The sequence below is a fragment of the Pelodiscus sinensis genome, chromosome 15 (assembly GCF_052426305.1).
Source record: "Pelodiscus sinensis isolate ZL-2025 chromosome 15, ASM5242630v1, whole genome shotgun sequence".
NCBI classification, from domain to species: Eukaryota; Metazoa; Chordata; order Testudines; family Trionychidae; genus Pelodiscus; species Pelodiscus sinensis.
The window spans coordinates 7,221,886-7,323,405 of NC_143066.1; the positions used below are offsets into that span (position 1 = coordinate 7,221,886).

Below are 101,520 nucleotides of genomic sequence, written 5' to 3' on the forward strand. Positions count from 1 at the left end.
CAGCGCTCCTGCCCCCAGGGGGCACTTGGCCCGAGCCCCCTGCCCCAGCGCTCCTGCCCCCAGGGGGCACTTGGCCCCAGCCCCCTGCCCCAGCGCTCCTGCCCCCAGGGGGCACTTGGCCCGAGCCCCCTGCCCCAGCGCTCCTGCCCCCAGGCAGCACTTGGCCCCAGCCCCCTGCCCCAAAGCCTCCTGCAGCCAGGGCAGTACCAGCCCAGCCCTCTGCCCCAGCGCCTGCTGCCCTCAGAGCAGTACCCAGCCCAGTGCCCCCTGCCCTGCAGCCAGGGTGGTACCTGGCCCCGTGCCGCCACCCCATGCAGCCAGGGCTGTAACCAGGTCATAGTCCTCGCCCCCTGCAGCTAGGGTGGTAGCCAGACACCAGGGCCCCTGCCCTCCACCTCCATGGGGGGGGGTGGGGGGAACCTGGGAACAGCGCCCCCTGCTGGCCTCTATCCAGAGTGATAACCAGGCGGAGGGCACTCTTCCCTCCCCCCACCATGGCGCAGGCTCCCTCAGCACCCAGCAGCCAGCGTGATGGCCGGGCCAGAGCTCACTCCTGCAGGCAGAGGATTCTCCTCGGGCCTCTGCACCGCAGCCCAGCCTAAGGGCAGGCAGAGCACATCAGCACGGCCAGACTGGGTCATCATCTCGCCCCGGGTCCTGTGGGCTGACAGTGGCCAGAGCCGGGTGCCCGGAGGGAGTGAGCAGAACAGGGAATCACCACGTGGTTTCCCCGCCCCCTCCCCCGGCGCCCGTTCCCTAGTCTGACAGAGGCTAGGGACTCCAGCCTGGCTCATCGCCATCAATGGAGCCAACCTCCATGGCGTTATCTAGCTCTGGCCGCGCCATTGGCCTTTCGAGCGCTGGCTGGCCCCGCTGTGTGATGTCGCTGGGTGTTCAGAGAGGTGCCTCAGTGCCTGTTGCCGGGAGCCACCACGGTCCTCGCGTCCCCTTTCCAGTCTCCTGTCCCCCTGCCGGGAGCCAGATTAGCCTTGTGTGCCCCCCAGCGACACCTCACTACAAGCAGCCATATGGCCTGGGGAAGTGGGGCTGAGTGCCTCAGTCTTACCAGTTCATTAGCAGCATGGTAGTTATGGGTGTCCCCAAAGCGTTAGACTGCACTGACCTCGCCAGTGCCGTGTAGGCCTCTTGTGAAAGGAGGCAGAGCTCTGGACGGGTTGAAGTCTCCCCGGAGGAGGCTGCGTACCCCAGGGGTTCACGTACCCCTAGTGAAGAGCCACCCTAGGAAGCCAATAAGCTGCCTCTCCACTAGATTCCTGGTCTCCCCATTGCTCCCCCTGCTGGTGCCCCAGGTGAACTGGCCTGCCTTGCAGATCAGCACAGCTGGGGGCAATAGGGTATGTGGCTCACTGTTGGGGGGCTGAGTCGCACCCATGGGTGGGGGGTGGGCAGGTAGCTGAGCCGGGTTTCATGGTGCTGGCTGCATGAATGTGAGCGCCTGGCTCTTTGCGAGTGTGAGCCTCCGCCCTCAGGCCCCTCACAAACTCCAGGGCTGCCTTGAGCTGCACGCCGGAGATAGGGGATTCTGGCAGCACGGAGGCAGGTTAATAAGCCGTGGAATCCTCAGAGCTTGGTGCCATGAATATGCATCAACTTCCCAGCCGTGCCAATGCGTTCCCTCGGGCATGCAACTGGGGGCAAGACGCCAGCTCTGCTAGAGAGGGGGCGGCCCAGGGCTCGCCCCATAGGTTTTGCCTGCTGGAGGGGCTTCATTTGGGGCAGGGGAGGGAAAGCCAGGCGGCAAGTCCCTTTGCTGATGGGCTCTGTGGCTGATCCCAACCCGAGCGGGGGAGGCTGCTCGCCATGGGGCGAAAGGCTGGGGGGCACAGCTGCCGGAGAAGGTGCTGCCACTGAGCCAGGCCTGAGGACACATTGCACTTGTGCTTTCAGGCCTTGCTAGCTCTGATGCCATTCAGGTACGATGGTGAGAGTGAGCCGAGATGCCGGCCTGCTTCCAGCCAGGGCTGCCTTGTCCTGTGTCCCTTCCGCTGCCCTTGTGTAGCGCCACCAGGCAGAACCGAAACTGGGACCTCTGGAGCTTAGAGCATGAGCCTCTCCAGCTTGAGCGAAAAGCCAGCTGGCTGGTAGCTCATGCTGCGGTGCAGACTCCATCTTCTCCCTGAACACGGTCTGGGTTACACTCGCAAAGGGCCTGTCGGCCCCACAGACTCACCCCTGGGAGACAGGGTGGGATAAAGTCCTGGGGTTCTCTGGGATAAATCTCCCCCTGCACGCTCAGCAAACTCAGTCTCCCTCCGCCCCTCCACCGTGCAGCCTGCCTGGCCAGTCCTGCGTTGTTAGGAGCCAGCGTCACGCTTTGCTTAGCACACTGCTGCACGCTGCCCTTGGGCAGCAAAGTCCAACTTAGCCCTTCGGCCATGAGCCCCCGCAGCAAGTCCCGCCCCGGCATCGTTCTCGGCCGGAGGCTTCCCCTGGTACAGCTCACTCCCCTTACCGTGGGGCTCCCCCCTGCAAATCTGTGCCATGCCCATCACCCTGCTATCTGGGCACCTCCCGGGCAGCGGGGCAAGGGGACAAGCTTTGCCCACCCAGCCACAGCTGCCTTTAGTGACCTGGGAGAGGCTGCTGCTGCCCTCTAGTGCATGGAAGCAGAACTGCACAGCTCTGTGGCACGGATCCCCTGCCACTACCAGCCGCAGGGCTTTCTGCTTGAACTCAAGTGGCAGGGCCCGCTCCTGGCTCGCCCTCCCCCCAGCGCTCGCTCTCAAATAAGGGGGCTGGGGCAGTCCCTAGCTGCCCCCTGTGCCTCTGGAGGGGCGGGGCCGGCTGTGAACCTCCGTTCTAGGTCAAGCTCCTCCCCTGCGAGCCAGGCCTGGCACCGGAGAGGCGGCCGGGTACATCCTCCTTCGCGCACTGCCCTGAATGCCTGGCTCTGCGGTGAACGGCACACAAAGCAGGGCATGGCTAGTGCGGCTCTACACCCCGGCTGGCTACTGGAGGAGCTGACTCTGCCCTCCCCCTCCCTCCCCAGCTGCCCCAGGTAACCCCATTCAAAGGGACCATGGGCTTTTTCTCGACTTGCAACCTCCAATCCTGCCAGTCAATTCCCTTGGAGTGTCTCTTGGTCGGTTCGCCCCCAGGGGGCCCAGCACTACAGCCGGGAGCTCGTGGTCGCCCTCTGGAGGAGTGCTGCGCACCATCGCAGTACTGCATTCAACAGGGGAAACTGAGGCACAGAGAAGGGCAAGCACCCACTTAACTCAGGGGCAGAGGATGGAGCCTAGCAGCTGTGATTCACCCCTTACTCTAACACACGCACAATGCAAGGGGTGGTTTCCTGCCTCAAGCACTGAACTAATAGGCCGCAGATCTTGGGCTAGTCCTTGACACCCTGTGAGTGCCTCCCCCGGTCTGCCTCTCCAGGGATGAGGCTACGTTCCTGGGGAGCTGAGGGGCTCTTCAGGTCTGGGAGGTGCTTTGGGGCCCTTGGTGCCAGCGAGGAGCGCAGGCTGGCTACGGAGACAATCCCGCTCCGCTACCCCACACTGATTGCTAACAGAGCCCTGGGAGAGACAGACCTGAGTCAGCCTGGCTAATTAAGGCCTCCTGCACCTTATCTGCACAGGGCAGGCCTTGCCCCCACATTCGCTGGCAGCTGATTTTTGCACATGCCCTGCTCTGGCTCAGATGAGCTGGAAATGCCCCTACCCCCACCTCGGCAGAGCAACTCCCTGCAGCAGGTACTGAGGAACGCTGCCCACATCTCGACTTCCCAGCCCCCTGCATATGGGGCAACGCCGGGCTGCCTGAGCCCACAGACATGGGCACCCAGACCACTTCACAGAGATGCTCCTCAGGATGGGAGGCACAGAGTGACCCCCACAAGCCTCTTGGAAGGGTGCTGGGCCAGCCAGGGGTGTAATGAGCCCTGGGCATGGTATCCTCAGGGCGTGCACCCAAAGCACGCACCCAAAGCCCATGGGACTAAATGAAACGATGCCCATTGGCCAGGCCACTCCTACGTGTCTAGCAGAGGAAAAGACCAGGCCCCCAACAACGTTCATTAGCCTCGTGTGGCCCAGCCACTAGAAGGGGACAGAGCCAGGCTGGGCCAATGCCAGGGCAGGCTCATTTTCCGTGGTCTGCGGTGCCTGGAGAGACAGGAAACTGCCTTAGGGTATGTCTACACTACCACTCTAGTTCGAACTAGGGTGGTAATGTAGGCAACCGGAGTTGCAAATAAAGCCCGGGATTTGAATTTCCCGGGCTTCATTTGCATAAAGCCGGGCGCCGCCATTTTTAAATGTCCGCTAGTGCAGACTCTGTGCCGCGCGGCTACACGCGGCACGGACTAGGTAGTTTGTGAAGGAGTAACGGCAGTTCGGAATAGGAAGCCTAGTCCGAACTACCTAGTCCGTGCCACGTGTAGCCGCGCGGCACGGAGTCCGCACTAGCGGACATTTAAAAATGGCGGCGCACGGCTTTAAGCAAATGAAGCCCGGGAAATTCAAGTCATTTGCAACTCCGGTTGCCTACATTACCACCCTAGTTCGAACTAGGGTGGTAGTGTAGACATACCCTCAGCACCCCTGCTACACCGCTGACTGGGAGCCGCTCTGGGTAAGCCCCTCCTGCCCCAGCTCTGATCCCCCCAAAGCTGAAGCCCCCTCCTATGCCCCAAAGCTCCATCCTAGAGCCCTCACACTAGTCACATTACGTTGGGTCGCCTGCATCAACGATTTTCTTCAGCTGGGTCATGAGAAAAAAAGTTGGGAACCCGTTGCCCTAGAGCCACAGGGGCTCCCAGCTGGGCCCTTTGCCTTGGGTTTTGATTGTATTTCATTTCCCCCAGGAATGTATCTGTGTTTATTGCCACAAAAACAGGGGCACAGGGGAGCTTTTAACAATGTTTCTAGGTACAGACCGGGATGTATGTGGGTGAACGGAAGGACAGGGCCAAAAGTAGTCACTAGATTAAGGCTTTGGTGACCGGCATACAATGTGGTTTGCTGCAGACCTAGAGTGCTCACAGCGCAATGTCACCTGGGAGGTTAAGACAACAGCATATCTCTACGCCCCAAGTACAACGTCTCATTTGAATAAACAGTTTCCTGTTGTAGACATAGCGCCGTTAGCCTCTAAATATTGACATTTCCTAATTAAACCACGCCAGTGACAACACACATGATCAGCGGCCTCACCTTTTGCGCCTGGTTTTGAGGGTTTGTTTTTAAACTGTCGAATATTTGTTGGTGTTACCAAGTGTGTGCTGAGACAGTTTCCTTTTCTTCCCGTCTCGCTGTGGGTGAGTTCTCAGCAGTACAGTCAGATGCACACACGGTTCAGAGCTTGCCTTCACACCCGTTTGTGTGTATCTTAATCTAGATTAATACCTAACCTCACTTTGTGTGTATCTTAATCTAGCTAATACCTAACCTCGCTTCCACAGGCAGCTTTGCAAATACACACAGACTAATGTATGATCATAATACATCCCTCTCATGCAATGTATTGTATTTTCCTAGTAAAACACATTATCTGTTATATATTTAAGAGAGTTTGTCTGTTTGTTTGTGTCTGTCTGTTCAAGAGCTAGGACCACCACATTCAGTAGGCAGCTTTCTCTTATAAATTAAAGCAAGGTCAGGGTTTGGTTGTGCCAGGAACATGGGACGTGCCTGGAATGGGATTGCTTCTCATCAAACCATACAGAAAAGAGACGGTCTGTATAGGGAGTGTGGCATGCACGGAAACATTTCCCCATGGGGATGCACCCCAAGCCCCCAGTCCATCGGCCCGCCAAGGGAGCAGGTGTTTGTGTGTGTTACAACAGGCCCACACTGCACTGCCCCGCTGCAGGGCAGGAAGGACCCGGGCAGCATAGAGGGGTTTAAATCCACAGTCCCTGCCAACTGGCTCACCAATTGCTCAGCCCCCATCATGGCTTGTGTATGGGTGGTGGCAGAGACAGGGCTTGGCAGGTAGGTGGGTGCCCCTTTCAGCAGCTGGGGGCGCTGATTGACTAGTTTGAGCTTGGCTGAGCCAGAGGAGCTGGCTGGTTGGAGGCACAATGTGAGCCACACTCAGCTTTTCCCAGCCTGGCTGGCTGAAGCACTGGCCAGCTCTCTCAAGAGCAGCAGCCCCTCAACTCGTCCTTGCACCGCCAGCCACCTCATGCCACGGCCACTTTGGGAACGGTGACCAGATGAAAGGCAAGCAGGGAATCCCATTCTTCCCTAGCCTTGCTGAGTGCATGCACACTAGGCCCCCCTTCTCCCTTGCTGTGTGCCTGCCCACACTGCACGCCCTTCCCCCTTGCTGTGTGCCTACCCACACTGCATGCCCTCCCCCCTTGCTGTGTGCCTACCCACACTGCATGCCCTCCCCCTTGCTGTGTGCCTGCCCACACTGCATGCCCTCCCCCTTGCTGTGTGCCTACCCACACTGCATGCCCTCCCCCCTTGCTGTGTGCCTGCCCACACTGCATGCCCTCCCCCTTGCTGTGTGCCTGCCCACACTGCATGCCCTCCCCCCTTGCTGTGTGCCTGCCCACACTGCATGCCCTCCCCCTTGCTGTGTGCCTGCCCACACTGCATGCCCTCCCCCCTTGCTGTGTGCCTACCCACACTGCATGCCCTCCCCCTTGCTGTGTGCCTGCCCACACTGCATGCCCTCCCCCTTGCTGTGTGCCTGCCCACACTGCATGCCCTCCCCCTTGCTGTGCGCCTGCCCACACTGCATGCCTTCCCCCTTGCTGTGTACCTGCCCACACTGAATGCCCTCCCCCCTTGCTGTGCCTGCCCACACTGCATGCCCTCCCCCCTTGCTGTGTGCCTGCCCACACTGCATGCCCTCCCCCCTTGCTGTGCCTGCCCACACTGCATGCCCTCCCCCCTTGCTGTGTGCCTGCCCACACTGCATGCCCTCCCCCCTTGCTGTGTGCCTGCCCACACTGCATGCCCTCCCCCTTGCTGTGTCTGCCCACACTGCATGCCCTCCCCCCTTGCTGTGTGCCTACCCACACTGCATGCCCTCCCCCCTTGCTGTGTGCCTACCCACACTGCATGCCCTCCCCCCTTGCTGTGTGCCTGCCCACACTGCATGCCCTCCCCCCTTGCTGTGTGCCTACCCACACTGCATGCCCTCCCCCCTTGCTGTGTGCCTGCCCACACTGCATGCCCTCCCCCTTGCTGTGTGCCTACCCACACTGCATGCCCTCCCCCCTTGCTGTGTACCTGCCCACACTGCATGCCCTCCCCAACTGCTAGGTGCCTGCCCTAACCCCAACCCTGCCCACACTGCATGCCCTCCCCCCTTGCTGTGTGCCTGCCCACACTGCATGCCCTTCCCCCTTGCTGTGTGCCTGCCCACACTGCATGCCCTTCCCCCCTTGCTGTGTGCCTGCCCACACTGCATGCCCTTCCCCCTTGCTGTGTGCCTGCCCACACTGCATTCCCTCGCCCTTGCTGTGTGTCTGCCCACACTGCATGCCCTTCCCCCTTGCTGTGTGCCTGCCCACACTGCATGCCCTCCCCCCTTGCTGTGTACCTGCCCACACTGCATGCCCTCCCCAACTGCTAGGTGCCTGCCCTAACCCCAACCCTGCCCACACTGCATGCCCTCCCCCCTTGCTGTGTGCCTGCCCACACTGCATGCCCTTCCCCCTTGCTGTGTGCCTGCCCACACTGCATTCCCTCCCCCTTGCTGTGTACCTGCCTACACTGCATGCCCTTCCCCCTTGCTGTGTGCCTACCCACACTGCATGCCCTCCCCAACTGCTAGGTGCCTGCCCTAACCCCAACCCTGCCCACACTGCATTCCCTCCCCCTTGCTGTGTACCTGCCTACACTGCATTCCCTCCCCCCTTGCTGTGTGCCTGCCCACACTGCATGCCCTCCCCAACTGCTAGGTGCCTGCCCTAACCCCAACCCTGCCCACACTGCATGCCCTCCCCCCTTGCTGTGTGCCTGCCCACACTGCATGCCCTTCCCCCTTGCTGTGTGCCTGCCCACACTGCATTCCCTCCCCCTTGCTGTGTGTCTGCCCACACTGCATGCCCTTCCCCCTTGCTGTGTGCCTGCCCACACTGCATGCCCTCCCCCCTTGCTGTGTACCTGCCTACACTGCATTCCCTCCCCCCTTGCTGTGTGCCTGCCCACACTGCATTCCCTCCCCCCTTGCTGTGTGCCTGCCCACACTGCATGCCCTCCCCAACTGCTAGGTGCCTGCCCTAACCCCAACCCTGCCCACACTGCATGCCCTCCCCACTTGCTGTGTACCTGCCCATGCTTCATGCACTCTGCCACTTCTGTGTGCCTGCCCCAACCCTAACGCTGCCCACACTGCATGCCCTCCCCCTTACTGTGTCTGCCCACACTGCATGCCCTCCCCCTTGCTGTGTGCCTACCCACACTGCATGCCCTCCCCCCTTGCTGTGTGCCTACCCACACTGCATGCCCTCCTCCCTTGCTGTGTGCCTACCCACACTGCATGCCCTCCCCCCTTGCTGTGTGCCTGCCCACACTGCATGCCCTCCCCCCTTGCTGTGTGCCTGCCCACACTGCATGCCCTCCCCCCTTGCTGTGTGCCTGCCCACACTGCATGCCCTCCCCCTTGCTGTGTGCCTGCCCACACTGCATGCCCTCCCCCTTGCTGTGTGCCTGCCCACACTGCATGCCCTCCCCCTTGCTGTGTGCCTACCCACACTGCATGCCCTCCCCCTTGCTGTGTGCCTGCCCACACTGCATGCCCTCCCCCCTTGCTGTGTGCCTGCCCACACTGCATGCCCTCCCCCTTGCTGTGTGCCTGCCCACACTGCATGCCCTCCCCCTTGCTGTGCGCCTGCCCACACTGCATGCCCTCCCCCCTTGCTGTGTGCCTGCCCACACTGCATGCCCTCCCCCTTGCTGTGTGCCTGCCCACACTGCATGCCCTCCCCCTTGCTGTGCGCCTGCCCACACTGCATGCCTTCCCCCTTGCTGTGTGCCTGCCCACACTGCATGCCCTCCCCCTTGCTGTGTGCCTACTCACACTGCATGCCCTCCCCCTTGCTGTGTGCCTGCCCACACTGCATGCCCTCCCCCTTGCTGTGTGCCTGCCCACACTGCATGCCCTCCCCCCTTGCTGTGTGCCTGCCCACACTGCATGCCCTCCCCCTTGCTGTGTGCCTGCCCACACTGCATGCCCTCCCCCTTGCTGTGCGCCTGCCCACACTGCATGCCCTCCCCCTTGCTGTGTGCCTGCCCACACTGCATGCCCTCCCCCCTTGCTGTGTGCCTGCCCACACTGCATGCCCTCCCCCTTGCTGTGCGCCTGCCCACACTGCATGCCCTCCCCCTTGCTGTGCGCCTGCCCACACTGCATGCCCTCTCCCCTTGCTGTGCGCCTGCCCACACTGCATGCCCTTCCCCCTTGCTGTGTGCCTACCCACACTGCATGCCCTCCCCCTTGCTGTGTGCCTGCCCACACTGCATGCCCTTCCCCCTTGCTGTGTGCCTGCCCACACTGCATGCCCTCCCCCCTTGCTGTGTGCCTGCCCACACTGCATGCCCTCCCCCCTTGCTGTGTGCCTACCCACACTGCATGCCCTCCCCCTTGCTGTGCGCCTGCCCACACTGCATGCCCTCTCCCCTTGCTGTGCGCCTGCCCACACTGCATGCCCTTCCCCCTTGCTGTGTGCCTACCCACACTGCATGCCCTCCCCCTTGCTGTGTGCCTGCCCACACTGCATGCCCTTCCCCCTTGCTGTGTGCCTGCCCACACTGCATGCCCTTCCCCCTTGCTGTGTGCCTGCCCACACTGCATGCCCTCCCCCTTGCTGTGCGCCTGCCCACACTGCATGCCCTCCCCCTTGCTGTGCGCCTGCCCACACTGCATGCCCTCTCCCCTTGCTGTGCGCCTGCCCACACTGCATGCCCTTCCCCCTTGCTGTGTGCCTACCCACACTGCATGCCCTCCCCCTTGCTGTGTGCCTGCCCACACTGCATGCCCTTCCCCCTTGCTGTGTGCCTACCCACACTGCATGCCCTTCCCCCTTGCTGTGCGCCTACCCACACTGCATGCCCTCCCCCCTTGCTGTGTGCCTGCCCACACTGCATGCCCTCCCCCTTGCTGTGTGCCTACCCACACTGCATGCCCTCCCCCCTTGCTGTGTGCCTGCCCACACTGCATGCCCTCCCCCCTTGCTGTGTGCCTACCCACACTGCATGCCCTTCCCCCTTGCTGTGTGCCTACCCACACTGCATGCCCTTCCCCCTTGCTGTGTGCCTACCCACACTGCATGCCCTCCCACTTGCTGAGTGTCTGCCCACACTGCATGCCCTTCCCCCTTGCTGTGTGCCTACCCACACTGCATGCCCTCCCCCTTGCTGTGTCTGCCCACACTGCATGCCCTCCCCCTTGCTGTGTGCCTACCCACACTGCATGCCCTTCCCCCTTGCTGTGTGCCTACCCACACTGCATGCCCTCCCCCTTGCTGTGTCTGCCCACACTGCATGCCCTCCCCCCTTGCTGTGTGCCTACCCACACTGCATGCCCTCCCCCCTTGCTGTGTGCCTACCCACACTGCATGCCCTCCCCCTTGCTGAGTGTCTGCCCACACTGCATGCCCTCCCCCTTGCTGTGTCTGCCCACACTGCATGCCCTTCCCCCTTGCTGTGTGCCTACCCACACTGCATGCCCTCCCCCTTGCTGTGTGCCTACCCACACTGCATGCCCTCCCCCCTTGCTGTGCGCCTGCAATCACCTCTCCCAGCTGCACTTGTGCAGACACTACACAATCCCAGACTGCCCTAACTGCACTGCTTTTCTGGGAAGGGCGGGGGAAGAGGAAGGATTTCCCCAGCTGCTCTGCTGGAAGCCCAGAGGGAAAACACATTGTGGTCCTTGCAATCCCTCCAAGCCCTTTGCGGGGGGTGGCGGGGCACACACGCTCTGTGACCATCTGTCTCTGTGCTGTGCACGCTGCCCATCCAGATGGGAAGCAGACCCCAGAGCAGACTCCTGGGCAAGGGCTCACGAAATGCCTTTCCCAGGCCCTAGCCAGGTTCCCAGAGACCAGACCTCAGACGTCACGCTGGGTGCCAGGCAGCCCTAAAGATATGGCCTGTGCAGAACAGGCTGCTCGGGGCCAGAGAGCAGAGGAGCAACCCCCAAGAGCAGGAGATCTGCCGCCGAGCTCCCTGGCCAGTGCTCAGCCCCGCGTCAGGCTACGTCAGCGCCCAGGCAGGACGACCCACTGGCGTTCCATGAGAGCCGCTGGCTCAGCAAACCCAGGGCTCCCGTCAGATCTTCCGCTGCATCCACTAAGCCGGGGGCTAGCAGGTCTGACGTGCCCGGCTCGAGGTGCAGTGTCACACTGGGTGGCAGCTGCTGCTGGGAAGTCAGCATTTACCGCATAAAGCAGGGGCCTCAGGCCCATTAGCCTCATCTTCCACAAGGGGAAGCTGAGGCACAGCCGTTACATGACTTGCCCAAGGTGTCACTGTACATCAGTGGCAAAGCTGAGTCCCCCCCTCATGTCCCAACCCGACACTGACTGCTAGGCCATACTCTCACCCAACGGGGAACACTTTTCTGATGCCACGTACCAGCGGCCACAGAGCCGATAGCCAACGGCTCGCATGGCAGCTGCTAACAGGCATGGTAATGAGTCCGATTGCTTGGAAGAAGCAGCAAGGTCAGGCAAGGAGCAGCGGCTGGAAGCGAAGCCTGTCAGATTCAAGCGAGAAATGAGGCACGATTTTCCATGGGGAGGGGGATTCACGCTGGGGAGCGACGGCGTCACATCCAGAGCGGAGGCCTTGCTGGAAGAGCTGCGGCCACATCCCAGGGCTCAGGTCAAAGGTCCGGGGGAGAGGCAGCCTCCACGAGTTCTTTGGCCTTGAACTCTGGCTCCGTGCACCGCTGAGCCGTGGGGCTGTCCTGCTACTGCCCCCCAGCCCGTCACGTGGGGGCCAGGCCGTTCCTGGGGGGGCTGACTGGTCCATGGCATCCCACAGCCGACGTGGCTGACAGCGTGGGGGGGGGGCCCAGGCACGACGCCCCCGCTCAGGGAGCGGGCAGGTGCTGGTCCTGGATAGTGCAAATCCAAGCCGCCGCACCCTGCCGGACTCTGGGGACCCCTCTGACAGCCGGGCCGCGAGCCGGGCCTGCGACTCTCTTGCCCTAGCAGCCTGTGGCTGATGCTGAGACAGAAGCCAAAGGGTTGCCATGGCAACCCCTGCAGGAGGCTACTCCTGAATCTGTAGCCTGTCATGGAGCAAGGCCTCGGGAGAAGGCCTGAGGGCTGGAAACACGGAGCTTCCCCCTCCAGAAATAGGCTCTAGACCGGAGCACGGCTCCAGCAGAGCTGCCCAGGAGCCAAACCACGGAGATGAGGTTTTCTCCTACCTTGCTGGTGGGGAGCCAAAGGGCTGAGCCCTGTGCTGGAAACACCTGCTGCTCCCTGGGAATGTGCTCACGGGTGTAGTCTGTGTCCAGCCCCCCACCAAGGGGCTCCCAGGCTGAAAGGAGAACCCGGGCACCAGGTGAACCCTGGCCCTACTGGAGTAACTGGGAGTTTTGGTCTCCGCTCAGGGCGGGCTGCCAGCCCTCCTCCTGGCAGGCCCCCCGCGACACACAAAGGCAGACACCGGCTGTCTCGCACACCCCTGGATCCAAACACACTCACCCATGGCCTTGGGTCTCTCAAACAGCTACAGCCTAATCTGAATCTTTTGCTCCTGGCACAGGCGTGCGGCCCTCTGCCTGGGCCTGGTAATGGCACCAATTTTCCCTCTTGACTTGGGGCCTGGGACGGCTCCAATGTCCTAACCCCTGGGAGGCAAGAGGAGCGTACACCCAGGGAAAGGAAGATCGCGCCAGTCTCTAAGCTGCCAGGCCCCCAAGACGGCTACAGTAACAAACACCCCATTTGATGCTGTGGGTGCACACACCCCTCCGTGTGATTTTACTGCTGTAGCCTTCACCTCCCTCCCCCCCTCTGGTCCTCCAACATGGTGTGGCAGGGCTAGTATTACAGCCCACGGTCTTGGCGACAGGAGCCACCGCTTGCTGAGTCACTCAGCCTGTGACCACACTTTGCCACTCTTCATGCATTATCAGACTCATCTTGGCTACTAGTCCCTGAATAATTGTGGAAGAGGATTATTCTTGGGCAGTGGCCTTTGTGTGCAATCAGTGTGTGAGCTACATGGCTTAGCTCTGGACGGGCACATGGCAGATTTCTGTTCCGGGGCTGGAGGAGCGTCACGCCATCCCCGATTGGGTCTCCGGTGCAAAGACTTGGCTGAAGAGTTCCAAACTGGCTGTGATCAAATAGTCACCACCATTCGCTTCCTGTCCAGGCTTCCATCGAAGTTCACGCTGACGGAAATGGCCAATGCAGGAGGCAGCAGAGGAGACACAATTTTGCTTATTCATTTAAAAAAACCCCAACCCCCCATCTCTTTTGAGCATGGAGCGGAGTGAGGTGGGAATAGCGGGGAGGGGAGGTCTTATCGCATTTGACTGTTGCTCTTTTTTTTTAAAGACTTATTTCAGACCTTGGTCCTTGTTCAGTGTAAGTCGCTCGGAGCTGGACGGCACCGTAGCAGTAGAGGCCAATCATGCTGTAAAGCAGGGCAGGGATCCTTTTTTGGGTCGGGGACCACTGACCCACAGAAAAATCAGTTGGGGGCCGCACACAAGTGAGAAGCAGAAAAAACCACCCCTCACTGTGGTCCCCGACCGAGAAGGAAAGACACTCCCCACATCCCCCTTGCACACTAGTCTAGCAAGGCCCAGCCTAGTAGATTTTGTGTGCTCCAGCCCCAGGAGAGTAGCAGGGGAGCTGGTGCACCAGCATGGGCTCCCCAATGCAAAGGAGGGGCCCTGAGTTTCAGGGCCTGGATCCAGGCAAGTCGAGGGCCGCATCCGGCCCCCGGGCCTGAGGTTCCCCACCCCTGCAGTAAAGTCTGACAAATGGCTTATTTTCTGTCTCTTGTTTTTGGTTGATCTCCTCTTAGATTAAGCTCTTTGGGGACAGGGACCCTCTTCTGCTTGTCTAGCACCTAGCACAATGGGGACAAATATATTCTCCTAGCCCCAAGTCTTCAGCCTGTCCGTGCTCCTCGCTGATATCCCAAGCAGAAGAGCCAGGGGGTTTCATGTGCCTGAAAAATAACAGAGGAAGAATCCCCGTTCCACCCCTCCGCCAATAAGAAAAACAGACAAGGGTTTTGCAGCCAGAAGGTGCATAAAAATGTATTTTGTTTTACAGAATCCATCTGGTAAAATCATATGGCTTTATGGGATCCAGACTGTCACTGGAACACAGTGTCCAGGGCAAAAGGCTTTTCCGCCTCTGCCCTTCATGAGAGTGTTTCTCATCTAGGAGATAGGTCTTGGCTGTGACAAGAAGCCATCAGACTTAGACCTAGACAAGGACTGAGGAACAGACAGTGAAATGGGAAACTCGAGGTGGCCCAGCCCCCAACGCACAGCAAACATGGCTTCTGGGGGGCCCAAGCAGAAATCCAGCCGGCAGACTGCAATTCCACGGTCTGACGGGCTCAACATTACGCCTCTCGGCAACGAGAGGTGGGCAAGGGAACAAGAGGGACGCGCCCCACATAACTGTGCCCCCCATTTCAGCAGAAGGCAGCTCTGTCACGAGCGACTCCCAGGGAAAGCCACCTCACAGCTCAATCCCAGGCCACGGGCAGGCCGAGGGCACCTCACACGGCCGGTCACAAACTCGGCCTGCTGACGGTGCAGAGCGGGTGCTCCGAGGTTGAGCCGGCTCGGCATCGGTAGCTGAATTCTGAACTCCTACTGCCTGCGCCAGGCGGGAGCGGGACCGGTGGGCTCTTTGGCAAAGGCCGGGGCCTTGTGTCAATACTGAAGAAGGGGAACGTGGTTTGGTTCAAGCTGGAAATGCCCTGAAGCCCTTTGCTGTGCAAACACGGCGACTCGCTGGTCTGTGGCACAGCACCCTGCCCAGCTGAGCTTGTGAGGCTCCGGGGGTGGGTGGCTGAACATCTTCCACCCCCTTCTCTCCCCGGAGAGGAGATTCCCAGCCCACCGCCACGCCCCGGCCAAAAGTTCAAACGCCCTCCCATGGAGCCACGTGTAATACGACACCCCCCCTGAGAATCAGTGGAGGGGGGCCATGCTGAGCTCCTTCAGAAGGGTGCTGGGGCAGGCCCAGCCTGGCGAGGCGGAGATGTGTTCACCAGGGGGGTTAGGCTATGCACAACCCCCACCCCAGCAAGCTGGTGAAGGAGGAAGACGCTGGGCTTAGTCCAGAAAGCTCCCCACTCACACGCTCCAGCCAGCAGCCCGACACTACGGTAAACGATAGACGAAAAGCGTCCACCGGATCATGCCGCAAGCCAGCCCTGAGCTCGCGCAACAGGCGGATGGGCTGGGGCGTTTCCTCACTCAATACTTTCGCTGCCTCTCTCCAGCACCAGGCACAACGGAGCAGAGGCTTCCTGCGGACAGGCAGCGAGGAAAGCAGAGGCAGGCCTGGCTCGGCTGGTGGAGAAGAGTCCTGACCCCCAGGACAATCTTCACGGAGTCCTCTTGAGGCCTCGTGGTAGGCCAATGAAATGGGAGCTGGGGTCTGTACCAGGAGCAGCAAGGGGCTGGCTGCCTCCGTGCCTGCCAGTTAACCACTGTGGCTCAGAAAAAGCCAGGATGCCAGGGAATGCGGGCACCCAGCACAGCTTCCAGTTCAACCAGGAGACTCAACATTGAAGCGACGTGTCAGGGGTCACTGGAGCAACGTCCCCTCTCATCTTTCCCATCCAAATGTGGAATGAATTTGTACGTGGGGCACCGGTGGAAACGCCACCGAGCTCTGAGCATGCGGCGAATCAGCCCGGGAATCCCTCCGGAGCGGCCACCCAAGCGCACTGCTTCCAGGGAACATGGCTCTGGTGAGCCGTGCACAGAGCCCAGCCGCGCAGCATGGACGCTGGCTGCATAATACTCCATCACCGAGCAGCCATGTCCACGGCACAGATCCCATCAGGCACTGCGGCTGACACAGTGACATCGTGCTACCGGGGTGACACTGCCGGTTGGATACAGCCTGCATCCAACAGCGAATTCAGGCACATCAGTCCTGTGCTTAATCAGCCGGTGTACCATGTTGCAGAACACGGTGTATCATGTTGCCCAGGTTACCACACCTCCCATGATGCACTGGTAATACTGGCGACCCAAGCAGGATGGGCGAGAAAACAGCCTTGCAAAGGGAGGGAGGGAACGGGCTGGCAAAGGATCTGCCAGAAACAATCCCCAGACTAGGTCAGGTGGGACTGGCTACAAACGACACAACGGAGCTGCTAGGAAGCGAGGCTGCTAGCAGGGGGAGAGTCCTTGGAAATCCCTTTCTAGTGACGGCCTCTGATTGATGCTGGAGCGATGTCACAACCCGGGATCTTTTACAGGGACCTCGGCGGCCTACACCTGAGCGGAAATTCTAAAAACCCATCGGCCAAAGCCAACCATTAAAAGTCACGTCATGACACTGAACGTGAGCGTCACGGAGAACAGGCGGGCGGGCGCCGAGCCAAACCCCTTTTGCCCCTGCAGGCTTTGTTGCCCCAAAGCACAACCTTGAGTAGCAAAGCCAGAAAGGGAAAGTAACGGAGCCAGAAAGGGAAAGTAACGGAGCCAGAAAGGGAAAGTAACGGAGCCATTTCCACTGCCCAAAGCCAAATGAAGAGCAGGAATCTGTAAGCAGTGGATTAGGTTTTCCCTTTTACTGCTCTAAGGGAATTGCTGGTGACCACTGTACAGATTAGCTTCCTAGATTAACTTCCACCTGACGGCATCCCGGGGACGTGTGGAAAGGGCAAAGGTCCCTGGAATATCTCGTAAGCGGCAATACTGCTGGAGGCGCAGCTTTGCTAAGCCCCAGTGGCTTGGAGAGTCATAATGTCTCCAAGGGCAGGAGGCGTTCAGGACAACTGCCCGCAGCAAGCTTTGGCCAGCAGCCACCAGGACGGGCACATAACTAGCTGGAGAGAGACGACTACTAGCCAGCGAGGAGCATGATGGTTAAATCCCCCTCCATGTGGCACCTTTCACAAAACACTCTTTGGGTTGCCAAGGCTTCCTACCCCCCCGTTTGTCCATTGCTCCCTGGCAGACCTTGTGCTACAGGGCCAGGGCCATGAGCCTTCTGTACAGCTCCACCCCCGAGGAGAGATGCACACGGCAGCGGCGACGTGCCCACGAATCGCACGGAGACAGAAAGCGACCCCTTCCCAGGGAATACGAGGCCAGAGAGGCGTGGTCGGAAAGACAGGGTCAGCTGCCCCCTGAGCTGCTCTTAAAAAGAGTATTAAAGAAAGATCACAGGTGAGCCAGTCCCGGGAGACTGGATTCCAGGCTCTGGAGGTGCCCAGACGTGGCAAGGGGCCACAGCATTCCCACCGGCAGAGTGGACTGTGGGCAGCGTTGAGCAAGGGGGTGTTGAGGGAAGCCCCGAGTGACGGGCGCCTGGGAAGTGCAGAGAGAATGACGGTCTCGGCCGTGCTGGTTGGTGACAGGAGGTTCCTGTTGGTGGCTCTGCTTTGCTGGTGCTGTAATCAGGTTTGTGGAGGGAGGAATTTCCTCGGAGGGGCGGGGTCCAGGCGGCACCAGTGTGATCCTGCCTACCTGCATGCTCTGGAGAGGGAAGCTGGTGTCTGTGTCGAGTCAGGACTGGGCAGGTCAGTTCTCGTCGGCCTTATTTGCTCTTGGCCAAGGCTTTGTAAAGTGCGAACCCCAGCACAGCGGTGATGCTGGCTCCCAACGCTACCCTGAGCCAGAAGGAAGCGGCTCCCAGCTCCGTGTCGTTCAGGTGACTGCAAAGAAACAGACGAGAAGCCATTCGGTGAGTGGCACCGACCAGGGCTCGCCTCCCGCGCACACGAAAGCTCAGCCCTAGAGGACGAGAAGCCCTGGGCCAAGCAATGGACTCCCATGGCCAGCCCTCGGCTTACAGAACAGCACGTAGAGCGCGCCCGGCCTAGCTCCTTTCCTGGCCACAGGCGACGAGGAAGGGCCGGCATGTCCCCCGGAGGGAGCAGAGAGAGTCACGCCCCTTCAGAGCGAGAAAGGGGAAAGCAGAAGCCCAGCGGGATGGGAGTGGCCACCCCCCCCTTTGCTAAACTCAGCAAAATGCAAGAGCAAAAGGGGCCGTGCTCCGGCTGGCTCAGAAAGCGGCGGGCGAGACTCGGGTCGCAGTCCTGCAATCCGAAAAGCTGCCTGGGCAGAAGAGAGACCAGGAGGCCTTGTAAGCAGGTCCAAACCGTCCCTTGGCCACTGATGACACACCAGCCTCTCGGTCGGGAGCGCACGTTGCCTGCTGCCGCACACTGCACAGTGCAATGGAACGAAGCCGTTTTCTCGCCCTTCTCCGGTTCTTACAAACGGGCGGGAGCCAGGGTTTACTGAGGTGCTTTTTTCTCAGCGAGGGTATAAATAGCATCACATCTAAATCCCTGGTACGAACCAGGAGTTACACGTCGTCCTTTCTAGGCCAAGCAGCATGTACAGCTCTCAGCGCCGAGGAGATCAAAGCACAGCAAAGCCAGCAGGGCCGACGAGACGTGGCTGTTACTGGCAAGGCCGAGAGAGTAAGGGGTTCCAGGGCCCAACCCAAAAGCGGGTCCCAAGGCTACTGCGGAGGGCTGGCGAGAGCCCAAATAGCACGATAACCTTTAGCTCCTTTGCATTTTGTTTAGTTTGGAAAAAAGAAGATTAAGGGGGGACATGATAGTGGTTTTCAAATATCTAAAAGGGTGTCACAAGGAGGAAGGAGAAAATTTGTTCCTCTTGGTTTCTGAGGACAGGACAAGGAGTAATGGGCTTAAAGTGCAGCAAGGGAGGTTTAGATTGGACATTAGGAAAAAATTCCTAACTGTCAGGGTGGTCAAATATTGGAATAAATTGCCAAGGGAGGTGGTGGAATCTCCCTCTCTGGAGATATTTAAGAACGGGTTAGATAGACATCTGTCAGGGATGGTGTAGACGGAGCTTGGTCCTGCCTTGAGGGCGGGGGGCTGGACTCGATGACCTCTCGAGGTCCCTTCCAGTCCTATTATTCTATGATTCTATGATTTCATCGCAGCACTGACATAGTTAACCCGTAACTTAGGGTTACCGTATGTGCGAGTTTGCCGGGACGTGACCTCCGTTTGGTCCAAAGGGTGGCATGGGATGGTACTGCCACCCTTATTTCTCCCTGACTGCTGGCAGCCAGTGATTGGCGGCTGCTGTTCCTGCCCTCCCCCTCCCTGCGTCCTCATTTGGGAACATGAAATACGGTAACTCTAGGCGCAGAAATTGGCTCACACTTTTTTCCTGGAGTTCATCACAGCCTGAAATATTTTCCAAGGGCCCTACTCCAGCGGCTCAAGGCCGCTGGTCGCCCACGGGGCGGAGCGGTGGAGCCTACACCCGGGGAAGGCACTGTGGTCCAGCTGGCAGGATGTCACGCAGGAGGGGGCGAAGCCTCCCCATGCAAGTCAGCTTCCTTGGCAAGCCTGCGTGATCCAATTCTATACAATCCCGGCACATCCCCGAGGAGGAGAGAAGAATCCATTATTCATACGCTGCTGAATCAAAGAGCAGCCAATCCCAGGGCCTCCATTACGCACGTTATTTATTTATACTGAATTTCCTAGATATATTAGGACTATTTAAATTTTAATACGGTGTCGAAAAAAGCATCTGCGAAAAGAAAAAAAATGTTTCCTGAAGGGAGACTAATGAAAAAAATCTCTTATCGGCTTATGGCTCTTCTAGCATTAATCTAATTTACTGCCAATATGAGCTTACTGCCTGAACCTAATGAGGCTGGTCAGTTTCATTTTCCTCTTCCCCTCTAGTAAAACAATGAGCTTACTGCAGGCCATGGTCGACCCCGGAACTTTTCTAATCACTTTCTCTTGCCAAACCTAAATATTGAGCCTAAATCTGCTTGATTGGGCCACCCACGTCCACTCCAGAAATGGCCTGAGGGGGCTACATTTTACCAATCTGAGCAGTTTAGGGGGAAAACGCCCGGCCAAGACCAGACCTGCAAGGTCAGCACCTGGGACTGGAAATTCCTATTGGGCTCTTTCCAACTCAAGCCATAACGATAGGGACCCTGCGGTGGGAATGTAGCTGGCCATGCTGATGGTGCACGGGCTGGGACAGAATCCAGCTCTCTCCCCCCCAGCTGAGTTGGCAGTGCAGGGCTACGCACCCCAGGCCCACACGTGGCAGGCTGCTGGGAGAGGAGGCGCTGTTTTTACAGACTCACTCTGCAGAGGCTAATCAGGCTGGTTCTGTGGCTAAGGCAGGAAATCTGGGATCTTTTCCAGGCTCTGCCACTGACTTCCTGTGAGTGCTCTCAGGCATGGCACGCTGGGGTCCCTACTTGCCAGGCAACGCCCCCATATTTTTCCCCACCACGTGTGGAATAAATTTTGTTACATGCACCAGGGCATATGCAGATGTGCACCACATGCTGCTGGCTGTGGGCGCTCTGCTCATCAGCTGAGTGGCACTGGAATCTCTCCTGGCAGCTGCCCACGCGCTCGGCTTACAGGAATCCTGCTGCCAAGCATGCTAGGAAGCCACATTCACGAAGGTGCCAGGCGCTCAAATGCAAGCCACAGAAACGCCTTTAACATTAAAATAATCAGACGCATTTCAAGAGCTTTTTGGCTTCAAGGGGATCCCATTCGTCACCATCTAAGTGCTGAGAACGTGGGCAGGCTGCATGAACATGCTGCCCGCCCACGGTCAGGCTGGACGCCCCGGAAGAGCGCCCCCTTTGGTTCAGAAAGGGTACTCACGGGAAAGCGGCTGCCGTGGCCAGTTTGGTGTAGATGGTGGCGCTGGGCAGGCCGGGGCTGTTGCAGGTGAAGTAGAACGGGGGTGGCAGGCGGTGCTTGTAGCAGAACTCGGCAGGCGAGAGGCCGTGCTGCTGAGTCATTTCGGGCAGGTCTGACTTGGAGGCGACGAAGACGCAGGGGATTTGTCCGTCCATGTAGCGTTGCTGTGTAGGAGACACAAAGGTCACGACAGGGAGACACGGGGAAGAGGTCACCCCTCCCCCCCGGCACTCAAGGGAAAGGGAGTTGAATCGGAAGCGGGGGCGTAGCCCGGCTCCGAGGAAGGGAAGATCTCCTGCAGGAGAGCAAGCGAACTCGCTGGGAGGGGACGCCCCGGTAGCACTTTGCTCGCAGGATGCTGGCATGACAATATGGGAGAGCGGAAGCAGGGACCCTCTGCCTCTCCCGGCAGGGTGTGGATTTCCATCCGGGGGCCTGAGGACGTGACGCTCACCTTATAAATACAGGCGCAGTAGTTGAAAGACTCGGGATCATTCACGTTGTACATTAAGCAGGCGACATCGCACACCACGTCTGATGCCTTCATGAACTCTGTGTCCACGTCAATCTCGTACAGCTGGAGCGGAGGAGACAGAGGGAAAGGGGCACGAGCTGCCGATAGCCCGAAGCCCACGCAGCGCCCGGCGGCAACGCGCAGGCCAGGCCAACGCAGGGCTGCCACAGGCGCAGCAAGGCAGGCCAGCTGGGATCTAGTTGCTACAGCTGCACGGGACTTACTATTAGATACTTCTCCTGGCCACTGACTTGGACGGTGTTGATTGCGTAGAAGGACAGCTCTCCTGGGGCCTGCTGGTGGGCCTGCAAGGAAGGGAACAGCAGCAGCACAGCTGTAAGAGGGTGTCTGCCATGGACGGGTGTCTCTGCACCTCTCCCAAGAGTCCCCATGTGTGACAGTGACCTGGGACCGGAGGCAAAACAACGACGGGGAGCCGACCCAGCTGGCCTGTGCGTCCGGCACCCGCCCAAGCCAGGCCAGACAGCTGCCCTCCGAGCCGGAGAGGCTCCAGACGTACTGAGTAAGCAGCTCTGAAGACTAGGCGCTTCCTCGTCCACTCGTCCCAGGGAACGGACCATTCCCCCCGAGATCCCTGCAGATCCGCTTTACGCCTGCGGGTCTCCGCGCCCACAGCTCACGTGTGCGGATACAGATGCAGATACAAATTGTGTTTCTGCGCAGGGCTCTCCCGCCGGCACAGGGCAGAGAGCGGCCTGCGGGGAGCAGGGCAGTTGCTCTGGCTCAGGAAATGAAGGAAAGCGCAGGCTGGCTACCGGGGAAACCCTGCCAGAGAGATCTCTGCCAAGAACGGGCGGCAGCTTCGCTGTTTGGGCCGTTCGAACGAGTCGGGATGGAGCCCGAGGGAAGAGCCCTCCACTGGCCAGAGAGATACAGATGACTTAGGAGGTGTCCCCCCCGCCCCCCGATCCACCAGCCTTTGGGCTTCCAGCCCCATGTCCTGCGGCCCCCAACCACTTTATGTCCAAGATCACTTTCTGAACTTCAGGGCAAGCCAGGATCTTTCCAGCCCCTTCACCAAGACCCCCCCGCCTACTCACTCCATCCCCCGCTCCGTCTCTTGTTCCCCCCCCCATCTTTTACAGGACTGGGGCAGCAGGTTGGGAGGGGGCTTGGGGTGTGGGAGGGAGTATGGCTTGGGGAGGGGGGAAGGGTTTTGAGGTGCAGGAGGGCGGTATGGAGGCTGGCTCTGGGGGGGGGCATGAGGGCTGGGGCTTGGGATACAGGAAGGGGTATGAGGGGCAGGAGGGGTGTGCGGTCAGGGCTGGGGCACGTGTGTGGGGTACAGAAAGGGGTTTAGGGTATACGAGAGGGGGCCAAGGTTGGGGCAGGGGTTTGGAGTGCTGGCTCTGGGAGGAGGGGCAGGGCTGGGGCGGGGCGGGGGGCAGGGTGCTGGCTCTGGGAGGGGCTCAGGGCTGGAGGAGGGTTATAGGGTGCTGGCTCTGGGAAGAGCGTTCAGGCTCGGGGGCGGGGGGGGAGAGAGATCAGGCTGGGCAGGGGATTTGGGTGCTGGCTCCAGTGAGGGCTCAGAGCTAGGCTGCTGGCTCCAGGAGGGGGCTGTGGGCCGGCCTGAAGCTCCCCGCAAGGTGGCACTTATGGGGGCAGCTCCTGGTCAGCAGCACAGTGAGACGGGGGCAGGCTCCCTGCCTGTCCTGGCCCGACATGGCTCCCGGAAGTGGTCCCAGGGCAGGGGCAAATGGCCCTGTGCACTGCCGGTCTGCTGGCACTGCCCTCATCAGCTCCCATTGGCCACACAACTCCCCATCCCCAGCCAATGGGAGCTGCGGGGACGGTGCTTGCAAGCAGCTGCCCCCGACCCCCCACATCCCCAGCTCTCAGGCATGCGGCCGAGGCAAGGAGGGAGTCAGCACACGCCCGGGAACACGTTACACACACAGCAACACAGGGCGAGGGTGCAGCACCACCTGTTCAGGCTGCCAGGCGAGGGCCGGGAGGGGAGAGCTTGCATACTCACAGCCAGGTTCCTCCCGAGGAAGGCCTGCAGGAATGCAGACTTGCCCGTGCCCCTGGGGCCAATCACCTTACAGAGGAAAACGTTCCTCTGGGTCTGACCCTTCTCCAGGTCGATTCTCTTCTCCCGGGTCACTGGAGCAGGGGAAGCAGAGAGCAGAGAGCCTGTCTGAGGCTGAAGCAGTGTGAAACTGACATTACCTCCCCGCCGCGTGAAACTGACATTACCTCCTCCCCCCCCGCGTGAAACTGACATTACCTCCTCCTCCCTGCGTGAAACTGACATTACCTCCCCCCGCGTGAAACTGACATTACCTCCTCCTCCCCACGTGAAACTGACATTACCTCCTCCTCCCCACGTGAAACTGACATTACCTCCTCCTCCCCACGTGAAACTGACATTACCTCCCCCCACGTGAAACTGACATTACCTCCTCCCCCCCGCGTGAAACTGACATTACCTCCCCCCACGTGAAACTGACATTACCTCCCCCCCACGTGAAACTGACATTACCTCCCCCCACGTGAAACTGACATTACCTCCCCCCGCGTGAAACTGACATTACCTCCCCCCCACGTGAAACTGACATTACCTCCCCGCCGCGTGAAACTGACATTACCTCCCCCCCACGTGAAACTGACATTACCTCCTCCTCCCCACGTGAAACTGACATTACCTCCTCCTCCCCACGTGAAACTGACATTACCTCCCCGCCGCGTGAAACTGACATTACCTCCCCCCACGTGAAACTGACATTACCTCCTCCTCCCCGCGTGAAACTGACATTACCTCCCCCCACGTGAAACTGACATTACCTCCTCCTCCCCGCGTGAAACTGAGGTGAAATGGCGTTTAATCAGCTAATCGACTAGTCGGTGGACTTTCCATCGACTTGTGGATTAGTCGATAATGGGGAGGGGAAACTGCAGAGCTGCAGTGGGGTTAGCCCCTAGCCTCGGGAGCTAACCCCACTTGCAGCTCTGCCTTTTAAATGTATTAAAAGCCACCAGGCTCTTAATACATTTAAAAGGCTGAAGCGCAGCAGGGGAACCAGGCGCGAGCCAGGAACCAGCTGATGCCCAGCTCATGCCCAGTCCCCACTATGCCTCTGCCTCCCCGCGGAGATGGTGCGGGGGGACCGATGGACCAGCTTTTCAGCTGGCTCCGCCCAGCACCGGCTCCCCTTGTTGCCTCTCTCTGATACAGGCAGCAAGGGTGGGGGAAGTAAGCAGCATCCGCTTATCGGATTGTCAACTAGTCACTTCCATCCCTACCCCGCGTTACCTCCAGGCACACCTGGGCCCCAGGAAACCAGTGGCCGCGATGGCGACCCTGGAGGGACGACGTACCTGTGATGGCCTGCGTCTGAGAGTTGTGCTCCGAGAAGATGGGGTAGCCCAAGTAACCCAGGTACTCCAAGCAGTGATGGACATCCAGATAGGACACCAGCCTGGGGGATCCAAGCAGAGAGACCGTTGCCAGTTCCAGGGCACCCTGACTGAGCCCGGGCTGTGCTCAGTGGACTGGAGCAAGGGGGTGGAGAGGGATTGCGCTTACGTCCATTGGCAGAGGAATCCATGCAGTGAAAGCAGGCCTTTATCAGTGGTGCATACCGTGTTGTAGAGTTCCGGTCCCCAAGGCACGTAGGGGAAGACACTGAAGAAGCTCTGGAGTTCTACAGGGCAGAGGGCTCCATCGCCATCCTGGGAACACAACGGGAGGATTGGGGCTTGAAGCGGGCGCCCCATGGAGACCCGGAGCACAGTTATATCCACACACACTGGCTAACTCGGGCTGCGGGCTGCACTTCTCTGGGCAGAGCCCCAGATGCTCAGTGGGTCTGCCACTGCCTGCCCTGGAGGTGCACGCCCTGCCTGCTACGGCATTTTCCTCTGGATAAGCTTGTGTTGAAAAAAACTATTTTGAATCCTCATAACTGCAGATGTGAGCCACATGCAAACAACCAGAACTGCCTGTCTGAGGCTGAAGCAGTGTGAAACTGACATTACCTCCCCCCCGCGCGAAACTGACATTACCCCCCCGCGAAACTGACATTACCCCCCCGCGAAACTGACATTACCTCCTCCTCCCCGCGTGAAACTGACATTACCCCCCCCCGCGAAACTGACATTACCTTCCCCCTGCGAAACTGACATTACCTCCTCCTCCCCGCGTGAAACTGACATTACCCCCCCCGAAACTGACATTACCTCCCCCCGCGTGAAACTGACATTACCCCCCCCGCGTGAAACTGACATTACCTCCCCCCGCGTGAAACTGACATTACCTCCCTCTCCCCTCCCCGCATGAGGCTGACATTTTCCCAAGCGAGCTAATCCTGAAACCTGGGAACTTCACTGTCCACTGTGGAGGGTTTTAGCACAAACACCCAGCCCGTGTGCTGACCCTGCAACTCCACCCGCCCTTCCACGCTTTCTCCAGGGCCGGCTGCGCTGGCCGCCCGTCACTCGGCCGCTTTGCCGATGCAGTAACCCGCTGGGAATAGAAAACACGGCAGCGGCGTAACGGGATTTAATAATCAAAGAAGGGGGTGACTGGAGGGACTGGGCTGTTGGCCTTCAGATGGAGCCCGAGAAAACCCTCCGTAAAGATGCAAGGGAAGCTGCCCCGTAGTTATCGGCTGCCCACAGAAGTGCTGCAGACCTGGGGCTTGGCTACTGATACAGAACATGTCACCGCGGAACAGCGGCACCGCAGAGCCGGCTCCGCCCAGGGGGGTGAGCTGCACAGAGCTGGCAGGCTCCTCTCTTGCTCTGCCAAGAGGCAGAAAAGAGCAAAGCCTGCGCTCCTCCTCCTCCCCCAATGGGCCGCATGCGCTCTCCTGACTGCTGTCCAGTGGCCGGGCATTTAGAATCGCTTCCCTGCCGGGGCCAGCTGCCGAAGTGACCGTCTCCGACTCCTCCCGGCCTCCCCTTTCATACTAAGAGCTCCGCTGTTCGAGGATGGGCGCCAGCTCAGCTTATGTCATGCAGAAAGGCAGGCGCCACCACAGCCCAGCCCCAGGGAGCTTATTAAGTGCCCGTTTTGAATGGCCGCCCACCGAGCATCCAGTCAAGCTCTGAGCCATCAGCCTGGGACCTGCGGGCGCCCGACAGGCTGCTCGGCGCCAGCGGGAGTTTCCGGAGAGTCCAGCGGTCACGGGCACGCGAAGATGTTCTCTCTGGGCAAAAGAGGACGGCCCTCCCCGAAGGACAAAGCAAGGACAACAGGATAAGCAGATGGGCCGACGCGCAGAGCAGCTGCAGAGCGGCACCTGGGCAGCTAATCAAGTTGGCGAGGGAGCTCGCGGGGGGGACTGGACGCCTGACAGCGACCTGCCCCGCTCACCTTGTCGTGCTTCTCAAACATCCGCTGCAGAAACTGGTATCCAAAGTGGTTGAGCTCCGTGGAGCTGCCCTGGGGCACGCGGAGCCTGGAGGGAGGGGAGAGAAGAAGTCAGCGCAGCCTGGCAGCAAGGCCATCAGGGACGCTGCCTGGGCCGGGCTGGGGCCACCCGGCAGGACAACCCAGGCTGGGGAGAACCAGCGTGACCCCCGTGGGCTGGCAGGCTGAAGCTGTACACAGACACTCAGGGTGTGGCTTGCATGTTGGAGGCGGTCTGGGAGCAGCCCAGATCCCTTTTAGACTCCACCGAGCCCTGCCCCCGTGGCTGTCAGCAGGGGCAGATGACTGTTTTGCAGGGCCCCAGGCAGCATAACTCCGCGGGGTCCCCCCTTTGCCTCGGCGCATGCGCGGGGCTTTTTTAAGCACGGGGCATGGGGCGGTCGCCCCGTTCGCCCTGCCCTATATCCGCCCCTGGCTGTCGGATTCTCTAGCTCACTAGCGTCAGTCTGGGGGCATGACGGGGATCAGAGACGAGGAAGCTGCAGAATCCCAGCCGGATACTGAGCCGGCAGCTGCCTGCTCCCAGTAGCTTTTCCCAGAGAAGCCTCTGGCCCAGACGCTCCCTTCTGTGGGCACCAGCAGAATCACCAGCGTCCCTGGGGTTAGTCGTCTGTCGGCCCCACAGCCTGAGACCCAGACAGGCCAGGGAGGGGAGAGGAGCGTGGTCGGAGAACTGGCCTGGGAGCTGTCGGCAGGTTGGAACTTAGCTCCTCTCTGCCCGGCCAACGGGGCGAGAGTGATGCAGCCCCACTGGCAGCCCGGGAGAACCTCGCTGCTCGGAGCCCCCGCCCAGCTGGAGAAGGCCTGTGAGGAGGGACGCGATCCCGTCCCGCCGCGAGACGGGATATGGTGGCCGCAAAGGGAGGCTCCAGAGGGGATCCCCCTCCCGACGAGCCCTGTACTCACGCCGGGTAGAGATAGTCGTCCGTCAGCTCCAGCTCATCGGAGTAGCCGAAGCGGCGCAGGATGGTCCAGGTGGTCTCGTGCCGCCCCCTCTGGATGAAGAGGGTGTTGAGGAAGAGGAAGCCTGCGAGCAGAAGGAGCGGGGCTCAGCGCCCAGCGGGGGCCATGGCGACATGGACCGGCCAGCACCGCTCAGGGCAGAACAAAGAAGGCCTCCCTCCTCTAGCCCAGCGGGGCGCCCGCCTGCCAGGCGCCAGGGGAGGGGGAAGGAGCCAGGAGACAATGCCACCGACACAAGAGCTCCCGCTCGTTACCGTTTAACGTCAGGCCGTTGTCCTGCACCCCGTCCGTGGTGTTCTTCCACACCACCATCTTCACGTCCTCCAGGGCCTGGGGCGCCAGGGGATTCCCGAAACAGGACTTCTACCCCCGAGAGACAAGGGAAGGTCAGGAGCGCCCCCGGCTAGCGGGCGGCCTCCCTGTCTCTTTCCCGCTCCCCAGAAGGGAGGGACGGAATTAGACCCACCTCAGACCATCCCCACGACCCCTTCGTTCCTCCATTCCTCAACTCCCGCTGGACGCCGGATTCCCCGCAGCGGCCAAACTCTTGCTATCGCAGCACCTAAGCTCACCCTGCCACAACCATCCCCTGAATCACTGGGAACCTTCTGGAACCTAAACTCCACTCGTCTCGTGGCCTGCCAGCCCTGCCTTGTTCCTGCCTCAGGAGTCCCCCGTTCCTCAGCTGGCCAATGCAGCAGGACTCCCCATTCCTCTAGGGGCACCCTGCTTCACACACCGCCGAGCAAACCCGTCCGGAGGGCCCGGCTCAGAGCGTGTGGGCCTGGAACACCCCTCTAGACAGACGGACACACAGAGCTCCGGGAGCCAGAATGCTCGCTGCGGGCAGGCCCGTCTGACACCAAGGAGAAGGACTCCAAGCAGGCGCCCAGGGGCCGTCTCTTCCCCCTGGAGCTAGGCAAGAGGCAGGAGGGGAGGGAACGCCCTGGGGGGACGAGCACAGTGGCCGGGGGTGTCACAGCCGGAGAGCGGAGCCCTCGGGGAACGCAGGCGCTAAGCGACCCGTACCTGGAAGTAGTTGAGCTCCTCGTCGCTCAGGATCTGGTTGTTGTCCTGGTCGGAGATGTTGAAAATCCGGGTAAGCGCTCGTGCACACGCCGGCCTCAGCTGTGGTACCGGGACATCGGGCAAAGCACATGAAGAGGCTGCCGCAGCTCAGGGCTACCCCCCCACAAACCCACCCCCAGAGGCATCCCTGTGCTGGCTCAGGGCAGCGGCCCACCGAGGCCAGTACCCAGGCTCCAACAAGGGCCTGACCAGCTGTGGCTGAGGAAGGGGTAAGTAGTGGACAACAGTCAGCCCACATGGGAACTGCACATAAGAACGACCAAACTGGGTCAGACCAAAGGTCCATCCAGCCCAGTGTCCTGTCGGCCGATAGTGGCCAGTGCCAGGTGCCCCAGAGGGAGGGGACACAACAGGTAATCCTTATGTGATCCCTCCCCTGTCACCCATTTCCAGACAAACAGAGGCTGGGGACACCATTCCTACCCATCCTGGCTAACAGCCATTGATGGACCTAACCTCCATGAATCTATCTCGCTCTTTTTTGAACCCTGTTAAAGTCCTGGTCTTCACAACATCCTCTGGCAAGGAGTTCCACAGGTTGACTATGCAGAGTGAAGAAAAACTTCCTTTTGTTTGTTTTAAACCTGCTGCCTATTCATTTCATTTGGTGGCCCCTAGTTCTTATATTGTGGGAATACGTAAATAACTTTTCCTTGCTCACTTTTTCCACGATTTTACAGACCTCTCTCATATCCCCTCTTAGTCTCCTCTTTTCTAAGCTGAAAAGTCCAAGTCTTTTTAACCTCTCTTCACATGCGACCTGTTCCAAACCCCTAAGCATTTTTCCAATGCCAATTTATCTTTTTGGAGAGGAGGCAACCACATCAGTAGGCAGTATTCAAGTTGTGGACATGCCAGGGTTTTCTAGAGAGGCAATAAGATGTTCTCCAGCTTATTCTCTACCCCTTTTTTAACCTATTGCTCAGAGGCTGAAGTATGAGAGCTGCCTCCCTTCTGTGCGACCCAGGAACAGAACTGTGGATGGTCTTGCTAGCCATATAAAAGCCCAGTTCTTTTCAGAGTCCTCCTATGCCTGTGGCCCTCAGTGGCATCTAGTGGCAGAGAGTTTCCCTGGCTAGCCATACGCTGCCCACAAATCTATTTCCTCTCCTAAACGTGAAGGTGATTCGCCGCCTTGTCCTGGCACCCCTGGAACCAGGGAGGCAGAAGTGGCAGGGTTCCCACTGGATAACTCGGTCACATGCTTCCCTCTCTCTTCCCCGGGGAAGCCTCTGAATCGCGCTGTCCCCAGCCAGCGAGATCTCGAGTGCGTCAGTGCAGCACGGCACGGCGGGCGCCTGGGGAGAGACGGGTGCGCTCCAGCCGTGTGCCGCACCTGGGGAGGACGCTGCGCGCACCCAGCGAGTTCAGCCCCAGGGCAGGAATGCTCTGCCGGGGGTGGGCCGGGGGCTGCTGGGACAGGGAGAATCAGGCAGCTGTTGAGGACACGAGGATTCACCACAATGCCAGCGGCCTGGGGCTGTAGAGGGGGACCCGGAAGGTTCCGGGGAAGCGCTGGGCAGAAGACCAAGGTTACCTGCTTCTCTTCGGGGTTGTACAAGGGGGCGGTGGGGTGCAGCACGGCTTTCTGGGCATAGTAGAACAATTCGGAGATGTTCTTTAGGTTCTTGGCTGAACACTAGTGCAAGGACAGAGAGAGGGGCCGTGAGTGGGCAAGGCCCGGGGCCAGCGGCAGACGGACTGAGCGGACAAGAGAGGTGTGAGGTCTCAGCTCCCAGCCCGGAGCCCAGGGGTGGGGAATCTCCGGCCTGCATTCGGCCCGCCAAACAATTTCATCTGGCCCCCGGGAGGGGGGTGTCCTGCGGCTGTGAAACACCTCAGGGGGATCCCCGGGGGGTACTTTAAAAACTTCCCCTTGCAGCGCGGCCGGATCCTTCCGGTTCCTCTCCTGCACGTGGGAGAGGCGCGCGCAGGACATCTGGCGGGAGGGAGAAGCTCCCTGCGGTGGAGCCCGGCGGCATTTTGGGAGGCGGCGGCAGCTCCCCAGCCTCCGGCAGCTACAGAGGCTGCCAGCAAAACTCTTGCGGCAAGGAGGCCTCCGGTACCCAAGGAGAGGAGAGGAGGGGAGGGGAATGTGTTCCCAGAGTGAGAGGGGAGGGAAGGGAAGCCCCCGAGTCCCCGCCCTGAATGGGGCACCTTTCAGGAGGAAGGGGAGGCTACAGCGGGCCAGCTTCTCCCCCCCCCCCCACTTCCCTGAACAGGCTGCAGCAGGGAACAGCGTCCGTCCGGCAGACTGGAGCCATACGCTGCCAGCAATCCCTCCTTAACAGCTAAGGAGGCATGCAGGACCGCAGGGAGGGGGAATCCCTTCAGGAGTGGGAGGGCAGGGACCCCACCCCCCGCAAAAAGCAAATTCAACCGTCACAGTAAGATTCTAAATAAAAGTAATAATGAAAAAGAATGTGTGTGTGCATGTGTGTGCGTGCGTGTGTGCGTGTGTGTGTGTATGTGGTGTGGGGGGTTTTTTGCTTCTCAGTTTTGTGGGCCCCCATCTGATATCCCTGCGGGTTAGCGGCCCCTGACCCACATAAGGGATCTTGCACAAAAGGTTTTTTTCTGACAAATGGCCCTGTCTACAGGGGACTTTCTATCTGCAAACCTCTTCTGCAAAAAGGATCAGCAGAAGATATGCAAATGAGAGCGTGATTTACATATCTTCAGCGGGGGCGGGGGAACAGCCATGTAAACATAGCCTTAGAGCATTTATGTGCGCCTGCCGGGGCATTTATGTGCGCCTGCCGAAAGATGTGGGCTGGCCCCATCCCTGGCACATGCGTGGTGCCAGCCCTGGGCTCAGGGCGCGTAGGCGGCCCGTACCCCCAGCGCGCGGCACGTGCGCGGCCCCGCCCCCGGATGCCCGGCACGTGCGCGGCCCCGCCCCCGGATGCCCGGCACGTGCGCGGCCCCGCCCCCGGATGCCCGGCACGTGCGCGGCCCCGCCCCCGGATGCCCGGCACGTGCGCGGCCCCGCCCCCGGATGCCCGGCACGTGCGCGGCCCCGCCCCCGGAAGCCCGGCACGTGAGCGGCCCCGCCCCCGGAAGCCCGGCACGTGAGCGGCCCCGCCCCCGGAAGCCCGGCACGTGAGCGGCCCCGCCCCCGGAAGCCCGGCACGTGAGCGGCCCCGCCCCCGGAAGCCTGGCACGTGAGCGGCCCCGCCCCCGGAAGCCCGGCACGTGAGCGGCCCCGCCCCCGGAAGCCCGGCACGTGAGCGGCCCCGCCCCCGGAAGCCTGGCACGTGAGCGGCCCCGCCCCCGGAAGCCTGGCACGTGAGCGGCCCCGCCCCCGGAAGCCCGGCACGTGAGCGGCCTCGCCCCCGGATGCCCGGCACGTGAGCGGCCCCGCCCCCGGAAGCCCGGCACGTGAGCGGCCCCGCCCCCGGATGCACGGCACGTGAGCGGCCCCGCCCCCGGATGCCCGGCACGTGAGCGGCCCCGCCCCCGGATGCCCGGCACGTGAGCGGCCCCGCCCCCGGAAGCCCGGCACGTGAGCGGCCCCGCCCCTGGGCACCCTGCAGCCACAAAAGGTTGGGGACCCCTGCCTTAGAGCCAGCCAGGGCCGGGCGGGGCTCTGGCAGGGCCTGTGTTGGGAAGGCAGGTCTGAGTCAGGGTGCAGAATGTCTCTGGGACCGGGGATGAGGGCTCCTGTTCGTAACTACCACTGGACGGGCCCAGGGCCCAGGGCTGCTCACTGGGCAACGGCCAGCGGACGCCCCCAGGGTTCTCCCACCTCCACGCAGGTCTCGATCTCTGAAAACTGGTTCATGATGGGCAGGATGGTCTCCATGGAGCTCCCAGACTGCAGGTCCGACTTGTTCCCCACGAGGATGATGGGGATTCTAGGAGGGAGAGGAGAGGAAGTGGCATGGGGGGCAGGGGGACGCCAGACACTGTCTCCCCATCACAGCGTTCTCATCTGGGTCCCATATCGCCCTTGGGGGGAGGGGTACAGGACCGCCAGCGCCCCGCCTGCTCGCCCATCGCCAGGAACCAGGCAGGATGAACCCGAACAGGCCAGGCGGGCTGGTCCTACTAATGGCGTCCCCAGACAACCGCGCGTGTGCGACGACCGTCTGCTGCCCTGCCCCGACTCAGCGGCTCACTCGCTCCCGACAGGCGGCTTCGGGCGGCCTCTCACCGGCAGATCCTCCCGCCTGGGCGGCAGCGAGAGCCCGGGAGGAGGAAAAGCCGCCTGAGTCTCCCCAGCGCTGTCAGCTGTGGGGCCCTCGAGCAGGAGAGCTGCCCCTCAGCCTGGTACCGCTCTTTGCAGCCAGCCCCAAGCGATTTCCCCCGTCGGACCCCCTGTCCCTGGCGAAGAGCCAGCAATCCGCAGGCTGTCTGGGAGAACTGGCCACCGCCCTGCCCGACCAGACTCCCTTGGCACGGTACCTGGCGCCCTTCTCAACTCCCCCGTTCACCAAGGGAATCCACTTGGTGCGAATCTGAAAGGCAAAGCAGAGGCGCCCCGTGAGAACAGGCCGGCCACGGGCGGCAGTGGGGTGGGGCGTGGCCTGGGCATTCATTGGAAGCCAGCAGGGGGCTGCGGCAACACTCCGATCTAATCCTGGCAGCCCATCGGCTCCTCTGTGCCCCCCAGAGAGCAGAGGGCATGTGCAGAGGGAGCGGCCGGAACGGGTCCCTCGGCCGCGATGGAGTCCCAGGGTGGCTGAAGAAATCGCCAGCACTCTCGGCCTGGGCTCCCTCGGGAACTGGCTGCTGAGGCGGTGCTGAGTGGCGGCTCTAGGGGCGGGACGTTCCCTTTGCACGGAGCCGGGGCGGCAGGCTGTTGAGACCACCCCCAGCCCGTGGCTTCAGCCAGAAGCAGCTGTAACCACATGACCCCGGGAAGCCCCAGGGTGGGCTGAGAAGCCCATGGAACCGGGCAGCCTCTGGGGGCCTGGGCGGTGGCTGATCCATGGGAGGGGGGGAGAGAAACGAGCGAGGCCAGACGGGAGCTGGTGGGACGGAGGCAGGAGCCCCAATTACCTTCTCGATCGTGGCCTCCACGGTGACATCGTACACGACGCAGACCACGTTGGCCTGCAGAGGGAACAGCAGGGGGAGCCGTGGGTCACAGTGCAGGCTGCCCAGGGATCAGGCATCTCCGAGGGCCCTGTAACCGCCGGCCAGCACGTGCCATGCTCCTCTCCCCACATGGAGGCAGGCCCTGGCCCGGGGGTGGCACCGCTCCAGCACCAGGCAGCCGGGCGCCCCACAAGCAGCCAAGCAGGCTCACCGCTGGCCCTGGACTTTGCCCTGGCACCCGCTCGCCCCGCCCTGCCCCCGCCACGCCTACAGGAGACAGGCTGCCCTGCAAGCCCTCGACAAGCCGGACGATCTGCCCTGAACAGAGGCGATCGGTAATTCCAGCTGCCGGACTCCCCCCGCGGCGCCAGGCCGGTTCCCGATTGCTCCTCACGGCCCACCCCCGAGAGGCTGGCAGCTTCCCCCACTGTCGTGGGACTCAACTCCCCGGGAAAAGCCCCTTCCACGATGGGGGAGAGGAGCCGCGCTCGGCAGCAGCCCGACCCCCTCAGCCAGCCCAGAGACGCTGGGAGCCCCGGCGAGACCCGGGCAGGGCCTTGCTTGCTGCCTGCATGGGCTGGCTCCGAACTGGGCACAGGAGTCACCCCAGTACCAAGCCCCCTCTTCCTAACACAAAGAGATCCCTCCCCTCCATTCCCTGCCTCCCCCGAGCAGCATTCCCTCCTGGGGGGGCGGGGTCCTCCCAAGCGTCCTTACTCCCTGGGAGCAGGGCAGCCCGGCTCGGGCTCCACTAAGCCCGGCAGCTCCCAGTGCCCAGGGTGCTGGATGGGAGGATCACAGAGATAACCAGTCTCTTCCCAATCTCCCCTCCCCCCCACCATGTGCTCCCCTTCCCTCCCCCGCCACGGCGCCGCGCTTAGCAATGCCACCTGCATGTGACACTTTGACGGGCTCCCCGCCCCCAGTCCGCCCCCCACCCCGGCTTCCGACGGCCCCGAGCGCTTGGAGACGCGCCGCCGGGCGGATCGCTGCTGCCTGCGGGAGGGAGCTCACCGCTAATCCCAGAAAGACGCCAGGGTTAGGCAGGGTTTAATGGATCCACGCTAAGCCTCTTGTCTGCACGCGCGCTCCGGGGCGGCGTGGGGGAAGCCGGTTCCGCAGCTGCGCCAGCCTACGTCCTTCCCCGGGGGCTGGCCGGGGCGGAGAAGGCAGGAGGCTTAGCTCAAAGGACGGCAGGCGACGGCCAGTTTTATTAGCCGTCTCAACCGGACTTCTCCTGCCTGCCCTCCCACAGCCTGGCTCACGCCAGGCCTGCCAAGAGCTGCTAATAGCTGGGGCCTGGCGGCTCTTCGGGGCTCAGCACAGATTGCTCACCAGAAGGCTGCTCTGGGATCAAAGCCCGAGTCCTCCCGCCCGGCCTCTCTGGAGCAGGCCGGGACGATCGCTTCAGAACGCCCTGGAACAAGGTCGCGGAGGCCCCCTGTTCGCAGGCTGGCAGCCCTGCTCCCGGGAGAGCCCTGCGCACCGCGGCGACGTGGACGGGCAGGCCGGCGAGGCCCAAACCCAGCTGCCCGCCCCCCCTCACCTTGGCGATCTCCTCCTGCAGCTCGTCCTCCGTTTGCTCCGACTCTGAAAGGGAAACGGCCAAGTCACCCGGCTGCCTCACCTGCCTCTGAGAGCCCCTGGGGGGGCAGCATGGCCCGGCTAGGACGGGAGGGGGAGGAAGGGCTGACGAAGGAGCAGGCTGGCGGCGGGGGAGCCCTACCTGAGTAGTCCACGATGTGGGTGGGGACTTGCTCAGGGGTGACGTCAGCTGGGATGGTGATCTCCTCCGCCCGGGGGGGCACCTACAAGAGACAGGGTCAGCGCGAGGGGGTGGGGAGACAGGCTGATCTGCGCCACATGCAGCACTGGAGTCACACAGGACTCAGTCACCCGCAAGGCATGTAGGGGCAGGGGCTGCACGAGCGTTCGAGGCCCAGCACCATCCCCTCTGGGGCCACAGCCCATGCCTGGGGCAGGGGAGGAAGAGACAGAGTCCGCCTTGCTCAGCTCCCACCGGGGCAGCACAGAGAGGTGGGGGGAGCTAGCCAGGAGGGCATGGACACAGAGAGTGGGCCTTGCTTCCCAGCCCGCCTGACCTCTTACTCGGGGCTGCTCCAGGGTGCACATCCGAGCCTGAGTGGATGCGGATGCAGCGCAGGGGTCTGCCGGCCTGCACTGAGCACCCCACTGGCTCTGGCAACCTCCCTGTGCCCTGGGGGAAGCCCATGAGAAGATGGGATGCAGAAAGACAAAGCTCCCCTGGCCTGGCCTGCAGATAAGCCCCTAAACCCTCCACAAACGCTGACCTGAAGCACGGACCTTCCAGCAGCCTGGGAGGGGCATTAAGCCGATTAGCTGGGCTTTGCTGGGGAAACGGGGCAGGCATTTAGCGCTAGCCTGCTGCACCCTGCTAGTGTCACCAAGGGCCAGCCAGGGGCTCTGGGTCTGCACCATCTGCTCCCCGGCAGGGAGAGACGCTGGCCCAGGGCGCTGGGGAAAGTCACGGCCATTGGGCTAATTCGGTCTTCCCTTTCTAAAGCAGCCCAGGCCCGGAGCCGGGAGGATCTCGACAGCACATGAAGGCAGGACGACTACTCTGCATTTCACTCAGATGGCTACAGCTCAGGGCTCCAGGCCTGAGAACACAGTGTAACCAGAGACAGCCGTGAACTGCCGGGCTAGAGCGGGCACATTCCAGCTAGGAGGTGGAGACTGGGCCAGGGACACTGCTTTGTGCGACCTGGGAAGCAGCGAGGCACGGAACAGAGCAGACAGCTGTTCAGGCAGGCTGCTCCGTCCAAAGGCCCCAAAGCAGCAGGCTATTGAGAAAGGGCCGGTCATCCTGGACCACAAGGGCAGGCAGCTCTCCATAGCAGGCAGGAGCACAAAGGAGCCTGGTAAGAAAACAAAGTAGAGACGCCTGCCTCTGAGACTCAGTCACGCCCTCAACAAGGCAGGAAAGATTTTGCTGCTCCGGGCTCATTCTGCCCTTGATAGGAGAGATGCCCTGTTAAAGCTGGTCCCACATCTAGAGGTTCTGCTGGCCTCTGCCGAGGCAGACAGACATTCGCCCTCCTGGGAAGACCAAGACACATCCAAAGCACCCAGGAAAGGCAAACTGCTTCCCGCTCACCTCTTCAGGGAACTCCTCGCCCACCAGAGCCATAATCAGCGACGTCTTCCCCACCCGGGCTGTGGGAGAAACAAAGGCGAGAGGGTCAGACGGGACTTAGCAGGCCTGGCATTTGGGAAGGGAGGTGGCAGAGCCGTCAGATGCTAGGGGCTGAAATCTGTCCAGGTAGCAAAGCAGAGGGGAAGGGGGGATTGGAGCAGAGGGGTGAAGGCAAATTCATTCCCCGGCCAGAGGCTAAAGGGTGACATTTCCGACAGCCACCGAAAGTCACAGGCTATAGATTCCCTTTAACATTTGCACCAGCCCTTAACCGGTCTGTGCAGCGGAGAGGGGACTCAAAGCCACATCACCAACCTGCCCAGAAAATAGAGTCATAGCACACGAGAACTGGAAGGGACCTCGAGAGGTCAAGTCCAGTCCCCCGCCCTCACAGCAGGACCGAGCACCGTCTAGATCGTCCCTGATAAATGTCCCTAGCCTGCTGTTAAATATCTCCAGCGATGGAGATTCCACAACCTCCCCAGGCAACTTATTCCAGGAGTCACCACCCTGGAATACCACAGGTTCCTATCAGTAAACGGTTCTCAGCTAACTGCCCTGTCACATGCTCCTAACTTCCTTTTGCTCTTGGGGGTGCAGTTTTCCCTGCTCAGGCTCAGCTTACGGGGGACTCTGGAAAGCTGGAGGAAAATCCCACCGGCTATTCTGCGAGTTCTGAGAGCATGACAAAGGCAGCTCCTGAACAAGAGTGGGAATTGATATGGACCGAAAGCACTAGACAGAGAGAGCTTTATGCAGGTGGGCGATGAGAAACGGAGTCACCAAGGCACAGAGCTCCGGGGCCTCGCCTGACGTTCCATGGCAAGTGGGGGTGGTCAGGCTAGCCCATGCTACCACCACTAGAACACGCTCACCTCTTGACCAGGCGGCGCTTTTTAAAAACAAGCTCAGAATACTTAATAAAAACGTAACCAGCGCGCTGCACCTTGAAAGCTGGCAGGCCGCCGCTCCCAGCGAAGAGCGAAGTGTGAAAACAAGGCACGGCATGATTAATATTTGAAAACGCCGCACGGAGCTGGAACAGCAGGAAACATCTTTAAATTGTAACTGCACACGTCCCAGCTGAGCCGCCAGGGCACAAACCCCGCGGGGGGCTGGCAATCCTAGAGCAGTCCAGTTCTGCTGGTCTAACGTCCCACATGGACACACGTTTTCTGCAGAAGAGAATGTCTTTTTCCAGATTCACGTACACCGCTTTCAGTGATGCAAGGTAAACTGGAAAAGGCACTCTTCCCTTGGAATAAGAGCATCCTCTTGGCAGAACAACAGCCGACTAGCAGTACAATTGTTCCGGGAATGCCCCTGCCCCATAGGATCAGAAATATTAGAGCTGGAAGGGACCCCGAGAGGTCCTCAAGTCCAGTCTTCTGCCCTCACGGCCCCTGCCCATGTAGACAAGCATCTCTGACACATCTCTTGTCTCAAGCTTCCGCCTGGCCTTCCCCTCCAGCCAGTCCCTCTAAGCTCTTTCGCTCCCCAACCCCCATGGTTGTATTTTTCAAATGGGGGATTTTTCACCGTTTTAAATCTCCTACACGGTGTAATTCTGCATCCCTGAACACGCTGACACCTTGAGGGTTATGGGAAAAGAACGGGCAAGACTGAATCCTTCTGCCATTCCTTGCCTTAACTACCCAGCCTGGCACTGGCTCTGGCAGAGGAAGCGCTAGAAGCAAGTCACATTCTTGGTAATGCTGTGCCCCTCCCCGCCCCTCACCCATGCCTCTGTGAAGAGCAGGCGTCCGAGTGGCACACGGAGTGCACGCTGCAGAGATGCTGAGACTCTTCTCCCACGCCCTTGCCCCTCTTTCCAAAAGGGGAAACGCACTGACAAAACCGACCGGGACGCCACTGAGCTCCATTGCAACAGGAAAGGTCAAGTTCTCAGAGTCACGTCCATCCTCCACACTCCATCTGTTCGAGAGCTTTCTTCCCCACTCCAGTAATGAAACAATGAAAAGGGAGCAGGGCTCTAAGTGCCACCGTCCCACCTGAGAAATCAAACAGCTCATGGACCACAAATTGCCCTCCTCTCCTCCCTCCCCCGCCGCCACCTCCTTGCAGGCAGTCTAATGACCCCATCCAAAGCTCCTCTCTACAGCAAGGCGCAGAGAAAGGGGCCTCACAGCCCTCAAGGTCTTCAGCCCAGGCGGGGAAGCTTGTTCCAGAGCTCAGGCCTTCCCAGAGCGCACTCTGCCACCAGCCTCTCTTCGTGAAAAGTGCAAGGGCATCCCAGCCCAGCAGCTCTGCTGATCACAACTGTGCTACCCTTAGGAAGGGACATTATTCAGTAACCTGAGCATTAAAACAGGAACCACGGGAGAGGTCCCTAGCCTGGGAAGTCTGTGTCACACCACTGACTTCACTGAAATGAGCCCAGGTTACACTAATTCCGGATCTCCTCCCCCATCTTTTCCTGTTACCAAATTTGTACACTATCCGTATTTTCCCACTGAATCAGCACAGCAGCAGCCTGCTCTGTAGGGCCAGGCAACCGGACATCCCGGACACCCTGGCCATCGGGGATGGAGTATGGAGTTCTGACGTCGCTACGTTTTATAATTGGGACTAATTTTACAGATAATTCTGCTCCTGGTAGCCAGTCTCATGCCCTAGCTCACAAGGGAAGGAGGTTAATTCCCATCAGCTGATTCCTGTCAGATATAGGCCAGGCAGGCAGAATGGTCTAGTGGTTACAACACAGGCCTGTGGACAGACAGATTCCACTCAGCTCTGGGGCTAAGGGGCTGCATGACCTTGGGTGAGCCCCTTCCCCACCACTGCCTCAGATTCCCTCCTCCCAACCTGAAGGGAAGTGTTCATAGCACAGTGTTGTAGAGAGGCAGAGGCACTCAACAGAAACAGCTCTGAGCCAGTCACCCAGCTCCCCCCATCCAAGGAAAGAGGGAGGGTCTCTCTCCTCCTCCCCTGCCCACCAGGAAAACCCCACCAGCCAGGGCAGGAAGCAGGAGAGAAAGGAGATTGCCCTCCTGTCTCCTCCCGGTCTGACCTCCAGGGGCTTGCTCTCTCTGCAGGGGGAGGTGGGGGAAAGGGGAGTATCCCTCCGTTACCCAGCATGACTTAGGGGCTGATCTCTGCATGGGGGGGCTGCCCCTGTTACCCAGCATGACTTAGGGGTGCCACATCTCTGCATGGGAGTCAGCCCCCGTTACCCAGCATGCCCCAGGGGCTGATCTCTGCATGGGGGGAGGCTGCCCCCGTTACCCAGCATGCCCCAGGGGCTGATCTCTGCATGGGGGGAGGCTGCCCCCGTTACCCAGCATGCCCCGGGGGGGCTGATCTCTGCAGGGGGGGAGGCTGCCCCCGTTACCCAGCATGCCCCAGGGGCTGATCTCTGCATGGGGGGAGGCTGCCCCCGTTACCCAGCATGCCCCGGGGGGGCTGATCTCTGCAGGGGGGGCTGCCCCCGTTACCCAGCATGCCCCGGGGGGGCTGATCTCTGCAGGGGGGGCTGCGGCTGCCCCCGTTACCCAGCATGCCCCGGGGGGGCTGATCTCTGCAGGGGGGGCTGCCCCCATTACCCAGCATGCCCCGGGGGGGCTGATCTCTGCATGGGGGGGGCTGCCCCCATTACCCAGCATGCCCCGGGGGGGCTGATCTCTGCATGGGGGGGGCTGCCCCCGTGACCCCGCCTGACCCTGCGGGGGCCCGAGGCCCCGCCCCTTCCTCCAGCGCCCGGGCCCGGCTCTTACCCTCCCCCACCAGCAGGATGCGCACGTCCCGCTTCATCGCCGCCGCCGCCTCTCCCGCGCGGGGTGCCAGGCCGCGGCGCTGCCCCTCCCCCACTTCCGGCCTGCCCGCCCCGCCCCGCCCCGCCGCACGAGCGTCGCTCGCGGAGCCTCTGGGCCCGGCAGCGCCCCCCTGCGGCCCGACGGGGCAGCGCCCGCCACGAAGGGGCTGCGGGCCGGGCTCGCGCGCGCCCCCTGGCGGCCCCGCTGGGGAAGGGCCGAACCCCCCCCCCCCCGGGCTCCAGGCGCCCCGAACCGTGGCCTCTCGGCCTAGCGCGTGTTCGGGGGCGCTGCGGGGACCCCCGGGCGGGGGCTGGGAGCGCCGGCTCTGAGCCCCCCTGCGACCCCGGCGCGGATGGAGGGAGATTGGGCTCGAACCCGCGGCGGGCGGGGCCCTACAGCGCCCTGCCTCAGCCACGTGCTGGGGCCAGGCCCGAGGACTCTCCGCTCCCTGCCCGCACAGCAGCCTGGCCCGGGAAGCGACAGCGGCCTCCGCTCACAACCGGGCCGGTCTCAAACAGGGAGACCGGGCCAGCGGGTGACGAGAGCCGCGCTGCCTCCTCTCCCTTGCTGGATGCACCTGTTCCCTCCTGGCAGAGGAAGGACTGCCCGAGTCCCAGTGGGCCTCCGACCATCACAAGGCACCACCCACATACGGTGTGTCTAGACTACCTAGTTTTGTCGACAAAAGTGGACTTTTGTCGACAAAACAATACCAGCGTCTACACTACCGCGGAGTTCTGTCGACATAACGTCGACAGAACTCCGCGGTTTTGTCGACGCTGGTATACCTCATTTTACGAGGCAAAACACCTTCTGTCGACAGAGTTCTGTCGACAGAAGGTGTTATTGCCTGTAACACTGCGTCCAGACTACGGAGTTCTGTCGACAAAGTGGCTTGCTTTGTCGACAGAACTCCATGTGTCTGGACGCTCTTTGTCGACGGAAGTTTTGTCGACAGTATCTGTCGACAAAACTTCCGTCGACAAAACGCGGTAGTCTAGACGTACCCATAATGTTTGCAGCCAGGCAGATCCTGGAAAAATGTGAATACCACCCCCACGAGCTGCCTATGGCCTTTCTCAATCAGACCACAGCCTCGGACTCTGTCAACGGTGAAGCTGTGTGGAAAATCTTGCCAAAGTTTGGCTACCTAAGCTAATTGATCACCATTGTCAAACTCATCCAATGACCAGATGTCTGCCTTCATCCTGTGCAGTGGGTCTGCCTGAGAGCAGTGTGTCATCTGAACAAAGATGTTAAGGACTAGTTGACTATCTGATAAGCAAATGCTTATCAGATAGTCAACTAGTTGATTCCCCCATCAGCAAAGGGGGGCAAGAGGGGGTACTTCAAAGTGGCAGCATAGCACAGCTAAGCCCAGGCTCAGCTGCGTGGCGCTGCCACGGTAGCAACACGTGGCGCTGATCCCGGCATTTCTGCAGAACCCAGGATCAGTTGGGGAGCCCCCAGCTGACCCTGGGTTCTGGGGAAATGCTGCGTGGAGCCCAGGATCAGCTAGGGAGTCCCTGGCTGACCCCAGGGCTCCGCGTGGCATTTCAAATTGGCAGCGCTGCATGGAGCCCAGCGGGGTCAGTGGGGGACTCGAGTGCCCTGCTGACTCCAGGCTCCATGAGGACACTCCACTTTGAAGTGTATAAGAGCCCCCGCGGGGGTCTCTTGTACGTTTCAAAGCTGGCGCACCCCCATGCAGCCCGGAGTCAGCAGGACTTTTGTACATTTCAAAGAAGGAATTTTGTACATTTCAAAGAAGTGCCTATCCAGTAGTCAATGGAAATTCCATTGACTACTGGGGACTAGTCAATTAACCCTTAGTTAACATCCTTAATCTGAACTGCTGTACATCCAGGCTGTATGTAGGCATCTACCTTTTTCTCAGCAGCTATGAAAACATTAACCCGACACGGTCTACCACAGGCATCCAATATCGGACTAACAGCAACCTCTTCAACCTCTCATCTCTGTGCTAGAACTAAAATATCAGCAACAATAACTCAACTCCAGTACACACATGATAGTGCTGTAGTTGTACACTCAGAGAAGCAATTAAGGGCTCTTTTTAGATCTTCTCAAGCTTACAGAAGCTGAGGGCTAACTCTAAACATCAGCAAAAGTTCTCCACCATCCAGTCCCTGGTCAATCATCAGCCTCAGCCAGGAAGATTTACACTGACAAAGAAGAACTGGAAAATACAGAGTACTTTGCCTACCTTGGCAGTCATCTCTCAAAGGGGAGACAAAAATGCTGAGCTTCAGCACAGAATCCGCTTTGTCAGTCTTGCCTTTGGCAGACTTTCTTACCAGGTGTTCAACAATCACAAGATCAGAAACAAACTAGTCTTTTAATTTGTAAAGCATTGGCAATCTCAACTCTCCTCTATGGCTGTGAGAGTTGGGTGACCTAGAGAAAGCACTTGAAGAACCTGGAATGCCAGCACCAGCACTTTCTTCAGAAGATCCTCAACATAAATAAAGTAGGATCATCATTCTAATGTCAGTGTCCTCACAAAGACCAACATCTTCAGTGCTGAGGCCCTGATTGCCCAGCACTGGCTGAGGTGGAACGGAAACTCTGTGCGCACACCTGAGATGCGCTTACCGAAAGAACTGCTGTACACCCAACTCACCAAAGGAAAAAGGAAATGGGGAGTCTAAAAGAAATGCTTTAAAAACACCCTCAAAATAAACATCAAGAGATGTCAAGTATCAGAGGGGTAGCCGTGTTAGTCTGAATCTGCAAAAGCAGCGAGGAGTCCTGTGGCACCTTATAGACTAACTGAAGTGTTGGAGCATAAGCTTTCGTGGGCAAAGACCCACTTCGTCAGATGCATGTAGAGGATGAGGTCCACTTCCTCCCTGATTGGATCCACTTTGTCGTCTCCAGCCTGATTCTGGCCTGCATATTTATACCTGCCTCTGGAAATTTCCACTACATGCATCTGACGAAGTGGGTCTTTGCCCACGAAAGCTTATGCTCCAACACTTCAGTTAGTCTATAAGGCGCCACAGGACTCCTCGCTGCTTTTATCAAGAGATATGACACATGGTGTATCAGCCCAAGATAAGTCTTCACCAGTTACCTATCAGAGAGGGAATATCCACTGTCAAGGAAAACCACTGTGCCCTGGTCACAGAGAAATGCCAGAAAAGACAAACAACTATCATGCAGCAATTGTGGCTTAACCCTGTCTTCCCACACCACCTGCAATCTCTGCCAAAAAAGGCCCGTGGGTCAAGGATCGGAATCCTCAATCACCACAGGACCCATGAAAAAGAAAACTTATGAAAGAGCCTATGCTTGACCTTGAGGGATTGCTGATGAATGGGACTGATGCAAATTAAAGACTACACTCAGAATGCTGGGAAGTTGCCAATGCAAGTCCTCTCTGTTGCACAGTTGCTACTATTTTAGCTTGTTTTGCAGTCACAAATGAACTCCACCATCCCATCCACTACTAGCCCATCACTCATGCCTGTTGGGAGGTATTTGCAGTCCCAACGAATGGAAAACTGCTGAAAGGAGCACCTTTCCCCCACCAATTTAACTGCTTTAGAATGTCTGCTGTTCAAACATGCAGCACCTGCACAGACAGACCAGAGTAGCACTCTCTCTAAGGGATAATGCAGTTTTTCCTAGTAGGCCTTTGAACAATTGTTTGGTTTTAACACCGTATTTCCTTTGCCAGTATATTTACTCCTGATGCCTCAGCTCCTGACAGCGTCAGCAGATTGTCTTTTCTCGTTGCCAGGGTATGGCAAAGCTATGTTTGCTGCTTGTTCAGGTACATAAGATTTGCCATGCTGCAACAAGCCAGCAGTTTTTCTAGCCGGACAACCCATCTGTAACAGCATCCAGTGTTAGTTGTGAATTCCACGTTCACCCACTAAAACACACTCACTGGTGCCCTACTCAATTCTGGTGGGTGGCGGGGTGCTCTTGACAGCTGTTGATCAACATGCCACCTGAAACATTAAGCTTGATTGATTAAGATTAGGTGCCAAGACATATATGCTATGTTGTAAAGCCAGAAGACAGCCTTCTAGTTTCCACTCTGACCTCCCAAAGCAGGACATGTCAACTCCTCCCCTGAAACCAAAACAGGTTCCTCATGGAACTGAGGTTTCAGACAGGCCCCATTTTTCTTAGATGTGTTTCAGTGCCAAAGCAGCTGCAAAGAGCAATGAGTGAGGATGACAGAGGCCCTGCTTCATTAGATTTGATTCTGGGAAAGGATTCCCCCCCCCCATTTCAGTTCCTAGCTGTAGAGTGAAAGGTTTAGCAGGCACCCTTTTGGGAGGTGGGAGGGGGGAGAGAGAGAGAGATTGATTGATTGATTGGTGGTAACAGCTCTGCATTGTGACATGCAGATTCCACTAGAAAAGCTACAGACATGTCAAGAAAATAGAGTGAACCAACAAGCCAGAAAAATCAAACCAACACCTTTATTTAAGAACTATACAGCTTATAAAAACCAATACAAAACTCTTCCCAATAAAAATCAGCACTATGTTACATATAGAATGACAGCCAGTGGGTCCCGATAATTTATAAATAAAAAAGCCATGTATCTGCATCAGGTACAGAGAGCCTAGGAATTAAAACCCTGAAGGAGCATGAGAACAGAAAGAGGCCCAGGTACAGCCATGTCTTGTTAGCATGTGGTTTGTTTTCTTTTGCAAGGGATGGTAAGGAGTGAAAGACGCGGGCTGGACAGTCCTGGAGACGATCCTCTATTTAACCACAGAACACAGCACAGGCAGTGACAGCAAGAACCTCCCTTCCCTGACATCACAGTGTGCCTTAGTCCGGAACTAGTGGCCCACTCCTAATGGGGAGTGAGAGGAAACCAGTCTTCTTGCCCTGTTCAATTCTCAGCCTCTGCTTAGACTGCCCAGAAGGTACCAACTGTGAGGGTCCCCTTTCTGATTTGGATACTCTCCTCACACGTTTCACAATCTGTAAGCTTGCGTGTTAAAGCAGAATTAGACTGATGATTAATTACCAACCAATCCCAATGCTTGGGTAGTTTGAGCGCTGTGCCTTGCGAACTGGCTCAAAATGGCTGGTAGAGGCGCTGTAGGAGGATTACTACCCAGCAGCGACTGAGGATTGCTAGGGTCTGGATCAGATTTATTCAGTTGCTAGCAGTCTGAGACAGAGGAAAACACTTCTCTCGACACTATCTTCCTCGGTTCATGCTGCAGTAAAAGTGTTGTTTAGAAAACCTCAACTCTGGTAGGAGCCAAGTTTGCTCAGTTCATCGGCTCATTATCTCCCACACCAGGATTTCATTGTAGGAAGCTGTGAAGAGGCGTTTGCCAGAAGGCGTGAATCTGCAGAGGTGAACGGAGTCGTCGTGTCCCACAAAGTCCTGTTCTGCTCTTGTCTTGCAGTCAATCAGCCTCAGTACACGCTCTGTGGAACAAGCAGTCACATACCAGGCTTAGAAATGACCCACTCCCTTTGTCACATGGAAAAGCCAGCAGGCCCAGGATGCTACGTGGTCTAGCAGAGTCCCCTTGCAGACCCTTTCCAGTTCTAGAAGCAAAGTACATTCTGTTTTGGGAAGGGCATGACAGCCAAGGAGATCAACTATCTCTATCCACAGACCAGGCGCAGCAGCGGGGCAACCTCTCTCACAACAACCCTTTGCTTCTGCTCAATGTTTCTTGTCTAGGACTGGGAGGGGCCATCTCTAAGGATAATTCAGCCTCCACGTTTATTCATTGGAGACTGGCCTCCTGGAGGGCAATTAGAGCCAACCACAGCTGCAGTTTTCTTTGTCCTGCACACTCCTAAGAGGAGCTGAAATGACACAGCGATCCTCTCCCACCCCCATCCCCACCCCCTCCTTTCACAGGGGTCAAACATCCATCAGGCAACAACACATTAGGTCACTGCTAAGCTGGCTAGGGTTGGAAATGGTGACCTTGATGGGAAAGAGTTAGGGATTCTTTCACAGTTCCATGGACTGATCTTTCCCCCTCCTGCGCCCTGTGCAAGCTTAGGGTTCAAGAACAGGTGGGCTGAGTCACTTTCCCTATGCTGTGGACATACATAAAGACACACAGATGGGTGCTTGTGGGACAGGGGAGGCAGCAGGATTGACAGTCGAAGGCAGTTTCTTTGTGCACAAGGCCCTCTAGTAAAGCAAAAGCTCCAACTTGCATCAGTTTTATTCTGTTTTGCTCTGTTTACTGATAATTACCATTTTGCCCTGCGTTTGTAAGGAAACCTTCCCCCACACACTGAAACTGCTCCTTGATTAGCTCTGAGATGTGGAAGGGTTGCTAACACGAGCAAGCAGGTAATTAGTAGCTGGTAATCAGTCTGAGGGGGTGTGACACTGGCAGTGTCATGCTGTGTGTCAGACTGACAGGCTACAGTGCATATGCTGCAGAACATGCACATAGAGATACTGCGTCATTTAGAGCTTTCTTGGCAAACTTATAGACAAGGGGACAATTTAATGAAGCGTTCTCAAAGAGGAGGAGGACGTAGCTGCATACATTTTATAGCCAGATGGGACCAATATGCTCATCTAGCCCAACCTCCTGCATAACACGGGACAGAAAGCCTCAGCCTGTAATTTCTGCATCTAGTCCATAACCTCTGTTTGAGAGAGAGCATTTCTTTCATGATGGCACCCAGCCTTGATTCTGAGAGATGAAGAATCCTCCTCATCTCTCAAGATGTTCCAGTGGCTAATTACCTGCACTGCAAACAAAATGGTGCCTATTTCTAGTTCGAATTTGTCTAGCATCAGCTTTCATCCGTGGGATCTCATGATGCCTTTTTCTGCCAGATTAAAGAACATCCTGCTCATAGAGACAGAGGCAAATCCCTGTCTCCCGCAGGCTGTTCCTTCACATAAAGAAGGGGTATGCTGGAAGGGGTGTTTGGTCACAAGAAAGACTCAGCTGTTCACGCAGACACGGGGAATGGGAGACACCTCCCGAATCATAGGGGACCTGGTGTTCCTGGTTCAGCCAGTTAGCAGTATGCCAGGAAGGAGGGGGTCCATGCATGGCAATGTTCGACCTCCGCTTGTCCTTGGGACTCTTACCATTGAAGCCTACAGCCAAGAAGCGTGCTGCTGGAGACAGGCTCAGCGATGTGGCAAAGTGCGGCAAGAGGATCTTCTCAACTACCTGCATGAATGCAAGAGACACACTGACACCAGCAACGTGCAGCAGAACAGAGCCATTAACTGACAGTCTGTGAGAAACTGGCTGGGATCATATCTGGTAGGATCATATTATATGATCTTACACATACGATCCTACCACAGTAGGGACTTCTCCCGCACTGACAGCTGCACAGCACCCCCTCAGCTCAGGAAGTGGCCCAGCTATTTGTTTCCAGAGCAGACTTCAGACTTTCAAGCTAGTCCCAACAGAAACCGGTCCAATAAAAATTATTACCTCAAAGAATATTCATGTTCATGAAAGCAAACAACAGAGCACCAGGTGCTTTGCAAGCTTCATGGATGCAGCTCAGTCTTGGGCCTAGCAGCCCCTTCTATTCCTTGGTGAGCCAGGTTGGATTTAAAGAGGTTTCTGGCAGTGAAAAGCTGGTAACGTTAACTGTCTGTTAGACAGAGTCTGCCACCCCCCTTACCCTGTTTCATTCTATTTCAGCTGTTCGACTGTTACCACCCATCAATTATTCTGTATGCCAGGTGTGTCAGAGACACTCCAGCTTCATAGCTACTTTTCATTGCAGCATTCCCAGGCTACATCTGTTTGGCTTTCAGGTTTCTAAAGCCCAGCGGCAGAGGAGAGCCACATTGTCCTACTATTTCTGCTTGTGTAATTCGCCAGGAGCTAAGGCTGGACTCAGTGCCCAGAGTGAACACCAGTTTTCCAATATCAGCGCAGGGGAACTGGTAGCAACTTGTAATGCCTCTCATGAACTTGCCCCACTGAGGATGGCAAGTTGGAGAGAGAAGACACTGCGTACCTGTTTCTGGCGTAGGCTGTAAAAGAGGATCTCCTTCTGCATCCCAAAGCCAACATACACCACAGTACCATTGTCCCAAGGACAGAAAGCTGCCAGAGTAGGAGGGCAGCTGCTAGGGGCCTAGGAAGGGAACAAAAAGGAAGACAATTAGCACTAACTTCTCCCCACTTATTTCTGCAAGGCATGCTGGGAAAAAGGAGAGCATTTAGGTGGGTCAGGACTTCCTCTCTGAATCTATCAGCAGAAGAAGCTTGTGACCTACTGCACTATGGCACTCATCTTGTGGAGGAACTTGCCCCTGTTCTTATGCGGCACTCCAATTCGGATGTGCTCACTGTTAACAAACGAAGAACAAATGTATATCGACCTGGACATGTAACATGAGTTTTTGTTACATACAGAGCTAGGATCATATCTGGTAGGATCATATTATATGATCTTACACATACGATCCTACCACAGTAGGGTCTAACATGCTAAATATTGCCCCATATCGTTTATAGAACTAGGTTCAAATACTGGAGTAGGTCATGAATATGAATAAGGATGTTAATTTCACAGTGAGTGAAAATAATTTCCAAGAGATCCAATCCACCAATTGGACACCAACGCAATTGAAACAATAAAACTTATTCCAATTCATGGCAACGAAAACTCAATTGGATAGCTCATTGCATGCACAGTGCATGCAACACTTGAGTATCAAAAACACTTCAAATGGTATCCCTGGACTTATTGCTGAATCTGTCAAAGCAGTATCCAGGACTGGCTGAGCTTTGAAAATCTGATGAGCTGCTGCTTCTCCTACCACTTCCATGCTGCCACTTCCTGTACAGCAAGGATCCTCCTCCACTTTCTCCAAAACCTTCTTATATCCATCTCCTCACTGTATCATGTCTCAAATGTCCCAAGTCTTGTATCTAATTTGGGGCAGAAGTTCTGGTCAGGGACCCTGGCTAAATGTTCTTTGAAGTGCCAGACACATAGGATGCTCTGTGTATAAGACAGAATTGGAATGGACATACCTGGGCTATATTAACCCATGCAACATAGGCTACTAGATCAGAACATTCATGATATTTCTGAGCAACCAAGATAGCAGAAATCCTGTGATTAGCCCTTTTTTGCATACTGACCTTGCTGACTCCTGGTTCATATAGTCAGAAAAACCCTGGCCCTGTATTTTATATTACACTATTATTATTATATAGTATACCAATTATTTGCAAATGTAATTTTTGAAATGAAATACTACAAAATGAATACCCTTTCAGCAGTTACGTAGTGTTGCATTCATATTGCAAATCTACCTTGCTGTGGTGTCCAACTATAAGTGGCTACTGCTATGGCGAACTAGCCATATTCAACCAGCCAAATAGCCTCATGTGGCTAGTGGCTAGCATGTTGGACACTGTGATCTTAAAGGAAGATTCAAAATCAAGGATGGTTCTGTTTATACACATGCACCTCTTGGCTAACTGTTCGTAAGCAGAAATAGATAATAGTGCAAGTGCGATGGAGGGATCAGCTCTACTTGTGGCTGTAGCTATTAAATTATTATTATAAAGTCAATCAGGTTTAATCTTACCTCAGGGCTTGCAGGAGCTGGGAAGCTTAGCCAGTCGATGAGCTCACATTTATCCCTCAGCCAGGCAGAGACCCAGACACTGACTCGTCGATCTGAACTTGCAGCCAACCAGAGTTCTCCACCTTCAACGCCAAAGTCATGGTACTATAGAACATAACAGCACAGTTATGACTGGACTGACAAAGCAATAACACTGCAGAGTTTTCAAGCTGAGAACTACTAGACTGTGACAGGGCAAAACTTTATCTGCACTAAATCTTAGAGAGCAGAGGATTAATGGCAGAGGGTTAATGTAGTAGGGTACGTCTAGACTGCATGCCTTTTTCGACAGAGGCTTTGTCGACAGATACTGTCGACAAAGTGTCTGTTGAAAAAGAGCATCTAGACTACAACCAGTACTGTCGACAAAGCAAGCCGCTTTTTAAAAAGAGAGTCTAGACGTTCTCTTTTGAACAAGCAGTTTGCATGCAATAGCGCCTTTTTTCAACAGAGTACTATCGAAAAAAGGCTTTATTCCTCGAAGAATGAGGTTTACCGCCATTGACAAAACTGCTGCGTTCTGTCGACTTACTGTCGACAGAATGCGGTGGTAGTCTAGACGCAGGTATAGTTTTGTCGACAAAACCCTGTAGTCTAGACACACCCCTAGATTTTCCCATCTGAAGAACTGTGCTTAAGTCTATTTTATCACAAGTGAAACAGGCTTGGTGCCTCAGACTGGTGCTCAGTGGGTGTCCATACAATCAAAAGGACAGCAATTTGCGGCATAGTTTTCTCTATGCTCAGGGTTGCTTCAGACTGTTCACTGGCAGAGAATATGTAGCATCTAACCACACTGTGCTGGCTCTAGCCAGCGCTATCATGGTCTCCTTTATAAAAGCACCAAATTCCCTCTCCCATTCCACTGGCACAGTTTCTGGTGGATACTTTTTCTCTGGAGCTTCAAGTGCTACTTCTGGTAGCAAGGGAACAGCCATAGGTGAATAGACGTTCAGCTCCCGTGGGTGCACCATACTACTATTGCATCCTCTCATACTTGACTTTACTCTATCCAAGATACTCACAAACAATCGAACAAAAAACCAAACAAACAAACAAGATTCTGTGGAGCTGGCATGTGCCGGGGGAGGAAAATATGTATAGAGACAGTAAATAGAGCAGCTCAGTAATTAATCTGTCCTCACATCTGCCACTTTGGAAGGCTGTGGAGCACGGGCATTGTGCCCGAGCATAAGAGTGCCATGGCAGCTGGGCTCAAGCCTCACCTGTTTCTTTGTGCACTGGATGACAGTGATGGGGCATCCTTTGTGGTCAATGAGGACCCGAATGGTCATTCCAGTGCGAGGGCTGCTGACAGCCATCAGCCCATCCTTGCTTCCAGACAAGATGATTTCTCCTGCAGAAGAGGAAGAGGAGAGAGCTAATCAACTTCCTGCAGATGGAGAAAAGGCCAAAGGGGAAGCCTGCAGGAATGCCTGACTCAAGGCTGGGGCTGGAAGGATCTGGCTCTGGGGGTGAAAGAGAAGAAGTGAAATGAGAAGACTCAGGCACATTTACTTCAGTTTAAGACATCGCTTCGGAGAAACGGCTTGCATGGGTTTTGAGCAGAAAAAAGTTCATTTTGTGCCAAGTCCCCGAGCTGTACCAAAGCTCTTGCCTGGAGCATACCCAGGATGACAGGGTGCTAGACATGTATCTGGTGTCCACTGCCACACCTTCACTGACTTCAATTCTTCAGCTCAGAATCTGGCCTGGGGCCTTGGCAGAGTCACCAATATCTGGAGTGGCTGGAGGTTAGACAGGTCTCCTTCAAGCACAGAGAAACCGAGCTGCATAGACAAACTATGCTCCTTGAAGTAACACCATGGTATTGGGTATAGAAAATAGCATGTGATCTCACCATCCACGGAGTAGGAAATTGCAGTCAAAGCAGCAGAGTGAGGATGCATTTTCAGTTCCATCTCTGTCCTTGAAATGCTGAAGACACGGATGGTGCCATCGCTGTACCCTGCCACAACATGCTGACCCTCAGCCTCACCATGGGAGAGGAGGACAGGGCTCCAGGCCAGACACTGGCAGCTCTGCAAAGGAACAAGATTAGAGACATGGGAAGAAGTAGCAGGATGTTCCAGGGTGGTGTGTGTGATTACTCCTCCACTCCCACACAATGAAGACATGTGAATACTGCTAATCTACATACATGTCATACTAAAACCTTCAGTTACAAATATGTCTCCCAACTCTAGTTCATTCAGAGAGCACAAAGAGATCCCACCGCAGCAGACAGTGGCTGCTATGAAGACAACACAGGATTTCAACATACTCTAAATGATTACCTGATTCAGCACTTGAAACTGAACCACCAGCTCCATGCTGGCCAGAGACCAAACCCGCACACTGCCGTCCTCCCCACACGTGGCACAGTGAGACTCACCAGGGCTGAAGGTCACTTCATTCACCTGCAGCAACAAAGGGACTGGCACTCCACAAATGCCAAAGCAAGTTGCACATCTGCCCCAACCTCATTCACAGTCTCCCTTGCCCCAACCCAAGTCTTCTCTCGTAGGAGACCGCTGTAGCCAGACAGGGAACCCCCTTGTAACATCCATTTTTGCTTGCCTGGAGCATACAGGGCACACAGAGCAGAAGGCCCAGGCTGCTGTGACCGTGAATGGCTGTAAACAGAGATACACCAATTGCTGACCAAGAGGCTGCCAAGGAGTGCCCTTGACTCAAACCCATATTGATACGAACACACATCCATCCACGGGGGGAGGAATCTCTCGCCCAGTAAAAAAATGTCTAGTGCTCACAATTTAGTTCTCTCTCTTGCAAGTGTAAATTAACTTGAAACTTGCTTGTAAGAACTGGCGCCACAAAACGGACCAGTACAATTCGGCATCTTAGATAAGAAAGAGAATACGGGCCCCCAGGGGTATATAGATGGGTCCAGCAGCGCATTTTCTCTGAGTGTCAATCTACCATCTATCTGCTGGTCGGGTTTGGTGTTTGATCTCCCGAGGTTCCAAGGGGACGCCCACCTCGTATTCGTCTTTCCTAGGAATTGAGAGACCGGCCCTGGCCTGACACGCTGGAGTCGAGAGGCACAGAAAGGGGTAAAAATTGTACCTGGATGTGGTCCTTTGTTTAAGTATATATATACATAGACTTAGAGCTCTTTAAAGATTAAGCTGTCACTTGGTACCATTATTTCTATTTTCTATCTTTATTTTCTTTGTAACCATTTTTAAAATCTGTATTTGTTAGCATTTAAGAAATAGAGCAATAGCCATTGTAACCATATGCTTTTATAAGTCTTTTAATAAACCTGTAACTGTTTAAGCTTTAACCTGACTCCTTCAGTTGCTGTAACAGAACCAAGCACAATTTAAAAGAACTTCAGCCGGTCATAAAGGGACAGACATAGGGAGAGCTTGGGCGTTTGGATCTGTGTCACTCCCAGGTGACAAGATCCGTTGGGGCACCTTTCCAGCCTTTCCCAGGCTGCCCGCTGCGAAGGAACTTTGTGTTCTAGCAGTTAAAATCTAAGGTGTAATAAGCTCTTCCTATATAACGGGGCGTCTGTTGGCCTGCTGGCCACCCTCTGCGACGGGACCCCGGTCCTAGCAGTAAAGAAACGGACGTTAAACCTTTTCTCGGAAGCATACACACACACACTGCCCTGACCGTCGGCTGACAACCGCGCACAAGAATTTCAGAGAGGAAGGAAGGTTTTTAAAGAAAGCTGGGGGACAGTGGTAATTAAAATTAGTTGGAGCTAAAATGGAAACTTAGAACCATAACTGCAAAGTTCTGTCTGCTTGCTCCAGAATGAAGTTCTCCGAAGGGAAGTCTCCAGATCCCATTACCCCATAATCACCCTCTCTTTCTATCAGGGAAAACTTTATTTGGTGGCACACATGTAGCATCAAGACTGACACCCTTCCAACTCATTTTCTAGAGCTCTGGACAAAAGACCGTTTTACCCGTTAGAGAAGTCTAACTCATATGTAACAGTGCACTTCCGAAGTGCCTTTCATCCAAGCTTCCAAGGTCCTTCATAAATGAGTCTCAAAGGTTCGGTGAGATGCCTCAGAATTGCCCCTCTTTTACTACAGGACACAGAGCAGTTAACTGACTAGACCAAGGTCCTACCAAAACAGGAAAGAGAACTCATATTTCCTGGCTTTCGAGTCCTTTGCTTAGGCCACAAGATTATCTTACTCTCTTGGCATAGACAGTATTACCTAGCTCTTCTATCCATAGATCTCATGGTGCAGTATAAAAGAGTATCATCATCCCCATTTTACAGATGAGGAAACTGAGGAAGAGGCAGTCCAGTGCTCTATTCACTAGGCAACATTGCCTAGATATCCGTGACAGCACTCACACCAGAGCCCATGGATTAGTCAAGGCTCCAGGGTGCAATTTCTCTTAGTTGGGACTAGCCAGCCCTTCTGCAGTGTGAGCATCCTCCAAGTGCATTGCACCTCAGGCTGAGATGGCACTTGGAGCATGTGCTCCCCTACAGCACAAGTGCCCCCTTCCAAGCCCTCTCACCTTGTTCTTGTGTCCACTGATTAGTCGGATGCTGCTGCTCTCTGCCCAGTTTATGTACCAGAGTGTTCCTGCAGTGGTGCCCACGATTCCCATATCTGGAGAGTCATCAAAGGTTGCACTGACTATCGTCCCATCCAGGGTTATCTCGTGTTCCAAAAGGACGGAGCTAGACCTGGGGGAAAGTGGAGTCCAGAGTGAATAATACAAAACAACTAGCTACCCCCTTTAGCTGGTAGAGAACAATCATTATCCCACCTTCATGGGACCGCCTTAAGGATAGCATGGCTACCCTTAAATACATACATGGCACCTGGAGTATGTCTACACTTGCACCCTAGTTCGAGCTAGGATGTAAATGCAGGCATTCGAAATAGTCAATGAAGCGGGGATTTAAATATCCCGTGCTTCATTAGCATGATCTCACCGGCACGTTACTCCGAATGCCAGCTGTTTCGAAAGTAAAAGTACACGCCAGGACACGTTAGTTCGAACCAAACCCCTTGGTTCAGACTATTGTTACTCCTCATTACAAGTGTAGACATACCCCTCGATACTAGAGTTAGGGGCTCATTAGAACTGCAGCTAGTGACTACCTTTAAGCATACAGCATAACCATCTCTCAGGGAGAAACAGGAAAGAAGCTGTAAGAGGATTACTTTGACCCAAAGTATTTCACATGTAAAAAAATAACTTAGAAAGAGAGAAGAGTTGACATGTTCAGAGATATTTAACAAATGCTTGTACTGCAAAAAGGCTAGCTGACTGAATGGTCTAGTTTAACAAGATTACTATGGCCGACTTGGTTTTCCAACAAGCCAAAAGTACACGCAAGAGTGCTGAACTGTAGAGCAGACACGTTAGCTCAGTATTGTCTTGTTCAACTAACATGTTAGTGAAAGAGTAAAATGAGCGGTTTTATATAAGGCTGGGACAAATCACTACATGGCAGAAAACTGACTGAATAGCAGGCTTCCTGCTGGAGTCATTCTGCAGGAGTTACAAGTCTTGACAGGCAAATTGAAGAAAGGAATTCAGTGACGATTTCCTTCTTGGAATTTCAGTTAGAAAGGGGCATCAAAGCTTGGCCCCGCTGAGGAACATAGTAGTTAATAGGGCATTCAGAGGCTACACCTAACTTGAACATAAAGCATACCATGACTGAGTTTGCCTTTAGGATGCTTAGGTGCAATCATGACACATGCCCTATAAAAACTTAAGTAAGACAAAGACAGAAGTACAACCCAGGGAGATGAGAAGGCTGCTCAGATCAGGATGGTATATTGCATGCTAAGAGCTCTAGTCTCCATACGCTGAACTTCTGTAATAAAGAGGATGGTGACCTCACATCATTCTGGGATAGACTTCGCTGAGAAGAGAGGGAATCACAGCTGTTAAAGGGTCAGCAAGGGATGCAGTATTCCAAGACAGTATAAGCAAATTCAGGACTCTTTCCTGCTAAGTGAGGTTTTACAGATCACCAAGACAGAAATCAGGAAAAGTATCTTCAAACATTTTTAGTACAAGTTGAACCCCTCTAAACTGGGACTCTCTGGTCTGGCGACCAGACCACGGATGTTCCAAGACCAGAGAAATCTTGGTGGAGGGCTGGTGGCTAGAAGTCCTGCAGGCTGGCAGGGTAGCAAGATGCCAGTGGGGCTGCCCAGCAGTGCTGGGAGCTTGGCAGCTGAGCTGACGGCAGGAAGGGGAGCCAGTCCGTAGGCCGGTGGTCAGGCTAAGGCCGGGGAGACTGGTACCTGGGGCCAGATAGGATCTCCCCTGGTCCAGCAAAATCCCTTATCCAGGACCAGGTAGATCCCAACTTGTATCAAGAATGTCTATTCCAAGTGACATGATCAGTAAGGAGATGGAATATTCTTTAAGCCTTTCAAGGATTAACTACCTATCTGGATGTGCTAAAATACGCCAATAAAGAAAATGCTAATTGTGTCTGGTTAAAAAATGTGATACCTGGGTTGTCAGAGACATACTCAAAGAGAACTGTAGATGTTCTAGATCCCAACCTCTTCAGACGAGGATAAGAAAGAAACAGCCAAACATTTTCACCTTGAATTCCAAGAAAAATCCAGACCTAATGAACCAGAAGTCACAGGATTTTAGAGGAGGAGCTGAGAACTGATGGACAAGAGGAAGCAATTGTATAGGTCAGTCTAAAGCCTACTTCTGCTCGTGAAAAAATACCACCTACTGTGTTCAGGACGTACACAAGGAAGGAGAAAGTATGTGCAGGGAGTGACTGAGTAGCTATGTATCTCAGCACAAACGTGAGCTGCACACTGCATACACAGGCCACCTCACCTGGCATCAGACCCTTTCAGCCTCAGCTCCTGCACAGCTGCCACTGACCACAGTCGGATTCGCTTGGTATTGCTGCCGCTGACCAGCCTGTTGCCACAACACAGCAGCACACCTAGGACACCAGAAAGGAAATGCTTGTTGATCACTGTAAAGGGACTGATGGACTCTACCAACTAAGTTCCCTGGTAAATGTTTGGAGGAGGAGGAGTGGCACCACCAGCAGATGTTTGAACTCAAGGCCTCTGAGCAACTGTACAGGAAGGGTGGGGACAGTACCAACTGTGGCTCAAATGTACTGTCAGTGACTAGCATCTGTCAGTGACTCAGTGTTTGAGCACTGAAAAACAGCTGGAATCATGGTTCAACATTCTTTTTTCCTCTCAAATCTGTTGAATTTAAGACGCAATCCCCTCAGAAGCCAGCAGCATCTGTACTTACCAATCTCACCCTCATCAGCCTCCCAAGTCATGAAACAGCGATTGGTCTGTGTGTCCCACACACAGATCTGGCCTGTGTTGGTCCCACTATACAGGAGGTAGTTGGCACTGTAGCAGAGAGATGTCAGTTCCACCAGCCCAACCATATCAGGGATGGGGGCTCTATGAACCTGTCACACAACCGAAAGCAACAGGGTCAGAGAGATCATGATAGTTTATTTTTAAAAACCACCCCCAAATTAAGTTAGTTCAGCCAATACTTCAGCAATAACTGAAAACTAGTCTCCACCAGTAGGAGTTGCATCACTAAACCAATCGCTCCCACCACTGGCACAGCTAGTAATGGCAGAGCCTTTCATATACATTGTGTGGGCTTTAAAAGAAGAGAAGGCAAAGTCTGACAAATAGAAAAAAAAAAGTCTAGCTGTTCAATCTGCAAACATATAGAAGATAATAAAGTGATAAGTAACAGTCAACATGGATGTGTCAAGAACAAACCATGTCAGACCAACCTAATAGCGTTCTTTGATAGGGTAATAATCCTTGTGGATGGGAGAGGGTGATAGGTGTGGTAGATCTTGGGTTTAGTAAGGCTTTTGATACTGTCTCACATGACTCTCTCATGAATAAAATAGGGAAATGCAAACCTACATGGACCTACTACAAGGAGGGTGCAAAACTGGTTGGAAAACCATTCACAGAGAGTAGCTATCAGTGGTTCAGCCACAACTGGAGTCCTGCAGGGAATAGTTTTGGGTGCAGTTCTGTTCAGTGTCTTCATCAATTATTTAGGTAATGGCATAGAGCAGGGGTGGAGAACCTCAGGCCCGAGGGCTGCATACAGCTCCCAGCTTGCCTGGATCCAGCCCCCGAGGCTCAGGGCTTCCCCGAGTCCGCACTGGTGCTCCAGTCACCCCGCTGCCCCACCAAGGAGCTGGAGCACACGAAATTTAGTAGCCTGGGCTCCCCTATGCTCTGGGGTGCGAGGGCAATGTGGGGAGTCTCTCCTCAGTCGGGGGCCATGTCAGTGAGGGTTTGTCTTTTCTTTTCTTCTCACTTGTATGCGACCCCCAACTGATTTTTCTGTGAGTCAGCAGCCCCCAACACAAAACAGGTTCCCCACGCCTGGCCTACAAAGTGTGTAGACGACAGCAAGCTGGGAAGGGTTGCAAATGCTTTTGAAGGATGGAATTATTATTACGAAGCCTTACAATGCTGTGATTCTGGGTACCTTGAGACTGATATCAGCTCCCTCCTGCTCCATTAGCCAGAAAGTCATTGCTCCCCTCCCTACACAGGCAAGTTCACCAGCAGAAAGAGGGTTAAAGGCCACCTCGTGGACCGGTTCTGAGAAGCGGGTGGATGACATTAGGTCATATGTATGGGTGTTCCACAGGGCGAGGGTCCGGTCACTGTAATCCCCTACATATGACATGGGTGACTGTAAGAACTTCAGAATGTCACTTTAATTTCATATAAATTGTACATTTTCATAGTAAATTAATCAGAATTCCCCCAGTTTAACAGACACAACTTAAACTTGAACTCTCTTTGCTTAAACGTGTACTACCAACTTCCCTTATGTCAAATCCTAACACAACTTAGTGATCTTACACAGAACAGACTCCAAAAAATGATGCTATCCCATCATGTGTACGTTCTGGAGATATCCAGCAACCCAAGTGACAATGTAACAGCAACTTGACCACCTAACTATATGCACCAAGTGATGTCATTGCACCTGACAACTCTGTGGACACCACACCCTCAAGAGACCTTTATACCAGCTGATAGTCCTGGAGACACCCTCTACAAGGGAACCTCATAGCTACAGGTTCAGATGACTCACCTAGTGTAACAAGGAGCCTATCATCACGAGAGTATGCCATAGCCTGCACTTGGGTCTCATGATGGAAAATAACTTTTTGGCAAGTGCCATCCTGTACATTCCAGATGCGGATCTGACAGCGCGAGCCTCCATTCCCTTGGCCAGAGGCAGAGGCGAGAACCTGGTAAAACAATAATACATCACCACTGGGAACTCAATACCAAATTACATAGGTGTGCTAGGAGAGCCAACAAGCCCTGAGTAGCCATTAAACCAGAAGTGAACTTATACAGATGGTAAGAGGAAACTCTGTAGATTCATAAGGATGAGGGTGCCTGATGAAAAAACACACCATAGGAGAACACTGAAAGCTTCTTGGCCTCATGCATATAGCATGCCAGCTATCTGCAAACAGGGCATGAGGGTTAGAACACGCATGCTTTAACTCTAAAACCCAGAGTCTCAATGCAGTGGGCTTTACAAGCACCTCAGGTAGAAGAGGAAACAGATACACACAGGAACTCATTCAGCAAAGTCCATCCAGTCAAAGGCAAATTGTACATATATTCACACCGGAGCTTCTCCAGAAGGAGACATTTGTACCTGGGCATCGTGGCTGACTGCTAAAGTGGAAATCTCCTCAGGGTGGCCAAGCCAATGCTGCTGCGATCCTGAGTGCAGGTCTTCCACCACAATCACGCAGCCACAGGTATAGGCAAAAAAACCTAGTGGGTGCAGTGTGAAGAGGAGGGATATGAGGTCAGGAAAGGTCTACACAGAGGCCTTGTGTACAGATCCATACATTGCTGTGTCTAACCTACATGGCATAATTAAATAAGTGAAACTAACTCTTCTGTCTAGAAAGCCTTAAGAGTGAATGGACTGTCCATTACAGGTCATAGGGTATTCTTCCAAACAGGGAGTGGGCAGAGGTAGAAATCTCTGTTCGGCTCACAGCACCTCAGACACAGAAAAGAGAGGGCCTATAAAAACAACCAGCTCTCTTCCCTGATATCAAATGAGCTGAACAAGTCTGGAAAATACTTTGCTAACAGGATGCTCCAACATACCTGCATCAGCCAGCACTTGCTGATACAACATAAAAAGGGTCCCTTATGGTACAAAATAAACTCAGTGCTGCAAAGTGAAGCTCTCACGGCAACAAGACGATTTAACTTGTCTGACTATGCAATGTTTGCACATTTGACATGCCATTACAGAGGTGTTGGGACACATACTCCCACTTCTCTGAAGCCTGAGTCCTAGAGTACCTGTGTCTGGGTTCCAGACCATATTCCCCCTTCCATTCCCATTGTAGCCAATGACTGCTTTTAGTTTCAGGCCCTCGTTACCAGCTGGAGGATACAAGGTACTCTGCAAAGAAAAGAGATGCTGGTTCAAGACCACTTTGGACAGGATACTCCATTTCAGTTCAATTCTCAATACTTCTACAGGAACTACCACACACCCACATACACAGTGTCTAACAGACAAACTCATGCGCACCCACTTTCATAGTTATATGTACATGAAAACCCACAGCAGCTAAACCAGACGTATATGCTCTTCCAGATACACATGTAAACTAGCATCTTGCAATAGATTAGCAGCGCTGCCCCAAAACACTCCACTCCGGGGAAGGTACTAGTTGTGCTGACTCACTGACAGAGATGCTTACTTACCCCACTTGGAAATAAGGGAGAAGGGATTAGCTGTATGATGGATAGGGGATCTAGGGCAGTGAGGGACAACCTAGGTCAACAAGTGGGCCGCATGAATGGTCCCTTCTTCATTTCAGAGGGCCGTAAGATCGGTCTCCTAGGAGGGGGCAGTTTTGCTAACTGCACTTGTGTACTTAAAATTTGCAGGATCTGTCAACAGAACCACAGCAGCACTTGGACTGGATCCAGAAGGAGAGCACATCTCTCACAATGTTGTGTGCGATCAGCAGGCACCTCACTTCATGAGTCCTTGCTTTATGTGCGAGTTAGTATTTTCCTATCGATATTACAAAAGTATGTGGATTAAAACCAGCAGACTCTGGCAACTCTGCATGGGCAACAATAAACAAAATGGCTTGTGACAGGTTGCCCACCACTGATCCAGAGAGTTAGCAAGCAGTACTAAGGGAAGAAGTCTAGGAGCTGGAAAGCAGAGGAGGATTGAGCTGAAATGTATGTTCACCTCAAACCACTTATGGAAAGATCATAATCAACTCATCCGTGATCATAATAGGAAGTGAGGCTAGTATTAAGAGTTTTCTAAAACATGGGAGTCACAAAAGCCTTTCCATTGTTTAAGGTACAGAAAGGAAGCTACATTAGGAAAACCAAACCAAACCAAACCAAACCAAACCAAACCAAACCAACTTTTCCTGCTCTTTGCACTGAGGCAATTCTTACCTTGGGGAGCGCAGATGCTTTGAAGCGAGGATTAAAGTGCCTGTAGGAATCGGGGCGGATATGTTGCTGGGGTTCAGGTCCTTTGGTCTCTTTTCTAGATTCTAACACAGAACATAAAATAAGTCTAACTTTGTTCACGGAAATGAGGTGGCGCATCTCAAGCAACGAGATCAGTTAATGTTTTGGTTTAACAACATTCTGGATGCTGAGCTGGTGTGTACACACAGACACACACAGAGGCTGGATTTGCCATTGCCCTGCACAGTCATTTGTACTGGTACAAAGAGAAGGCGTAAAATGACCCAGTCAGAATATAACATTCACACCCACTCTTACCAGGTGCAAACGGCTGCACCAGGAGCAGGGCCACAGAGATACACAAACATATTTTCCCACTCAGTCTCCTGCCTGGTTGGAACATGCCAGCATACCAGGGACAAAGACAGGCTATAGCTTACTAACCCATTTCTGTCATTTTGTCAAGGTGACAGATACCCACAAACTTAAAGTACTACCACACTGTGCACTATGGGCATCAGTACTAGAGGAGAACAGGCACAGCAAATAGAAAACCATGACTTTATAGTGAGACAAGCACTGGCTTACTTTTAAATGGAAACTCTGACAAATTTTGCCTGAGGCTTTGTGCACTGGCAGCTTCATGCCTCTGGCAATTAGCCATAAGCTGGAGCAACTCTGAAGTTGTGTTTCTATTAATAGGCACGTTGAAAGCTTTAATGGAAAGCACAACTTCAAAGCAGAGACAGGTTACATGGCGGAAAGGACTTTTGCGTGCTTAGAAGCAGTAGCAGAGATGGGGACAGACTGGGGAGGGAGACAGAGAAACAACAAATGGTCACAGAGACCAAAACAAATTTCCCTCCCATTATTCCTGTGGCAAACTACATCCAAAAGGAAAATATCATGCAGGAATTCTAGGAGCATACACTGCATTTGGTCTTCTGGTTTAAATCACATCCCTCCCAGAAATCCAGTGCAGGCCATCAGTATTACTACAGATATTGTACAGAATGCAACATACACATTCCACTTGTGTCTAATTTTCATGGGTTGTCCCTCATTTACTTTACTGCTAGTAGCACACTGCCTTGCAGGCGAAAGCTCTATGTACTCCCCCAAGGAGTGAAGCTCTTCAAAGGCCCAGAACACCCCTTGATTTACCATGTCCTGAGTGACTGGGAGACCTCGAACACTCCTGACTCACTTTGGGCCTCCCAACAAGAGGCTCCTCATTCTTGACTGGCTCCTCCATGACAAGGGCTGAGTGGTTTTTGTTGCCATCAGCAGGCTCTCTGCTACCACATTTCAGATCTGCTTCCTCCCCTTCATCTGAGTCAGAGAATATATCTGTAGAGGAACATTGGTGGAAATGAGGGGAGAGTTATTCTGTGCCTCCCAGGGTTTCTTTTATAAGTGGCTGTCCCTTCAATTACAGAGAGGTTACAAAGCAAAGCAGGATTTTCCTGTTGTCCATGGGGAAAATCTGGGCATTCACCCAAGAGCCAGAGATCAGACGTATTCACAGCACTCTTGGAAATATCTGGTCACCAGTTCAATGGATGGAACTTGGGGCAAGGGAAAAAGCGGCACCAAGAATTACCAGACAGTACAAGGCTGGGAAAGGATGGTGCTGTGCTGCTCATCTCAACCTCCAGGAAGAGGTAGGTGTTGGTGGAAGGAAAGGAGCCAGGGCAGCTGTTTAATTATAATGAGGAGTTTTCCCTAACAAAGCCTTTCTTTACAAGACATTCCTCTTCTCACCATCACATCCTGCTTGGTGGATAGAGCTGATGTCCAGACATGGTGGTGAGGCCAGAGATGGAAGAGGAGCTGACTGGCGGGGTCTCTCATTGGCACTGGATGTAAAATCCTTTAGCTTCTCAGAACTGGTTTCTGGAACAGAAAAGGGGATTGGGTAATTCCTCTGAAGACAGGCCGAGGCAACAGCACTACCAATATGCTCAGCTCTCCAGCTTCCTCATTCCCAGATGAAGTCATTTACAGATGCCTTTTCCTTTACCCTCTGAAGGAGAGAAAAGGGAGACAGGGAGAGGTGAGCAGGAAGACAGTGGATAGAGAAAAGCAAGAGGGATTAAGGGAACAGAGAAGAGGAGGAAGAAGAGTAAGAGACAGAAGAGATGCAGAAGAAATTTATCAGCTAACCTAAAGCTGACCCATTTTGCCCTGGCCTTCTCTAGAAGTTGTGTCTGTGACAAGAGGAAACACTAATCAACTGGTGATTTCAAACAGCAGATTAAGCTCCAGTACTAATGGGGAATTAATTCTTAATGTTCAGGTGTCCTTGACTAAGGAGCTAAAATCTCATTTATAACCAGTTCCTGAAAACAGCTGTAGAAAAAATGTGTTTGAATGTGTAACAAGATGAAAGAGGCCAACTCACCAGCTCTGGGAGGCACAAGAGATTCAACATAGGGATGAACGCTGGAAAGGTAAGGAGACAAGCATTACAACGACGGGGGTGAGAATAGGACAGAGAGGGGAATGATGGAAAGCATTCCCATGGCTATGAGAGGTGATGAAGCACTGTAGCGCTCTTACTCAGCCTTGGGTGATTCTGGTCTGGACACAGCAAGGAAGTCCCAGAGGAAGATGGCATCTCCAATGCTGATGACATGCTGCTGGTTAGGGGTGAAGGCCACCTGTCGCACTGGCTCTGAGTGGCCTATATATGCCTGGGAGAAAGAAAGAACACAAGGATATCTCTTGTACTTCCAATACTCAATTGCTACCCCTTTGCAGGCTCTCTGGACCATTCACTGTTCCCCTTGGCACAGATAAGGGCCTTCTCAGAAAAGGCTCTTTAGTATTGGTCTATAGTTATGGTACTTTATCGGAAACATAATACAGGGTTCTGTTATGCACCTCATGAGGGTGCGTGTGTCAGGCCTGCACAGACGAGTCCTGGGGTCATTCTTTAATGAGGTCACATTGATATGGAGGAATGATCAAAGGAACTGAAAAAGGGAAGAACCTGAGGGTATGTCTACACTACAAAGTTAATTCGAACTAACGGACGTTAGTTCGAATTAACTTTGATAGGCGCTACACAAGCGCTCCGCTAGTTCGAACTTAATTCGAACTAGCGGAGCGCTTAGTTCGAACTAGGCAAACCTCATTGTACGAGGACTAAGCCTAGTTCGAACTTACTAGTTCGAATTAAGGGGTGTGTAGCCCCTTAATTCGAACTAGTGGGAGGCTAGCCCTTCCCAGCTTTCCCTGGTGGCCACTCTGGCCAACACCAGGGAAACTCGTATGCCTCCCTCCCGGCCCCGGATCCCTTAAAGGGGCACGGGCTGGCTACGGTGCCTGTGCCAGGTGCAAGCCTGCCAGCACCCAGCTAGCAGACCCTGCACCTGGCACAGCTCGAGCCAGCCACCCGATGCCCCCCAGCCCTCCCCCTCTTCCCGGGACCAGGCTGGTGGGCTCCCGGGAGCTTGCCCGGGACCGCAAGAGGCGGGCACCCGCCTGGTCTAGTGCGGACATCGTGGACCTCATCCACGACCTCCGCACTAGGCACAGGAAAGCGGCCGTCTAGGGCAGGAGAGCTGCCAGCCTGGCCACCCAGGAGCAGGTGTGCATGAAAATCAAGGGGGTCCACTGAGACCCCCGACCCTGAGCCCTGAGCTTACAATGGCCATCCTGGGTCAGACCAAAGGTCCATCTAGCCCAGTAGCCTGTCTGCCGACAGCGGCCAACCCTAGGGACCCTGGAGGGGATGGACCGAAGACAGTGACCAAGCCATTTGTCTCGTGCCATCCCTCTCCAGCCTTCCACAAACTTTGGGCGGGGACACCACTCCTACCCCCTGGCTAATACCACTCCATGGCCCCAACCTCCATGACTTTATCTCACTTCTCTTTAAACTCTGTTCTAGTTCTAGTCTTCACAGCCTCCTGCAGCAAAGAGTTCCACAGGTTGACTCTTTGCTTTGTGAAGAACAACTTTCTGTTACTAGTTTGAAGCTTGCTACCCATTCCTTTCCTTTGGTGTCCTTTAGTCCTTCTATTATGGGAACTAATGAAGAACTTTTCTTGATGCACTCTCTCTACCCCACTCCTGCTTTTATAGACCTCTATCCTATCCCCCCTCAAGTCTCCTCTTTTCTAAACTGAAGAGTCCCAGTCTCTTTAGCCTCCCTTCATATGGGACCTGTTCCAAACCTCTGATCATTTTAGTTGCCCTCCCCTCTCCCACCCTCTCTCTTCCCCTCTCCCACCTCCTTTTCCCAGTCTCCCCGAGTTTTGTTCAATAAAGAGAGATTCTATTTTTGACCACACGTTTTCTTTATTTTGTACATCAGGAAGGGGGGCTAGGGAAGGGTAAGTGGAAGGAGGTGAGGGAGGAATGGGGTACGAGCCCCCGATGGGGAGGACTGGGCTGGCTCTGCGGGCTTCTGGGGGTGGAAGCTCTCCTGCAGACCCCCAATTGCCCTCTCTCCCCAGATGGCAGCCTGCGGCAAGTGTAGCCGGGCTGATGGCCGAGTGCTGTGATGTGCCCAGTGTGGGCACTCAGGGCACTCCAAGCCAGGACTGCTTTGCAAGCGGGGCACCCCTGAGAACTGTCTGTCCGGGGTGGGGGTCGGGTCCCTTTAAGCACAGCCCTCGGCTAGCCTGAGGCAGCAGCTCCACGCTCTAAGTCCTCATCTGATGCCCTGCTGGCACTGCTTCTGGCCATCCTTAACCCCGGTTCAGGGTCCTCTTAATGTGGACATGCTAGTTCAAATTAGCAAAACGCTAATTCGAACTAGTTTTTTAGTCTGGATCCGTTAGTTCGAATTAGCTTAGTTCGAATTAACTAATTCGAACTAAGTTAGTTCGAATTAGCGCTGTAGTGTAGACATACCCTGAGTCCTCATCCTGGCTCTGCCCAATTCCTGTGTGACTGAATAAGCCACTCCATTGCTCTCTGTTGTTCCATCTGTAAAAGGGGTGATGCTTGCCTATCTATGTCCTTGATAGTGGTGTGCTGAGAGTTACTTAATGCTGCAGAAATACTAAGTATTATTACTAAGTGGAATGAGTTTAGTGTTCTCCATTCGTGTCTCATTATATAAAACTAGGAATCATGGCTCAATACTGACAAATCAAGGTTGAGGGCCACTGACAAACCAATGTGGGGGAGGTTAGCTGCACTATTGCTTTCTGCTCAGAAGGACTACGTGGCATTCATAGTGGAAGGTGATGCTGATTTTTCCCTGGTGTACAGTACCTGAAAGTTGATGTCGAACCTCATCTGAAAGTCCCACACTTTGACAACCCTGTCACCGGCAGTCAGTAGGTACCTGGCATCCTCGCTCAGTGCCAATGAAGAACAGGACAACTTGTGCACACGAGAAACCTTTGAAGACAAGACATTGTCACTGCTAGCTAAACTGGCTGTTTCCATCAGCAGACCTAGTCACTGCCTGAACAGACAGAAACATAAGGATGGGTTGTCTACGATGTCCAACTGGAAACAGGGGAAACGGGGGTTTATTCAAAGGAATACTTTTGTCCTCTTCCGATAAAATAAAGTTTCAAACAATAGGGAGAGGGGACAGAGATGCCCAGCTGTTCTAGACACGGAAGATATTGAACCCAGCCCTGGTTACTGCCAGGCCTACCCGGTAGAAGGGTTACACATACAACACAGATCATCTGCTTCCCAAGTTCCTTACCTCTCGGACTAAGCGCCCAGTTTTGGCATCAAGCACAAGGACCTTGTTGGAGGAAGTAGATACCAAGAGGTGGCCAACAGGCATAGGAGCAAAGCAGAGTCTCAGAGCAGAGTCCAAGCTGGTGCTATCCAAGTCCAAGATGCTAACATCTAGCCTCAGCAGCTGTGAAGCAAGAAGCTATTGAATACCAGTTTCTGGAGTGAACAGTTCCAAGGGAAGTGAGCCAAATGGCAAGGAATTCTAAGTAATTTCTGCATAATCTGAGGATATTTTTAGACCATTTCCCCAAAAGCTTTATTGTCTGAGGCAGCTAGAGGAGAAGAAAAGTGTATTTCACTCTCTGCTCCCTTTAATCTTCTCAAGCCACCTGATGAAGGGTACATCTACACTGCATAATTATTTCAGAATAAGCTATTCCAGAAGAAATATTCAGAAATAGCTTATTTTGAAATAGTGCATCTATACTGCAGGGAAGCCTCGAAATTAGTCCGAGACAGATTTCCCTAATGTGGATGCACTACCTTGATTTAGAGCCCCAAGAACCAGTAGGGAGTGATTACTCTGAATGGCCCTGGGAAGGAGCTATTTCGAAATAACAGCAATAGAGCATCCACACTGCAGCTATTTCAAAATAGCAATTTCGGAAGAGGCGTTATTTTTCGTGGAATGAGGTTTACAGAAGTCAGAATAAGCTGTGTGTCATTTTGAATTTATTTTGAAATAATGGAATTGCTGTGTAGACACTCGTACTGTCATCTCAGAATAATGGCCGTTATTCCGAAATAATGCCACTGTGTAGATGCACCCTAAGTGGTGGCTCGGGGCAGGCACCGTAAGCATGCATTACTCATTACTTTGACACTTCCTTAAAAAGGACAGATGCTCTAAGATTCCCTGTTGCTTTTCAGCAACTTCACCTCTCGCTCCATAAAGCTGGATGTGAGTGTAGAAGGAAAACAGCCTGCTATCGTGTCTCCATCACACAGCAGCATTGAAAAGGAGGAAACCAAAACCACATTCCAAGTACCATCAAGTGTTTTCCACATGGCAAAGGACAAGTAAAGAGGCCATGTCAAACCCAATTTGGTGGAGTCTATGGGGTTCTCTAACCATCTGGGAGGCAAAGCATTCTACAGTGTGTGACACCAGGAATGCCCTCCCTCCTATTCTATTCACCCTTTGGATCAAGACAACTTCCTTCAAGTTACCTCATCTAGAGAGTGGGCATCCATAATGGTCACAGTGTACTTAGAGGGGCCCACAAAGGCGAGGAGACGTCCATCCCCACTGAGGGCCAAAGCATTGAGACTATGCTCAGCATCTTGGGATACCACATTGCCTGGATACAAGTAAAAACAGGGTTAATGAGATAAACGGCAAGGAGGGAAAGTTGAAAGAGTGATTGATTATATACAGTAATTCCTCATTTAACACGTGCCCGCTTAACACGTTTTCGCAATAGCACGATTCTTTTTTAAGGGAACGTTTTTTGAATTACACGACTGTCCCCGGAATAACACGATTTCCCAGTCGGTCCATTGCCCGCGACTGTGTGGGGCTTCCCCTGCCTCCCTGCGCCATTCTCCGGTGACCCCCCTCGCCAGACGCAGTGCGGGTCCCGGCAGGCCCATCACAGGGGCATACTCCCAACCCAATCTCCCTCCCCTTTCCTTCTCCAGAGCCAAACACCTGCCCTCTCTGCTGTACCCCAGTCCCCCTTCTCCCCCAACCTTATGTCCGGGACCCAACAGACACCACCACTTGAAATGCAACCCCACCTTTTCCATTATTTTCAATGGGAACATTGACCCCGCATAACACATTTTCACTTAACACAATCATTTTCTGAAACAGATCGATAGTGTTAAATGAGGAATTGCTGTATTGCAGCCAAGACAAAATTTCATTTTATTAAGGATGTGGGGTGTGCTCCTCTCACTGAGCCAAAACCCCAGCATGGTGCTAAGGGTCAATTTGTGCTGTGGCAGATGTCAGATGTGAACAGCTATTATACACACATTAAAGACTGAATTAAAACATTCACACCAAGATCTGGAACAGCCCAACATTTGGAGAGGCCTGGCACTGGGTTGCATTTTGAGCAAAGGAATTATATTTGAAGCACACACAGTACTACAGTGTGGTATCAATGAAGGAAGTTGGATTTTATTGTTGTTTTTTAGCATAGGCAAGGGGTTGTTACAAGAAGCTACTTTGAGAGTATAAACAGCTTAAATCCATAAAGAGATAAACACCTGCAAAAAATTCACAGTACGGCGAAGCCATTTTTAGTTAGCAGATGAACTCTAAGAATGTCTTTTATGATAAAAATCACAATGACTGGTCCATATTTCCTCTACTGCTGAAAAGGGCCAGTCTAGTTTTAATAGGTTATTTCTAGGGTCACACAGGGAAAAATGGAACTAAACCACTGGCTTCAGATCACAGTCAAGAAGCCCTGGGTGCTATTCCCAGTTCTCACATTGACTCTGTGTGAGACCTGGGCAAGCCTCTGTGTGCCTCTGCTTCCCCTTCCCTTGTCTGTCTTGCCTGTTTGGCTCTTTGGGGCACCTCTCACTGTTTGCATTGGTGCCTTACACAACAGGGCCCCTCTGCCTTAGCAGAGGCCTCTTAAGTGCTATTGTAATTCTACTAACACTCATTTTCTTAAAAGTGTGTGTTAAATCTGAAAGAACACGTACACACAATTCAAGCCCATTTGCACCACTAAAATACATCAACCCAGTTACAAACCTAGGAAACCAGAACTACAATGGAAGTATTAACAGCCCAGCCCTCAGTATTAACAGCCTAGCCCTCAGTATTAACAGCCTAGCCCTCAGAGAGCAACCCTTAACTGGTATAAAGAAATACAGCTAACTTGTGTGAAAAGCATCACCAGATTCCTTCTGAAAACATCTGTATGGAACGTTAAGCATGTGAGTTAGGGATGTGAAGGACTAGGCGACTATCCAATAAGCAAATGGTTATCGGATAGTTGACAGGATAGTCAACTAGTTGCTCTCCCCACCACCCTTGCTGCCGCTATCAGATAGAGGCGGTGGGGAGAGAGGACGGGGGAGGACTTCGAAGTGGCAGAGTCGCACGGAGCTGGGGGTCAGCTGCTCAGTGCAGTGCTGCCACTTTGAATGCTGTAGGGAGCCCAGCGTCAGACTCCTCATGGTTTTTCAAAGCTAACCCCAGGCTCCGTGCAGCGCTGCTGCTTTGAAACGCAATGGGGAGCCCAGTGTCAGGCTCCTTGCCCCATTTCAAAGTGGCAGCGCTACGCCGAGCCCCCAGCTGACCCTGGGCTTCAGCACTTTCACCTTTGAAGTGCACATGTCAAAGGCGGAGGCGCCCTATCGACTAATCAAATAGTCGCTGCAAAAATGTCAATTAGTCAGTTACCCAATACTTAACATCCTTAATGTGAGTCCTGGAGACAATACCAGCCAGAGGGATGCAGAGCCCTTACCCAAAACTCTAAGGACTTGGCTCTTCTGGGCTGCATGGTTATAAAGAGCCAGGGTCCCACGTGAGCAGGAACTGAACATCAAATCGCCATCAGGGGAGAAGGTCAGACCAGTGACTGCACCACGGTGCTGCCTACATAACACAGAAAACAGGAGACAGTGGGGGCAAAAAAGCAGGCAAACTGATGTGAAGTGCAATGAGGGGTCCCTGGATCAGAAAGAAGATCAGAATCAGTGTGAGAAGCCCATCCTTTGTTTCCCAACTGTAGACAGGACAGTTGGTTATCTTTATTCCCAGAGGAGCTTGTGGAAACTGATCAACAAGAGCAGTGTTTTTGTTAGCAACAGCTTCCAAGATGGCATACCCACACACTGGAAAGCACTTTTGGTCATCTTCCACTTCCCAAAAAATATTCCCAAGCTTGTCCTGCCTGGTTGATCTCCAACACACCTGACTGCCTCCTCCATTCTTTGGTCACCTCTCTCCAAGATGGAGAGTCCCAGTATTCAACTGTCAGGCCTGACTCTTAATCAACCCTTAAAACCACACACCCCACCCTCATGTTTCCCTCAGGTTTTTCCTCTCTGAAAACCAGCTGATTGTAACTCACTTGATGAGATGGCCACATATAAGAAATGTGCTCTTCCATCAGGGTCCAACACTAATGTTAGCTCCTGATATTTCATCATGCGGATGTACATCTTACGTGCACTGTTGTTACAAATGAATATACAATAGTCACTTGGCAAACGTACTTGTGTTCCATTAGCAGGTCAGAGGCAGCCAGGCTGAAGGTTCTCACCACTCCACTGGTGAACCCACAGGCAAAGATTTGTTGTGCAGGATGAAAGGCCACAGTGCACGGCATCTCATCAGAGGCAGTGAAGTCATACAGCTGTGGGGAAGGGACACACAGAAGTACTGCTTGGGGATATGCAAAATCTAGCAGCAGTATGTGACAATGAGATAACCCTGTATCCCAGTTCATTATCACAAGCCCTCATTGCAATGAAGCCGTGCCTGATCCAAAGCCCAGTGAAGTCTTTCTGTGGACTTCAGTAGGCTCTTTGGGCAGAGCTATCAAACTGCACTGTAGACATTCAGGCTTGGGCTGGAGCCCAGGCACTAGGACCTTCCCCGCCTTGTTTTAAAATGAGATATGTTGCTCGCACCAGCTGCAGACAGAACAAAGATTGTGCAGACATCCTTTTTACAGCTCTGCCAGCAAAGCGACTTTCTGTCTCCTGCTCCCTCTATCGTCACTAAAGAAGTGAGCTTATACTACCTGCTGCATGGACTCAAGGTCCCAGATCCGGATGGTGTTATCCTGGGACACCGTAGCCATCTGCTTCCGGAGCCCATCCACAGAGAATGCCAAAACAGAGTCCGTGTGGGAACGCATCAGGGTATGGTAGCCCCGGGACTGTACATCCAGGTAACCCAGGTTCCCAGTGAAGGTGGTGCACAGAATTTTGAGACGATCTGGACTGATGCTGACAGAACTCACTGGACCTTCATGTTCTGGGGAAACAGATTTAACAGTTGATAAATTATCCCAGGACCCAAAAAAGTGGCAGATCAAGACCACCGCTAATTGACCATCTTTTAGTCTATTGCACATAATCCAGCCAGTGCCATTCCCAAAGCCTTTATTTTTTCAGTATCACAACATTTCATTCCAGGATGGATGAAAAACTCCTGTGCTTCTCCCACAGATTTTCATTGGACTGATAAGCAATAAGCATTAAGGGCCAATGTTCACCATATGCAGAAGATTCCTATATTCTCTAGAATTCCAGAAACACAAGGACCGCTCTTGAAGCGACTGGAGAGAGAAATCCCCAAGTTTCATCCAGTACAGACTTTCCCCCATTGGAGTTGGTAGTTACTCCACACCAGGTCTCGCCCACTAAGGGAGCACCATAAGAGAAGTCCAAGAATGAATTTTCATTGATTTTCACAAGAGTTCAGGTTTGGGAATGGATCAGAAGAGCTGTGGAATGGAACCTAATCTGCATTCCTTTTTCTCTCTCCAGGAAAGCCATGGCCCCCACAGGCTGAGGATGATATGAAAGCAGAACTAAGTGGAGAATGAGTGAGAGAAATCCAAGGTCTACTCACCTGCTTCCAAGAAGACTGCTGAGAAATCTAGTGGCCACAGACGCAGGTAGCCGTCCTCTGAGGCTGTTGCACAGAAGGTAGAGGAGACACTAATACTGTTTATAGCAATCCCAGGGCCTGACAATACAAACAGATTACTAATTAACACGCTGTAAGGAACAAAAAAATTATTAGACTGTATCAGACCAATAGTCCGTCTCTTCCAACACAGAGCGATTTGGAGAAAGAGGCAAGAAACCCTGCAGTAGCAGTTATGGGATAAGCTGCCCCCTGGGAACACTTCCTTTTAACCCTGAATTGCTACATCATGCCACTAATCAGAAAGGTCTTTATTTCAATCAGAACTCTGGTTCATATTTAATATGGCTATTATAACCTTGTTATCCACAGAAGCATCCCATCACTTTTCAAATACTGCTGTACTCTTGCCTCAGCAATATCTTGGGGCAATGAGAGCCACAGGCTAATCATACATTACAGGAGAAAGCCTTTCCTTTATCTTCCTGAATTGGTTCAACTATGGAGAGAGAAACAAGTGAGAGTAAAGAAAAAGAGGGGGAAGGAAGTGGGAACGTAGCAAAGAAGATTGCGTGCGTTAAAAACAGCTAAGACTTCCGTTGCTTATGAATATAGCAATAAAGTATGGTCTAATCAAAAGTAATAGGGGCCAGAAACTCTGCCTCTAACACAATCTGTGACCTTGGTCTAGTCTTAAATTCTACACCTCAGTTTCCCCATCTATAAAATGGGAATGGTATTTACCTTCCTCAAAGAGAAGTTGGGAAGCTTAATTAGTCTATTTCTGTGAGGGTATGTCTACACAGCAACATTATTTTGAAATAACTAGTGTTATTTCAAAATAACTTAGTCCCCATCTACACAGCAGGCAGTTATTTCAAAATAATGTTGAAATACTGTCAAGCTGGAGGACTTCTTTCTCCAACTCCTGTAACCTTCATTGTACAAGGAGTAAAGGAAGTCAGAGGAAGAATGCTCTATTTTGAAATAAGTGCTGTGTAGATGCTCCCAATTTCAATTTCAAAATAAGCAATGCACTTGACGTAGCTCAATTTGCATAGCTTATTTCAAGGTAAGCCCTGCTGTGTACATGCACCCTGAAAAGTGGAAATGTCAGGGATCACAGTGCGTGTGTTTGTCAGAGCAGGACAAACAAAGATAGTTGGTTTTCTTTGTACGTTAAGCTCTTTACATTCTACTGGGCACAGAATTTCTATTGGCTGATTAAAACATTGACTGATGTTACTAAAAGGGTGTTTATTCTCAACATTCATCAATTATAACACCAAAATTCTTCTTAAAATGGTATTTGGTCTTACTAAATCAGATTATTTTTGTAGGTGGTTTGTCATCACTGATCCGAGCTAAACACAGTCATCTGTATTAGGCAGAGCATTGCCTTATGTTCAGTGAATTTGCTTAATTTCAGCTTCAATCCCTCAAATAGATTTTACCTTCATTATTTAATGAGGCAACTCCACTCTTAGGCTACGACTACGCAACAAGGTTTTTGCGTAACCTTGCGAAACCGTGAAATAGCCACACCTCAAGCGCATTTTTGCACAAGACAATCTACAGTCAATTGACAGAACAGAGGGGTTTTTTCAGTGTAGATATACCTCCTTTTACGAGGCATGACTCAAAAAGGCATGTGTGGACACTCCGCAGAGGTTTCTTGTGTAAAGAGCCTATCCAAAAAAGCACAGGTGCTCTGATGAATTTTCTTGTGCAAGAGCATCCATGCAGTGTGGATGGTCTCTTGCGCAAAAGCAATGTGTTTTGAGGTATGGATGTGCTTTTGCGCAAGAAGTTTTTGCGCAAGAACTCTTCCACAAAAGACTTCTTGCGCAAAACCTCTACAGTGTAGACGTAGCCTTGTTCTCTTCACAAGTACAGCTTTTCCCTCCCAGCTGAATGTATTTATACCCATTGCTTTTAATTCAGCTACTAGGGCCAAAATTTCTGCATATACACTTTCTGTAGCATGAGGTTTTGCATTACGAGAATCTCAGAATTCACTGCGCATGCAAAACCCACAAAGTTCAGCTTGTGTATCTATATGAAATTTTGCATAGTCAAAAATCTTTATGATTCAAAAAATAAACATGCAAAAACGAACACAAACACATTTAGAGGCTGCTTCTGAAAATGTGTCCCTCTTGTCCAGTAAAAACAGAATTTCCCATCATATTGTAGAAGCTATTTTATGTTTAGCTAGAAGCCATCTTGTATATCAGAAACCATTTCAGCTTTTCTCTCAAGCACGTAGACCAGAGTGAACTTTCTGTCACCCCGTGAGAAGAGGCCTACAGGATGGGCTATTGGTATGTGTTAATTGGGCTGGTTGGGACAGGAGATGTACTCCCTCGTACCTGTCCGCCATCTTGTTGATAAGGCTTTGTTTTTCCAAATTTAATTGAGGATTTCTGTAATTGAATGCCCTGACATCAGACTGTTTGGCTAAGGGTATAAAGATACTAGGATTGATTGTATTAGCAGCTTTACTGGGCCCGACTTTGCTGGGACCACGTTTGGCTCACTTTGCTTTACTGATCAATAAAGGAAATCAGTTGTTAGCCGCCTAAACAGAGAGGAGCGTGTTTTTGCTTCAACAATATTATAATATTTAAACACAGTTAAGGTCCCATCTTCCAATCCAGATTCTTCATAGATAAAGGCCAAGAGAGGACTCTTAGATCACCTGATCTGCAGTATTAACATAGCCAGAGAATGTCACTCCTGAATTGAGCCCAGTAGATTAGGATTTATGTAGGTTACTAAAGGTATATGGGTAATAGAATCAAAGGGTTAGAAGAGACTGCAAGGGTCATATTAGTCTAACCCCAAAATAGGGTTTGGTTAAATATAGTCTCTTTCTCCCCTTCAGTGCATAGGAGATTGTATTAGTGAAGAAACTGGCTGAAGCCATAGCTGTGCTCCCAAAATCTTACTAGTAGTGTGAAGTTAGCTTTTCTCAACCTACAGATGATCCCCTACAATTCTGCCTATTTTGCACCTGGTATAATGAAAATTGGGTCGTAGGTTTTCCTGTGTCTGGTGTTCCCTCAGCAGGGCTTTTCCTTCAAACTCAGGAGACAATTTCAGTAAAAACCTTTCTGACGAAAGTTCAAAATGTAGCATGTTTTATTTCCTCTAGGTAAAATATCCATTCCCCATCAACACCTATACCTGAGTTGAAGGTTTGCTTCTCCCTCCGCTGAGAGTGCTGAATCTGAGAAGGCAAGAGGCGCCGGGCATTTCTGATAGTGACGTTCTTGTAATCAATTTCCAAGATGTGGCCACTTCTGCTGCAAACAAAGCTGAAAGAGAAAGGACAGCATCGCTAGACACCAACTTCCAAGACATTGTATAGCGGAACTGTATTCTGCATTTTGTTTCAATGTTATCTTTACACCACAGTTTTGTTAACAAGATAGGAATGACTTTAAACATGCTGTTTGTTTAACCATTAGTAATTCTACTTTGTAATACAATAGCTTGACCAGGAGATGAAGTTAGATCTCTCCACTTTTCTCTTCCTTTCCCCTTTGGAAAGACTGATTTAGAGAAAGATCCGAAGAGTTATTGTCAACATAAATGACACGGAGAAAAGCAAAACTAATGAGCATTACATCTGTAAGCATCTAGTCAGTCACAACAATTATCTTCAATTACCATACATTTTTCCATTGTGAAGGAATAAAAAGAAGTAAACTCTATTAGCCTGTTACATTGGAATCATCAGAAAGATTGTCCCCATCTTTTCTAATTTAGGAATTAAAAATAGAAGTAAAGAGGCAGAGACCTGCCTCCCAAGTGTCGTAAAACATAAAAGAAAATATACAACTGTTCCATTATTATTATTTCTATTACTGTAGGACAAGGACACCCCTACAAGAATCAGTAAGGAGGAGGACTGAATCTCGGGTATCCATCCCAAAACCAGCTGGAGACTAAAAGAGGGAAGATTACTCACCTCTACCAGGGGACGACTAGGATCGGTTTGCAGAAACAAGATGTCTATCAACTTTTGCCCAATACTTCTTATACTAATTCAGACAGAAGAATGGAAGTAACCATAAGCCATGATTATGGCCCTACCAAATTCATTGTCCATTTTGTTCGATTTCATAGTTACAGGATTTTTAAAATCTCAGATTTCATTATTTAAGCTATTTAAATCTGAAATGTCACAGTATTTTCTCCTTGACACAAGTGCTGAAGGATCCGACCAGGGGCCGTGCGCAGCTTGACCTTCTGCTCACAAACAGGGAGGAACTAATGGGGAAGTAGAGGTGGGTGACAGCCTAGGAAGCAGTGATCATGAGATGGTAGATTTCAGGATCCTGACCAAAGGAAGAAAAGAGAGTAGTAAAATACGCACCTTGGACTTCAAAAAAGCAGATTTTGACTCCCGCAGAGACCTGATGGGCAGAATCCCCTGGGATGCTAACATGAAGGGGAAGGAAGTCCAGGACAGCTGGCAGTATTTTAAAGAAGCCTTATTGAAGGCACAGAAAGAAACCATCCCGACGCGTAGCAAGAGAGGCAAACATGGTAGGAGACCGGATTGACTTACAGGGGAAATCCTTGGTGAACTTAAGCACAAAAAGGAAGCTTACAAAAAGTGGAAACTTGGACAAATGACCAGGGAGAGGTTTAAATGTATAGCTCGAGAATGCTGGGGGGTTGTCAGGAAGGCGAAAGTGCAAATGGAATTGCAACTGGCTAAGGATATGAAGGATAATAAGAAAGGTTTCTATAGGCATGTTAACAAGAAGAAGGCGATCAGAGAGGGTGTGCGGCCCCTACTGGATGAAGGAGGTAACCTAGTGACAGATGATGTGGGGAAAGCTGAAGTACTCAATGCTTTCTTTGCCTCTGTATTCACAGACAAGGTGGGCTCCCGGACTAATGCGCTAAGTGACACAAGATGGGTTGAAGATGGACAGTCCTTGGTGGATAAGGAACAGGTTAGGAAATATTTAGAAAAGCTAAACGTACACAAATCCATGGGTCCGGACTTAATGCATCCGAGGGTACTGAGGGAGTTGGCAAAGGACATTGAGGAGCCTTTGGCCATTATCTTTGAAAAGTCGTGGAGATCGGGAGAAATCCCGGATGACTGGAAAAAGGCAAATGTAGTGCCCATCTTCAAAAAAGGGAAGAAGGACGATCCAGGGAACTATAGGCTGGTCAGTCTTACCTTGGTTCCTGGAAAAATCATGGAAGGGATCCTTAAGGAATCCATTTTGAGGCACTTGGAAGAGAGGAAAGTGATTAGGAATAGTCAGCATGGATTCACAAAGGGCAAGTCGTGCCTGATCAATCTGATTAGCTTCTATGATGAGGTAACTGTCTCTGTGGATGGGGGAAAGTCAGTGGATGTGATATACCTTGACTTTAGCAAGGCTTTGGATACGGTCCCCTACAATATTCTTGCCAGCAAGTTAAGGAAATGTGGATTGGATAAATGGACGGTAAGATGGATTGAAAGATGGCTAGAAGGCCGGGCCCAGCGGGTAGCGATCAACGGTTCGATGTCAGGATGGCGGACTGTTTCTAGCGGAGTGCCCCAAGGATCGGTTCTAGGACTGGTTTTGTTCAATATCTTTATTAATGACCTGGATGAGGGGATGGATTGCACCCTCAGCAAGTTTGTGGATGACACTAAGCTAGGGGGAGAGGTAGATATGCTTAAGGGCAGAGATAGGGTCCAGAGTGACTTAGACAAATTGAAGGATTGGGCCACAAGAAATCTGATGAGGTTCAACAAGGACAAGTGCAGAGTCCTGCACTTGGGACGGAAGAATCCCAAGCATAGTTACAAGCTGGGGACCAACTAGTTAAGTAGTAGTTCTGCAGAAAAGGACCTGGGGGTTACAGTGGATGAGAAGCTGGATATGAGTCAACCTGTGCCCTTGTAGCCAAGAAGGCTAATGGCATATTAGGTTGCATTAAGAGGAGCATTGCCAGCAGATCCATTATTACCCTTTATTTGGCTTTGGTGAGGCCACAACAGGAGTATTGTGTCCAGTTCTGGGCCCCCCACTACAAAAAGGATGTGGACGCATTGGAGAGGGTCCAGCGAAGGGCAACCAAAATGATTAGGGGGCTAAAGCATATGACTTATGAGGGGAGGCTGAGGGAGTTGGGTCTGTTTAGTCTGCAGAAGCGAAGAGTGAGGGGGGATTTGATAGCAGCCTTCAACTACCTGAAGGGAGGTTCCAAAGAGGACGGAGAGAGGCTGTTCTCAGTAGTGACAGATGGCAGAACAAGGAGCAATGGTCTCAAGTTGTGGTGGGAGAGGTCCAGGTTGGATATTAGGAAAAACTATTTCACTAGGAGGGTAGTGAAGCACTGGAATGGGTTACCTAGGGAAGTAGTGGAGTCTCCATCCCTAGAGGTGTTTAAGTCTTGGCTTGACAAAGCCCTGGCTGGGTTGATTTAGTTGGGATCGGTCCTGCTTAGAGCAGGGGGCTGGATTTGATGACCTTCTGAGGTCTCTTCCAGCTCTATGATTCTAGTATTATAACTGTAGGAACCCTGACCGAAAAAGAAATTATGGGGAAGTTGCAAAGTAATTGGAGGTGGGCTTGACATACTGACACTCTTATTTCTGTGCTGGTAGCATTGATGCCTTCAGAGCTGGGCAGCTGGAGACAGTGGCTGTTGGACAGGATACCAGCTCTGAAGGCAGAGCTGCCTCCAGAAGGATGGCATGATATGGTATTGCCACCCTTACTTCTGCATTGCTGCCTGCAGACTGGACCCTCAGTCAGCAGCTGCTGCTATGGCCACCCAGATCAGACAATAATACTCTTGGGTCAGGAGCCGCAATTTGAGAAATGCTGGTCTCGCCCATGAAATCTGTATAGTATAGGGTAAAAGCTTCCAAAAGATCAGATTTCATGGGGGAGACCACATTTCACAGTCCACAATGCATTTTTCATGGCCATGAATCTGGTAGGCCCTAGACCTGACCCTTTGGAAAATAATGGGGTCCCAGGCAAGTTTGGCATACTTTCTATCCTGAACTGATTTGGAATGAAGCCAGAAAGGCTTCACAGAAATGAATCCTAGAAATATTCGCCACATTCACTTAGGTTTAATGGAAATGACAAACTTTTTGAGGGAAATAATGTGGAAAATTTCAGGAGAATTATTATTGCTTCAGATAAACTATGTTGGAATGGCAAAGATTTCCCCCATATAGGTGATCTGGATGCAATGTAAATAGAAGATGAATGCATGATTTGGGGGAAGGCTTTTTTACTTCTGAATTTGGAACTTCTCTCCTCCCTCCCCAGTTTAGTTTATGTATACAATGCCTTCCTATTTGATCCAAAGTTCTGAATAAAACTTTAGGGGAAAGTGAATTTTCCCCTGTGTGGCAAAGTCTGGGCTAAGCCCCATGGGTCCTGTGCTTCCTGGTGGGCTTTTGTGTGCCTCAGAGGCTCGCGGTGTCCTTAATACTACTACAAAGGCGAGAGTACCCCACTACCAGAGCCTTTTTCATCACTGGCCACTCCAGTGTTGTCCTTTTTCCACTCCCTATTGGCCCTTCCAGCCAAAGGGAAGGGTTGGGGGGAACCCGGTTCTACCCACTTGCTCTGGGTTCTGGCCCAGGGCCCTATGGGTGGGGGCAGCCCCGAGCAGGCCATGTAGCTTGGCCCTTGCCCCCCGAGCAGCAGCCCCTCCCTGGGCCACTTTCCCAACCCTTCCTGTGGTACCTCCTCCCTCATGCCGTGGAGCAAGCCTTGATGTCAGCTGTCTCAGATCTGTTCCCTTGTGCTAGGCTGCTCTCTTCTCCTTCATTTCTCCTCTAGTCCATCCCTTTTCTCCTTCCCCCTTAGTCTTGCCTGGGGGAGTGTTTTTATATTGCGTGCCTCCACTCCAGGGCTACGTCTAGACTGGCCCCTTCTCCGGAACAGGCATGCAAAGCAGGCAAGTCAGAATAGGGAAATCTGCAAGTAGGAATAAGAGATCCTCCAGAAAAGGGCTTTATTCCGGAGGATCGCACCAGTCTAGACGCTCTTTTCCGGCTTTTCCCCAAGCCGGAAAAAAAGCGGCGGCCATGTTTATTTAAATCCCATGGGGGATATTTAAATCCCCCGCGGATTTCCCTATTCTGACTTGCCTGCTTTGCATGCCTCTTCCGGAGAAGGGGCCAGTCTAGACGTAGCCTAAGTGGCTGTAGATGTTCCAATTAGCCTTCCCTTCAGGCTGATGCCAGACAGGCTTCGGGTGTGGCTGGCTGGGCCAGAGTCTTTAACAGACTACTCAGGGAACATAAAACCACACACCCAGCTCCACACATATCTGCCTTTCATGAGGCCTTGGTAGCTCGCTGCTCTTGGGCTGCCACACCTGGTAGAGCCATCAACCAGAAATAAAGCAATACTGGGCAATCTCCACCAAGAGGGCTCAGACCAAAGAGTGAAGGTAAATATTAACACACCTGGCAATTCTGAGTTTTTAGAATATCACCCTGGCAGCAGTAATCTTGTTTTAGTGATGAAGCTGAAGTATAAAAAAGTCATGCAGAATGCTATCACACCACATCTTTCCCACTGCTCAGTGAAGAATAACAGCAAAACCATGGGGAGATTCTCACTGAGGAAGTGACTGGTGAAATCTGCCATTTCTTGTGCCAACCTACAAGGTATTTTAAGCTTCTTTTAGGATCTGAAGTCTTACAAAGGAGGAGAATAAAGGGCAGGTTGGCTTTGTTTCTGCAGACAAAGAAGAGGTAGGCATAGGGATGACCAGACATGGTAGGCATAGGGATGACCAGTCAAAACCACAACTGTTCAGCCTCTTCCCTATGCTTTCAAAAGCTCACCATGCTAGCGCAGGCAGCTCCCAGGGACAAAGGCAGACTGAGTCACAGTGTTCCTAAAGAATTCAGTGAAGGGAAGTGATTTAAGGAGAGAAAAACTGGCTCCATCCTTACAGCGTTCGGTCCTCAGGTTCCCGCTCAGTGGAATGTCCCTCCTCAAAGGCCAGGTCAGTGAATTCCAAGGAATGGTACTCCCCCAGATTCACCGGGCATGAGCGCAGCGCTCCACTCCGCACTCGCCACAGCCTCACATTATCTCTGCCGCACGACACCATCCTGTTACATGAGAGGCCGAGTAAGAATTAGGAAGGACTTATTCTCTGTGGATAAAAGGCTGCTCCCTGCAAATAGTACAACTGACACACAGACACCAGGGGAGAGAAGATGACGACTAACATCAGCTTCCTGTCTGTGGTACCTTGTGTCTACAGGCTGGAAAGCGAGCAATGCAGTGAGCTTCCTCCCAGCAATGCCTTAACCGAGGGGTAGTCAATTATTTTCTGTCAATATTTTGGTCAATGTACAATCAAGTCCAGACCGCAGAGAAAATCATTAAGAAAATAACAATAATGATAACAAGTAAACAAAGGTTGGGGGGAGGAGGGTGTCTATTCAAAAGCATCTAGTAGTCTGGATTTGGCCACGGTCCACCTATTGACTATTCCTGCCTTAATCTACGCTGTTATTTTACCCTGTTCTCACATTCTCCTATTTGCATGTTACCTGGTATCATCAAAAAAAGCAATCTTCAAGGTCTGGATGTCCACATCTGTGTGAGCCTTGGCCAGCACAACCACCTCTCCACCATGGTTCACCTGAGAAGTGTTCCACACCACCACCATCTACAGCAACAAGACAGCAAGAGAACTACTAGAAACGTGACACCAAGGAGGGCTCAGACCATATAAGCAATGAAGAAAATTACTAGTCTTCACATAGCAGATGAAAACCCAGATAGTGCGCTCCCAGTTCCGCTGGTACCGTGCACTGGGGCTTTGACCCACTTTGATATGAACAGAGTGGGGATAAATCTCACACAGAAAGATGGATTCACACCATCCCAGAGAGGTGTTTTTCACTTTTATAGGCTAGTCTACCTGATAATCATTCTACCTATCTGCAGAGCTGCCAGGAGAGGGATTGAATCTGGGGCTAAGATAAGAACTGAGAAAGAACAGAAGCCAGTGTATAACTAAATGCATGGATTGTGCTAGTGTCCAAGGTATATTGTAGGAGCCAGAGTTCCCTCTAGGCCCACAGCCACAGTCCAGATCTATTCATCTGCATTTCTCCACTGCCATGTTATTTCTGATATTGTTAATTATAACTTTCACTTCTTCACTGAATAATTTTCCACAAAAACAAGTCAGACATTAAAGAAAATGACTGCCATGGAATAAGCCCTAATTATTTATCCGAGTACCTACACACACCTCAGTACAGTAAAATATCACCTCAAGCAATTATCTTAGCAGGCCACACATTAAGTAGGGATGGCCAGTACGTGGATGGGGCACTTCCAATAGAAACCAAAGGTGTTGCAGAAGTAGCATAAGGATTGGTTCTATGTGCAGAGTAATTACACATTCAAGGAGAAGAACACATATCACTATTTCACTTGTTTTTGTTCAAAGTCATGCATACTGTTGGGTAAGTGGAACCCAAATAGCCCAAGAGTTTTATTACTCACTGTTTTGCCATGTCCATCTTTCCCAATGCCACAGAGGACAGCTCCACTGTAGGAAAGGCTGCAAGAGGGGAAAACTCAAGATGAAATGCAATATCCTACAATCTGCCAGGATCTCACTGGGAAAAAGTAAAAGCCCATGCTCAACTCCTCCCCAACACACACTATCCAGAACTTGCCTGCAACATACCTGAGTGATGAAACTGAGTGAACATGGGTTTTAAACATGGACAGACATTTCCCCTTCTGAAAATCCCAGAGCCGCACCATACTCAGGTAACCCATCTGTGCAGAAGCCAGCAATGTGCTGTTTCCATTAAATGCCAATGCCGACACCTGTAGGAAACATCATATTAGCAAAAAACAACTCTCAGCTTCTGGGAGAAGCTAGAACTGGAGTAGCTGAAACTCCCACTATTGTGGATCCAACATCACTGCTTAGAATGATTCTCGCTAGAAGCTGGACTTGTGATTTTCCCAATAGCCAGTAAGCTGATAACCCATAAAATGAACCAAGCTTAGGACTGGAGTGGTCTCATTTTCTCTCACACATCAAATATTTGCATATTCTTGGGGAGGAGAAGTGGCTGTCATATCTGTTTTTGCAAAGAATCCACTTTTACCTTGTCTGTATGGCCAATGAAGAACCTTTGCGCTCCAGTTTCAATCTGCATGGTTACGATAATAGCATGACAAGGATAAACCACTGCAGAGCTGTTCTTAGTCCACAGAGCCTGTAGGACAAAGGCAAGAATCAGAGCACGGGCTGAAGAGAGAGTAGTACAAAGGTGCCCTTGTCTACAAACTGAGAGGAGAGGCCCCCTGTGCTTGAACAGATGGACATGCATAGAATTAAGACATACAGATATTTCAAAATCTGGTGCAAATATGTAGGTGTTGTAAGGATTAGGCCTTCTTCTGTAGTCACACAAAGACCTGTAGCCATGTTGGAAGGCCTAAGGCCTTCATCTGCAGCTAGACTGAAAGAGTAGCAGCCATCAGCTGTAAAGCAGAGTCACATGCTCATATTCCATTAAAATTGCATTAAAATAGGAGACCCCAATATAATGGCAACCAATATCACCAGATAAAGAAACAGATCTCAAGATGGTTAACAAAAACTTAGTTTGAAAGCATTTCATTTGTCAAGGAACTACTTATCAATAGTTGAGGTTGTGAAATCCTCATTCTATGATTGTGATCCACTCTTTCCTATTGTTTGTTTGTATGATCTCAGACTGGTTTTTAATTGTTCTGTCTGCTGTATAATTAATTTTGCTAGTTATAAATCAATTAAGATGGGGTATGATTGGTTAGATAATTATGTTACAGTATGTTAGGATTGATTAGTAAAATATTATTAAAATAATTGGTTACAGTTATAGCTAAGCAGGACTCAAATTTTATTATATAAACTGGGGCCTAAAAGGAAGTTCTTTGGGAACCAACTCCAGGTCACTGCTCCAACATCGGAGCTGCCAGAGCTCAACCCCATGCAATGACACCAGGCTGAAACTAGAGTCCTCCAGATGGGCCTGATTGTGATTGGTCACCAAGACAAGTTCATCTGTCTTATTGAAGGTAGTGAGCATTGTATGCTTAGTATGTGCATTCTGGTTTTGATTATTGTTAATATATAGAGATTAACTAGGATATTACTGTGTAAGGCTCTTTCACTGGTAAAAGACCCTACAAATTTGTAGAGTGTAAGGTTACACCTGAGCCCTACAAACGGGTGAAGGTGGGTGCTTATATTAAGAAGTCTCAGTGGGGTAGCCAAATTAGTCTGTAACTTTAAAAAAAAACAAGTACTCCTGCAGCACCCTAGAGATTAATGACAAAAAATAGTACCATGAGCTTTCATGAACAGATGAGGAAGTGGGTTTTGCCCATGAAAGCTCATGGTACTATATGTATATTTTTGTTAGTCTCTAAGGTGCTACAGGACTGCTAGTTTTTTATACTGAGAAGGTTATGCCTGAGCCCCTAGGAATGGGTAAGGGTGGGTGCCTATATTGAGGAGGTTAATCCTGTGCCCTAGGAATGGGTAAGGCTGGGTGCCCTTAGAGCATGTGAATGTCAGAGAATTTGTGCGGGTAAGAATATGTTATTTGAGATGACAGCAGTTCCATCCAAACACAGATGCAAATTTATAACTATCAAAGGAAAACTGAGTGGTCAGCTTACAGTATATCCCAATTAACTCAGCTGCTCTTCCATCCAAGTCACGTTTAATATCATGTGTGCAATACATAAGAAAGGAACAATCCTTTGTTCACAGGGAAATGGACCAGATGACACAACCAGATTTCTTTAACTCTAACATGGGTCATTAAGAGGATGCTTGGAAGGATCAGAAGGCAATACTCCAGGAGGGCAAACCTAAGATACCAATGCATTTTTGAATTTCAAAGAAATTCTAGATGAATATTGCACTGATCAGTTTGGAATCTGCAAGGAGATTTGGCAAGGGGAACACAATTTTGGAATTTTACTGGGTCAAATCCCATATTTGGAAATGAGCTTTTCACTATAAAATGTAGTCAAAAGAGACTGGGTGGGCTGGCAGGATTTCCAAAAACAAAGGAAACTGATCATGAAAGTCAATGGGAATTAGACACTTAATTGCCCTTTGGCCTTTAAAAATCTCCCCCATAGTCAATGTATTGCAAATCCATTCCGAAAAGCTTCTTGGTTACTAACCCATTTGGTGCTGTAACCCCCAAAGCCAATAATTGTCCTCAGTTTCAGGATTGGATCTGGTAAGAGTCTCTGAAAGAAAAACATATTGTCAAAAGTGCCAGCACAAATAAAGCATGTAAGTAAATTGTACCTGCTTCAACTACAGCTTACATCCCAGTGATCTACCAAGTTCCCTCAGCTCCGTATCAACCTGTGTCCCTCTGGACCTATTTCATAGTTCTCCCTGAAGTGACAGAACTGTCTCTCCACCTCAATTTTTTCATATTAAGGGAAGAGTTTAATTAATAGGTAACTATCCTTAAATCAAATCCAAGAGGAAGAAAGAGCAGGAATTGACTGAAGTCTTTTTTTGGGGGCGTTCCATCTCCTACAGGAATAAAAGCACCAAAGTCCACAGTGGACAGTACTAAATGGAACAATCCCAGCAATGGAATGACATGGTTATCCTGAATCACCTGTCAAGAGGGCAGCCAAGTCCTCCCTATGGTTACATATAAATGCCATGAAAATTTAGGGGTGCTTCTGTAAAGATGAAAAAGGGGGAATCTGTCTTCTTACCCTGCAATGAGAGGCTTTCTTGCTGGAGAGCATCTCTGGTTCAGTAATCTTCGTGTGCACATCCTGGGCAAATCAATACATAGTAGTTACAGTACTTGTTAAATGCCAATAGCATGATCATCTCTGTACAAGACATATGGGCCCTACCTGGAGAAGTTTAACATGTAAGTGAAAAAAAAGAACAAGATCAAGAGAGAATTCCAGGTAAGAGGGCTCACAACCGCCCTTAGTATTAATTAATCGTCTCTGTCAGTTCCAACCAGGAAGGGGCATTCATGTTGCTCTTTCTGCTGAGTTTGGGTATGTCTACACTACAGCGCTAATTCGAACTAACTTAGTTCGAATTAGTTAATTCGAACTAAGCTAATTCGAACTAACGGATCCAGACTAAAAAACTAGTTCGAATTAGCGTTTTGCTAATTCGAACTAGCATGTCCACATTAAGTAGACCCTGAACCGGGGTTAAGGATGGCCGGAAGCAGTGCCGGCAGGGCATCAGATGAGGACTTAGAGCGTGGAGCTGCTGCCTCAGGCTAGCCGAGGGCTGTGCTTAAAGGGACCCGACCCCCACCCCGGACAGACAGTTCTCAGGGGTGCCCCGCTTGCAAAGCAGTCCTGGCTTGGAGTGCCCTGAGTGCCCACACTGGGCACATCACAGCACTCGGCCATCAGACCGGCTGCACTTGCCGCAGGCTGCCATCTGGGGAGAGGGGGCAATTGGGGGTCTGCAGGAGAGCTTCCACCCCCAGAAGCCCGCAGAGCCAGCCCAGTCCTCCCCATCGGGGGCTCGTACCCCATTCCTCCCTCACCTCCTTCCACTTACCCTTCCCTAGCCCCCTTCCTGATGTACAAAATAAAGAAAACGTGTGGTCAAAAGTAGAATCTCTCTTTATTGAACAAAACTCAGGGAGACTGGGAAAAGGAGGTGGGAGAGGGGAAGAGAGAGGGAGGGAGAGGGGAGGGCAACTAAAATGATCAGAGGTTTGGAACAGGTCCCATATGAAGAGAGGCTAAAGAGACTGGGACTCTTCAGTTTAGAAAAGAGGAGACTGAGGGGGGATAGGATAGAGGTCTATAAAAGCACGAGTGGGGTGGAGAGGGTGCATCAAGAAAAGTTCTTCATTAGTTCCCATAATAGAAGGACTAGAGGACACCAAAGGAAGGGAATGGGTAGCAAGCTTCAAACTAGTAACAGAAAGTTGTTCTTCACAAAGCAAAGAGTCAACCTGTGGAACTCCTTGCTGCAGGAGGCTGTGAAGGCTACAACTAGAACAGAGTTTAAAGAGAAGTGAGAAAGTCATGGAGGTTGGGTCCATGGAGTGGTATTAGCCAGGGGGTGGGAGTGGTGTCCCTGCCCAAAGTTTGTGGAAGGCTGGAGAGGGATGGCACGAGACAAATGGCTTGGTCACTGTCTTCGGTCCATCCCCTCCAGGGTCCCTAGGGTTGGCCGCTGTTGGCAGACAGGCTACTGGGCTAGATGGACCTTTGGTCTGACCCAGTATGGCCATTGTAAGCTCAGGGCTCAGGGTAGGGGGTCTCAGTGGACCACCTTGATTTTCATGCACACCTGCTCCTGGGTGGCCAGGCTGGCAGCTCTCCTGCCCTAGACGGCCACTTTCCTGTGCCTAGTGCGGAGGTCGTGGACGAGGTCCACGATGTCCGCACTAGACCAGGCGGGTGCCCGCCTCCTGCGGTCCCGGGCAAGCTCCCGGGAGCCGCCAGCCTGGTCCCGGGAAGAGGGGGAGGGCTGGGGGGCATTGAGTGGCTGGCTCGAGCCGTGCCGGGTGCAGGGTCTGCTAGCTGGGTGCTGGCAGGCTTGCACCTGGCACGGGCACCGTAGCTAGCCCGTGCCCCTTTAAGGGGTCTGGGGCCGGGAGGGGGGCAATAGAGTTTCCCTGGTGTTGGCCAGAGTGGCCACCAAGGAAACCTGGGGAGGGCTAGCCTCCCACTAGTTCGAATTAAGGGGCTACATGCCCCTTAATTCTAACTAGTAAGTTCGAACTAGGCTTAATCCTCGTACAATGAGGTTTACCTAGTTCGAACTAAGCGCTCCGCTAGTTCGAATTAAGTTCGAATTAAGCCTATCAAAGTTTATTCGAACTAACGTCCGCTGGTTCGAATTAACTTTGTAGTGTAGACATACCCTTACTGAGCACCAGCCTCAAGCATTTCAGACCCATCCTATAGGAATAAACTTGCAGTTTAACTTGTTTGTTCCTAGTACATTGGAGTCCCTTATCTCTATATATCTTCTCTCATGGTCAATAATAGTTTAAGCAAGAAGGTTGGGTTCAGGAGCTTTGTTTCCATATGAAGTCTTGGCCTAATATGCCCTCTAACCCAACAATCCCCCAAGAATTGGGATAATAATGTTTCTGCATTTCAGCACATGGAGCAGCAGTGTGGGAATGTGAAAGGCAACTGAGCTGATCTACCTGAATTCCTCCTTGAAAAGGCATTTACAGATGGAGGCTGATGTAAATTGGCATTGTTGCACTGAAATCAATTAAGCAACACCAATTTACACCAGCTGAGCATCTAGTGCAGGGAGCTTAAGGGAACGCAGTGAAAGGAAGCTTGAGCCACTAGGCTGGAGAGTTCAGTACAAGGCACACTTTTTTTCTAATGAAAGCATTGTGCATTCTCAAAGCCATCACGGGGACAGACTTGGGAGAAGAGTTAATAAGATTCTGCAAAATCTGAGAGGGGATGTGGACCTACACAGATAACAGTTAGCAATGTCAAGCTGTCAAGGTCCAAGGGTGTTCTCTCATTCACCTCATCTGAGCCAACTCCAACGGTATGAATGGCGACGTCCCCCATTCTGTGAGCATACACGTGAATACCACCGTCAGTTGCTGTAGGTAATGGTACAGTGGAATCCCCAGCAGCCTGAAGTCCTTCTGCCCTGCTGATCTCCTGATCTCCAGTGTACGCTGCTTCCAGAGTCCCAGAGGTTGCTAAGTGAACCTCTGGGATGCTCTTTGTAACTAAGGGAGACCAACGCGACATCTGAGAAAGAGTAAACAAATGAAAACAGATCAGGCCTGCTTCAGAGCCCCCTACCATTGAGGTGACTGGAGAAAAAGGAGAAAAAATAGTTTTGGATGTTGACTGATTCTTACTCAGCTACTTAAAATTTGAGACATCCAACATGTAAAAACATTCAGGTGCGCCAAGTGATGCAAGAGAGTAAAAGAGTGCTCTGTGTGACTTTCTGATTTGGAATGGCACAATTGCTGCTTTTACTGGATTTCCAGATGCAACTTCTCTCTCTCCACTGTGTGATAGCCAACAAAATACCTGAAACACAAACCTTCCCTCCCCACAACCCATCCCACTAGATACAGATCCATCATGCCCCTGGGAGCATCACTATTCTTCATGCCTCAGTTCCCCATCTGTAAAATGCAAACAATAACACATCCCTATCTCGCAGAGGTGTCATGAACAAAACTACATTAAACATTGTCAAGTGTCCATACATTACGGTAATGGGGACCAGATACATACCATGGACAGATTGACCCCCAAGGTCATTAAACTTCAGTCTACTGACTGTAGGACAGTGCACAGCCCAGGCCATAGAAGACAAAAAGCAGCCACTACAAATACTGAATACATCCCAACCACAAAATAGGATACATGGAAACCTTCTGGCCAGAGGTGGTATAGGAAAGCTACACTTACAGCCTGAGGGGATACTCACATCCTTGGGACTGGTTATCTGTTGGATAAGGGACACTCGATCCTGGACAGCTTTGGTGAGCGTCACCGACCGCGGAAGATGACGGATTGGGTCTTCTAGCGTTTGAACACCTGGATTACAACAGTAAAGTGTTGGGTTCTTTCCTACAGTTTGCTTCCCCTCCTGCTGATCATGCAATCACGGACGACATAACTGAATAGCAACTTCATTCTACCACTTATTCCTTCCTTAGAGAACTCGAGGAACAATTAGGGAATACAGGCCAGGTCACAACAGAGGAAAACAAAGGGCACATTATCTATTGAGCACACACTGCAGTCACCTGGGAAATCAGATTAAAATCTTGTTCCTTTTGTCCCTACATCAACAGGGATTGGATGTGTGGCCGAGAGAGAAGGAAGTGCTTTGTGACACTGAAAAGCAACCATTCTAGCCTTTAAGAAGGGGTGCTAATGGAGTCCAATGAGATCCCTTTGACAGGGGTAATGTCTGCAACAAGATGTTATAACAGATAAGCACTAGATGCGGAATCTTCATGGCTCCGACAAAGATATAATGACTTTGAGCAGAAGAGAAGGAGTGTTCCGAGAAGAATCACTGCAGGGCTACTTGCTGTACTATTGCACTGTAGAAGTGCTCTGTGCAGTAGCTTCCTGAAGAGTCTGACTGACATTTATTACTACAGTAAAACTCCGATGGTCCGGCATCTGATGGTCCGGCACTCCTGATGGTCCGGCACCATCAGGAACCTGGAAGTGCTCCGGGCAGCTGGACCACTGGAGCTGCTCTGCCCCCAGCTTCCCCGATTCAGCCGCTGCTGAACTGACTAGCGACTAAATCGGGGAAGTCGGGGGCAGAGCAGCTGGAGTGCTGCTGGGTAGGTCCTGTAGCGCTGCCCCTCGGGGCTGCGGGACCAACCTGGCAGCACCCCAGCTGCCCCCGATTCAGCCGCTGCTGATACTGACCAGCAGCTGACTCCAGGAAGCCCGAGGTAGAGCTGCTCTGCCCCGGCTTCCTGGAATCAGCCGCTGATCAGTTTTAGCAGCAACTGACTTGGGTACACCTGGGGCAGAGCAGCTGGGATGCTGCCGGTTGGTCCAGTAGCGCCGAGGAGTGGTGCTACTGGACCAACCCGGCAGCCCCCCAGCTGCTCTGCCCCAGGTGTCCCTAAGTCAACCCCTGCTGATACTGATCAGCGGCTGACTCCAGGAAGCCCGAGGCAGAGCTGCTCTGCCCCAGGCTTCCTGGAGTCAGCCACTGGTCAGTTTCAACAGTGGCTGAATCAGGACGCCTGGGACAGAGCAGCTGGGGGGCTGCCGGGTTGGCCCAGTAGCGCCGAGGGGAAGCACTACGGGGACCAACCCGGCAGCACCCCAGCTGCTCTGCCCCAGGCGTCCCCAAGAGCAGCTGGGTTGCTGCCGGGTTGGTCTCGCAGCGCCGAGAGTCGGCGCTACCGGACCAACCCAGCAGCACTCCAGCTGCTCTGCTGCAGGCGTCCCCAATTCACCTGCTGCTGAAACTGACCAGCAGCAGCTGAATCAGGGATGCCTGGGGCAAAGCCGGACTATCGGAAGGGGGGGCTATGAGGGGTCTGGGGTGGCATCCCCCCCACCCCAGACCCCTTTAGCCCCCCCTTCCAATAGTCCGGCATTTCTGATAATTCAGCAGCCCCTGGGTCCTAAAGGTGCCAGATTATCGGAAGTTTACTGTATTACCTTCTAAAAATTCAGCAGCACTTGAGACCCAGCATTTGTTTCTCAACAGCCCATTCATACTGATTTTCCCTTTGCAAAACAATCCAGTTCATTTGTATAGTAAGTTCGTAGCCTGCAGAAAGCCAGTTACTCTGAGCTTGGAGGGCTACCACCCACAAAATAAATGGAACTTTCACCAGTTGTTCCAAATCCTTGGTAGATGCTCCACCTCAGCTCCTTGGGCTGACTTTCGAACGAGAGCAGAAGGGGAATATCAAGAAAGGGACTTTTGTTACCCTCTCTTACTGCTGCTGGAGTGATCTCTGACAGGACACAGCACTGACTGATGGCATGTGCTAGGAGCACAACTCTGATGTAAGAAAGACTAGTCAACAGTTGCTAACTTATCCTACTGATCATCAGAGTGAATTGATGGATCTTCTACCATGCTCTACCAAAGTTATATCTTGAATTTTATTTGGTTAACTGCAGCAGTAGATGGTGCAGGTGGCTTTGTACCATGTCATACTTTGTTTCAGGTAGGACAATAACCCGGATAATCTGGAAGCCAGGTTGGCACATTGCTCAGGCACCAAGTGAGTATCACAGGCTGTGGTTATTTATTTCAGATTCCCTACCTGCTGCAGGGCTGGAACAACCTTTTTGAATTGAATCATATGGCAGCTTGGACCCATCAGAGGGAAACCTAAACAACAAGATCAGAGGAAAGTCACCTCATGAAAGGGTGACAGTTTCTAGGACCCTTCACTGCATGGCAAGGCTTTATTTTGCTGACTTACTGTTGATGTAAAAGGGTTCATTGACACAGAAGCAGAGTTACTTGACTAATTCAACCTGATGTCAGATCAGGTGGATCATAAAAGCCAAAATTCAGGATAAGGGTTTGAGTCTCTGATCTACACCACGACACCTCTGGCCATGTCATTCAGGAGAGGGGCAGGAATGAGCTGCACTCACCTGCAGGAAGTGGAGCGATGCAGCAAGAGAACAAAATAAGCTGGGGCTGCATTGCTCTGCTTGCCGCTGAGAGCAGGAAGAGGAGGGACAACAGACCGCTGCTGCCAGTGCTGGCCCCACTAGTCCCCTGGACCGCATCGCTTGGGGGAGGAGAAGTGGTGGGGCCCTGGGCGGAGGAGGGTTGTTCCGGACCTTCCCCAGTGGCCCCATTCTGCCCCCTTTAACCAGTTGCCACTGATGACCACAATCTAACAGTCAACACGGACCAAGCCGGCAATAACCAAGCTTAGGAGAAAGGCTGGTGCGTGATTAAGTTAGCAATACAAGTAAACAAGTAAGCAAGGAGGCAAAATTTGTACCATATCGAAGGCATAGCTAAGATATTAGAAATAAGGTGCAATCTATACTTACTTACTGACCTATTGATCAGGACCTGGCAGTTTCTGTGGTTGATCACTTAAACAGCACTTAGCTCCCCAAAATTAGTTATCAACAAGTAAATGCTGAAGATGTGAGTTGTACTGTCCTGGAGCCCCCAACATCATAGCCACAGCCTAAGATCGCCAAAGTGTTTCCACTATAATCCCAGTTTTGGGCAAACTCTTGGATATCCTGACTTGTGCATGCTTAACTCTGCAGCCCTCGTATCTTTGCATAAAAGTATTCTGATAAAACATGTTACATATACAAAATAATCAGACTAAGGAAGAAAGTAAGGATGTAATAGAGTAGTCGACTAAATGATTAACCGATACTCCTCCACAAGTAAATTTTTAATGGGCTGGCTGACAGGCTGGCTCAGTCCTGGCTCCCACCGGAACCCAATATTGACACCTGTGCCAGCTCTTAGTGCTTGGACTGCAGAGCCACAGCGGGGTTGATGCCGGGTCCTGGCACTTGGAGCTGGTGTGCAGGCAGGCTGGCTCAGTCCTGGCTCAGTCCCACCATACAAGTGCTTTTACTGCAGAGCTGTAGTGGGGGTAGTGTCAGACGCAGCAGAAGCTGGGATTGAGTGGTAGCAGTGCTACTCCTTATAGATTAGTAATATAGTCAACAAATTGTTTGTCAACTACGTGATTAAGGAATTACATGCTTCTTAACATCCCTACAAGAAAGATCTGAAAGCACAACAAGTTTCCTCCTTGAAAGCAACAGTTAGTAAACATACCTGATGTAGTCATAGCGGTCATGCCAGTTTTCTCCCTTTGGCAGAGGAAATGCCATTTCTCGTGGCATGGGGGAGATGCCATGAAAGGCCAGTTTAGCTTCTCGGGCCTCAGAAAAGGTCACCCCTAAAAGCACAGGAGGAGACAGATAAGGACACAAAGCACTTCTAGAATATCTGAGGATGTTTAGAGGTAGCTGGAACCATGTACTCTTAGCAGGCCCACTGCAAACTTTAAGACTAGAGTTTTCTGTAAATCCTGGAAAAACAGACTACAATATGGAAAAAGAACAGAGATTATTGTAGAAAGAACATAAGACTTCCTGTGGGTATATCCTTGAAACGCTCAGTTTCCAATAAAGCCTAGTTGTTTAGAGCTTTATTATGAATGATTATTTTTCTTCTTTAAATTGTAGCCTAAATGCTCTACAAGAGGATTTGGAACTTAAAATTGAAGATCCTATCAGAATGTTAAGTGGATCAGCTGGTGATTCTTTTCCTAGTTCTATGTGACTGTTGTCTGGATATTTTCCTGTTTTCTTTCATTTGATGCATGTGAAACTTTATGGGAAGAATATGCTTTTTATTTGCAACAGCACATTTGGGACCTGCTTAGTGGTTTACCACAATGTCTTCTGATGTGTTACAGTCAGGCAAATTTCAAACAAAGGATAATGTGTTAGTAACAAAGGTCCTGATTAAAGTTTTTCAGTTGCACTGAGCAGCTAGATAAAAAAAAACAGGGGAGGAAATCTGGATTTCAGAATGACAAGGAAAAGAAGCTTTTTGGAAAGGATGGTCTAGTGACGGGACTGAGAAACAGAAAATTTGGGATTTATGCCCTTATCTGCCACTGATGTGATGTGATGTTGGGCATGTCACCTCATCTTCCTCTGGTCCTTTTTCCAGCTACAAAAAAGGAGATATTGTGAGGGACATCCACAGATGGAAGGCGCCAGACAAGGGAAAATTACTGTCATTATTATTAGCATTATATAAAGGTTTGCTGACAGTGTCTTGATATTATTCGCTGAAAACAGAGTGTCAAATAGCAACAGACACAGCCAAATGGTCCTGCTTGAATTATGTCTGGAAAAGCCGCAGTAAGAATGGGCTAGGCCTGGCACATCCAACATCCAGATTTGATTTAAAATTCATATAAGATGCAGCACAAACCTTCAGCTCCTTACCTGGCTCAAATAGTAAGTCACTGGTATAAAGGTTTTTCACTAACAAGTTGGAGCAGAGTTTGATGCTTTTCAGATGGCTGTAGCGTCTATTCAGGTACATGGAGAGGATGTAGTGAAGGTCAAGCATCAGGCAGGTCCAGCGTACATTGGCAGGAGCCACACCTATCAACTCTAAGCATCAGAAAAGCATTGTTAAACCCAGCATTAAACACTGACGAGCAGTGTTCCCTGTAAATTGGGCATTTGTGTGGCAGCTCAGGATAGATTCAAATGCCACCCAGCTGATTAGCAGACCACCCAGAGCTAGGCTGGTATTTCTTCTGTTGGCGCACATTTGCACATGCCTTGGTGCACACAGAAAAAAAATTATTCCGCACATCAAAGGACAAAATCCTCACAGGGATGGAACAGTTTAGAGGGAACATTGCTGACAAGACAGTTAAAAAATAACAGAAATACAGCTTTACACATGGGCTAAAATCCTTAGGGAATCAGAGGCATGAGGTTGATATGTGTGTGCACAATTGTGCACATGCACATTCAGAGACAGTTATCACACTAGTAAAATAGATAGCTAGGTTTCTAGTGATCTTTTAAGTCCAGATGTTGATTTGCAGCACAACTGTGGTAGTTGCACGTGAATAAAGAATTAATTGCATACACATTTTTATGCATGCATCCGTGTCTTTCATTCCTGAAAATTTAGAATCTAGTTTACATTCTTCACATTTTAAAATCTTCCAAAACAGGTCAATTTTTTTTGTCCAAACCGACCAACCTTTTAGGAACGTGATTTCCATCACAAACAAACTAAAAGTCAGTGAATCCACTCTCATGTGATATGTCCAATGCCTGAGACATCTGAGTTGTATTTTCAAAACTACAATGCACCTAATTGTTTCTTACTATACATTAAGGCTACGTCTACACTGGACCCTTTTCCGGAAGGGGCATGTAAATTTCACCAGTCGTCGTAGGGAAATCCGCGGGGGATTTAAATATCCCCCGCGGCATTTAAATAAAAATGTCCGCCGCTTTTTTCCGGCTTTTAAAAAAGCCGGAAAAGAGCGTCTACACTGGCCCCGATCCTCCGGAAAAAGTGCCCTTTTCCGGAGGGTCTTATTCCTACTTTGAAGTTATATTCCTATTCTTATTCCTACTTTGAAGTGCCCTTTTCCGGAGGGTCTTATTCCTACTTTGAAGTAGGAATAAGACCCTCCGGAAAAGGGCACTTTTTCCGGAGGATCGGGACCAGTGTAGACGCTCTTTTCCGGCTTTTTTAAAAGCCGGAAAAAAGCGGCGGACATTTTTATTTAAATGCCGCGGGGGATATTTAAATATCCCCCGCGGATTTCCCTACGACGACTGGTGAAATTTACATGCCCCTTCCGGAAAAGGGGCCAGTGTAGACGTAGCCCTTGGGAATTTCTTCCTGATGCCTGCTGGTGGTTGACTGAGATGTTGATGTATCAGGCTTGATCATACTAGTAATTTTTATTCTAGTTTAGTGCAATTGCTGGTGCTACTGCTAGTCATATAACGTGCTTAATCCTTTTTGAATTTAGTCTCCTGGGCCAGTGAGTTCCAAAGGTTAATTCTATATCATGTACAATGAAAAAATCCTGCAAAGTCTAAGTGTTAATAAAACATGGATTTAATAAACCAGCTCTCATTATAAGGCACCCTAAAATTAACAAATTAAATCCATGACTACAAGGCTTAGGTCACATATAACTATAGCAATGCTGATGTGACAGGTTATTTTATCTTTACTAAGGTATTTTATGTTATTCCTACTCTACATACCTTAGCAAAGAGAAAAAGTATTTCCTAGATCTGCCACACTATTATTCAGATATGCTTTTCTTTACCTTGCTTCGAAGTTCTGGCTGTGCACTCATACACTGATCCTTTGGCTGCTCCACAAATGAAGGGGAACTGAAGCCAGGTGGCTGTGGATTTGAACTCCTTAAAAAGGTTGGAGAAGGAGATGCGGACAACCAGGCTGTCCTGAGGAAAAAAACACACACGATATTTTCCTCCTGGCAGATCACTCGGGGAAATGCTGCAGATAATGGAGGATATAGTTTCTTGGATGATATTCCTCCATCCAGCATGGATACCCCCCAATGCTAAAAGAGTACCACACAACATGTGGCCCTACGTAGGAAGGAGTGAAGTCAGAAGAAAACATACAGTAAGGTCAGAGAAGTGGGGTTTAGAGATTTTTACCTAGAGCCCACAGACATTAGATCAGAATGTGAATTATATGAGGCTCAGGGTAATCACCACTGATAATGAAGCAAGCCTTCTAATAAGTAAATTAAGAGCCAAGGGGGAAATGACTGGAGCTCTCAAACTCAAAGAAGTGAGGCAGAAAGATGATCAAGAAAGGCAAAAATCTTCACTTTTAACTCCATTCCTACAGCTACTATAGCAGTCTATGGGACTTCAGCATGAGGTACTTATGCCAAATTATTACTTTGCTTCTAGAACACTCAGGTGATAAGAGTTCAGTTCTCTATGTTGAGCTCTCATTCTCAACCCCATTCCTCTATTCATAATAGAACACCAGTTACACCAGGGCCATACGTCACATTCCTTCACATACCTCTGTGGTAACATCCAAGTGGACCACAAAATATTTGCCAGGCATGGGCTTGAAGAGCAGGTAGAGGTAATGACCAGTCAGCCCCAATGACTGTGTACTGGTTTTGGGAAGCTGGATGTAGTTACTGGCAGGAATGGAGCCACGAATGCGATATACTGTTCCCTTCAATGTCTTGTCCTAAAATAAAGAGAACATGCATTGATGCAAAGGTCTGTCCTACAGTCAAGTAAGAGAGGAGATTCAGTTGCAGAACTCGCACTGCTTATTCACGCAACATATGCAATTACAAATTCCATCACTGGCTTCAAGTCAGATATAGGCCGAGATTAGTCTAACAGAGCTGTGGACAATAAGAGGTAGAAAGTTCTGAGGCCATACATCAGGGCTATGTCTACACTGGCCAGTCCTGCGCAAGAACATATGCAAATGAGGCACGGTGATGAATCTCGCCGCGCCTCATTTGCATACTTAAGAGCCTCCGTTTTTGTGCAAGGGGCTTTTGCGCAAGAAGGAGCGGTCTACATTTCTCCTTCTTGCGCAAAATCCTCCTCTTGCGCAAGAGCCGTTCTGCCTGAAAATAAGCGGCAGAACGGCTCTTGCGCAAAAGCCCCTTATGAAAAATGGTGGCTCATTTAGTATGCAAATGAGGCACGTGATGCCTCATTTGCATATGTTCTTGCACAAGACTGGGCAATGTAGACGTAGGCCAAGGGTTCTCAAACAGTTTCTTGGAAGATCCCATCTTAACAGAGACATTTTTCCACAACCTCCTATCTTCTCACTTGTGATCACATTACATCCTCTATGGCAACAACAGCGATTGCTTAAATGGAAGTGATATATGTTTTAGCTGCCTGTAATGTGATGTAGGAGGGAGAAATGACAGCAAACACCAGTTGGCCAAATTGTTCTTTGGGAACCACCAGCAAAAGCTCTCTGGACCTCTTTAGGCACCTCTGTTGCAATAAGCAGGAGGCAAGGTGGAAAGATGTCATTTTCTCTTTTGATGACACAGAGCAAGGGAATCTGAAATCTTCCTCTTTTTTTAACATCACAAAGCAAGGGGGACTGGGAAATCCATCTCTCTAATGGTCACAGCGTGCTTGTCTCTCTCTCTGTAGTACAGCTGGGTCCAATCAGGAAATATTAGGACTACAATATGTTACCATAAATGTTGTCACATCTCCCTCCTTAGTTGATCTTTTCCACTCTTCCACTTTAAAGTGCTTGAAGACATTCAGATACGGATGCTGCCACACTGCATAGAATCAGAAGAGAGTGAAGATACTAGGATATCATAACTGGACACACTGCTGGTCATAATGATTCATCAATACACACCAGGGAGTTAAAGCAACCCATTAGCGCACTCGCCAGATTATGCTAGCCTCCCAGCCTCTTTTACTGACACATGCAATATTTGTTCCACGAGGACAGGACAGAAATTCTTCTGAAATGCAGAAGCTGGTGCCTGCTAGGGATGAGAACGGATAACTGGTTAACCTGTTAACCGCTGAATTGGTTTACCTTACCAGGTGCTGCTTGCCAAGTACTGGTTAATCGGTACCCGGGAGCAGCCCACTGCGGCGGAAGGCTGCTCCAGCCCCATGTGGGGGGTGGAGGTGGGGGACGAAGCTGGAAGCAGCAGCCCCTGCACGGCCAGGGAGAAGGGCAGCTCCCACGCAGCTGGGCAGACACAGCCTCCTGCGGATCCCGTACTTAATCGGTTAACCAGCTACCCCGAGGGTGCGTCTAGACTGGTAAGATTTTGCGCAAAAGCCAGTGCTTTTGCGCAAAAACTAGCCAGCTCTCTACACTGGCCGCTTGAATTTGCGCAAGAGCACTGACGAGCTCATGTAAGAATCCGGTGCTTCTCGCTCCCGCTCAGGGATGAGCCCTCTTGTGCAAGAGGCCAGTGTAGACAGGCACCTTAACTTTCTGGGCAAGAAAGCCCAATGGCTAAAATGGCCATTGGACCTTTCTTGTGCAAAAGTGCATCTAGCCTGGGCACGGATGCTCTTGTGCAAAAGCACTTTTTGTGCAAAAGCATCCGTGCCAGGCTAGACGCTCTTGTGCGGAAATACTTGTCGTGGAAAAACTTTTCCGTTACGGGTATTTCTTCAAAATCCCGCCAGCGCAGACGCCGCCCGTGTTAGCGAGTTCCCTCGGGTGTCTCGCGCCTGGAGCCCGCCGCGCGCCCCGTGGGGAAGGCCCGTGGGGGCTCTGCGCTCGCCCCTCAGGCGCCCCGGCCCCAGCACCAGGGGGGCGGTGCCCTGTGCCAAGGGGGTTCACGTGAGAGGTCCCGGCCCCTCTGTCTGCCTCCCCTCGGCCCCGCCCCCCGGGAGTCCGTTACCCCTCAGGCCCGCCCCGCTACCTTTGGCCATGGCTGCCCCGCTCGCTGCCGCTGCCGCCGCCGCCACAGCTCAGCCGGCCCGCCCGCCGGTAACCATAGAGCTCTCTCGGCTAGCGCGCCAAGCGGCCGCGCGCCACGTGACCCGCGCGCCGTGCGCCCCGCGGCTGGAACGCGGGTCCCGCCGAGGCCACCGTCGCTCGCGCTCCGGCGGGGGGATGCTTCCGCCACGGTAAGTGTCATGGCCGCCGTGGGGCGCCCCTGTGGGGGTGGCCGTGCGCTGCAGGGCAGAGTCACCGCCGCCCCCTCCGCTGGCATCCTGCCCGCGCACAGCGACTCCCCGTGTCACCCCTCACTGGGCAGCCCGGCCGCCGTGTCTGGCACGGCATCGCCCCCAGGGCGGCACGTGGCACTGGTGGGCCCGGGGCTGGCACTGGGCACTTGAGCAGCTGGGGGCGTAGCACAGAATGCCACCTGCACGTGGTCCTAGGTGGGGAGGGTAATTGGGAATGACCCACACGCAGGGACCATCCCATTAAATCCGAGACAAGAGAACACCTGCAAACCCTGAAAATCTGCAAAGGATGGGTGGAATATGATGTAGGGATTTTCTGACAAAACACGTATAAAACAGTGCCTTCCATCCCACTAAATCAAAGGCTGGAAGATAGACCGCTGCAAGTGGAGATGTGGCCGACTCTCTAATTAAAAGCATCAGAAGTTAGGTGATTCACTTGGCTCCTTTCTCTAATCCCCTCTTCTCTATAACTTCATAGTTTACTTTTGTCTAATTTTGCTGGAAAATTC

General features: G+C 52.4%; 2 protein-coding genes across 2 annotated transcripts; both read right to left on the reverse strand.

Annotated features, from left to right (window-relative positions):
* Positions 1–14,207: 14,207 nt before the first annotated feature.
* Positions 14,208–40,879, reverse strand: RHOT2 (ras homolog family member T2). Its single transcript, XM_075899213.2, has 19 exons — positions 40,766–40,879; positions 36,993–37,051; positions 35,580–35,661; positions 35,400–35,443; positions 33,815–33,868; positions 33,218–33,270; positions 32,559–32,667; positions 30,348–30,449; positions 28,751–28,849; positions 27,976–28,084; positions 27,665–27,785; positions 26,702–26,786; positions 24,911–25,056; positions 24,703–24,803; positions 23,357–23,487; positions 21,585–21,665; positions 21,301–21,423; positions 20,808–21,010; positions 14,208–17,822 (listed from the first exon to the last, which is right to left on the reverse strand). Exons 1-19 carry the CDS (start codon positions 40,800–40,802, stop codon positions 17,705–17,707), a joined length of 1,857 nt encoding a protein of 618 aa, XP_075755328.1. The 5' UTR covers positions 40,803–40,879; the 3' UTR covers positions 14,208–17,704.
* Positions 40,880–45,236: 4,357 nt separating this feature from the next.
* On the reverse strand, positions 45,237–100,882 carry WDR90 (WD repeat domain 90). Its single transcript, XM_075899214.2, has 43 exons — positions 100,738–100,882; positions 99,530–99,621; positions 98,364–98,540; positions 97,624–97,762; positions 95,753–95,923; positions 94,566–94,689; positions 93,058–93,125; positions 90,726–90,835; positions 89,795–90,028; positions 87,017–87,079; positions 86,459–86,527; positions 84,379–84,489; positions 83,946–84,091; positions 83,759–83,816; positions 82,792–82,910; positions 82,183–82,344; positions 76,416–76,546; positions 73,209–73,325; positions 72,373–72,608; positions 71,843–71,982; positions 71,089–71,219; positions 68,822–68,952; positions 67,614–67,775; positions 67,166–67,294; positions 64,496–64,629; positions 64,338–64,378; positions 63,698–63,829; positions 63,098–63,283; positions 61,916–62,016; positions 60,785–60,887; positions 60,117–60,238; positions 59,535–59,694; positions 58,917–59,107; positions 57,687–57,855; positions 57,249–57,360; positions 54,933–55,104; positions 52,709–52,831; positions 52,273–52,453; positions 51,638–51,768; positions 50,373–50,516; positions 48,785–48,904; positions 47,889–47,973; positions 45,237–46,237 (listed from the first exon to the last, which is right to left on the reverse strand). The coding sequence occupies exons 1-43, from the start codon at positions 100,745–100,747 to the stop codon at positions 46,080–46,082; spliced, it is 5,595 nt and encodes a 1,864-aa protein (XP_075755329.2). The 5' UTR covers positions 100,748–100,882; the 3' UTR covers positions 45,237–46,079.
* Between the last annotated feature and the right edge of the window lie 638 nt (positions 100,883–101,520).

Excerpts from the sequence above, each read along its gene's own strand:
- RHOT2 (XM_075899213.2), bottom strand. The coding sequence starts at position 40,802 with ATGAAGCGGGACGTGCGCATCCTGCTGGTGGGGGAGG. Across the intron at positions 25,057-26,701 it reads TGTTTGAGAAGCACGACAAG|GATGGCGATGGAGCCCTCTG; the intron begins GTGAGCGGGGCA and ends TTGTGTTCCCAG. Across the intron at positions 17,823-20,807 it reads GCCACGGCAGCCGCTTTCCC|TCACCTGAACGACACGGAGC; the intron begins GTGAGTACCCTT and ends GTTTCTTTGCAG.
- WDR90 (XM_075899214.2), bottom strand. Across the intron at positions 94,690-95,752 it reads TGACTTACTATTTGAGCCAG|GGGTGACCTTTTCTGAGGCC; the intron begins GTAAGGAGCTGA and ends CTGTGCTTTTAG. Across the intron at positions 84,490-86,458 it reads GGGGTTACAGCACCAAATGG|GCTCTGTGGACTAAGAACAG; the intron begins GTTAGTAACCAA and ends TTTGTCCTACAG.